Consider the following 124,241-nt stretch of genomic DNA (forward strand, 5'->3'; position numbering starts at 1 on the left):
ATGCAGTCAGCAAACAGACTAAATTTTAAAAATCGCAGATGGTCCTTTAAGGTCTAAGAGATGTCGTGAGGTCAGACAAGGGAAGGTCAATATGGCGACCAAAGGTGGACAATTAGAATGGAAGAAGTTCTGGAGAGGTAGCGGGGACCTGAGGGGCTGCCCCGTCTATGTGAGCATGTGGGGTACTCGTTGCGCGTCCTGGCGCCTAGCGCGGCCGCATTGGGTGCTGTCCACCTGCCGCAGCTATGATCCAAGAACAGGAATCCCCTTCTGTGATTTTCAGGTGCCACTCTTCTCCGTGGGACTCTGAGGAGGGCCCCTCCCGCAGACGTTTGCATGCATATTCTTGGATAAGCATTTCTCCACATGAGAACCACCGCACAAAACATGACAGAACCGAATCTATTGGTAAAATAGTGGGGGTGCCAATGGCCAAACGTTCACCGCCGTCGTTAAAGCCACATTAGGCCTGTGAAGTGATGTTGCCCTCACTTTCCCCTGGCAGTTTTATAAACTGAACTTTGCAAGGGGGTTCCTGAAAAGTAAATATTTAGAAGACATGTTTAGTGATAAAAATACTCTATTAATAAATATTTAGGGAAATGGAAGTTTCTGTAAATGGTACCAAGACGAGAAATTCTTACAGCAAGAGGAAACACGTCTTAGGTTAGTAATAAATGGCAAGTCTGTCTTCCTTCTTTACTTGGGGAATCCAAACTTACTCAACAAAGTTGAAGAAATCCAAAATCTTATGAAACTAACATGTACACAAAGTTAAACCTTCGGAGGCAAAAGAAAGGGATACAGACAAATTGAAAGGCAGTGGGAGGGTTGTGAGGAGTGGAGGTGTTCCAGAATGATCTCTGGAGAAGCTGGCCAAATGGAACACACACACACACACACACATTTGCGTTTTGTCATTTTATACTGCTTTTTAAAATATATTTAAAGGAACCAATTTTTGGAAGCCACCTTGCTTGTTCTGGTGCTGTTACGCAGCACAAGAAGGTTCCTGACCATTATGCCATCATTCACACGTTCTTTCGTTCAACCGGTACTGACTGAGTGGGAGACAGTGTGGGAGAGGTTGGGACTCCCAGCCCCCTGGAACTGTGAGCATTCGGTGTCTGTGGTGTTTGTGGTAGCAGCCGAGCTGGCTGGAAGGAAGAGAGGAAGAACACTGTGGGGGACAGCTCTAAGGATTTTGGACACCCCAAGTGAGGGCTTTGCCCTCCTGGGCTTGGAGACAGAGGGAAACAAAGAATGGGTTCTCCAGGCCTGGAGTTACAGTCTGTGGTGAGCCTCGCAGACAAAAGCAGCAGGGCGTGTCCCTTCTCCGAGACCGAGGGACTCTGACGGACCAACCCCCCTGGTGCGCCCGGGGCTGTCCCAGTCTAGCCCCCGAAGTCCCCAGAGACGGTGCGGTCCTGGGTCAACTGGAATGGTCAGTCAGCTGGCAGGTCCTCGGGTCAGGCAGGAACGGGGTAGGGACATGACAGGATAGACCGAGCCTGGGGGGTGTAAGTTGGGGATGGTCAGCGCACAGATGACAGGTGAGCGGCCCCTCCCCCGGGGGACAGTGCGCGTGCCTCTCGCACCCGCCTGAGCTGACCTCCGTTTTCCCGGGGATGCGATGCCCTTAACACACCCCTCCGCCCTTTTCCGCTCCCTTCTCGCTAGTGCCTGTTTGCCTCTGGCCATCCCTTTCTCGCCATGTTTTAGGCCTGCCCTTTGCGAGGAGCCTATCACTGGATGTTGTTGTTTTTTAATTCGAATTTTTTCCTTTTGCTTCTGCATCTTGGTTGATGCTCTTTTGTTTGTTTTCTGATCGGCTGCCTTCTATTCTATTTTGTTTGGGTGGGGGTTCCCCCCTTTCTTCTGTTGCTTCGTGATTTGTAGGGCAAATAGCCTTTTAATTCCATGAATTGTTACATCACGGATTTTAAAAATGCATTCATAACCTTAGGGGAAACCGGCCCTCAAAGTCAGCAAGAAAGCAGGCATCGTAATATCCTCAGAGGGAGCCAGTGGGTTTGTTTTAAACGTGGCCTAGCTTTATCTCAGTGTGTTGAACTCTGCTCACTGCCTGCTCTTCCAGCCATGATCTCCTCAATTCTGAGGGCTAGATGAGGGCGATATGTATTTGAATCCCCTATTTTTTTTCATTACCGGGTTTGGTCCATGTCCATTCTGGACTCTTGCCTTGAAATGCTATTGTCCAAAATCCTTAGAGCTGTCCCCCACAGTGTTCTTCCTCTCTTCCTTCCAGCCAGCTCGGCTGCTACCACAAACACCACAGACACCGAATGCTCACAGTTCCAGGGGGCTGGGAGTCCCAATCGCCCGCTGGGTCCGCTCTGGTGGGAGTCCTCCCCCAGGGTTGCAGCCCGCCCCAGCCCTCCGTGTCCTGATGTGGTGGGGAGCAATGAGACAGGGAGCTCTCCGGGGTCTCCAGCTCAGGCACTAATCCCAGCAGGAGGGCTCCACCCTCATGACCGAATACCTCCCAAAGGCCCCACCTCCAAACACCATCACACCGCAGTGAGGGGTTAGGATTTCAACATGCAAATTTGGGGAAGACACAACCATATACTTATGTCCTCCTCTACTAGACAATGGGCTGTGGTCCTCCTGTTTGCTTCTATCAGCACTCTTCCCAGCAGAAAACAGATATTTACCGAAGCCAATGTTCTCAGAATACCACTTAATGGGAATCAGGAACACTGCAGGGGATGAGGCAGGAGGGGAATCTCATTCAGACTTGACCTCAGACAGATGGATGGCTAAATACTGGAAAGAGAGAGAGAGAGGCAGAGCCACGATGACAGTTCTCATCACCCCACCTTCACGGCCACACCTTGGTTCTTGCCACCATCGCAAAGGCCTCCAGCTCTGGAATGGTACTCTCCAGACTCCCATTCAGACTGTGCCCCCTCATTTAGCTGAATGTTGTACCCCAAACCAACACACAGCAAGCTCGGTCACCCTCTTGCTGTTGTCTTCTCCGTCTTCACACGTTCAGGGCCAATTTCTTGAGAAAGTCCTCAACGCGGTCATCCACCTACACCTCCCATGCCCATCCCAGTTCACTGCCATCTGCCCTCTGCCCCGCTGTGCCTCCACCATGGCTCCGGCTAAAGGGATCCATTTTCCTACTGCCAATCCAATGGACATTTTTCTGCGTTTATCTTTTGAGCCACCTTGCGGACACCTGACCCCGCTGACCCACTCTTATGCTTGAAATCTTTTCTCTGCCTGCCTTGAAAGGATCCTATCCACCCTGACTTCCTTCCTATTTCTTTACTGTCCCTTCTTAGTCTTCTCCCAACTCCTCTTTGGATGCTCATTTATTCATTCAGCAAACAGTAACGGAACACCAACTATTTATGGGTGCATAAAGCAGTGACAGTAGCCTCTTTTCTTGAGGAACTTACAATCCAGCATGGGGGGGGAGGGGGGAGGAAGAGCCAGGAATGAGTGATAACCAAGTAATGAATAAATATGTAATCTGATGTCTAAGGATTATATGAGCTAGGCAACAAAATAAAGCAAGGCAAAGTTGGTCAGAAGCAACGCTTGAGGAGGTGTCTAAAAGGAGAAAGGTGATCAGAGAAGACCTCTCCAAGAAGGACACAGTTGGTCAGAGATGGAACAATGTGAGGACCTGGGTGGGGGGGGAAGGGTTTGACAGAACAGCAGGTCCGAAGATGCCGAGGCAGGTGCCTACTAGACTGGAGGGACCGTGAAAGTAAAGTGCCAGGGTGTAAGTGACAAAGACCCCAGCACACCAAGGAAAGAACTCCAGTGTTCTCCAGGTTGCTGTCATGTCTTCTCTCTCTGCACATTTCATAGAGGGGCCTCAGCCCTCCTCAGTTAAGTTTCAGGCAAGCCCTTCATCCTGATGACTCCAGATCTACAACCTCAACCCGTACCTCTCAGTGAAATATCAGACCCATAGTTAAGGCATCCAAGACATGACATGTCCAAACCTGACCTCAGCGTTTCCTCCAGAACCTCTGGAGTTCTCCATCCCTTGGAGGGAGGCGCAGCCCACTAAGTCAGCCAGGCTGAAACTGAGGCCCTTCACTTGGCCACCAAACTGTAGCTTCTGTCCCCACAATCTTTACTGCTTTGGGGGGCACACAATTCAGTCCATAACGGCTCGTAAATATTTGTTAAATGAATAGAATAAAAGGATCTGGAGACTTGGGGCTTGTGGGGACTTTGGAGATGATCTGGTCCGCCTGCTGATTTGATCTAAGCTGAGAGAAGAGCAGTGAGCTATCCAAGGTCATGCAGGCAGAGGGCCCACGTAGGACTACATAGGCCTTACTTGTTAGCAAGCAGTAACAGGTGCAAGACTTGCTGTGAAGGACATCTGACGTTAAAGAGACCTGGGTTCAAGTCTCTGGTGCGCCACTTTCTAGCTATATGTGATCTCAAGCAAACCTAATTAATCATTGAGAATGATTTCAGTAAAAATGAAAATAATATGAGGGAAAGTATTTAACATAACTAGTATTTAGGCGCCCTGTCCTCTGACCTTCCTGAACCCTAATGTGGCCTTGTCCCTGGAGAGCAGCGGAGCCCCTCAGGCTGATACACTGAATAATCAGCTTAAAGGGTGGCCCCCGGAGAGGGATGACCCCAAGGCCAAGCCCAGAGCAGGCCACCTCCCAACATCATCCCTTCTTCCTGTGTAATGGTCCAGCGGATGCTCGGCACTCTGTTGACCAGAGCAGAAAGTCTACTGACAGCTTCTGGATTCATCTCTGGGATGGAGCTGTCTGCTTTCAGATAAGCGGTGAGGTCTGTTGGCAGCCAGAGGAGAACGAATCATGAGGTAAAGACCAAAACTGCCTTAGAGTCACACCAAGCATGACCTCCCTTGATGACAAGTGGACCAGAGAAGCGGGTCTCCAGGCACTGAACAGTGGCTGGAAATTCAGATCCTGGAGTGAGGCCGACCTGCAGTCAGCTTCTACCTCTGTTCTAGCTGTAGTCTCATCTGAATCATTCAAATTCTCTGAGCCTTCATTTCTGTATAACCGCATCTTTTATTTTCTGGATTCTGATACTTTGACATTTATATCCTCAAGATAGTGAACCACTTGCCTGCAAGCACATTTTTCAGTCAACCAGAGCTCATACCCATCCACATCCTTGACTGTGTGTTCCACTCTGAGCCGCTATCTGGTGGCCCTAATCACCCTCACGGCCAGGTACCAGACAGCTAGTGACAGCTCTTGGCCCCAGAGCCTGCTGCAATTATTCAAAATAGCAGATCCCAAGCCTGCTTGCCCTGCCTTGCTCCTTCTTTCCCGTTGCTGGCCCTGATCTTCCCACTCCCTCTGCCTCCCAGCTAACCCTGGTGCTTCCCCATGTGGCCCTGTGCGTCATGCCTCCTGTCTCTAGGGAACTGTAGGATAAGCTTCTTCCTTCATGACAGTCACTTGCATGTCTGTGTGTCTTTCCATGCATGATGGAAACAAGTCCTGGGGACTCTTAAAACAGTTCCCCTAACTTTGAAGTGGGGGTGATGAGGATTATGCCCACCTCAAAGAGTGGCTATGGGGATTGAGTATAGTTGCCCAGCTATGGTACTTGGCACAAGGTCCCTGCCAGGGACTATAAATCATGGTGATGATTATCATCATTGTCACCTGGAAATCTCTATATCCCAGGGCTTCCCATGATGCTGCAGGAACATGTCTCTCTCCATCCCAAATTCCTCTTTCCCTTCAAGGGCTGGAGTCCATTCTGGCAAGAGCAAATGGCCACCATGTCTCCACACAGCTTCCCTCCCAACATGCTTCCAGAAAAAGCCCGAAGTTTATGTCCCATTGGTTGACTTGAGTCACGTGTCCATCCCTAAGGTTTGGCGGTTCTGATTGTCAGAGCCTGAAGTTGGGGATGGGGTCATGACTCCCCAGAGGAAAACTGGGTCATGTACATGAATGAGGGGGTTCAGATGGCAGACAAGAATATTCCAAACACACTGGAAGCCAGCAATTCAATGCTTGTTGTTAACTTTTGGGGGGTTAAAAGCCACATGCTGACCAGAACTTTATCTTTGCCCAGTGAGAATTGTGCTATTGAAATAATAATCTCAAGTCCCAGGAAAGGGCAATGAAGACAAAAATGTGACTAAGTTGACAAAGAGACCAAGAAAGCTTCTTATAGCACACAGAAGTAAGAGAGGAAGTAAGCAGGATCCCTGGGTGGCTCAGTCGGTTAAGCAGCTGCCTTCGGCTCAGATCATGGTCCCAGGGTCCTGGAATCGAGTCCCACATCGGGCTCCCTGCTCAGCGGGAAGCCTACTTCTCCCTCTCCCTCTCCCCCTGCTTGTGTTGCTTCTCTCTCTTTGTTTCTCTCTGTCAAATAAATAAATAAAATCTTTAAAAAAAATAGGAGGGAAGGAAGGGAAAGAGGGAGAGAGGGAAAGAACAGGGGAGAAGGATGCTTTTCCTAACACATAGAAAAACCCATTCCACCAATAGACACAACAGCCAAACAGAAGAAAAACTTAATGTCTTGCTAAGGAATCTCTATCCTAGCATTTCTCAGTGCTCTGTCATTAGGAAGAGATTCAAATGCTGCCTGTGGCCACTCATCTTCCCTATAAATTAAAAAGTTTACATTGGTAGTTAGTTTTTTTTAGAAGATTTTATTTATTTGACAGGAAGAGAGAGAGAGAACATGAGCAGGGGGAGTAGGAGAGGGAGAAGCAGGCTTCCTGCTGAACAGGGAGCCTGACACGGGGCTCGATCCCAGGACCCTGAGATCAGGACCTGAGCCGAAAGGCAGATGCTTAACCAACTGAGCCACCCAGGTGCCCCTTGGTAGTTAGATTTTATGTAAGACATGGCCTTTTGGACCAAGGTACTATTTTACAGTATCGTTCTCCTTTTCTTGCAAATAATTATTTCTTATAAACACTAATTTCTTCCTGCAAGACTGTAGACATTAGGATCCTAAAGGTTCCCCAGATTCTGCTTCCCACAGCATGGACATACCTGAAAACCACCTAACGGTCTTTCCTAACTGGCTCTGAACAGGAAGGGTAAGCAGCGTGCTTCGTGGTGAGGGCACCGCAGAAAGGAATTAGCATTCCCGACTACAGCATTTTGATGGCCTTCACAGGTTCTGAAAACTCTAGCCCTAATTTAAACCCATATTTAAGCCCAATTTAAACCTATGTTGGCATGACCAGTAGTAACTGATTTTTTTTTTTTTTTTTAAGAAATAAAGCTACTTACCCCGGGCCATGTGGAAAAGCCATGTGCTTACCATTGAATAGATCCAGGTAAATATCAGACCTCCAGGCAGACTTTTCTGCTGTTCACGCTATTTTCTACTCACAAAATTGGCCATGGTTTGCAAAACTGTCATGTCTCCCGTCTATTCCCAAACTGACTGAGCACTTTTATTAAATTCTCACAGTTTGACATTGAAATACTCCCTGTGGGGAGGCCTGGCCTTGTGCAGTTGGGGTCCCGGGCGCCGCAGGACTCCCCGGTGTTGGAGCTGGCCTGTGTGTGTGTCCACAGATACGTCGCGCCCGCTGCTGCACACGGCAAGCTGCTCCCTCCCTGCCCACAGACCCTCCAGCCTCCAAGCCTGGCACTGGCAGACCCCTCCTGGGTGCCGCCCCTCCTCCCATTTCTACACCTGTAACAATTGCACTCAGCCTCTGCCACCCAGCCGTGAGGATGCCCACCCCCCACCACATCTAGGCTGGGTCAGGTGGCTGTCCTGGCACGTGTTGGACCACTAACCACACTATAACCTAACGGCTTGTTCCCCAGCTGTGTGCTTCTGAGATAGAAGGATCTAGAATATACTCATCTTCTTATCCCCAGCGTCTAGCACACCACCTGATGTACAGTAAGCATTCTAGACATAATCGTTAAATGAGTAACTGAATACATGAGTGAGAAAATGAATATTCACTTAGAAGTATTTCTAGAAGTTTCCTGAAAGTCACAGAACTCCCCTCAGTCGACTGTTTTGTTGGCATTCCTTCTGGATTCTGCATGAGAGAATCGTGTGCTCCAGCGATGCCCTAATTATGCCCCTGTGTGTATGGATTAATTAAGGACAACAGCAAGTTGGAGTGCCCAGTGTTACAGCATCTCAGGGCTGCAAGGACGGAGGCTTCCCAGAATGGCAGGCGGGTCACCCAACGTTTCCTGACAACAGGCACTCTCTCTCGTAAAGCTAGTGCCTGATAGAATTCTTAGCAAAGCAACTTTCTCTGAGCTGCTGTAGGAGTGGCAGAAGATGGAGCAGCATCTGAACCCCCACATCCCTACACAGGCAATGGGCTTTGGGGGTCCAGCCCCTGCCATCTGTCCGTTCTCACCTGTCCCCGTTCTTTACCTCACTTTTTCACCCCAGTCACACAGGGCGGCATTTCAGTTTCCTAAAGGTGAAAAGCTTTTTCTGGCCTCAAAGTCTTCGTATATGCTGTTCCCTCTGCCTGGCATGCCCCTCCCTGGCTCCTTTCACTTTGGGTCTGATGTCACCTCTCTCGAGAGGGCCCTGTCCGGCTGTCGTACCTAAGGCAGGTGTCTCCTTTCTCAGCCCCTGGCGCTTGCCTTTAGAGCACATACCAACAGTAGGTTGGCCCCTCTCTTGTCTCAAATCACCGCTGGACTCTCGGCACCAAGAGAGCCAAACTGATTCTGTCTCTCCCAGCCTCAGATTCTCAGGGCCTGGCACACAGTAGGTGGTCAATTAATACTTCTCACATGCACAAATCTCACTCTTTAGGCTTATGACTCATGCGAGGACCACCTCCTCCCTCAACTTAAATCCACAGAAGGCGTTTATCCAGGCTACAGTTTTCACATTCTGAGCCACAGACAACAAATATGAAATTCCATTCAGCCACATTGATGATTCAGTGCCTGTTTTATGGAGCCCACTAAAAAAAAATCCCATGCTTTATGCTCTTCTTTTCTCCCGTAGCTGTGTTTTGTATCTTTTTATTCTATTTTCCTCTTATCATGGGCGTTTGGGCCATTACTGATTTCACTTCGCCAAAAGAACATTACTCTTTTTATTTCCTCTTTGAGAATGCCCTTGTCCACAGAGAGACACTTTCATGATGGGTCCACATGCGATTTCGGAGTATTTCCACCCTAATGGGAAGTGTATTTGATAGGTGGCCAGAATGCTATAACATGAGCAAGCTTGGTAGAATAAAGTACAGTATGTGTCCCCTGGGAGTTTTATTGTTTGAGCTGCTATGTCTGGTCCCGCTGTGTCTATTTTGAGAAGCCCCTAGCATGAATCTTTGGTGGTGGCAGTTGGGGTGGATTAGCTTTAACCTATTGTTCATTGAAATAATAGAGGTGCATGTTGACAGAAATAATAGAGGTGCATGTTCCAAACTCACCCCACCCCCTTCCTCTAACCTACCTGTGCATTTTACTTTCCTACTCACAAGAGACCTCCTAGAATAGCATTTTCCCTGCACACGGAGTGCACTCCCTTATAAAGGAGCCCACGCTCAGGGAGAAACCTGGCAAGTCTGAAGCCTGAAGTTCACGCTCTCAGACTGTCTCATCAACCCTTTCGCCTCGGAGCAACGTGGTCGCCCCCCTTGATAACTACTTGAGGTATCAAGGAGCCTTGAAAAAAGATATTTCTATGTACAGCTGATGCAAAACTAGGATTGTTCTCTTGGGCTTTTGTGAATCAAAGAACAAGTTGTAAGTATGTGTGTGTATTAGTGATAATGACAATAGTGTATGTTTATAGACCATGTATGCACCACACCGAGCAATCTGCACGTGTTGTCCCACTTAGTCCTTGCTAGCAAGCACTGCCCCCATTCTCAATGTATTTGAGCATGTGTCTACAGATACGGCAGTGTGTATACACGTTCACATCACACTCACATATAAGATAGATACATGTACAAACACACTGACACATCTGTAAATGTTTAGGAAAAGTGTCCGCATGGACACATAATAACACGCTGTTCATTGTGGAATCCTGGGAGAGGGTATGAAATTGGGGATCGATGCCCACTTGTTACACTACCCACTTCTCTAATCATTTGTATCCTTTGAAACAAACGTGCATTCGTTTTGTACCTAAAACACTAAGTTATTGATTTTGCTGTACGTGTTCCCACTAGAAATGTTTACCGAGTAATTGAATGTTATGAATATCTTACGGTTTTTTCTTTTCTTTTCTCTTTGGAAGGGCAAGTAATAAAAACTGGTGGAATGAGAAAGCATACATTCAACTGGAAGCAACATCTTGAGACCTCCTTGCCTTCCAGAGCAGGAAAGACGAAACGGTCCGCACACAACCTCCACCTAAACGTGTAATGTCACCCAGCTCATACCAGGCTCAAGTGCAATTCGAACTATGGTAGTAAAAGTATAGATAGTACGCTCACATTTTTTCCTCCAGTCTTTAGACCTTCTGACCTCTGAGAATACCTCTCCTAAGATGTGGGGTGGTGTAAAGATGCTGATGACACCATGAAAGCAAGTCCCCTTGGTACAACTATGGACACCATCAGGAGTGCTCTCTGCATGCCCCCAGGCAAAATGAGCCGGCATTTTGTTTTTTCACGCTGTATCCTGCATGTCCACAGTACTTTGTTCTTCGTGGTTTTATTGTCTTTTCCTTACTGCTCATTCCTCAATGAGCTCAGCTTCTCCCAGACTGGACTCTGGCTTTCTTATTTGATTATCTTCGTGTGATGCTCTTACGCCCTGTATCTGTGTGGCTGCAGAGCTTTTCACGCTTTGGACCATTTGTGGTGCCTCTCGGCATTGTCTTTTCATACCTTTTGTTTATTTTCTAATTTTCTACTGTTTTGTCTTTCCTATGCATTACAGACATTTTTTACACAGTAAGGATGTCATTTGGAATAGCAAATAACAGTAGCTGAAAATTACTGAATGCTAATCCGTGCTTATCTGCTAAACACTTCACAGGCAGCATTGAATTTTCATACTCGTTTAGGAAACTGAGTCACAAGAGAGGTAAAATAACTCGCCAGAGATTGGAGTCCAGCAGGCTGGCTCCTGGGTCAGTGCTCCTCACATGTCCCTATACTATTGAGACCTCCCTGGGCCCCCGCCATGCCCCCTGGACGTCCTCTTCCTCTCTGAGGCTCCTTTCAAAGCCTGCAGCATACATTTTAGGGCTAACTGTATCCATTTTCAGGAATTCAGTTGCCCACACCCAAATCGGAACCCCGATCTCCACCCTTCTTGAACCACATCTCTGTCTTCCTGTGAATCCTTCTGAAAACGTAACACGGACTGCAAATCAAGAAAACGATTCCCTAGATAAAGGGAGATCTCCAAGACAGAGGGAGCAGCAAAGGCTTGGGATTCAGAAAATCCAGGGTTTGAATTTAGATTCATGTGCCCCATGAGATCACGATACAGCACATAAGGTCTAAAGTCACCTATAAAATGAGAGTAAGAATATCTGCCTTGCTAGGTAATGGTGAGAAACACCTCCAGGGATGTCTAGGTCTAGACCTGGATCAATAAATGAGAGCTTTTGTCCCAGGGAAGACCTGTGCTTCCTCCAGGTTTCTGCATTGTAGGGGGCCCTCAGTCCTGCAGGGGGGACTCCAGTCCCGCAGCAAGGCAGCTGGTAGTCCCCCACGTGGTTAGAGCGCAACCTCCAGAGTGGCCTCGGGTCAAATTCCGGTTCTATTACTTTCTTGCTGTCAAATCAACCCTCGGAGCTTCAGTCCACTCATGTGTGAAACGGACTAAAAAGAGTAGTCAAGTACGGGATTTTTTGAGGATTAAGTGTTTCATTCCATGGAAAGTGCTTGCCACACAGTAAGTGGTGGTGCAATTTACTGAGCATTTATTGAGCATCTACTGAGCTCTTCTTAGGTGCCAGGCATAGGGACACAAGTGGAAATGGTTATGATGCCATGAATTCCTCCTGCACTCTGCTCAGCAGGAAGTTCTCCTTCTTCGTAATGTTCAATGTGACTGCCCTTCTCGCCTTACTTACCACAGCCCTGCACTGCCTTCCTCCCACCGTGTGTTGGAAGCAGGATTCTCAGCATTAGGTACCACCCTCCGCGTCCTGGCCGACGCTCGCGGAGCCGTACCTCACCCAGGGGTCCCCGCGTGGGGTTCCCCAAGAAGGGATGGGAGGATGGGGGGGTGCAAGGAACACAGGAGCGCGACCAAAACGTAAGGATGAAGCTGCTGTATCTAGATCTGCTTGTTCCAGGGACCAAGACCCCGGGGGCGCCCAGCGGCCGGTACCCCATTCCCCGGCTGGCGCCCGGAGGAGGAAGATGAGGAAGCACCAAGGCGGGGTCCCAACTGGGGCTCCGGGAGACGCGGCGCCACCCCCTGCCTGCGCGCTCGCTCCCGGGCGGCCTCCCCGCGGCCCCGGCTCGGCCTCGCCCCTGCGCGCACGCCCAGCCCCAGCAAACCACACCCCGCCCGGGCCTCCGGATGGCCCCCGCTCGGCTCCGCCCCCTTCGCACTCGCCCCCCCACCCCCAGCCTCCGGGCACCAACGGCTCGGCCCCGCCCCCTAATTATCCACATTTTCCCCCCCCTCGGCCTGTCGGCGGCCTCAGCTAAGCCCCGCCCCTACTTAGTCCTGCCCCCTAATTATTCCCCCCCCGCCCCGGTCTCGCAGCCTCCTTGGCTAAACCCCGCCCCCTCCGGCCTCGGCATTTTGCCCCCACACCCCCCAGACCCCCCCAACTCGTCCACACCCCGCCCGGGCTTCTGGGCCTCCCCAGATCGGCCACGCCCCCTCCATGTTTGCCCCGCCCCCGCCCGATCTGACTCGGGAGGTGGGCGCTTGGTTCCCCCTCCGCGTCCCCCTTTCTCTCCCGCCCCGTCTCCCAAGTGGCCTCGGCTCAGGCTCCGCCCTGCCCCCAGGCTCCACCCCCGCGGAGACCACCCCTGCCCTCCCTCCCTGGTCCCCGCCTCGCGCGCCCCGCCCCCGCCCCCGCGGCCCCGCCCCGGCGCGGGGACCACCCTCGGCCCGGGGAGGCGCGGGCCGAGCGCTCGGGGCACTCTCGGCGGTCCTGGCCGCTCGCCGCCGCCGCGCGGAGATTCGCGCGGAGATTCGCGCGGAGATACGCGCGGAGATTCCCGCGGAGCCGCGCGCGCCCCCGGTGGGGCCGAGCTCCCAGACCGCGAGGAGAGCCGCAGGAGCCCGCGGGGACGCAATGCGAGCCAGGTAGGCAGGCGGCAGTCCGGCGGTCCCCTGCGGGCCGCTCCCGCCCAGTGCCCGGCCTCGCTCCCAGGGCGCCTGCCGGGGCTCGGCGGGCTCGCACCCTCGTGGGCGCCGATCGTTCCCCCGCCGCCTGAGTTCGGGGCTCCGGGTGCCCGGGCACAGCTGGCGCCGGGCTTGGGAAGCCTCGCGCCCCTCGCCGCCGCTCGGGCGCCTGGGTCACCTAGGTGCAGGCGGGCGGGCCGGGATTCCCGGCGCCGAGCCTCTGTCGGAGCCCCCGCGTGCGCCCGCGGAGCCCTCTCCCCGGCCCTGGAGCCTCCCGGGCAGGCCCTGCGGGGTGGCCCGGCGCGGCGACCGCACGCGTCCCCGGGGCGCCCCCTCGCGCGGTTCTGGGGAGGGGAGTGGGGCGAGCGGTCCCGGGTTAAACTTGTTGGTGACAATGCATATTTCAGTTTAGGAGATGCCTGGTTTTAGGATGGTAATGCAAATCCCGGGTTCTGGCTGGGCCGTCCGGTGAGCGAGCAGCCGCGAGCTGACAGCGCGGGCTGCCGGCGGGTGGGGACGGCTGGAAGAGAGGCACGTTGTTCTCTAAGTGATGTTTCCCGGGAAGCCCGCTCCGCGCTGCGGATTGGTGGTGCCCGGGAGTGCGGGCGGCTCCTGGCCCGGGGCCGCTCCTGCAGCCGGGGGACCAGGCCGGCGCTGGCCGTTCCCCGGGGTGCTGGGCGGTGCGAGAGCGGCGGGCCCTCTACGGGCGGAGAGGCTTGCGGAGCCTCACCATCAGTGAGATTTCGAAAGGGGACGCCGGGCTGGATTTTATTCGTGCTTTTTCTTGGCAAGTTAGTGCTGCAGATTTGTACTGTGCCCTTTATCAGTAATAAGTTCGTATAACTTTTGTTTGGTCACAAAAGCAGTAATATGCTTTGGGTAGAAAACGTGGAAAAAATAAAGACAAATATAAACAGTAAGACAGAAGCCATCCGTGATCCCACTGTTCCTATCGGCTTTTAATGTTTGCCTTCTTGGGGTCACAGGCTTACCGATTTAATGAGTAAGTTACAGCCAGAGCTTCTCTTGCCTAAATCAAAGTAATCCTTTATGCAACTCTCCCCTCCCCACCCTTCCAAGCATGGTGGTCTCTGAACACCTAAGTTCAGCTTTATTGGCCTGGCTGCCTTCTCAGCTGGCTACCAGTTCCCTTTCTGTGGGCCTGAGGTGGAGAGAGAAGGAAGCAGTCAGCCTAGAACGCTGGCTAAGACTGCATTGGCCTGGTGCCTCTCCACCTTCCCCTGTGGTTTTGGTTACTTGCCTTGTAAAAATGAAGGTAATGATTCTCAATCTGCTTCTCAGGCCACCATAAAAATTAATGGGTGGTTTGTAAAGCGTTTTGACATCCTTGGATGGACAGCGACTGTACTTTAAGGGGCTAGGGAGCATTTTGCTCTTCCACGTTGTTGCCGTCATCCAATTAAACAGTCTACCTCCCACCTGGCCGTCCTGACCAGGAAACAGACTCCAGGAATGTCCGGTGGAGCCTGGAGAACGTTCCTGGTTCCCGGCTCTGTGCATTCTGCCCAACAAAGGGAGGTGGGCGTGGGTGGGGGCTTGGAAGGAGACCACACTCCCCGATGGTCCTCTCCCTTCTGCTTTCTGCATATGGGTGGACGTGGAGAGGGTAAGGGACAGGTCCCCCGTTGCCCAGGCCCGATGCTTGTCCATCTGTGGAATGCCAAGGCCATGCTGATCCGAGAGGGAACAGTTAGTTCTGGGAGGACTCGGAAAGTGAACAAACCTGGCTTCCTAGGGATTTGTCTTACGGCTCACTTGTTTACTAAATGAACAATGAGCAGCTCAGATCTGCGGTGCCCCAGAAGCTTCTGTGAGCTTTAATTTTTTCCTGTTGTTCCAGGACTCAGGCACCACACTCTGTGGCCCTTTCAAACAATGAATAGGGACTCACACCATTTGTTAATGTCAGGTATGCAAAGCCGGAGTGGGGAGAGGAGCACACAGGTTGCCTTTTGTTCTCCTGGCATAGAAACAATGCTGGAAGAGCTTCTCCATAGCAGGTCTGTGGGGCTTCAGTCTGTCATTTGATAGTTTTCATTATTTTATTGTTGGATCCCACCGGCACTTTGATCTGCCCGAGGTCTAGTGGCTGATCCCAGCCCAGACACAGGGGGATTTCCAGAAGCACCCAGAAAGGGGGCTGGACAAGTTGCTGCTAAGTGTCCTTAACTGGGCTCTCTGCCAGTTAGTATTATGCTCTTAATTTTCTTGGTGGAGGGAGGAAGAGGGAGTCTTCCTGGATTTTCTCTCTTGCTGTTGTTTGCTAACTTGATTGCTGGTTACCCAGCAGCCTGGACGTGCTTTCCTGAGGCTGCTGGAATGGACTTTTTCTTATTCTAATGGTTTCTCTTCTGTTTGTGAGGTGACGCTAATGTGAATGGGGTTTACGCCCCTGGGTCCTGGGAGGCCACTCCCTCCCCCATTTAAATCTTCCGATCCCAGCCAGTTACTTGTGGGAGGAGGCCTCCTGGCTTCCCTCAGCTTCTTAGGGGAGTCCTTGGCCTGAACAAGGTGAAGAGCCACGGAGTTCGACCCTTGCTGACCTCCTGCCTGGCTCCCTGTTTCGGATATCAGCCTTGTTTTGACTGAGTAGAAACTGCTGTTTTAGCAAGTGGGGCTTTGGTCCAGCCATGTGGGTTTTCCTTAGCTTTGTTATTTTTCAAGTCCAGCACCTGAATTTGGACCGTGGTGTGATTTCTCTTCTGAGAATTCGAGGCAGGCCCCTGTGATATTTCCGAAGGCCCTGGAGCTGGGCGCTAGGACTTCTTTGTCTTGAGGTCGCTGTCTGATTAGCCGGAACCGGGAAGGGTCACCAAACCCAAACAGCTACAGAGACTTCACCGAGAGTGCTCTGCCCAGCTTTGCTCCTGGCCTGGAGGGGAGCCCGGGGCCACCCAGTGTCGACCCGCAGCTCCCCGCGCAGCGCCAGGCCGCCTGCCTTCCCAGCTATTGGCACAGCAGAAGCCCCACATTCCGCCATCACCCTCTGGAGGAGTGACAGAAAAATAATTCACCGAGTCCCCAAACACCCAGGGAACAATCCTGCTACTTATGCAGGATGTCTCAGGAAGCCTGAGCCTGCTTTTCAGTGGGCCCTGGGGGCATCCTCGTGTTACGGAACAGCACCTGATGCCACCCGGCCAAGCATCCTAAGGGAAAGGTTGTCAGTATTCAGCCTTCCGAAGGCCAGAGCACACAGAAGGTATTTTAGAAATCAAGGGGTGGGTGGTGTGTTTCAAGGAGGGAAGGGTGAATCCCACAGAGGGCATCAGCCCCCACCCCCCCATCCGCCAGGTGGACTGGTGCCTGCCCAGACCGAACTGTCAGTAAGCCAATAGGATGTCAGGAAGGAGAACGGTGTACTGAGCTCACCTAACTGAAGTTGAGATTTGGGGTGCTTTAGGGGTAGAAAGAGGTATCATTTGCCGAGGGCTTACGAAGCACCGGGCCTGGCATGCACACTTTAAGATCCTCACCCAAACCATGTGGGGTTCCATGATACAGGAAAGCTATGAGGATTTAAGTAGTCCCCCAGCACAGTGGTCCCAAAGTGCTAGAGCCGGGAATTGAACCTGAAAGTGCCTGAGCCCAGCGCTCTTAATCCCATCTCCCAGGGTGCTGAGAGCAAAGACGCTCATGCATTCGGGTGGCATAATGACAGGCGCGTGAAGCCTCCCCTACACAGTTATAGAACTTGTACTCTGAAGGCGACGGAATCTTGAAAACCTGTAAAATGTTTGCAGCCTAAGGGGAAGGCAGCCGGGTTGTACCTTTATTCCTGGGGGTCTGCTCTGTCCTCGCCCTGTCTGCAGGGTCCAGGTTGGTTTCTTTGGAAGACTGAGGCGTTGCAGTTGGGGTAACTCACACAGGAGCCCCCGTGAAGTCTGTCCTTTTACCATGAAGTGAGGGTATTCAGGGCAGACCGAGGTCACGAGAATAAGATAAAGATTATGGGAAGTGTCTCAAGTAAGTGTAAGATAAGGATTCCACCTTCCACTTCACAATGAAATAAATGACACACTGAGGAGATTATTCTTATCTGCTCATTAAAAGCTCATCTCTGGAGAAACTCTCTGCTGGTTCCTGTTAGCCCAGCGCTTTTGAACAAATTGAAAAGAATACTTCCTGTGGAAGGATTTTTGTGGTTCCAGACTCCTGTGATTCATCTTCTCCTCTCTCCCTCTTCCCCCTTCCCCCAGGCTGTGGGACTGAGGGAAACCCTGCCCCATTTTTAGGAACATGGAAGCCTGTTCTAGTCCCCAGGCCTGGAGGGAATATAGGTGTCCTTTCCTGGATTCCCAGTGTAGGAGGCCCGTGTGCTGATAAACCTGCTCGGAGGAAAGGAACAAAGAACTCTCACTGTTGCACCTGCTGGTTTCGGTGGTGTGGTCTAAACATCCGCATTGTGGCCACTGGGAAGCTCCCAGGGCTGGCATTGTTGAACCACCCGTGTGAGCCAGCGAGAGCCGGCTGCAGCTCGCCCTTCACCACACTGGGCCCACCTGCTGGCCCCCCTTACAGAGCCGGCCACATGGTTAACTGGCTTCTTCGGGGACCATGTCTGCCCAGCAGGTGGGCGGGGAGAGGGTTCGGACGTCACTGGGTGGCGTGCTTTGGCCAGCTTCAAAACATACCATATGTTGAAATCACCTGGGAGGTTTTTAAAAATCCACCTTTGCCAGCCTGATCCCCAGGGGAATGCAAATCTCTCAGGGCGGGGCCCAGACCCCGGCAGTTTCTAAAACCTCCCCATCAGAATCCCCATTTTCATATGTATCCAGGTTCCTCCACGCTGAGGTAGGGAGTCTGTGGGAAGGAGACTGGAGGAGTGGTATGGGACTAGGGACGGCAGACCCTGTATTTGAGGCTGGAGTTGCAACTTTCCCTTGAGGAGCCAAGGAAGGTTTTCAGGGCCAGGTTCTTGGAAAGGCAGGCAGAGGCCCAGATCTTTCCAGTTGCCAATTGGAGACCTTACTCCATTCATTGACTCTTTCCTTCCATGGGTGGTGATCGACATACTTGTTCTGCCTTGGTTGCTCTTGCTGGTCTAGAACAGAGAAGGGTCTTCGTGGAAGAAGGGGTCAGGATGAAGCCAGGAGCTCTGTCCTTGGAGAGACCGCTCCTTGGGTGGGTTTGATGAGCTGATCTCTGGTGTTAAAGCAGAGAGCCAGAGTCTAGAGGAGCTTCCCGGGACCACCCAAGTGAAGACAGGAGAAACTCACTGGTTAAGGGCTTTGTCAGTCTGAACTGGTTGCACACATAACTCTGATTATTTTTTCTCTATCACAATTAGCAGTAAAATTATTTTAAAATGTGAGAGCTCCTTGGGAGGCAGCAAGCACATGGGAAGGGGGGAGGGTCCTTAAACGTCTGAGCCAGCCTTGTTAGCAGGTCTGACACTAGCAAGAGGGAAGCCAGGCCCCTGGGGTGTAGAATTTAAGGAGGCGTCCCTGGGGTTGTTCACCTGCAGGGTCTGCCTGCTGATCCGAGGAGGACCGAGAACCCTTTGAGAGGGCTGACTTGGGTCTCATTTCCTTAGGGTTGAGCCCATGAGCATGGAAGAGCTCCCTGGAGACTCGAGCATGAGCCGGGGGGCCTGGGAGCACACTTCTGGCTCACCTCATGAAGATGGGGCGGGAAGGCCAAAGAGGGAGTGGAGAAGCAGCTGGAGGAGAGAACAGGCAGGGTGTGTGTCCCTGAAGCCAGGCAGAAGATGGGGGTGTAGAGGAAGGTGGTTGGGAGCCCAGTGCAAACAGGACAGTTGTGGGGTTGATCGAAGAAGCAACAACGGGAAGACAGGAGGCCACTGGGTTTGGCTTGTCAGAACCGTGTGAGTGTGGTAGTTGAAAGATTCTAGAAAAAATAGAGAATATGGGAAAATATTAGTGGTAAAAGAAACGGGACTGTCATTTGATGGTGTTGAGACAGGAGGGACCTAGGGCTGGGTCAGACGGAGGGCCTGGGTTGCGGGGGCCAGCCCACAGTGGTGCAGGACGGTGAGTGCCCCCACGCCCTGTGAGAGAAGGAGATGGGTGTGGGTGGTTGTCTTCAGGAAGAACAGGTTAAAAGACTTCCCCAAATGCCTTTTCAGGCTGTTGTGGCTGGGGGAACTCCTTGGTCCCTAAGATCCAGTTTAGACTCCTTCTCAAGAAATCTTTCCTGAGTCCCCGAGGTCGGGAGCTGACCTGCAGCTTCTTGCATGTCCGCTGTCTTGCTAGGCTGGGCGCTGCTGGGCACCGGTCACATTTCACTGATGGCCGCATCCTCAGTGCCAGACAGCACGTCCCATGGATGAGGAGATTGACAGGTGGAGACAGGGGCTGACCCAGGTGATCACTTTGGGTGGTGACTTACCGTATAACCATTCGGAGGCAGCATTAATATTCTCTTCTTAGACGTCTTAGCAGTTCCAAATACACAATATGTGACAGAAGTAATTTCTGGCTTTTAAGAATTCTGGCCTGTGAATAGTAATCAGCTTACTCATAAATTCTGTCAAGTGGCACCCCGGTCGCTCTGACATTTAACGTTTCATTCAGAGAGGCTCGCCCCACCTCTGTTTACCCATTTTACGCCGCTGCCCACTTTGAAAGGATTTGAATTTTTAATAAGTTTTGGAAACTGAAAAAATGCATGCGCGTTCAAATATTTTTTATTACCCTGAGAATCGTCGCTTTGAGAAGTGGTGTCCGATATTTGTATGTGTCCTTCGTGTGAATGGAAAATAAAAGCACTGGGTTGAAAGTTCACCGGAAATAATTATTGGAGCTGATATAATACTTATAAATACTTCATGTAAAGTGCTGGGCCCAAGGCCTAAGACCAGAGTCACTCAGTGGACGGTGGTGAGGGTGGTGGTGGTAGGTAAACCGGGTCATCGGCTCTCGTCCGGTCTCACTGTTCCTCCCCGTGGCCCCCATCCCAGTTCCCCTCGCAGAAGTTGGGATATTTTTTTTCCCTTTGTGGTTTCAGAAATCAGTGTTCAAGATGTTCACAAGAGGAGAGCCCTATCCCTCGGGGTCCTGGTTTTGTGCTGGGAGGCAGCTGCTGGATATCTTACCCTTATAGTGCCAGACGAGGAAACCCAAATTTCCCATTTCGCTCACCTTTCCAGCCCTTGTCAGAGGGTGCCGACTCTGGGGGACGTCATGGGAGACGGGACACTGGCCGCACATCAAAAATGAGTTCTTTAGAGTTTACGTGGTGCACATAGTTGGCTTGTATTTTGTTAGAACCACCTGTGATTTCAGGGCTGTTCATTTGGGGAAGAGCGTGTGTTCGTCTCAGAGACAGATGCTAGAACCTTCTCTGCTCTGTAATCCGTAATCCGGGCGGTGGCAGACGCTGGCCCAGCCAGTCCCGGGAAAGGAGGGAAATGGCCCCCAGGAATTCCTTTTCTCCAGGCGGGAGCTTCGTCGGTTCCTTCACTTGGTATTTTATTTATAAATATTTTAAGAGCTTGAGAAATTCAGTTTCAGGTAATTTGACATTTAGATGCTCAGAATCTCTCAGATTCATAGTTACTATTTGAGGACATACACGCGCACACACACTTGAAATACTCCTACCCACCTCTTCACATAGGGATTTTTCTGTGGTTTCACCCATTTATTGGGCTTTTCCTCTGTGTCAGGCACTGTGCCGGAGTCTTCTGTAAATGGCTCTTTCTTTTCAATCAATCCATGATGAAACAGTCCGATTTGCACAACCGAAAGTCGTATGTGCTTCAAGGAGAATCCTTATTAAGAATTAAGTGGCTAGGGGCACCTGGGTGGCTCAGTCGGTGAAGCATCTGCCTTCGGCTTGGGTCATGATTTCGGGGTCCTGGGATCGAGCCCCAAGTTGCGTTGGGCTCCACTCAGCAGGGAGTCAGCTTCTCCCTGCCTCTCTGCCTACTTGTGCTCTCTCTCTCAATCCCACACACCGGTCTGTGTTCGAATCTTGGGCTTCTGTATACTTCCGGTTTTGACATTGGACAACTTTTTGGACTCCTTCAAGACCTGGTTTTCTCATCTGTAACATGGTGGCGATAGTACTTACTTCTGGGGCCTGGGAGATGTCAACGTGGAGATGTGGATTTTGCTGCATCATCCCCCTGTGTTGGGCCTTGGGCCCCGTACCTATCCTGGGGAGTTTTTTGTGAGTTCTGTGTGCACTGCGGATTTTTTCTTAAAAATTGAGTAAATAGAGATTTTTTTGGTGATGTTTCACCATCTGCATTAAACAGGAGTGCAGGGCTTTGATATTTTTAGGTGTTCAGTCTGACCTTTGAAATGTGTGCGGGTGCAGAGTAGTTGCATGATGTATTGGTAAATGTCTCAATAAGGATTAGCTCCCCCAATCCTTGCCCCATTCCTCAGATTTCTGGGAGCTGGAGGAAATGCAAGGGATAGAGTCAACAGGTTGTGCCCCAGCCTCACACGTCGGATCGAGTGTGTGGGGACCAGCAGCCAATCGGTCGAGGCCACTGAGCCTGGGTCTTCCAAGGCCTGACCGTGAGCAGGGGATGAGAAGTGTGTTGGGGTCAATACAAGATAGATTTCTAGATAAACGAATTGTTTAGGGGGTATTTTCTTGTGATTTTTCCTTCTTTTTTCTTAAAAAAAAAAAAGGAAAGGAAAACCTTTCCACTTGAGTTTTTTCTAATTACCCAAGTAATTATATGTTCATCTTGGAAATATTAGAAAATGCAAAAGGAGAAAAAAGTTAACATCGCTGGAACTTTGCCACCCACGAGAACCAGTCTGGTCTGAACTGGATGTTTTTCTCTGACTTTCCAGTGTTGTCACATGTAAGTCTAGAAACTTCCAAACAAAGCAGGATCATAAGAGTGGGGACTTGTTCTGTGCATAGCAATTCTTTTTATACGGATCTTTCGAATGAATGCTACGCTTTTTAAAAACTGCTTTTTATCTGGGCGCCTGGGTGGCTCAGTCGTTGAGCGTCTGCCTTCGGCTCAGGGATCCTGGGATCGAGCCCCGCATTGGGCTCCCTGCTCCGCGGGAAGCCTGCTTCTCCCTCTCCCACTCCCCCTGCTTGTGTTCCTGCTCTCGCTGTCTCTCTCTCTGTCAAATAAATAAATAAAAATCTTTAAAAAAAAAAACCAAACTGCTTTTTATCTAAAATTGTTGTTGACATATTTTCACATCAATAAACACAGATTCAGATCCTCAGATGGTACCCGGATGCACCCCATTTTAAAAATCCTTATTCATAGACAGTTTCCAGTCACTTTGAAATTATAAAGAGCTCTGCAGTGAATATCTTGATGCATACATCTTTCAATACATGGAAGTTTTTCCTTCGAATGAATTTTTTTTTTTTTGCCACTATTGTGCTTAAAATCTACAAAGAATTTCTAATTATATTAATAGTTGGATGAATGTGTAATCGCTACTCAGAAAAGCATCTCCAAAGGCAGTGACCTTGGGAAGAGTTTCTAGGACTATTGTATACAACTGGGTGAACTTTAAGACCAGGTTTGGGGTGCCCGGGTGGCCCAGTCGTTAGGCGTCTGCCTTCAGCTCAGGTCATGATCCCAGGGTCCTCAGATCGAGCCCCGCGTCGTCAGGCTCCCTGCTCGGCGGGAAGCCTGCTTCTCCCTCTCCCACTCCCCCTGCTTGTGTTCCCTCTCTCGCTGTGTCTCTCTCTGTCAGGTAAATAAATAAAATCTTTAAAAAAAAAAAAAGACCAGGCTTAGAAATTCCTGTACCACATTTGTGGGGATTCTTTCCTGACTGTCCAACTGCTCACGCTCTGCACTGTCAGCTTTTGGGGTGGGGTTGGGAAAGCACAGCTCAATTTTAGGATGTACACTTAACACCCAGTTTCTTTTCTTTTTTTAAAGATTTCATTTATTGACCCAGAGAGAGAGGGAGGGAGGGAGGGAGAAATAGCACAAGCAGGGGGAGTGGCAGAGGGGAAGGAGAAGCAGGCTCCCTCCCCGCTGAGCAGGGAGCCCGACACGGGGCTCCATCCCAGGACCCTGAGATCATGATCTGAGCCGAAGGCAGATGCTCGACCGACTGAGCCACCCAGGCGCCCTACTTACATACCAGTTTGTTTGTTTTTTTTTTAAAGATTTTATTTATTTATTTTGACAGAGAGAGAGACAGCGAGAGAGGGAACACAAACAGGGGGGAATGGAAGAGGGTGAAGCAGGCTTCCCGCCAAGCAGAGAGCCCGATGCGGGGCTCGATCCCAGGACCCTGGGATCATGACCTGAGCCGAAGGCAGACGCTTAACGACTGAGCCACCCAGGCGCCCCTTACACACCAGTTTCAGAAACATCAACATATGGAGAAGGTGTGTGTCTGAGAACACAGGAGGTGTTTCTGTGTTCCGGAGGTCCTCAGGGCCCCCTCCCTCCCAGAGGTGAATGGCTGATGATTTCCCTGCGGTCAGCTGCATGAACGGTCACTGTGCGCCCCCGGGGTCACGTCCCTCTGGGTGTCAGGAGTGCTGTGTGAGGCGGCGTCTTGGATCCGCTCCGGTGAGGTGGACTGCAGTTGGATCTGGCGCAGGGCCTCACCCCAGACTTGGTTTACAACTTCCAGGTTCATTAAGAGGAGAAAGTGCTTAATCCCTTCCCCGGACAGGGAGGCCATCCTTTTGATTTCTAACTGCAGTCTGGTGTCACAGGACTTCTTCATTCTGGCAAGAGAGGAAAACTAAATTATGGGTTGAATATATTTTGGCCCGCCTCCTGAGCGTGGCTTTGCAGAGGGGCCTGGCTGCCGCCTCTGGTCTTGGCACCACCGTGTCCATGAGTCACTGCTCACCTATTTTGACATGAGGCAGCACTTTGGGGGCTGCTGGGAAGGCCGGAGGACTGCTCATTCACACTGGTGGTTTGTTTAGGGGGGCAGAGAGCCCCTAGATTGGGTCTGAGAGCTGAGCCTTTTGTAACTGTCTGGGACGCTGTCCCTGGCCCTCTTCCCCTCCTGATGAACTGTTGGACTCACAAGCCTTCATTCCCTCACTCGCACTGAGCCCTCTGTGTTCCAGGCGGGTGATGGAGAAACCACTGGGGAAGGTCTCTGCCGGGCAAGTGGCCACCAGTACCCAGGAGGAGAGGTCAGGGTTACGAGGTGTACTGGGGGGTCAGGACACGCTTCGTGCAAGAGCCCCACTAAGTGAGAGATGAAAGAATTGGGCAGGCACCTGCAGGGGTTTTGGGGGGGGGGGCCTGGGTGGTTGAGTCAGTGCCAGGAACCAAACCAGGTGACAGCTTTCTGGAAGCACCTGTCAGGGGATGCGAGGGGCAGGTGGCTGGAGGGAACAGCCCTTCTGGGCTTCATTCAGCTTTGAACTTTCAGGCACTGGAAAAACTTCATTAAACGTGTAGTCATGACTTGAAAGGGACCTGGGAGGTGCCCTGACACCCCACCCCTCATCCTGGATACCTCCTCACACCCTTCATCTCCCCTACCCCTGCCCCCCTGGGGGGCTCCCGTGACCCCACCCTGTGACCCACACGGCTGCCTCTCCCTCCCGACTTACTCGGAGAGTCTCATAAGATCATCTGATTGAATGACCCCTCTGCACAGTGCTGAGGGTTACCTTTGTTAGCAAAATGACACTAGAAACTAAGCCAGCCGTCAGATGATTAAGAGAGCCGCAGCATTTTTATATTCCAGAAAGGAAAAGGTATTGAGAAAGACGGGGAGGTTTTCCAGTGAAAACAGCATGGGAGGGACCCCGAGAGATAGATCGGAGCACCTCTCCGGGGTCGGCTGTTTCGAATTGTGCCCCTGGCCCATGCCCCTCGGAGCGGCACACAGGATGATCCCCGGCCTTCCTTGTCAGGTTCTGAAACCCACCAGGCTGGGCCGTCCTTCCCCTCCTGACAGCCCCCTTCTCGGGCCGCAGGAGCCTGAGCTGCTGGGAGGTGGCGGCTTTGCTGGCCATCCAGCGGATTTCTGTGTTTAACCCACATTGACCCGGCTAATCCTGGTTCTACTTGGGGAGGACCTTCCATGCCGCCTTCTGCCCCGGGAGGACAACCAACTGTCCTCAACGTGCTCGGAGTAAAACCATGCCTTTTTCAAGGTTAAAAGAACTTATCTAAGAGCTGGAACATGATGTCATAAACACCGCTTTTTTGTCATTAGTGGAATTGTCGAGAAATTGGCTGCTTGCTAAATTGGGAGCCTGATGATTTTTCTGGGAAGAAGCGGGTTATTTCAATGAGCAGGAGCCTGGAGAAAATGGCAGGGATCCCCGAGGGGAGTGCGGTGTTGGAGGCCGCGAGTAACAGGTGAACAAGGCGTGCACGACAAAATGCCCATTTATGGCTTTGAGGAGGACTGTAAATTAGGCACTACGGGGAAAACTTGAGCGAGTGTGACTTTGAATATGTCAGGTTGTTTGTGGTTGTCCTCTGCCTTCAGATTTTACTGCCGGGAATTACAAATAGGCAGCTCCGTGAAGCCCGCAGACAGGCCTGGAAGGGAGTGCACAGAAATCATGGTTGTTTGAATATGAAAATCGGCGGGCGGGGATTGGGGTGGTCACCACCTGTCCGCCCCCAGCCCCCTCCATTGTCTTCAATGAAACAAAGTCATGTTTACATTTAAAATATTTGGGGAGAGAAGAGGAGACCCGGAAGCGGTAGCTAATACTGTCTGCGCCGGGGCCTCTCGCCCAGTGGACCCTTGTGGAAACCCAGGGGGTAAGTGGGATCGTTCCCTTCTTACCCATGATGACACCGAAGCCAAGAGGCTCATGAATGTGTCCACGGACCCAGCGAGTATACGCAGTACAAGGGAGTAAAGACTATTATGCGGCGCTGATGCCTGGGTGTTAACTGACAGGGGAGGGATGTTTACCCAAACACTTGACTGTGAACCCGGGGCTTGCGTGTGCAGCAGTGGGCCATGGATACGTAGACTGTCGGCGCGGAAGGACAGAGATCACCGCGAATGACTCCACCCCAGACGTGTCGCCGAAGGGCATTTGCTCGCAAGCACTGCAGCGGGGTTGACTCAGTTTGACGAGCGCCTCATTTCCCATCTCGCTTCCCAGGTTGCGGGGCTTCTGCGTCCTTGACCCCCGTGTCTGGCTTTGAACCGTAAGGATCCTCAGAAACTTCAGAAATAAAGTCGTTTTCGTAGACGGCAGATTAATGCGAACGTCGCCTGTCTGGCAGAGAAAGTATAAACAGCCTCCTTAATTAAGTGAACATTATACTTGATAATAGAAGTATTAAAAAACTATGGAATGCCACTTTGCTAACAAATCGTGTTTCTGTAGTTCCTCTCTTCTTTGGATTTTTCCTGGGCGTCTTGCATAACGCAGATATGTGATGCTTATAATAGTAGCAATAGCTAATAGTGGTAGTTAAGACGTCACTGACATTTTGCTGTGTGCCATCCCATGGCTTTGTCCTTACAACCGGTGGGTGTGGGGAGGGACTCTTGCCATCCTTGTGGAACAGGGGAAAACTAAGGCACCAGGAGGGTAGGAGACTTGTCTGAGCTGTGTGTGCAGAAGCCAGATTTGAGTCCAGGCTATCAACCACCACACTGCTCTGCCCCACACTGGGCGTCCGGTCTCCCCCAGGGCAGAGAAACCCCAGGATGAACGAGCTGCTAACCAGAACCCGACCCGGGAGCAGTGTGGGGGGCAGTGGTGTGAGCAGGCAGGCAAGGTGAGGTCTCAGCTGAGATGAGAAGGGGCAGGTGATGGCCACATGGGTGGTCTGGATGATTCCAGTCCACCAGCAGGAGCCAAGGCTTGAGGGATTGCGGGGTGGGGGTGGAGGAGACCCTAATGCCGGGAGGGTGGGGAGCTGGGCAGGAGAGAGTGTCCGTTCTCTCTCCCCACTGCGCCCTCACACTTGGCAAGCACACGTGAGCCTTCCCGCGTGACGTGGGGCTGTGTGACCACGTCCCCCTTGTTTCCATCCAAGCTGTCATTTGTCAAGATGCGCACCACATCAGGCACCGTACGGCGCTCTTGTTTGAGATCATCTGGAATCACGGATCCTCACGATCCTGTGTGGTAGATGCTCAGAGATAAGTCTTTATACCTAACAAGTTTGCCCTCAGATACCTCCCATTTTGTGATGCCTTTCTGAGTAGCCACTATATACTGAACTAAGAATTAGTACAAGATGAGAAGCCCCACTGGGTCTTCCCTCCCTCAGGCCCAGGGCCACCTGGTCCTTCATAACCGGGCCACGGCTGATGGAATGAATGGCAGGCTGTAGTTGCCCAGAAGGTCTGGAACTCAGGTTAGCTTTGTGGTAAAGGTGATGACTGATGGAAGGCTCCAGAATGTTTGAACCCAGAGGGTATAAACGGAAGGGGCAGCATCAGTAGAACTCCGGTGGGGATGCATGGTTACAGTTGTGTTTCCATGGTGGGGCCCCCCAGAAATCGTCATGTGATGACTGCCTGGAGCCAGCAGGACCCTGAGCTTGCTCTTTCTGAGGAGTCCTCGGCTCCTATTTTAATATCCTCCTTAACCGGGAGTTATTTTTTCAAGTATTTCATGTTTTTCCTTTTCTGTTTTTCCCTCTTTCTTCCCCCTTATTTTCTGGTTAACTTCTGGTATGACTGCACTGGGGCTCCATAAAGGCTTCAAGAATGCTTCCAGTGTTTTAGGGTATTCCTTGGATACTCGCACAGCAATCGCATTTTCTCCAGGATAGGAAGTTTGATGTAGGTCGATTAAATTCAGCTCATCGGTGATGTTGTGTTTTGTGGTGGGTGCCATATGTTCTGTCTGGGGGACTATCGGATTTCGGGAGCTGGGCTCACGTTCCCTCACGTGACCGCGGGGAACGTCCTTCTCTCCGGATTACCGCTAACCGTGTCTTCAGCATGATAATCAGATCTTTTTGTCACTTTACAGTTTTGTCAGTGTAAAAATCCTCTCTAGTGTGTGTTCGACATTTCCAGTCCCGTTTTCTGATACTCCGCTGTCCCCCTTTGTGGGTCGTCTTGCTTTAGCTGGATTTCATGCCGTGTGTAAGCGATTCTTTTCACTGGCTGAAAGCCCCCTTTCTGGACTGTTCTTCTTCGGTGTAATGATGCTCCAATCGCTTTTGTTGCCACCTGATCTGAAGACTTTGCTTCTCGGCCCTCTTGGTGAGCTCCTTCTCCTTGGTTTGGGGTTAGAACGGAGAGCATGCCCCCTGGAGTCACCAGAGTGTCAAGAGTGTGTGCGGGGTTGGTTCTCAGGGACTCTGTTCCCTGGGCCACGTGAGACTCTTGGCCAGGCTCCCGTCCTCCATCCGTCCTCTTCCCACGGCCCAGTTTTCACGGAGAAGTTTGACGTGTGTGTTTTTGCGTCTGTCGTTACCCAGTTTTGGTTGTGTGGGGATATCTAATTAGGTGGGTTTTGCGGTCTTGTGTGCATATGGTTTTTTTTTTTTTAAATGAGTGCTTTTTTTTTTTTTTTTTAAGATTTTATTTATTTGAGAGAGAGAGAATGAGAGACAGAGAGCATGATAGGGAGGAGGGTCAGAGGGAGAAGCAGACTCCCTGCCGAGCAGGGAGCCCGATGCGGGACTCGATCCTGGGACTCCAGGATCATGACCTGAGCCGAAGGCAGTCTCTTAACCAACTGAGCCACCCAGGCGCCCTGTGCATATGGTTTTGATGGTGTATGTTTTAATGCTTTCATCTGGGGATGACTGTGGGCTATGGTGAGAGTCTGGGTCCCAGCCCCCATCCCAGTGCTCAAAGCACCCCCTTCTCTGTATTGGGGATGCTGTGTGGTACGTATACTGCTGGGTTTCTGTGGGACTCTGCAGTCACGTCCCGTCCCGCGTGTGCTGCCATCAGCTGTGAGCAGAGTGGCTCTGTGACCCCGCCCCCCCTTGTTCCTGCCACCCATTCATTGACTGAGTCCTTCACGCACACCAGCGGCTTCAGCGTGCTGGACACGGTTCACCCGTGGCCTTGGCTCTTTCCCAAGTACTGAAAACACGATGTGGCCTGCAGACTTCTGAGGCCTTCCTGGCTTTGTAGAGTAAGCCTAAACTTTTCGGCGTGACATGCCTACAGGGACGGGCAGGCTGGCCTTTGAGCACTTTTATCTCCAGCCTGCTCTTCCCTGCATCCTCCAGGCCAGTCCCTAAGATTCCACCGTGGTTCCGGAAGTGATGCGTGTTTGTACCGCTGGTCCTTGTTTTTGCTGCCTCCTGCCCGGTGGGACTCTCCTCCCAAGGCCTTAAGGCTAAATATCCCCCCTTCCCTGTGGCATCTGTCCGTCTGTCTCTCTCTCAGACACACACAGTGAGCCTCGGCGTCCTGATGTCTCAGTTCTGGCTGCTCTGGGCAGAACTCCACAGTCCTCCCGCCCCCATCTGTCTGCTGTCTGTCTGTCTCTCTCTCACACACACATACACACACACACACACACACACATAGTGAGCCTTGGCGTCCTGGTGTCTCAGTTCCGGCTGCTCTGGGCAGAACCCTGTAGTCTCCAGCATCAGTACTGAGACGGGGCACAGGCAGCATCCTTACTTTTCTTGTGACCATAGGGGAGGTCTTAGTGAATCTCTAAACCTCAGCAGGTTTAGAATATCACCTGTGAAGGTTAAAACTATCGCACAGGTCCCTCCCCTAGAGAGTCAGTTGGCCTGGGGCTGGGGCCTCTGCATCTCTAAATTTAAGAGCATCTTAAGGTGACTCTGCCCAGCCAAGACAGAAAATCACCAGGTTAGAGTGACCACCCCCCCACCCCATTGGAATATGCATCTCGGGTATCATTCCCAAGATGATGTTTTTCTAAGCTTTTGGTGTACCTAAATCCGTTTTATAAGAATAACAAGTGCTTTTGTAGCAATTCCAAGTATTACAGACAATAGAGGGTGAAAAGTGAGTCTCTCTTCTCCCCCCGGAGCGGGCTGTCTCCCAGGGTCTAGACCACTTTCCTTGGTTAAGTGACCTTGACTGACCTTGGCTGATTCCGTCCGCGGTGGATTCTGCTGACCTGTACTGCTCAGGTTTCTGTGTTTGTGTGTTCCCAGGTGGCGTGCAGGTAGACTTATCTTTTTTGTTTATTAGCTTTGGGGGAGCAGGGTCACTTTTTGCCACATCAAACAACTAGGAGTGGAGGGTTTTTTTTTTTTAACTGCTTCAGACCTGTCTTGTGGGTACCAGGCTCGAATTGAAAAGAGTGTGTGTGTAGCTGCAGGGCGCTGCCAGATACACATTTGTTCATAAGCAACCTGAGCAAACGAAGTAGGCTACGGTATATATGACCTCCCTCTCTCTCTCTCTCTTTTTTTATATTTTATTTATTTGAGAGCGAGCACAAGATGGGGGAGGGGCAGAGGGAGAAGGACAAGCAGACCTCCCCGCTGAGCTTGGAGCCCCACCTGGGGTTCGATGCCAGGACCCCGAGATCATGACCTGAGCCGAAGGCAGATGCTTCACTGAGCCACCCGGGCGCCCCTATGACCTCCCTCTCTTTTTAAAAATCTTACTGACTTATTTTTAATTGTAAACAACCACATAATATGAAATTTGCCATCTTGATGGTTTTTAAGTGCACAGTTCCGTAGTGTAAAGACATCTACATCCCCCAACTTTCTTCGTCTTGCAAAACTGAAACTTACCCATCAAACCACATCTCCCCATTCCTCCCTCTCCCCAGCCCCTGGTAACCACCTTTCTGCTTTCTGGCTCTATTATAAACGTGACTGTTTTAAATCCCTCCTCTGGATGGAATCGTGCAGTATTTGTCCTCTTGTGACTGCCTTCTTTCACTCAGCGTAATGTCCTCAAGGTGCGTCCGTGGCAGAGTGGGTGACAGGACCTCCTTCTTTTCAAGACAGGATAATATTCCATTGTGAGGATAGACCCCATGTTCTTTATGCGTTCATCTACACACAGACATTTGGGTTGCACTTCTTGGCTCTTGTGAATAATGCTGCTATGCACGGGAGTGTGCAAATATCTTTTGAGACCCTGCTTTCAATGCTTTTGGATGTATATACCGAGAGGTAGGATCGCTGGGTCATATTGGTGCTTCTGTTGTTAATTTTTCGAGGCACTGCCATGCTGTTTGCACAACGGTTGCACCTTTTTACATTCCCAGCTACAGGGCACGAGGGTCCCAGCTCCGCAGGGTCCCCAGCACCTGCTGTGTTCTGTTGGTTTGATGGTAGCCACCCTAATGCGGGTGAGGTGGTACCTCCTTGTGGTTTTGATTTGCATTCAGGGATTATTGATGGTGAGTGTCTTTTCATGCTTGTGGGCAAGTCTGCTCCTTCTCAGTGGCACTTAGTTACTTAGATTTTCCATAAATTGTTTTCGACAAGCCTTTTTCTTTACTATATAGGTACAAACAGGGCTTGGGGTAAAAATGAAGACTCTAGTGAATTGTTCGAGATGTCCGGGGTTTTCTCCTATCACACAGTTGCTGGGGGAGCTTATTTCTGGAATAGACCATTTAGAAGGAGACGTTTCTTCATGAAAAGAGGGAACAAGCCCTCTCCCGGCATTACTCTCAGAAAGCCACCTCCCCCCTTGCAGATTGTTTCAAGAACCCATATAATGGAAGTCCAGTGTGAGGAATAACATCTAAAACACCCACATCGCCCTGGGGACCTGGAACCTGAGGCTCGAGGCTGCCCAGGGCCCACGAAGGCCGGCCGTTCATTGTCCGGTCTGTTTGTGTGTGAGCGATCCGTGCTTCTCGTAGACTCAGAAAATGCAGCCTGTAGAAGAAATTAAAAGTCACCTGACTGCCTATAGCTCCATCACTGTGAGATAAATATCACTTGGACATCATTTCAGAAATGGGGTCACTCGCGCTCAGTCCTGCAGACCTGCTTTTTCGCTCAGCAGTGGTGGGAAGGCGCTGGCTGGCCCCCCTGGCGTCCCCTGCACGTGTTCGGCGACATCGCCATCCCGGCGTGAGGTGGAACGCTGTCTTCCCGGGGCCGTTGTTGGCGGTAGCTCTTCACGCACTGCATGGTGACCAAAAGCAGGAGCGCACCCTCTCCTACGCACCTGGGCCAGCCTTGCTTGCGATTTCGGCAGGCGTCCCCAGCTCGATAGACACCCTCGCTGGGCAGAAGCCGTGCCCTGCTCCCTCTGTTCTGAAAGCAAGCCAGCGAGGCATTGTCAACCACCCTTCATGGGGCAGGCACCAGCCTAGCAGCCACTCCAGCTTTGGGGGAAGAAATACATGCTTCGGGCCCTCTGGAGCAGACAGTGAATGCTTTCTCTCACTTCCCTCCGCCCTGCTCCTCTTTCTGAAGCCTGGCTTTGGGGGGCCCTGCAGGTAGCACCGCCCACATGGAATGTGAGCCCCTTTCGAAGGGCTTTTCTGGGTCTAGCTTGACAGGTGTGGTTGGGAAACTTCTCCTGAACCCCCGAGAAGGAATGTTTTCCTTTACTGTGGGCCAGCTCCTCACCAGCCGTGGGAAAACGCGTTCAGAGATCCGTGAACTTGACCCCACGTGCTCCGGGTAAGAGACTGCGCTGGGCGGAGGGGGTAGGGGGGCTCTAGGAGGACCCAGGGCTCTAGGCTAACAGCGATCCTGAGGCACGACTTTGAGGCAGGAGCTCCTGGAAGCTTCAGCCTGACCAGCCCTGAGGCTTCTGCCCTAGGGATGGGCTTTGCCCTTTTGGTGCTCAGGGAGACCGGGGGCTCCTGCCCTTGCTGGCATGGACGAGCTTTCCTAGCTCAGAAATAAACAAGGGAGTCATTGCTGGGCACAGCTTCTCCGGCTTCTTGCTACTTCCTCCCTCCCCATGGCGCCCCGTGGGTTGACTGGGTGGTGTTGGGGTGCTTTTTGGCCAATGAGTGGGAGGAGGGAGGGAATTAGGTGGATCCGAGCCAGTTGGTTGCGCCCACACTGGAGGGGGATACAGTTCATCTCGAACCACAGCAGGCCTGCCCGGCTGGGACACGTGGCAATTTGTAATGGGGATAATCGTAAAACTTACCCTGATTACAGGCGCGTGTGACATGCGTCTGGCACACATCTTGGTCTTGCCCCTGGGAGCAGGCCGAGCGTGGCCCAGCCAGTAGCTGCCTGGTGCCTTGCAGAGTTCAGGGCCTGGACAGGTGAAGCCTGGGGTGCGAGGCAGGAATTGAACTATCACAGCCACGAGGAGCCTCGGGAGACCGCCTAAATGTCACATGGTGTCCTGGATGGGACCGAAGAAGGATAGCCGGCGGGGGGGCGGGGGGGGGGCGGCAGGGAAACTGGTTAAAGAATGGACTTTAGTTTATTATAATGTGTCTGCATCTGTTCATCCTTTGGACAAATGTGTCATCCTAATGTGAGAGGTTAGTGATAGGGAAACTGGGTGTCGGGAGGTATATGGCAATTCCCTGCATTATCTTCACATCTTTTCTGTAAATCTGCATCTATTCTAAAAGAAAGCTTATCTTTTTTGTTTTGTTTTGTTTGTTTTTTTTTATTCTTATGTTAATCCCCATACATTACATCATTAGTTTTAGATGTAGTGTTCCATGATTCATTGTTTGTGCATAACACCCAGTGCTCCATGCAGAACGTGCCCTCCTCAATACCCACCACCAGGCTAACCCATCCTCCCACCCCCCCCCTAGAACCCTCAGTTTGTTTTTCAGAGTCCATTGTCTCTCATGGTTCGTCTACCCTCCGATTTCCCCTGCTTCATTCTTCCCCTCCTGCTACCTTCTTCTTCTTCTTTTTTTTTCTTAACATATATTGCATTATTTGTTTCAGAGGTAGAGATCTGAGATTCAACAGTCTTGCACAATTCACAGCGAAGAAAGCTTATCTTTAAGAATAGACAAAAGAGTGTTAGGGAAGGCAGTGGGCAGTGGGGGCCCCTGGCGTGGCTCTCGGCTGGGCTGGCCCTCTGCAGGCATGTCTGCGTTACGAGGCCCCACCCCTGCTGGTGTTGGGGTGCGGGTAGCCTGCTAATGCCGGCCAGTGGTACCAGGCGCCCCCTGCCAGGGGGAGCCCAGGGCCCCCACGCCCTGGCCAGAAACAGCCCTTCTCTACAAAGCCAAGTGCAGTGGGTCCGGTCCACTCCGGCTCAGGCCGTGGCCTGACTCTTTCCATCAGCACGTTCTTTGTTCTCCCCTGGACCAGACATTTAGAGGTGAGCCGCTCTCCTGGCCAATGAGCGAGCTGGCTTCCAAACACAAACACAGATCATCTTTTTGCCAGGTGAACTTGAGAAAGGGAGCAGAGCAGCAGGGACAATGGGCCCATTTATAAGCTGCTCTGACTTTCAGAGTCCAGAACGTCGGGCTTCAGAGTGGGGCTGCAGGTGCTGGGGTGGCGTCCCAGGACCCCACTAATCCTTTTAGCAACTCGAGATTGATGTATGGACAACAGGATGAGATTGTCTCCTCTGAAGATGGCCGATTAACGTATGTACAGAATACACACGGCTGCTTTGAGGCCTCTGTCCTTTAGGTGTTTTCGGTTTATGCAGTGAGTCGGGGCACAGGGATCGAGCACTGTTACATGCCCAGCACCGGGAAAGCCGCCAGGGGCACGCATGCACGCACTCACAGACATGGGGTTCGGAATCTCAGGCAAGAAGTCTTTTTTACAGGACCTGACGTGAGGAGAGCGTGTGGACAAACACTGGTCTCCGGCTGCACCTGCCGTCTTCCAGCCCAGCGCTTCTCAGATCTCTGTGCTCAGAGATCACCTGGGGGATCTTGTTAAAATGCAGATTCTGGCACAGGAGGTGTCAGGGAGGTGCTTTTCTGACCTGAGACTGCACTTTGAGTGGCAGGGCCTCCGCGGTCGGCAGAGTTTCCGTCTGGGCTGGCAGTGGTGGTGCCCTCTGGGAGGAGAGGGCTCATGCTTCACAACTTGTCAGAAATTTTGTCAGAAGGATGAACTGAGAGATAAGCCTGCGCCTGAGTAAAGGGAGGAGATTGCAGAGACGAGGAGGTGGCAGGTGGGAGGAGCGGGAGAGCCAGGAACATCCGAGGTGGCTTGTGTGTGTGTGTGTGTGTGTGTGTGCACACGTGGGGTTCTGTCCTGTGAGCACGGAGGTGGCTCTGACCGTGGACGTGGCACTGTTCTAACACTCCACACCTATGATTCACTCCCCACAACAGCCCCACAAGGTGGACACCGTTTTTGCCCCTTTCCAGAGAGGAAGGTGGCTCACCTGCCTGCTCAAGGCCCTGCAGTTAGGCGAGGGTGGGAACCGGGTCCTGAACCCTGGGCAGTCCCAAGTCTGCACATCAGCGCTCAGGTGGGACAGGTGGCGTTTCCCGGGGGATGTGTTTGCACTCATGTGCATCGAACCAGAGTTTACAGGTCCTGCACTGGGTGAGCACCAGCCACTGTGAGCCTCTGGCGTCCACCCTTCTCAGAGACGAGCCCCGGGGCCCCGAAGGCTCACGTGAGGTGACCCAGAGCTGGATGGCCCCTTTTTTAGGGTCCTGACTGCACCGGGGACCCCCCTCATGGCTGGCGAGGCTCTCGAGCAGGTCCTCCCCCAGCCTCCCTTTGCTTCTCAAACCCGGGTGTCTGTCTCTCCATCCCCAACCGAGACTCACGACACATTTCAGTTAAAAACCACAACATTCCCCATACGGTCATGGAGGAAACTCGTCCAGATTCCTCACGTGCTTAAGGTACCTTAGAGAAAACACAGTTTCTGGTCCCTTCTCTAGTAGGAACAGGCTGTGCGGTTTGTGGAGGATTTTCCCAGGGAAGGCCTGGGTTTTAGGGGGCTGGACTTGGAGAGTTCTTTATTCCTTTGTGTTCCTTCCTCCCTTTCAACATGTTGCCTGGCCGTGGGACAGGAGTCAGGAGAGCGGGGTGGCTCCCGCTGCCTCGCGGGGTGTGGGGGGGTGTGGGGTCTCTGCCGCCAGTGGTTTGGTCCCCCTCCGATGATCCATTCGTAGTGTGCATTTCCTCATGTCATCTGGAGAGGTGCTTCGTTCACTCATTCACTCAACAACTATTTGGGATCCTGCTACGACCAGGGTGTGCAGGGCCGGGCAAAATGCAAGGTCCCAGGCACTGTCCTCCCTCTCAGCCCGTGGGCTCAGGGACCAGATGCTCTGTCCCTGCTCCCCCTTCCCCCGCCACCGAAACCTTGGAGGCCTCGCTGGCCTGCCCTCGGGCCGTTTGTGCCCACTGACCAGTGCAGGAACTCTGGCTGGGCTGGTTCCCTGCCGCTGACGTCACGTCTCTCTTCTGTAAGTCTGCGTAGAAAGTTCTTTTGTTCGGCAATATTGGCATGATTGAATCAATGCTGTAGCCAAACAGGATGTGGTCTGGGTGACTCCCAGCTTGCAGCCATGGATGGTTCTTGTTTTTAGTTGTCTCAAGAGGTAACACCCACCACCACCACCACCACCGTGGGCGCAGGGCACTTTGGGGCCCTGGAGGGGAGCCCCTGGCCTGATGGGGGCGGTGAACTCTGCAGGGCCTCTGACCCCACCTTTAACTGCAGGGAAGGGAGTCAGGGAAGAGGTGGGGCGGATTCTGAGTCATAATCCAGCCCTGGAGGAGAAGGCTTCCAGGTAAAGCTTGGAGGCCTTTGAACTTGGTTTGCTGGGAGGAGAGAGAAGGATTTCCAGGTGGGCCCTGCTTCTGGGTGGAGGCTGGTCTGTTTTGTTTGCGGGGCAGGGTGCGCGGCGGGGGGGCTGCGGCCGTGTGCAAGGCGCCCGTCCTCGCTCTTTCACGAGGTGCCGGAAGGCCAGCCCTGGGGTACCTAAATGTTGAGTAGATACAAAGAACACTTTGGGGGGTGAACAGAAAAATGAGGATTACAATGAATGCCTGTAGAGACTTATGTAGCCATTACCTGGGCCGAGAAGTAGAACTTCACCTTTGAATTCCTGCCCCCTCCATGCCCATGTCCTCTCACTCCGTCCCCAGTGTGTTTTACCCAGTCTAGCGTAAGCTTTTAAGTAGCCCCTAACTTGAACTTGGTGGTTTTCCCCTGCTACTTATAGTTTTTCCACATAGCCAATAAACATTGGGTCCTTAAGCATTGTTCATTGTTTTTCGTGTTTGTAACGTACATGTACATGGAAGCATGCACTTTCTGTTTGTGGCTGGCCAACCCTGATGTGGTCCCCAGGGATCCCCACCTGTTATTCACACCCTTGAGTAATCCCTCCCCTGCTGTGGCTAGCCTGGCATCCCACTTCTGATAGGGTTCGTCCAGTGATGGACATCCCTTCATGGTTAGGTTACATAGGATTATAACTTCCTTCTTGAAGACAGACTCTGTCTCTTGCTTGCTGTGATCATGCACGATGCCATAGAGAGAGTCCCACTTGGCAAGGACCTGAGGCCTGTGGTCCGATAGCCGGCAAGGGACTGAAAGCTGCCAGTAAGTACGCGAACCTTCAGATGAGGCCCAGGCCTGTGTCAGGTCTTGACTGTAGCCTGAAGTAGAGGACCCAGCCAAGCCTCATCTGGATCCCCGACCTACAGAAACTGTGAAGTAGGTGTGTTGTGTGTGGTCATTTGTTACGCAGCGCGGGGTACCCGATGCGTAATCTTCTGAGAGTTCCTTTTTGGCTGCACATCATGTTCCTGAGGTTCACCTGTGGGGATGGGGTCTAGCTGTAGTTTATTGACTCTTACTACAGTTTTCCACTGTACGCTCATACCTCCGTTTACTTACTCCCTTTGCCCTCAGGGGCCAGAGCTTGTTCATAGCTCTTGCTGGCATGCAGATGCCTCTCTCGGGGGGTCCCGCCGTGGGGAGCCCCACAAACAACGTTCGGGTCATTCAGGTTGCTCTGCATCCCCACCACCGCTCCCTGTGGTTGGACTTGTCATTTTGGGAGGAGGTCTGATGGAAGGGAGAGGGTATCCGATTTGTTTTAATTTATGCTTCCTTCTGGACAAATCACCGTAACCTTGTTTATCGGCTTTCCTGGTGTTTCCAAGGTGAAGGTCCTTTTCATGGTTTTTAACTCCTTTTCCTTACTGAATGGCAGGATTTCTTTGAATTTTCTGGAAAAAGAGCCTTTCTTGGCTTGGAGTGGTGCAAGCTTCCCCGTTTGTCATTTGGCCTCGCAGACTTTCACAGTCCCAGTAAGTCAAAAGCCGAATCCTGTCGCAGGGGGCTCATTTACAGAATTACTTTCGAGGGTGCCGGTTCTGGCCCATCGAGGTCCAGTCTTTGGGCAGCCTTGGCTGTCCCTGTGAAATTAGGCTCCTGCTTACTGTAATTATTTGACTCTGCATCCCTGTGGCGAGTCTGCCCGCTGGGTCTCCTGTGGGCCACCCCCCTGGCCTGGGAGTACTTTTTGCTCAAGGAGCTGGTGTCAGCCTCCGTCATTTTGGAGAAATCTGTGAGTCAGCACCGGGCCTGGGGCTCAGGGTGCGCCCTGCCCGCCAGCCACTCTCAGTCTGCATTTTGCTCTGCACTCTGGAGGTGATCCCTCCACTGATGGAATGTGGGTCCGGGGAGACTGTGCCCTGCATGTTTAGAACAAGTACGGTCCTAGAGAAAGTTAAAATTAGAAAAAGCGGTTCCATTTCCTGCCATTCAGTGGCAGTTGGCTTCTGTTTGTTTGCACAGGGATTTTTCTGGTAACAGTCTGTAGTCGGTTTCTGGTGGAATGTGAGGTGAAGTCATGGTTTTCGGGATGGAGGTGATCTGTTTCCATGGCGATCTTTGTTGTTGGAAAGTGGCTGCTTTGTTTGTGAGTTCTTGCAGATGATGCGGGAATGGAAAAATATTATTGAAACAACCTTTTTCTCCAGCCAGCAAGAATTGTTTTATTTATTTATTTTAAAGTTCTTTAGTGGGAAGTTACAATCTTTGTTAGTGAAGTCCGGAAGGAGTGGACCACAGCGGGCTTGGCGGCTGATCGCCCCTCCTCCTTCCTGGGAGGCCACCCCCCCCCACCCCTCCCCGGAGGTGAGGCACAGCCTGGGGTGCCCACTCTTGTACACCCCCCACCCCCGTAGGGGTGTAGGTTTAGCAAATAAAAATGCACGACATCCAGGCGTATTTGACTATCTGGGACATATTTACACTAATACAGTTATTTGTTCTGCGTTTGAAATTCAAATTTAACTGGGTGTCCTGTATTTTCTCTGGAGAGCCAATGCCCCCCTCAGCCCCGGCTGTTCTTTGCCGTCCTCATTCTGGGTCTCACGTGGTGCCTGGGCCTCTCTCAGGTGCGGAGGGGCATCGCCTGCTCTGGGCTGGCTTGCTTGCGCCACTCGGGGACACACCTGTGGCTTCCCCAGTTGTGTTCCGTGCGGAGCGTGGACGCCTCCTGGTGCTGGCATGGGGCTGGCCATCTGGCAGAGTGCTGCAGGGCCCACAGCCTGTCCTGCGGCATGTAGCTCATAAATGCAGAGTGGGGGCTTGACCTGCTGGTCTGCCTGACAAAGGTCCGGGAGCAGGAGGGCACTGGAGAAATGTAGCGTCATCCTCTGGAGAGCAGGAGTGCTCATCAGAGACTCACCCCCAGGCAACCGGCAGGAGCTCACCTGGGCTGGCTGGCCTGGAAGTGCCAGCCTCGAAGTGGGGGCGGGGCGTGCTGCCGAGAGTGAAGTCACAGGCTTTGGGGGAGAGGTGGGTAGGAGCTGGACCTTGGGTCATTTTTGCATGGGCAGGGAGGGGACTGAGGAGGCATTCCCTACAGGAGAAGGTGGGATGTGTGTGCAGGGGTTTTGGGGTTGGGCGGCTGACCTGGTCAGTGAAGGGAATTGGCCGTGGGTACTAAGGAGGCTGGAGATGGAATAGGGCCAAACGGAGGAGAGCCTTGAAATGGCTCGGGGAAGCCAGGCCCCAGGTGGGCAGGTGGCAGGGGAAGCAGGTGAGCGGGGAAAGCAGGTGAGGCAGCAGGAGGGTAGGTTTGGCGGAAGAACAGGGCAGCTGGGACCCCCTGGGTGTGGATGAGTTGCTCCAAAATCAAACTGCAGGTGGTAGGTATGAACGTTCAGGGAACAGGTACTAGTAATGGAGCATCTGACTATGTGCTAGGTGCAGGCTTGGGGCTGGGGACACAGCAGTGAGTGAGACGGGTGGGTTCCTGCCCCCACGGATGGAGCAGGTTAGCTTATTCCAGACACGGATGTGACTCCTCTGGGGGCTTCTGCAGTTCGACTGAGTGAGCACCTGCTGTGCTACAGGGGGTTCCAGCTGAACAGGACGATGTCCCTGCCTTCATGGAGCATTTTTTTTAGTAGAAGAGAAAGGAAATAAAACGATCAACAGAGAATGTCAGGAGTGATAAGTCACCTGAGGGATTGGGAGGGGGGTGGAAGTGTGCTGGTTTGGATGGGATATGGGATGGCTGAATTTTACGCCCCCCCCCCCCCCGAGATATTCCCATCTTAATCCTAGAACCTGTGAATGTTACTTTATACAGAAAAAGGACTTTGCAGATATGATTCATTTAAGGAGAGATTACCCTGGATTATCCTAAATATAATGTAATGGCAAGTGTCATTGTAAGAGAGAGAGGCAAAGGGGATCTGACCCCAGGGAAGACCTTGTGATGAAGGAGACAGGGATCAGGGTGGTGGGCTTTGAGGATGGAGGAGGGGCCACAAGCCAGTAACACAGGTGGCCACTCGAAGCCAAAAAAGGCTGGGAAGCGGATTCTCTCCTTAGAGCCTCCAGAAGGAACCAGACCTGCCAGTACCTTGACTTTAAGACTGGTTTCAGATTTCTCACCTCCAGACTGAAAGAGAATGAGTTGGCATTTCAGGCCACCAAGTTCCTGCGAGGGATTGAGGAAGTGACATTTGGGCAGAGCCCTGAACGCAGGGGACTGAAGGTCATAGCTCCTGGCGCCTTCAGAAGGCTGCGATGGGCTTCCCTGCTGACATGTGGCCTGGGACTGCGGGGCCTGAACTGGGTCCAGGCCCAACCTAAGGTCAGGAACTCCGTGGGAGTTGTGAGCTCTGATGGCCTTGGCCTTCAGCCTGGACTCAAGCCAGGGCAAATGTATTTATTTTTAATGTAAAATGTCCGTTGGAGCGTGAATACCCTTTGCTTTTCTCCAGTTTAGCAGAGTGTAAATGTATCTTATTATTATTATTATTATTTTTTTAGAGAGAGAGCACACGTGAGTGATGAGGGGTCTAGAGAGGGAGAGAGAGAATCTCAAGCAGGCTCCAGGCTCGGCACAGAGCCCAACACGGGGCTCGATCCCACAACCCTGGGATCATGACCTGAGCTGAAATCAAGAGTCAGACGCCACCCAGGCGCCCAGTGTATCTAATTAATGGAACAAAATATTTCCTTGGCTTTCTAAACTGGGAATTTCTGACACTATAGAATAGCCCACTGGCTTGGACCAGAGCTGCCTGAACGTGCTCATTCGTATCACCCAGCTGTGTCTGTGCCTTGGCCAGAAGGCCCAGTGGTCAGCTGCCGGGTCCACATTTGTGAATCCATCTGTTTTGATTTGACCTCTGAATGCAGAGCCTGACGTAAGGAGTTGGGGACTCCCACCTGCAGAGGGACTTCCGCCCCGTGCACCTGGCGTCCTCCCTGGGCACCTGCTGGCCGGCACCTTCCCCGTTTAGAGCCCCCGCGCCCGGTTCTGCGCTCGGGTGAGCATTTTGTCCCTCGGTGTCTTCCGTTTCCAGGCTTGAATTTCTGTGCCTGCTTGCTCTTCCTTCCAGTTCCAGAATGCAGGACCCGAGTTTCTTCCTTCCCTTGCTGTCCCTCTGTGCTTTACGAGGAGCAGAGGCCCATGGGGATTTGTGAGATGACACAGAGTGGCCCGTTGATACTCTAACCTCCTGCTGTCTCCTGAACCAAACGGGCACCAGCCACAGAAGCTCGAGCTGCGTTTATAGTCGTGTTCACCTCTCGTGCTTAGTTTTCGGTTGCTTGCGATGAAGGCAAGCCTAAGTAAATACCCGGAGCCGGCATTCGGAGAGACGGGTCATGCAGGGGCAGATGGCTTTGTCGGGAAGAGAGATGGCAGACAGAACCCACCTTTCAGGCCCCATGATAACCACCTGGCCTGCTGTGTTCTCTCCAGGACCCCATTCCATGAGTTCATGCTGTAGCAGGAAGCTGGGGGGACCCAGAGGGAGGTGACTTTCCACGTAGCCTTGCTGGTGGCCAGGGGGATGGTAGTCCCCCAGCCCGGCACCATCAGTGGAAACGTTTCCCGAGGCGCACACCACTCCAGTGGCTTTTTCGAGTTTGCAGGGTTTTCGTAACTTTTTTTTTTTGAAGATTGCATTTTTTAAAACGTCTTGGTTAAAAAGTAGGATATTCCCTGAGGTTGGGGACTGCTTTGCATTTCTAGATAACATTGTGCTTATCTCAACAAAGAGATTTAGAAACTGCAGATTCATTTTGGATAAATATTTAAAAATACAGAATGGTCCCCTTATTACTTTATTCAGGTCTCGGGCTTCGGAAAGTGTGTGTCCCAGCGCTTCTGTTTCTGACCCAGTTTCTAGATACGCTTTGCGGGTATGGTTTGTTCTCGGAGGCAGGGGGAGGGGAGTGGTCTGTGATACGTAGTTGGATTAATGAATGATGGATCATCTCATGCTCTTAGAGAGTAAGTATTCTGCCCTTTGCTCCACCACTTTGGCTGGGTTTTCTAAACCACAGTCCCATGGGGAGGCCGGTGCCTCTCCCCCTCAACAGCCCTTTTACAAAGCTGAATAGGGAGGGGAGGCTTCCCAGGGTCTTAGTTTGGGATGAGTCAGGCGTGGAGCTGCGTGTCTCCCTCTCTTGCCTCTTAAACTGTTGCCCAGGTGACAGGTTGCCAAGGTGACGATTTGACCCCAGGAAGGAGCATTCGAGAGGTCACCAGGCTGGTGGCCCTGGCCGAGGAGGGGCGAGCAGGTGGCCGTGGGGCTCTGGAAGAAGCAGCCAGCACTCACGCCCGGGCCGGGCGACTCCCCACCCTGCCCGCCACTGAGAAGAACATTTAGCACAGCATTCAGACAGAGCCAGGACTCGAGTCCCGGTCCTAACAGGGTCTGAGTCTTCAACACACCAAGTTATCCGAAATATTCTCAGCCTTCTCAGCATTTGCTGGGGGGGGGTGGGGGGGTTGGTGGTGCTCTGGACTCTGTACCCTCTCCCAAGACTCACACCTGAACTCCTTTCACCTGGTGCAGGCGGGGTACTTAATTTGCTCCTACTTTAAAACCCTTGGGAGGTTTTATAATTTATGTCTCAGAAGAAGGAAAGAAGGAAGGAAGGGTGATATCGGAGCCCAGTGTGGCATCTTTATGCCCTCACTCTGAGCCATCTGGTCTTACCGCAACCTGCTTTGTCTTCCTCTGTTCACTTTGCATTTGACCATCTTCTGTGTATCAGTCACTGGTGCTGGCCCAGCACCATGCCTGGTGACCCCGGCTTCCCACTTCCTGACCTCAGGTCGGTGGTCGAAAGTGTCTGGTCTCAGTTGTCTCATCTCGGAAATGGGCACAGCGATACCTGCTTGCCCACCTCATGGCATCACTGTGGGAAACAGCCAAGAGGCCTAGTGGGAAAGTACGTCATCAACCATCATGCATGGTACCAGTGGTTCTCAAAGTGTGGTTCAGGGACCAGGAACGTCACCATCGCCTGGGAGCAAGGGAGAAGAGCAGGCTGTCAGGCCAGCCCCAAGCCCCAGGGGTGGAGTCCAGCCATCTGTTGTAATGAGGCCTCCAGGAGTATGCCTGGCGCTGGGACAAGAACCACGGCCTGATGCAAATGTTAGCAGTTAGGTTCTCAACCTTTTACTTATTCCCCAACCATTTTGTGGGGTTTCTACTATGTAGTTGGCACTAAGTATTTGGTCCTCCACGTTCCAAAGAAGAACAAGTCTAATTGGATAGACTCTTGCATGATATGGAGAGCCTGGTTTTACACTTGAGGAAACCAAGTCCCAGACTCGAGTTAGGCCATGTAACCAAGGCCGTTGAGCTCGTGAAGGGCTGAGCTGAAATGCGAACCCACAGAAATCCTCCATTTACCTGGCTGCCTCCTGCCAACAGCCCGCTCCCAGACACAGCTCCCTGACTGGAGCCATCGCCCATTTATCCACGGGCACAGTTAGAATGAAAAAGAATCAAAAGTCAGAATCAAAAGCCCAGGATGCCGCCCTTGGGCAGCTCTCCTTCATTGTCCAGACACTGGACTTAAACTTCCGGTCTCACTGGGGAAGCCCAGTCTTACGAGCTGGGTCAGATTGCGAACATCCTTAAGTGACCACTCAGCTAGTTGGAAAAGTTAGTCAAATCCTGGAAGAAGAATAAAGTTCCTTTTCTTTTTTTTTTTTTAAGATTTTATTTATTTGGGGGGATCGGGAGGAGGAGAGGGAGAAGGACAAGCAGGCTCCCGCTGCTGAGCCCGACCCGGCTCCATCCCAAGACCCTGAAATCATTACCTGAGCACACAGTGACTAAGACCACCGGCTGGCTTCTGCGTCAGGTGCCCCGTAGGAACCCACAGGCCGGGAGCGTGAATGGACAGACACGTAAATAAACCACCGCGGGCGTCTGGTTGTTCGTCTCAATAAACCCCTTTCCCTTCGTGCTTAATATTCAGTACAGGTTTCATACAGGAGAGGGAAAAGGATCACACACTCTATAAATCACATACTCAGTAAAATTTGAAATGTTGTATAATTATGGGAAACATCAGTGAACCAGCTCTGCATTCTGGGTGAGAAAATGTCACCACCTAAATCAGGTGAGATTTCAGACACTTTGACTTGGCGGTAATCATCCACCACCTGCCTAAATAGGCTTTCAGTTAACGGTGTCATGTGTGTTGATGTTGATAACATTAAATATAAAGGCCATTGCCAGTCTGCCAGAGTGTTATTTACTTATTTATTTTAGTTCTATTAATTGGCTCTCTTATAGGGGACTGATTTTCTCCCATCACAATGAAGAGCGCGGAGCGAAGTCAGGCCATGAGATCCCACTTTGTTCCGAGGGTCGCTCGCAACAAGACTCCTGATGCTCAGCTGCTCTTGGGGGCGGGGCAGTGCCTCCCCGACTGAGGTCCAGGGGTAGCAGCTCTCGATAGCCATTGTGAGTTGATGGAGTTTGCCTTCGGGGCCATTCCTGTCTGTGTTTCTAGCCACGATGCCCATCGGCTTGGCCAGCGCGGCTGGCGCTTAACCAGGCCCCTGTGGGTACGTGCCCACTTCCCTTTGCCCAGAGCCGAATACGGCCTGGCTCTTTGCCCCATTGCATGGGTAGGGCTGGTATAGCGATGGGGTCGGCAGACTCTCTCTGTAAAGGGTCAGACGGAATGTTTCCGGCTTGGTACACAAATGGGCGTAGCTCTGTTCAAGACAACCTGACTTACGGACACTGCAATTTGAATTTCATGTAATATTCACGTCGCAGAACACTCTTATTTTTATCTCCCACCCCCAGCTATTTAAAAATACAAAAACATTCTTTGTTCATGGGCCATACAAAGACAGACGATGCACTAGATTTGGCCCTTGGGCCAAAGTTTGCCTCCGGTGGAGGACACTAATTTATCTGGTTCTACTTTCTATTCACTTTGGTGTCCTTCAGGATAAGGAGTAGGGATGAGGGAAAGCCAGTTCCTGCCGTGGAGAGACTCCAGAGATCGGCAGACATAGGGTACGCGCAATCCTTTGCTGATGGAGCCATATGTGTCTGTCACGGTGGCGTGGAACCCTTAAAAAAAATCTGTCATGCCCACAGCAGCCCCCGAGATGGGCGGGATCGTGAGAATTCCTTTTCCCACTTTGCAGATAGAGCGTAAAATTTCCTAGGGCTGCCATAGCGAAGTGTACGCTGGGTGGCTTGAGCACCAGAAATGTGTTCTTCTTTTTTTTTTTTTTCCAAGAGTTTATTTATTTGACAGAGAGAGATAGAGCAGGAACACAAGCAGGGGGAGTGGGAGAGGGAGAAGCAGGCTTCCCACTGAGCAGGGAGCCCGACACAGGGCTCGATCCCAGGACCCTGGGATCATGACCTGAGCCGAAGGCAGCTGCTTAACGACTGAGCCACCCAGGTGCCCCCAGAAATGTGTTCTTATACCCGCCTGGAGGCTGGAAGTCTAAGGTCGAGTATCGGCAGGGCTGGTTCTTTCTGAGGCTGTGAGGGAACATCTGCTCCAGTCTCTCCTGCTTCTGGTGATTTGCTGGCTGCCCGTAGCATTCAGCCCAATCCTGCCTTCATCTTCACATGGCGTTCTTCTCCATGTGTGTGTGTACCCCCCCCAAATTTCCCCCTTTGTAAAGACGCCAGTCAGATAGGATCAGGGCCCACCCTAAGGACCTCATTTTAATTTCATTACCCCAGTAAAGACCCTATTTCCAAATAAGGTCACATTCTGAGGTCCTGGGGGTTAGGGCAAGACTCCAACATAAGAATTTGGGGGGACACAGTTCTATTAAGAGGGGATGTGGAAAGCCTGGCTGAGTGTCTTGTTGGTGACTGTCCCGGAGTGAGAATGTAGGACAAAGCTGTCACCTCTGTCTTTGTATGAATATAGTTTCCTCTCTAAATGTCAGGAGCTTCTTACTATTTATGCACCCAGCCTTCCAGACCCCCTCAAGTAGGGTAAACCCTCTATAGTTGTGTCTTCAGCTGAGACTATAAAGTGTTAAAACAGCTCCTGACAGATGCACAGGGGACACTGGACTGTGGGTGAAGACACATGTGTTCGGAGACTCCCCAAAACAACAAAATCTTGTGTTTTCCACGTTGCATTTTGACAGCTCGGTGGTTCTTGGAGATTTCCCTTCATTTTGTCCAATGACAGCAGTGATGTTTCTTGAAACAGTATCCGGGAGTTCGGCATCTTCTAGACTTTGGGACTTGATGCCAACTCTATGAACCTACATGAAGTCCTGTGGTTTCTTCTGGGGGCCTTGGGGACTGGAGAGCCCACACAGGTGTGTGGCCGCTCCCTGGGGACAGCAGTGCTCGGTCAAAAGATCATGCCCACTCTCCTCTCAGGAACGCTGGTCTTTGTGCGAAACATGGGGCTTTCAGAGGTAGACCATGGAGCTAGGGGGTCGGAGAGGGGCCAGTGGGTCCTGTCCACCTAATCCGTGCACCCCAGACCTCACCGGCCGGACCATTCACAGCCAGATCTCCCTCCCTCCCCTCACCCCCAGCACCAGATGGCCGAAGGGTTCCGTGAGTGTGTGCCCCCGCACTCCTGTACTTGCCCAAAGTCCAGCATGGCCATCTCTGAGTCAGCTTGTTGGGCAACGTTGGGTCCTCCCATATTAGGTATGAGGTAGGAGTTGACCCAGCCACCCCCAGTCTGGGGAACCTGCCAGAGATTCACGTGATGAAATAAAACTCTCTACCTAAATGATCCTCTGGAAGGAGTGAATGACAAGCCCCAGAGAGCTTGCAAGGCCCTTCCCCAAAAATGCTAAGTGACTCAGCCCTTAAAACAACAGTGAATACGAGTGTTGTGGTAAGCTCTTCAAAAAGAGAAAAACTGGCAACTCTTTGGAGTTCAGACGAGGTAGCAGTCCGCAGTTTCTCAGCAAACGTGTATTTCGTAGCTGCGAGATGGGCGTTGGGCAGCCTGGGGCGGGGTGAGCAGCAATAAAGGTGCAGGAGGCCGAGGCGAGGGGCCTGCGCACGGACCAGAGCAGGGGAGCGAGGCCCAGCAGAGCTGGCACCCCGTCAGAACGAGACGAGAGATTCCCACAACCCCAGCCAAGATTTGGGGGAGCGGTGGGGAATAGGAAAGGAGGCACCCCAGTTTTATATAGGCTGGTATTGTGACTTGGGAGGAATGACTCTTAACGATCAGGAAAAAAAAAGTGCGTGCTCTACTTAATGCTGTACTCACTGTAGAACAGATCAGCAAGAGTGGAGACCTCCGAAGACGCAGAAGCCCCCACCAACCCTGTTCTGAGAAGCCACGTCTGTTAATATCATCACCGCCTCTTGTCCCTTTTCAGCACGTTTTCCCCTTTTTAACACGATGAGGGCTCTCAAGTGGCATGGATCTTCCGAGTACCGCGGGCACCTGGACGAACATTCGGGAGTCCCGCGAGTCTTCCTTGGGCCCGCGGATAGTGAGGCAGACACGTCCACGATCAGTGCGCCGGCTGGACATTGGTGTCTTGCCCCCTGTGTCTTGAACATCCCGCCCCCAGCCCGCATTTTCCTGTCTCCTTTGGGATCTGAATCTTTTGTCGTGTTTGAATAAATGTTCTCACGTTGGTGCCTTTTTCGTAGTGTTGGTTGACTTTGATGGAGCTCTTCCCTTTGCCTTTGCGACTTCGGACGCTGCTTGCACGAAGTTCTGTCTACCTGGAGATTAACTGTGTCCACGCCGCAGTTTTCTCTTGGCTTCGGGTTGATTTCTTTTCCTATTTCCACGCCTTTCTGTACATCTGGAGTTCGTTTTACTGTTGAAGCCCCAAGGCGGGGGGCTTGGGGGGACAGCGTCCTGTAAACTAGTCAGCCGTCCCAGGAAGCCCCACTGCTCGCAGGGAGACTGGGATCGGCCGATAAAATTATTCTGTTGAACTGCCAGTCTCTGCAGAAGTGACAGCAGATGAGGGATGACACGGCACTGGGGGAAAAAAATCACAAATAAAAAGCCCTTGTTGCAGGCTGGGCTGCCCAGGGAGCCAGCTCTGAGACAGGTCTTTGCATGAGAGGTTTACTGGGGGCTCATGCTTGGGGTCAGCGCCCCTGGAAGGCCAGGGTGGGCCTCTGAGACCCCACAGGAGCTCCAAGCCCCTGGCGGCCCTGCATCATGTTATCAGCAGCAGGGAGTGGGGAGGGGGCAGCTTCTCACCCCTGCGCAGCTACCCGGGGAGGGGAGGAAGGGAGGGAGGGGCTGGGAGGGGCCTCCAGGGGGCGGTTCCAGGCCAGGGCCCTTCTGCAGGCCTCGTCCAGCAGCGGGGATGGAAGGCGCACCTGGGGCCACATCGCAGCGCCCGCCACTGTCCCCACCTTACCGTGTGAACGTGGCTCAGGGCACGGTTCACCCTAGACATGGAAGAGGGAAAGCAACGTGGAGACGTTTCAGTGACAAAGGCTCTGAATCCTGTGTTCCCCTTTTGTCTTGCAGCATCTGCCTTCTGTGGATGGGAGGCCGGGTCCTGGGACTTTCACTCTGACGTCAGGAAGCTGGTGACCTGTCGGAGGTAAGCCGTGCAGCCTGGGTTGTTGGGATGAGCAGCTGGTCTCGGCCTGCTGCGTGGAGACCACTGTCGTGGCCAGTGTGCACGGACCCAGATGGGGAGATGGGCCCCATACGCCTGCAGAGCAGCTCTGGAGGGAAGGCGTCACTTCCAGAAGCTTCCTGGCCTTTTACAGTTCTGCAAACATCTCCCTCACGGTTCTGTCTTCATATCCTCCTCAGCTCTCAGTGTCCCCAACCCGGGAAGGTCAGATGGCACCGGGGACTTCCCTTTCTGGCGCCACCAAAGGAACACTCTACCCAGAAACCAGACGGGCAGCTCGTTCTCTGCCCTGACAGCCGTGGGGCAGAGCCCAGGTTGGCCGTCCCCTTCGTGTTTGCACAAAGGAGTTACTCTTACAACACAAGAGGTTATGAGCTCCCAAACAATGGCCACCAGTGACGAGGTGCGGGCTGAGAGAGCTCCATGAGGCTGCGGTCACGGCTCACCCATGCTGGGGCTCGGGGAGGGGCTCGGGGAGGGCGTCTGTCCTGGGAACACATTGGCAGAACGGGCATTCTGCAGCAGCCAGGACAGAGCGAACGCTCTCCTCGTAGAATGTTCTCGGGTGTTTTCTTGGCTGTTCTTTTTTTCTTCTTCTTCTTTTATTATTGAAGCGCAGTCGACATACAACGTTATGCTAGTTTCAGGTTGTACAGCACAGTGATGGGACGAGTCTGTACAGGGCTTGGTGCTCCCAGGATCAGTGTGATCCCCATCTCATTTCACCCAGGGGTGGGATCTTAGCAGCTCTTGATTCTTACTCCCTTGGCCAGCAATAAAACAGTCACCTCGGTGGGGACATCTACACGGCCTTCCTGGGTTGAAAAGCCACCCTGTGTCCTTACCAGGTGAAAGGATCGGGTAGAATTAAATGGATCCTCTGCATACACCGGGTGGAAGAGGGGAGTTCATTAGAAGCCACTCAGAGGCTGCTTCCCTCCTGATCACGTTTGAATAATAAAAACCCTTCCATATAAAGGGACAGCTGCCTGGATTATTCCAGGTTTCTCCCTGAGTCTTCCGCATCCTCTGGTCACCTTGGGGGATGAATGACTGGATTTTGTTCCAACGTTCTTCTCTCCCCACCTTTTCTATCAGGTCTCATTGTTTTCCAGTATCTGCTTTCGGACAGAAAGAATGTTTGGGATGCCTGCACGTTACGCCCTGGGGGCTTTCAATGATGTGAGGAATTCGGGAGCTCCGTGGTCCCAGGGTCTGTCCTCCCCACACTGAGGTCTCGGGACTTAAAATACTTCTGCCCTTGCCTTATAAGTACAGCCCCTTGTCCTGGAGGCTGTGGTCTGTTTGGGTTGCGGGGAAACCCAGCGAAAGGCATCCAAATTCCTTGCATTCTTTTGGCCTGGCACAGGCCGGAATGCCAGGGTTTCTGAAATCAACCAGCAAATACGTGGCTCGGTTCTTTTCTCTAGATAAACTTGATAGACACCAGTGGGTTGTACAACATGACTCGCCGTCTGACCCCTCACGTGGTCTCCCCTCTGGGTTTGGATTTCGGGTGCAGCTTGGCAAGTGGGGGCCACCCTGCCCTGAATAAGGCCGGAGGAGGTTAACGGGGACCTCTGCCTGGGACCCCTCGCCTGCTCCAGCAGTAACCTGAGCAGTATTTATGTGGCTTGCTTTCTCTGGCACTGAACCAGGGTTCCCGGGGGCAGCACGATGTCTGGGAAGAGGAAGCAGGTTGGTGGGACAGAGCCTTCCACCTGGAGGTGAGCCAGAGTGGTCCCCGTTGCCTCCATCTTGGTGTAAAGGGTTCCTAGGAGCCTGGGGAGGGAGGCTCAGCCTTGCCTGTTTTGGGGGGTGGCAGACGTGCCATCAGGCTGAGATTTTAGGGGACTGGACATGTGTCCTACAGCATTTAGAGAAATCATCCACTGGCTGTGGCAGAAAAAGGGATCGTGACACATCCCCTCCCAGGAACATAAATACAGTTTTCTCTGTGCATCTTTAATATTCAAGATCTGATTTATCTGAAGTTCATCGTGAGGTGGCTCTTCCCAGGGTTTCAATGCGTACGTCCAGAGTTCTGCTGCTGCCTCGTTGTGTGGTTGGCGCGTGTCGTCCCTGCAAGTCCCGGTTAGAGTCTCAACCTTTTAGTGACGCCCTTGTTAGCACCACCAGAAATAGTTTATTAAAGCACCTGCTGCAGGGCTGCTGCTCAAGATGATGGACCAAGTGAGGGAGCAGAAATGAGCCCTGACTCTGCTTCTCTTTACTGGAAGACCCGTGTGAATGACTGTGTAACCGGCAGATACCAGAACTTGGTCCCACAGCTCCTCGGGGAGCGTGCCAGCCAAGGACAGAGCCCCGTCCCTCCTCTGGGGGAGGCCGTGGCTCGTTCCCACGGTTCTGCCAGTGCCTGGGAAGGCTTCAGCTAACCACCCGCCCCTGTTTTGTTTCCTCCAGCCCTGGAGGAGGGCCCTGTCCTGCCCATTTGACAGATAAGAGGTGAGGCTCATGCCCTAAGCCACTCTTTCGTGGCCCACCCCCCCTCTTTACCTGGTTCCTGGGAGGACACATGCCTCACGCAGGCAAGGATCCCCGAGTCCAGTGCTAACCAATAAGAACAAATGACAAGCCACAAATGTGAGCCGCAGAGCTGATTTTTAGAGGTGAAACCAACTTTTTCTCATAGAACTGTCCATTTTCTTGAAAGTCAAGGACACAATTCAGGAATGAGTTGATCTTTTTTTTTAAAGATTATTTATTTATTTTGAGAGAGCGAGAATGAGAGAGAGAGAGAGAGTACATGAGTGGGGGAGGGTCAGAGGGAGAAGCAGGCTCCTCGCCGAGCAGGGAGCCCGATGCGGAACTCGATCCCGGGACTCCAGGATCGTGACCTGAGCCGAAGGCAGTCGCTCAACCAACTGAGCCACCCAGGCGCCCCAGGAATGAGTTGATCTTAAAGGAAGCTACCCTTCGGCTACCTGGACCCCTCTTCTGTCTCGATGTAGGGCCCACTCTGGCCAGGCACCCTCGGCCTGGACCATGTGGAGAAGCACTAATGAATTCTTCTTTTCAGGGGCTACTTTTCAGACCAGGCTTCTCCAGACCTTTCTGATGGGGTGGGGTTTTGGGGCTTTTGTTTTGTTCCGAGGTGAAATTCACATAACATCCAATGAACCATTTTAAAGTGTGCCATTTCCTGGCATCGAGTGCCTTCAGAGCGTTGCGTAGCCACCAGCTCTCCCTGCTGTACTGCTTTCTCATCACCCCAGGAGAATCCCCTGTACCCTGAGGTAATTATTCCCATCGCCCCTGCCCCCATCCCCTGGCACCTACTAAGCGGTGGCTCTTGAGGATGGAACTGGGCTCCAGTCTGTATGTAGGGGGTTCCCGCTTTCACATGTCCTCAAGACAGAGCTCAGTCCGGCATCCTTCACGGCAGGACGCCGAGGCCTGCTGGGACTGTCACTGGCCAGGTGACCCAGGGCCACCGCGATTCTGCACCTGCTGAGTTCTGCACGGACACCCCCGGGGGCAAGGTCTGACCTCACATTGTCCCAGAGGGCAGCTCCCCAGCCATGCGTCGGACCTGAGACATGGCTCAGCCTCTTTCAAAACCTCTGCCTGCAAATGTCTCCCATCAGTGGTGCCTCATTAAGAGTGCGGTTGAATCTGAGTGAGGTCATGAGCCGGCTCTGGGGAACCTGGGGAATGCGGACAGATGAGAGAGCCGAGCATCACTCCCGGTGCTGAGTTACACTCAGAACGGCATCTGCGTTCTTAAAAGCCTGTGTGTTAGCCTCTTCCCCGGCCCGCCCTCTTCAGCCTCTTTCAAGCAGGGAAGTCTTGAGGACAGATGAGAAATTTTTAACATACTTGGTTTGGAGATAAAGGTGTGAGTGAAGGAAGACTCCACCATCGTTTATTTCAAGAGCCTCCCAATCTCTTGCTGAAACCCGCTCAGACTACAAAGAACTCCCCAAGCCAATCAGAAAACCCCACATGACCCTATCTCTCCGGCTTGAGTTTTCCCCTTCGTTAGTTCGTTATTTAAAGCTCACAGGGCGTTGGGAAGGGCAGAGTGAATGTATTTTCTTCTTGGGTCAGAAAAGTGTCTCTGCAAAGAGCTTTAGCACTTTCCTCTTTTCTAAGTGTAGATGAATTTCAGTCATGAATCCATGAGCATTTTGCATAAATTAATTCCTTTGGACCTCGGTTTCCTTGTCTGTAAGAATGGAACCAGTGTCTAGAAAGTTCTTAAAGATGAAAAGGAATTAAATATGCTCTCAGACTTGCTCAAGAGAAATAGGAGGGTGATTGGAAGGATCCAGACCAAGCACAGCGGGTCGAGGAGGACCTGAGAACCAGGATCTGAGAAATGAAGCTGCTTTGCAGGAATTGCACGTCCCGTGTCGCCCCCCGCCCCATCACCTGGTCTGTGCCGCTCACCCAGCATGCACCTGGCCCAGGGATGGCTGCCAGCCAGTGCACAGCAGTCCTTGGCCAGACCTGCCCCCGGGGCCACTTTTGCTTTCCCTGGCTTCCAGTGCTCAGAAGCGGCTTAGGCCAGCTCAGCCTTTTGAGCCAGTCCTCCGCGGCTGGGTCAGCAGGCGGGCTGCGGATTGGCTTCCCTGCACAGTTGTCCATTGCTGATCCATCAGGGGGAGCGTGCAGGGCTGTGGGGGTGTCCCTGGGCCAGGCAGTGACGGCTGGTGGTACTCCTGGGCCGTCGAGGAGGTGACCTGCATTCATCCTCACCTGGGCTTATTTATGTGCAGTTTCCTTTCCCTCCTTCCCTACTTCCTTCCTGCCCTCTCCCTCCCCCACACCTTCTTTTGGAATTTGGCACCACCCCATCATTTTGGGCAAGCCCTTTAGCCTCTCTGGACCTTCCTTTTCTTGTGTCTGTATTGAGGGCCCCCCGGAGCATCCATCATGGGGCTTCTCTGAACACGGGGGTGATGTGAGCAGGGCGGGCCGCCCTCCCCTGACATTGCGGTTCATGCTGTTTGTCAGTCACCTTGCCTTCCCCACCTCATGCGGTCCCGGGGGTCCCAAAGGTCAGAAGAAGGATTAACGTGACCCACTGGCCAGAGTGAATGACGTGGGGCCCCTCTTTCCAAGAAGTGAGCAGCTGGCCTGCAGGAGGGCCGCGCAGAGGGACCAGCTGGATCTTCCTGGCACACCCTGGTCGTGTTTTGTAGGCTCCATCGTCATCAGGCAGACGCAGGTACCGAGTTGCACTTGTGATGCATCCGAAACCTCCTTTCCACTCTGTCGGCAGCAGGAAAGCTTTGCATTTGGCAGAAGAGGAAGCAGAGACTTTAAAAAAGCCGGCATCAGTCTGAGCTCAGCATTTTCCCAAGATCTCGCACAGTGTCTTCCCAAGGTCACAGTGTCTTCCCTTTACAACCTGGCCATCCTCAGTCCCAGCAGGTCGGGGGTTCGCCCGCTCCGCTGTCCACCCCCGGTGAGGGTGTGCCACGCTCAGCACCTGTGTTTCGTGCCTGTGGCCCTGGCTTCTTGTGAACAGGGACCTCCGCCCCCACCCCCATCCACCCCTGTGCCGCCCTGGACTCTGTTCAGTAAACACAGCTTGATCCTTTTTCCTTTCTTCCCTGTCGTCACCATAAATCTGTTTACCCTCGCTGTTGCCTGTGGGAGCCGGAATGTGCAGCCCCCTCTCTGCCTTCAGTTGTCGGTGAAATTAATGATCATCGATGGATGCTTTAGGTTGGCCTGCAGTGTCCTCGGATCGTGTCCACCCTCTGTTTTGGGTCTTGTTCTGTTGAACATCATTTTTATCAAGTGAGCAGGTGTGTTTAACCCGGGGCCCGTGACCTCCTAGCATGGTCCTTCTAGGGGGTCTGCAGCAGAACTTTACAGGTACAGGTGGTTTTCTGCAGAGAAAGCCTGTCGCCCTTACCGCATTTCTCAGAGTATCGGCACCCTCAAAAAAGGCAACAGCTCCTGACTCGGAAGAAGTCCAAAGACAGGCTTGGGATAAGGAGGAGGTAAGAGGAGCGGGGGTAGGGTCCGACAGGGGCACCAAATGTCTCCCCTGGGCTGGAGTGCTCAGCTGAAATCAACGTCGAACTGGACAGAAACCAGTTAAATCTCTTCTTTCCTTTATCTCCTCATTAATTCTTTTGCTTTTTGTTAAATCCAGATATTAAATTTGCTCACTTACAGAATGAGAGAGACTTGGCTTATGGAAATTCTTTGGATTTTAGTTGAACTCGGGCTTACTCAGAACAACATCTGAAAACGAAAGGCGCTCTGCAGGTGGTTAATGGGAACCTAGCGTCCAGGTCAAGGGGCAGCGTCCACATTACTACCAGGCCATCCACGGGTCCTCCCAAGTTGTTCAGGCTACATGGTATTGAGGTCTTGAAGTGGCATTTGAAGTGCAGTTAATGAATTGTCTTCCAAAGGAGGCTGGTTTTTTAATGAATGGTGCACGAGGTTCCGGGGCCCAAGTCAAACCTGGCAAAGAGGAAGCTCCAGGGAGAGAAATGTACTGTGCAGTGTTTGAAGAGGTCCTTTGTAGCTTCGTTTTATATTTAAATTTTGCACAGCACTTTACAGTTTGCAAAGCTCTCTTGAGATTTGTTCTTGATCTTCTCAGGGAGAGGTAGGGCGAGCCAGATATTAATTACTAACCTCATCGTACAGGTGAGGGAGCTTCGTGCCTCGGAGAAGCTGAACAGTGATTAAAGCGAGGTCAGACAGAAGCTTCTGAACTCAGCACCATCACACAGGGGCCCCATAGCAGGAGATCTGCGGTCAGATGGTGGAAGGCTAAGCAGGGTTCTAGAATTGTCCAGGGGCCCCTGGATGGACCTGACAGGAGTGTCACTCACCAGATTCCCACCTGGCTTGGATCGCTTGATTTTAGAGGGATTTAATGTAACTTCAGAATCAGGCCTCCATCTGCTGGGGCCTAAATATTTGTCAGCGGCCAGGTTTGGGTATAAGTCACTAGAAATTAGTTTGCGCATCTTGGGATGCCAAGTTACTGTGGAAATTCTTCCGGGTACCACATGTGAGTGGGCGTCAGAGTGAATCTGAATGAGTCTGTGGGTGGCCTGGCGAGGGGCCCTGTGGACAGGGTGGGGCTGGGCGGCAGGAGCCAACAGCACCCCCACTTTGCAGTCCTCCAGTGAGACTGGGCCAACGTGACCCAGACAGTTTCTCCTGGCCAGGGTCTGGCCCCCAAACACTGGACTCGGGGGTGGGCTTAGATCCTACAGACCCAGGCCTCGGAGGCCAGGCTACCAGTTCATTGATCTCGATATGAGAAAAGCAGACGCTTTGGTGAGCTCATCCTGGCTGTGCAAAACAGAGCCCTCCTGGGGAGAACCTTTTGCTCCCACTTGACCAGTATGGCTCTGGAGGGGTGTGGCCTGGACTCTGGAGCAAACCTGTCTGGGTGACTAACAGCGATGAGGCCCCACTAACCGACCCTCTGTTGTGCCTCAATTTGCTCATCTGTAAAATGGGAACGAGAAGCTGCAGTTGCACGTGTGTGGCCCCTTCACGGCTCTGACTGCGCTCCCACATTGTGCAGAAGTGCATCTGTGGCTAGAGCTGAACCCACAGGGAGGGGGACTCGGCTGGAGGCTGGGAGGCACTGCATCCACACCCCTGGCCTCCGTCAGCTTGCTTGTGGGAGTCGGTTCCTGTTTTTGTTTTAGTGAGTTGGAGTTGGGTCTTTAGAGCCCTCAAAAGCACCCAGGGTGATCCCAGCCCGTCCCTGTACGGGGTCACTGCTGAGGCGGGGATGCGTGCTCCAGGCTCTCGGTCAGCGCCTCTGACCAATACCACCTCCATCCCTCCTGTCCGCGGCTTCTTCCTTCGCTCGCTTTTCCTTTGACGCCTCCTTTCCTTTTTCCTGACCGCCCGTACATTCCTTTTGTCCTTTAGTGGTTTATTGCTGATTATAACTAAGATAGAGCTCACTGTGTACCAGTTTTTTGGTGAAGGTATGTTTTCCGACTCTTCACTCTGCACACACACATTTTAGCCCCAAATGGGTTTCTGATGGGCACATTTTAAAGTGTCGCGATTCCGTGATATTTAGCAGATTCACGAAGTTGTGCAACCACCCCCTCTATCTGGTTCCAAAACATTTTACCCAAAAAGAGACCTGTGAGCAGTCTCTCCACATCCCTCCCTGCCCCCGGCCGCCAGCAACCACTAACCTGCTGTCAGTCTCTCTGGATATGTCTGTTCTGGAACCCTACGCTATGTGACCTTTTGTGACCATCTTCTGCATTTCCCATGTTTTCAGGGGCCATCCATGGTGTGGCATGGGTCAGAATTTCCTCCTTTTTATGGAGAGTAAGGCTCCATTGTGTGTATAGCTAGGCACGTTTTGTTGGCCTGTTCCTCCGTTCATGGACACTGGACTGTTTCTGCCTTCTGGCGATTGCTCGTAGTGCTAAGACTGATTCTATTTTGATGTTCTGACTAAAATTCTAAGAGCTGTCTTCTCTGGTCTCCTGGTTCTTGCAGAGACCCCTGGCTTTGGATTCCGGCTCCCCCACCTGGCCCCCATGCCAGCCCCCGGTATTTATTAAAATTCCAAGAGCCAGGACTTGACCTAATTGCCTCTTGATGAAAGTCCCCTCAAATGCTGAGCTGAGTACACCGTCCCCTTTCTGGCGGGACTCTGGAGTGACAGCTCAGCCTGTCCCCACCCATGAAGCACCAGGGCAGGGCCCAAGAACCTGCACTTCACAGACCTGACTGATGGTGGGTCCCCGCCGTTGCTGACTGCCTTGTGTCCCCACTGGTCCTTCTCCGCCTTTTGGAGGACCCCTCAGAAGCAGCAGGTGTTTACTGAACCCTTCCTGACAACCGGTTTTTGCAGGTTGAACACATCTTCAGGGCCTCACATGGTGGGGGTGGAAAGGGAGAAGGGGGGGCCAGAGCCTGCTGGCTTTCAGAACAATGCCCTACTGCAGGGTCCCTGCGTGCCTGAGCACTTAGCTTCCGCTAAGCAGCTGCGCTGGGCATCCCAAGGTCGCATCCCCGTGCCCTCAGCAGTGGGGGTTTGACCTCTGGGGGGTGGGGAGCAGGCAGAGCCCCTGCAGCTGTCTAGCTCTCTCCCCCTGGCTCCAGGCACTAATCCTGTCCTGGGCTTGCTAGATGGAGGAAACCAGAGAATGCTGCCCTCTCTGTACTGTGAGTGGGCTGGGCACCAGCTCTTCCCACCCAGGGTGCAGGTGCAGATGGAGACGGGACGGCAGGTGGGCCGTGCGGCCTTGGACTTGGCCTCCTTTGTCTCTTCCCACTGTGTGCCAACAGGGCTTTTTCCTTTCCTTTCCTTTCCTTTCCTTTCCTTTCCTTTCCTTTCCTTTCCTTTCCTTTCCTTTCCTTTTCCTTTGGGGAATGCTGTGTCCAAGGAAATCTCAGAAGGGCTCCTTGCTGCTTTGGGCAGTATCCTAACATTCTCAGGTTTTGGTAAAGAATAGATCAATCAGAAATCTACACAGTAGCATTTCTATGGGGAAACAATGCGTATTCCCTTTTATTTTTAGTGGGTTTTTAAGTGTGATACTAAAACATCCCAGAAACGAACCTGTAGGATGAAGGCAGCCGGTCCTGTAGGATTCTCAGGACCAGCGGTCTCTGCACTCAGGGCTCACCTCACTCTACTTTACCCCTGGGGGCTGCCAGCCAGGGTTTCTGCTCTGCCAGTGAGCAGACCTCCTCTGAGGATGGACATGATCTCTGCTTTCCTGGGGCCAGGGTGAACCCATACCCAGTGGGGGCCAGACTGCAGGCCGTCAGGGGTGGGGGTCCAGGTGAGACGTGCGGAGTGGCTGAAGGAGGGCCAGCGGCAGGGAAAGGAGAGGGAGTTGGCCGGAGAACAGGTAGAGTCTAGAGCAGTGACCAGCAACGTGTGGCCCCGGGGCAGGGGGGCCAAACCCTGCGTGCACGCTGTTTTTGTAAAGGAGGTTTTATTGGAGCCCAGCCATGCCCACTTGTTTGGTGTCTACACTGTGTTGGCCTTTCAGAGGTGGAGCTGAGTGGTGGCTGCAGACAGAGACCCACAAAGCCTGAAAAACTCGCCTTCCGGCCCTTTACAGAGATGCTGGCTTGGGGACATGCGACAGTGTCTGGAGACATTACCGGTGGTCTCAGCTGGGGTTGGGGCTGCTACCGACATCTGGCGGGTAGAGGCTGGGAGGCTGCCCCACAGCAAAACATGACCAGACCCCGAACGGCAGTAGTGAGGTTGAGAAACACTGCCTTCCAGAGACAGTTTTCTGGTCCAGCTGGAGAACCGACTGGTTGGGGGTGGGGGAATCTAGGATGGGTGATTTCTGGGCAGTGCCGTTTGCCAGGATGGGGATGCAGGGGTTGGGGGGGCAGGCCTGCCTGGGTGGGGGCAGAGGAGGCCAGCATGATGGCTTAAAGGTGGTCGTGGGCCGTCCTGAGTGGGCATGGGAAGCAGCTGTCCATGCGAGACATGAGTTTGGGTACCCCATGACAAGGGGGCAGCTAGCCCCCCTAAAGACAATGCCCCAAGGGGCAAGAGCAGAGGGACAGGGACGGACAGTGGGACATTGGGCACTCTGGGCACGCGGAGAAGGAGATTCTGGGAAGGAAGGTGGGAGGACCAGCCATGGGGGGTGCTGAGGAGACCCCTGCAAGACACACCCTCAAAGGCCAGCCCAGAAAGAAAGGAGAAAGTGGTCACACGTGTGGGAGGCCACCAGCGGTCAGCGGTCAGAAGGCTGCCCGATGAGACACACACACAAGAAAGCACATTAGGACCTGGGCTCCCTGTGGCCTTCACTGCCAACCCCAGTGAGAACGGTGTCTGAGCTTGTGGGCAGGAGCGACTTCCGGGGGGATAGGGGGTGGAGGGCCACCACGGGGAGCCCAGGGCAGGGTGGGGGCTGCACCAGGGTTTCCAAGCCCAAAGGCGGGAGGCCCGTTTGCAGCCCCATCCCCCAGCGCCAGCCAGCGTGGAGCCCTGTCATGGGCCAGCGATCCACGGGGCTCTGGGATAGTGGACAGCACAGCCTCCCTGCAGAGGACAGTGAGGGCCGGGGAGAACAGGCCACCAAGCATCAGCTCGCCGTCTGGGCACGAACCATGACAAACAAAGCCGAGGACAGAGGCATCGCTGGCGGTGCCCTTTCTACCCGGGAGTGGTTTCTTTCTTCCCCCGACCCTCTTTCTGAGCCTCTGTATGGAATAATCATCCTCAGGTCCCTTTGATTTTTAGTTGGAGGCAGAAGAAAAGCTGCTCCCAGCTACCTTTGGCTCCAGGTCACCTGCTCCCCGTCCAAGCGCCTCTCCTTATGTCCCCATCAGAATGGCTGGGAAAACAAGCCGTGAATTACCAAAGGGATGTGGTCCTGGCTTCCAGAGCCTCTGGTGAGTTCTCTCTCGTAGGAAACTGTCAGGTCAGTTGAGGTCCATCTTACCTGTGCCTGGTACAGACTTGTAGCAGAGGCTATATGGAGAGACAGAGAATGATTCACGAGAGGTTTGCTAATGTATGCTTTGATTAAAAAAAAAAAAAGTTTTAAAAAATAAAATAAAACATGGGAGCAACCATCTGACCATCCTCTTAGCTCTACTGCAACAGCAGGACCTTGGGGATCCTGCTCTGGTCTCTAGGAGCCGGGCTGCTGTTTGCCCAGTGGGGCAGGTGGAGAGACAGCTCATGTTCTTGGAATTGTCTAGAAATGAGCTGATCCCTCCGGTCCTGGTGCTAGGCTCACGCCGGCCTCAGGAGGAGGGCATGCAGCCTCACACTGTGGGCCCTGCCTCTCAGGAGCTGGGAGACCTTGGCCCAGTTGTTTAGCTTCTCCGAACCTCAGTTTCTCGACTACATGTTGGAGGCAGTAATCGTCAGTCTCGGGAAGGCACCTAGAATGTGCCTGACGCATACGCAGCGTCCAGCAGAGGTGTGTGCTAGTCCCAGGGCCGTGGAACAGTGACCACAAAGTGCGTGGCTTAAAACAACAGAAATTCATTCTCGCTGCCTGGAGGCCACAGGGCGATGTTTCCTCCGGAAGAACCCATCCTTGCCTCTTCCCAGCGTCTGGCGGTTTCGCCATGGTCTTGCTGATTGTTGGCCGGTGGCTGTGTCTCTGATCCGTCTCTGTCTTCACGTGGCCGGCTGCCCTCTGTGTGTGTCTGGGTCCCACGTCCAGATTTCCCTTCTCTCGTGGGGACACCCGTGATTGGATCTAGGGCCCACCCTCATCCAGAATAACCTTATTTTAACTTGATCGCGCCTGCAGATTCCCTGGTTCCTGTTGTCAAATTCGCGGACACCGGGAGTCAGGATTGAATGTACCCTTTGGAGGGACAGACCATTTAGCGGGCGGTGGTGGGCGTTACGTGTGTTTCGGCCTCTGTTGCAGCTCCCGTCCTTGTCCTCGGCACTCCTGTGAGCCGGCTCCGAGCGGGAACGGTCTTCTCTGCGCTGTGTTCTTGCAGCAGCTGTCCTGACACGGGGCAGATGCCCCGTACCTACGTGGTTGACTTAAGTTAAGGAAGACACCCCCTCGCATAACCTTTATTGTTTTCAGAACAGCATTCTGTGCTAGGCAGACATCAGGAAGGCTGTGAACGGAAGAAGTCTTGCTTTGGGGAAGCGGCCACATTCCCGAATGGTGAGGCGGAGATGGCCCCCAGGCCCTTCACTGGTCTGGGTATTTGCTGAGTGATCATTACCGTGTGCAGAGAGCTGCAGGGGCCGTTGAAGGACACCGTCCTTGCTGACCCAGAGGGACAGCCTGGCTGGAGAGGCACACAATTAAATATAGCCTCACTCAGTGATTAGGTCCTATTGTAGGGGAGCCCGGGGCGCCAGGGCTGCTGACCGCAGATGTGGCATTGACTCGGAGAGATGCTTATTGGTTTAAGGAGCCTGGACATCCCCAGCAGCTTCCTTGGGCCCTAGGATGGGCTCACAGAGCCCTGGCAGGTGCCAGCCTGGGACAGCTGGCTGGAGGAGACAGCAAGGAGAGCGGGCGGGACAGGAATGTTCCTTGGCCTCTGCAGACGGGGCCCGCGGTGCCCCCTGCATCACAGCACAGCTCAGGGACTGAGGACCGGGGTGGATGACCCAGTTTGCAGGACAGGCGGTCATCAGAACGGGCTCTGTTTGCGATGGTTGAGAAGTGTGCTGGTTAGGAGCAGGCTCCATAAAGTTCTTTTCGTGGGAGCTGAGGGAGAAACCAGAGTTACCTGTCAGGTGTCACCTTTTACTGTATTCTCCAACATGTGTGTCTTACGTGAAGAACGCTCCAAGATGGGTTTACATCTCTCGTTCCTGAGTGGGGCGGGTGAGGCACTTCACTAGGAAAGGGGGCTCTTGCTTTTACTCACAGTGAATGCTGTGCGCACGAGGCCTGGCCTGATCCCAAGCTACACACGGATTTCCTCTGTCACCTGCCCTGCCTGCTGGACCCAGGTGCCCACGCGGCTGCTCGGACAAGAGCCAACCCAAGGCCCCCTCTCTCACCGTGTTCCTCCATGTACAAGGCACACTGGTGTCCCTCAAAAGGCCTGTCCACCAGGAACCTCAAAATGTGAACTTGTTGGAAATAGGGTCTTTGTAGAAGTGATCCGTTCAGTTAAGAGGAGGTCCTGCGGGAGTCGGGTGGGCCCTAATCCCATGAGTGGTGTCCATAGAAGACAGGGAAGAAGGCCACGTGGTTGCAGAAGCAGAGATAGAACATAAGCCGAGGAGACACGCTTGCCCCTGACACCTCATGCCGGGAGGGAGGCCTGGAACAGTCTTCTCTAGAGCTTTTGAGAGCACGTGGCCCCCTGACACCTTGCTTACGGTAAGACCACCAGCATCCACACCTGGGAGAGAGCAGTTCCTTTGTTTTAAGCCCCCGTGGTGGCTTAACGTGGTGATTTGTTCCAGACTCATCTGCCATGTCCCAGCCTCGCTGAGCCCAGGGTGCCACCAGAAGGCACGAGACAGCGTGGCCTGTGGGGCTTGGGGAGTGGGGCGTGTGGGGTGTGAACAGTGCTGGCCAGGTAAGTCTTTGTCTGTGGTTAGGAAGCCTTCACCCCTCAACCTTGACTGGGAGGAAGGCCCGTCATTGGCTTCCCTTGATGAATGTGGGCAAGTCGGGTCCAGGCTCAGGGCATCAGCTGCAGGTGATTCTAGGTGATACCAGAGGAAACTCTCCCGGCTTTGGAGGTGCCATGGGGGGATGTAGCTCCCTCTGAAAGGCCCCAGCCTGGGACCCGGAGCCCCAGGTTCTCCACGCAGCTCTGCATGAGTCATTAGTTCTCTGACTTTGGGCAGAAGCTCCATGTTTCTGCTCTGGTTGCTTCATTCTTGCACGTCATGTGAAAACATCATGTGATGTGTGCTTTCTCGTGTTTGGCATTTTGTTCGCCATCGTGCCTGTGGGCTTCCTCTGTGTTGTTGCTTGGATGAGCGTTCCCTATCAGTGGCGCCATGGGACGTCTCACCATCGGTTTGTGCATTCTCCTATTGGTGGACACAAGGGTTGTTTCCAGTTTGGGGCTATCATGAATAAAATCAATGCAAACATCCTTCTACAAGCCTCTCTATGGACAGACCCTTCCTTTTCTCTTGGGCATGCGTGCCTAGCAGTGGAATTGCTGTGTGGAGCGTGTGAAGTGTTCCAGCGTGGTGGTTCTGCTTCATACTTCTGGTCGGGTGGATCTTCCGTGATTCCTCCATCGGGGATGGAGTGGGTGGCACCAGGCAGGGGCAGCAGGTGGGCAAATGGGTGGGACCCAGCTCCTCCTGCAGACCCATTCCCGTGCCCCCTTTCCACCATCAAGTAGAGTGCTTCATATTTACCTCGCCGCTGCTTGGGTCTCTGCAAGGCCCAAAGAGTGTGTTCTTCTTCTAAAAATGAATCGCTGTGTGCTGCGGGGTCCTCCGGGCCTCCTGATACACCGTTTTCCTACCTGTCGACGGTGTATTTATATAGTCTGCATCAGTTCAGACTCACACCCAGGGAGGTTTGGCTTGCTCTCTTCTGCAGGTAGATGGCAAGGCTTATCTGAACACAGCAATAACCACAGCAGCAGAGGGTCCCCGGATTCCCGGGGCCAAACGGACTGCTCTACTGGGGCCCACTGTGTCACTTAGCTCTGAGGACGCACCTTGATCTTTTCAAGGTCAAAGTGTTCTTTAAGACAAAGTTGCCCGTTGATTTGTGGAGCTCACATCACCTGGGCATTCGGGGTCTGCAGCCTACGGGGCACCAGTCATTTCAAGAGTCCTGTGTGTGTCTTGTGCACGACTGCAAAAGAAGTTAACCTCCGAGAGTTTAGTGTGGTGGGTATGCTGACTCAGGACCGGTGTGTAACACCCAGAAGTGCGGCTGTTTTCCAGTGCCTTCGTGGTGGGGGTTGGGGGGGGGTCAGTGACAGCAGAGCTGTTTACGGAGCATCGGTTGAAGGGTTTGGCCAGCAGAGGCAGGGAGAACCTTCCGGGCGGGGGAAACAGCGCACCTGGCTGAGTGTCAGAGGGTAGACAGAGGCAGGCAGCGTCAGACAGGGGGACTGTCACAGTTGAGAGGCCAGATGGGGGATGGTGGGGATGAAGATGGTATCTTGGGGGTTGAACTAGTGCGGATTTTTTCCCAATGATGTCACGTAGATGGGGGGTTGAGAGGGCGTTGGAGAAGGGCCAGGTTCTTACAGGTAGAGTTTGCTGGGGCCTCGAGGAGGCCAGGCGGGGGACCCGCCATCTGCAGTCGAGGCTAGGGGAATGGGATCTGGGGTCTGCGTGGAGGGCCTGCTGGCGATTCTTTGGTGGGTGGCTGCTTGGGTCCAGGCTGTGCGGTGATTACCTGTCCTGCCTGTGCATCAGGATTACCTGCGAACCTTGACACATCTCTGGACTGGCACGTGCTGCTGCGGGGAGCCCTTTGGGGCTCAGACGCGTGGGTGTGGGCTGACTCTCCCAGCTCCGAGCAGGGACACGCCAGGGATGCTGCTGAATGCCCTGCCGCGCGCGTGACAAGAGCGTGATCCCATCCAAGATGCTAATGTGCCAGGACTGGGGACCCCGAGCTAGGGGAGCTGACACTTGGCACATAGGAGCAGATTTTATCCTCACCCCCAGGGAGGTGGATAGTATTATCCCCCTTTTATAGAAAGGAACTGGAAGCACCAGGAAGCTAAGTAACTTGCGCGAACTGAGCGGTTTCAGGCTCAGGGACACCACTGATGACAGGGGAGGTCATCAGAGGTGGGAAAGTGGTGATTTCGGTTTTGAATAAACGAAGATGTCTCAAGTGGAAATGCAGAGGGTGTGTGGTTTGTGGGAGACCATGAATTCGAGTCCGTGGTTCAGAGCCTCCTGGGGGGTACCATTGCTGTGCCCACTCGCCTTCATTCTCCCGGGAGCACCGTGAGGAACGATAGTCACTGAGTGCCTACTGTGTGCTCATCTGGCAGAGCGGGTTTACTGCCCTGCAGGTGACAGAGGCTCAGAGAAGTTAAGTAACTACAGCTAGAGCCGGTGTTCATACACTCAGATCGACCCTGGGGCCCTGTGTTTCCTCCTTTGTGCCACGCCTTCTCCGCAGTTCAGCCACCACTGTGGTCCGAGGGCAAGGAGGAGGAAGACATGGGTGATCATTTCAGTTTCCCCAGCACCAGGTGAGGAGACCATGGCCTGCGGCAGAAGACCAAGCAGGGACTTGGCAGGGCCTGCGCCTGCCCACCGTGGGGCTGGAGGCCAGGGGCTCAGCGTGCACACTGCAGTCTTGCTCGGAGAGAGAGGGCAGGAAAGGACCTGCTTATCCCCCAGGCTGCAGGCGAGGGGGGGCCTCCGGGGAGAAGGCAAGGGCAGATCAACTCACCAGAACAGCAGATGCTCCAGAACTGCCTTTTCTTCCCTGGTCTTTTCCCAGAATTACTTTCTCTGGATGCATCCATAGTGGTGAGATCCAGTTTGGGCCAGGAGACATTCAAACCCTCAATGCCGATTCGCCGCACGGTGCAGCCTCCGGGCCTCTGCTCTCCCCACCTGCGCGTGCGTGCGGCTGCCCCCCCTTCTCCTTCCCGGGCGGCGGGCCCCGGAGCATCTTCGCCACCGTCCAGGGCGAGCTGGGCTCTCCTGCCCGGTCCAGCTCTGTGTCTCTGGGGGGAACACCAGTGGCCCCCCGCTGCCTTATCTCCCGCCCTCAGCTGCTGTTCCACTCGGCTCCTAGCAGCTGCTGGAAACTTCTGAATGGGGTTTTGCCTCTGTGTTTGGTTTCAGTGCTGAGTCCCTGGGTGTTGATTTGTACTCCTGAGACTGGCCAGGCCCACCAGAAGGCACCTGACACCAGCTGCCAGCTCCAGGGGTGGTGCCCTGGGTGGGGGGGAGCCTTCCCCAGCCTTGCCTGCGGCCAAGGGGCCACCATTCCGCTCCGCCCTGCTATTTCTTCCCTCACCTCCTGTTTTCCAATGGTCCGAGCCTGTTCTCGGTTAACCGTGATGCCCAGGCCCCTCCAGTGTCTTAATGTGAGCAGCTTGTTCCAAAGCCCCAGTTACTTGGTTGCCACTTAGAAATGCCTTTGCAAGCCCCCTGGGGTGACTTGGCAAGAATTTTACAGTAACATTTAGGATGTCAAAGTCTAGTTATCCGTTGTCTGCTGACATCAGACTCCTTCAAGACTGCGCTGAGCGGTCATCAGCGATGGCCTGGAAGTTGGGATCCTAGGATGGAATGTTCTGGAAGTGTGGAGACAAGGTCACATTTTTCAGTAGGGTCCATGACTCTCTGTTTTGAGAGCTTGACTTTTGTTTGTGTCTCGGCATTCCAGTGATATTAGATGTGACAGAGGGAGACACGAAGAGAGGTACGCCGGGGATGTGTATTTTCCTGGGGCGCCACAGCCAAGTACCACAAACCGAGCGGCTAAAAACAACAAAAATTCACTCTCGCAGTTCTGGAGGCCAGAAGTCCGAGATCTTGGTGTCCGCAGGGCTGGTTCCCTCTGAGGCTGTGGGGGAGAAGCTGTTCCAGGCCTCTTTCCTCGTCCTGTGGACGGCTGCCTTCTCCCTGTGTCTCCCTGTGTCCACATGGCCTCCCCTCGGTGCCCAAATTTCCCCTTTTTATAAGGACCCCAGTCGTAGTGGACGAGGGCCCACCCTAATCACTTCATCCGAACTTGATCGTCCACAAAGATCCTATTTCCAAATCAGGCCCTATTTGCAGGCATGAGAGGGGAGCAGCATCTTGCAGGGGCAGCTACACAGTTCAGGCTCCTTACAGAGGGTATTAGAAAAATGGGAATGTAGATGGCTCCACAATATCATCCCCTCCCTGGCCTGGTGGCATTTAGGTTTTCACCAAAAGACATTTGTTTCTGTGCATGACTTGCTGTGTTATCCTAAAACCCAGACTCACAGTTGGGCCTGCAGTAGCTGTGTAAGGTGCAGTGAGTACTGTCAAACCTTCGCTCCACGGAACCTGGGGTTCTAGCAATGGAGGTAGAGCTCACGAAGGGATGAGTGGCTTACAGAGAAATTATGCTGGCTCATTTAATAAAGCACCTATGAAGCCAAGTAGGTGCAGTTCTTTGCTGCGGCAAAATCGCAGCGTTCCGGACCACGGTGGTGCCGTTAGGAAGCAGCGAGGCCAGGTAAAAAATAAAAATAAAAAAAAGGATGTGTCTTGCACAGACTCAGAGCACTTGCTGATGGAAAGTACAAGGCTTGTGTGGATGCTGGGTCATGATGACAGCATCACTTCTTACCTCTGTGGACCGTTTACCGTGCCCCAGGCCCTGTGCAATGTGTATGGGCATCGTCTGTTGTGCGAGCTCTCAATACCGTTGTCCCTTTCTCTTGTGGATGGGGACAGTAGGGCACAGAGAGGTCAGGGTGAGTGTATCTGCGGTGGTGAGTGGTTAGATTGGGGCCTTTTTGAAGCAGTAAGCAAGACCTGAGTGGCAAAAGCGGTCAGCAAAGTGAAGTTTGCAGGGACAGAGCTTGCCTGCCAGAGGGAACTGTCAGTGCAAGGGTCCTGGGGCAGAAATGAGCTACATTTGGAAAATGAATGTACCGAGAAGGAAACGGAGGTCATGGAGGGCTGGGCGGGGCCAGATCGTCCAGTCCCCCTAAGGAGGCTAGATTTCATGGAGTCCCAGTAGGTCGGATAGATTTATTCTAAGTGCAGGGAGTTGCTGCTGGAGAGACTTAATTTGTAAAGAGGCCCCCAGCTCTTCTAAGGAGAGTGGCTTAGCTGTGTGTGTTTGGGGCTGCGGGGGGGGGGGTTGGCGGTGAAGGGAATGGGATGTGGGAGACCAGGTGGGAGGCTGCTGCAGGGAGTCCAGGTGAGAGATCAAGTGCTCAGCTAGAAGCAGGTAATAGAAGGGGTCAGATCAACTCACTTTGAAGGCAGAATTGCTGGATTTGAGGGCAGAGTTGAGTCTTTGTGACAGAGAATGTGGTCCCCAAAGTTTAATTTATTCTCTGTTCCTTTACAGAAAGAGTTTGCCAGTCTTTGATCTACACTGGCCTGAGACTCATTTTTAAATAAATGAGCCCTACCATTTTTCTGGAAGAAAAGAATAAAATATATAAAGGTGTCACTTCTTACCAATGCCATGCCAACAGAATCCCAGTGGGGTTCCCTTTGTGAGGGAAGGTGAGGTGGGAAGACGTCTTATTAAATTATTTTAAAGTTCCTTTGGAAGAAAAAAATAGGTAAAAATAGCTGATAAGAGACTTTGAGATAGAAAAGTGCTAGTCCTTACAGGTAACCAGATGTGATCAGACTACCATAGTACATAAGGCCGATGTGGTTCTAAAAATATGCAGACTAGTGACACAGAATAGACCAGATTCAAACCCTAGCACCTGCACACATTCAGAATGCATTGAAATGACATCACATCAGTCAGGAGGGGATGAATTGTTCGGGACCTGACAGAGGGGTGATTGCTTAGCCTTTCGGTAATGAATCTCATAAAGTTCCTCACTGGGCAGCAAAATAAATTTTGTACATTAATGTCAGCACACAGATCATTTTTTTAAATAAAGGAAAATAGATGTGAATGTTTATCAGATTTTTCATGAAGGTAGGCCTCTCTGTGTTTCAAGGCAAAATCACAAAGGAAAGATTGATAGGGCTGGCATAATTGAGACTTGGTCACAAGTTAGCAAATGGATCTGAGCGTGTGCGAGCGACAGAGTGGGGAAGATATTTGCAGCGGAGATGATGAAATGTTAGACTCCCATTGAGCAAAGGATACAAAATAATAGTCATAAAACAGGAAGTAAGAAGTAGTTTTGAGAAATTTCTGACTGTCACGGTCCCAGGAATATGAATTTGAACTTTGGTATTCTGTTCCCCGCTTGTCCTATTTAGCAAGGCTTTTTTTGAACTGCCGGCAGTGGCGGGGTGGGGGGGGGGGGGGGGGGGGGGGGGGGGCTTACTGGGCACCCACCACTGTCCAGACTCTGAATTGCTACAACCTTCCAGGAAAGTGTTTGGCAATGCTTCATACTGTACTAGAAAGTCGTCCTAAGAGGGTAATCCAAAATGCTGAGGAAGATGAGTTATAAAGATGGTCACTACCACGAGGGCTGTTCATAGCAGCAAGAATCTGGCTCCCACGGGGAGAAGCAGGGTCAGGCTGTTCCCCGGCTGCTGGCCGGCTCAGAGCTGGCCCATTCATGAAACTGTGTTGACTTTCCCTTCTCACGCTCCTTTCCATCAGGCAGCCCTTGTTTGCTGGTTAGCTACAGCACAGGGATGAGCAGGATTGCGCTGGACCAGCATGTCTGGCATCCACGTGCATTTGGGGCTGTTTTCCAGCTGGGCTCTTCAGGGGGCTTGGCCCCGTTCTTCCATCCGTGGAGTTGTGCAAACACCGTCACTCATCCCCACGACCCTTCTGGTGTCCGCGGCTGCTGCCATGTCTTCAGGGCATGAAATTCCTGTCTTGAACTCGAGCCTCAGACATGGCATCTGTATGTCATTAGCGAGCGCGCTCAGTCGGATCGGCCCAGCCCGAAACCCTGGAAGCTGCGCCCCGTCTCTTCCTTGTCTGAATCTGGCATTTTAATCTGAGTCTCAGGGAAAAAAAAAACCTCCGGAGAACAGCCCTCTCACTAACATCAAATAAGCCTCAGTTTACTCATCTGTAAAATGAGTGGCACCAGCCAGATGTTCACGTCCCAGAGTGGTATCTAAGATGAACTTTTTTTTTTTTAAAGATTTTATTTATTTGAGAGAAAGAGAGAGAACGAGCAGAGAGGGGGAGAGGGAGAAGCAGGCTCCCCGCTGAGCAGGGAGCCCGATGCGAGACTTGATCCCAGGACCCTGGGATCATGACCTGAGCTGAAGGCAGACGCTTCACCGACTGAGCGCCCCTAACATGAACTTTTACAAAGCTTTTTTAAGTTAATGTATATTAGAAAAGACCCCAGTGCATCTAAGGAAGATCTTTTTAAAGGATAGACTGGCTTCCTTTTTAAAGCAATCAAAAGCTGCCTTCTCTAAAATAACTTCCTTAAATAAACTTCAGTTATAAAAAGGGTGTTGCTCTAAAGAGAAGTAGCCATTTGATTTTTATTTTTTTAAGAAGACAGTGAATCAATGACTAACATTTACAAACCACATCCCCTTTGAGTGCTGGTGTTTTGCCGCTTTGATGAGTGTGTTGGACGGGAGCCTTGCCCCCTGACCAGCAGCCCCAGGCCAGTGAGTGGGCCTCTCTTCTCATTGCTGTTGGAACAGTTCAGAGAGCACTACACTCGTTCCTCCTGGTCCCTGGCTGGGGACCGGGGTTGGTAAGTATTTCTCATCTCACAGCCCGTCTGCCGCCAGCCATGTCACACGGTGGGCTGGCCTCCCCATGTGACTCCGGGGGGCAGACCGCAAACCACCAGACCTCCTGAACCCCATGCTGGAGGAGCACTCAACGGGCCACACGTGGGTTTCTCTTTGAACTATCAGCAGCAGCAGGGTCACGGGACAGATAAAGGCCAGCCATCAGAGCCTACATGGTGTGACGGGCAAACCGAGCGGTCCGTGGGCTTTGGGTCTCGTGCTGTCCAGGAAGACGTGGCCGAACCCACCTCCTTCTCCTCGTGCTGTCGGTGACATGTATGTGCCCAACAGCTGCATGATCAGCAGCGGAGGGCAGGGACCGGGTCCTCCATCCGCTGTGCACGGTGGTGCTCAGAAATGGGTCCGCTGAGACATCTGTCCATTCAGCAGGTGGCACCAGACACAACGCGGGCCAAGCACCCTGTGTAGTGCCAGGGAATTAGAGAGACCACGTATCCAGCTTTCGAGGAAATGAGTGTCGTCGTTAGGGAACAAAGAAATCCCGCACATCCTAACGGCTGTGGTGCTCAGGATCAAAGCGGTGAGCGCCCAGAGAAGCCGGGGGGGGGGGGGGGGGCCCCCGGGGGGCCGGGGAAGGGGGGGGGGGGGCGGCGGGGGGGGGGGGGGGGGGGGGGGGAGTCCCCGCAGAGCTCGGAACAGAGATGGAATTCTATTGGCAAAGGCGCTGTTGGACGGGGTTCCCTCTCAGATGGGCAGGTTTTAATAGAGGAGAAAGTAGGAACCCTGTTGGGTCTTCAGGAACGGGGTTGGGGGAAAAGCCAGCAGAGTCCAGGAGCTGGCTGGGAGGGGTCTCAGAGCCAGATGAAGGCACAGCAGCTGGGTTTGGCGAGAGTACTGGAAAGACAAAGGGAGGTGTGATGCAGATGTGGTTGGCAGGTGAGTGTGTGGAGGGTCTGGAAGGATGAGCCCGGGGGTGGGGTGGGGGCGGGGGGTTGTCTTCTACGGACTGTGGAGAGAAGAGGCTGAGACTGTGGTTTTTACCCGGTGGGATGGATCCTGCATGCCAGGAGGAGTCGTCCCCCGGCTGGGCAGCAGGTCACTGGCAGGAGGAGGCCCGGCCCTGTGACGCTCCAGACCCAGAGTGTCCTCTTTGTCACTGGCCGGTGAAACACCACATGGGGTTGCCGGCTCCCCCGGCCCTCACTCCTCGGATGATAGAAGCAGCGAGTCAGACGTGCAGACGTGCATGGGCACCCTGCAACCTCAGGGCCCCCCACCGCCCGTGGGGCCCCGGGTGGTGGTTCTTGAGCTTTGGAGCATCCGATAAGGGCTTGAGTGTGGCATGTCCCCAACCCAGTGCCTGGCGCACAGAACCTTCGCTCTCCAAGCTTCAGGCTCTCCACGTTGTCTCAGTACAGCTTCCCTGAACACATCTGCTCTTAGCTTTCCTTCTGCTGAGCGCCCAGGCTTGTTCCTAGAAGCTGAGCACAGCAGATCTTCACAGAGGTGACGGGGCCCCCTGCCTGGAAGGTGCCCACGATTCTTGGACAGACTCAGGGCTGGGGTGCGTGACCCTCACAGCTGGCCTGCCGGGGGCTCTGAGTGGCAGCAGGCCACCACTCTAAACTAAACCTGGTTGTTGAACTTGAAGTGAAGCACACTCGGACGCTGGTGAATGATGCTAGTCCCCGGGGAGGCCAGCCCACCGTGTGACACGGCTGGAGGCAGACGGGCTGTGAGGGGGGCCCTTGTGACCAGCCCAGATGAGAAATACTTGCCAACCCCGGTCCCCAGCCAGGGACCAGGAGGAACGAGTGTAGTGCTCTCTGAACTGTTCCAACAGCAATGAGAAGAGAGGCCCACTCACTGGCCTGGGGCTGCTGGTCAGGGGGCAAGGCTCCCGTCCAGGACAGCGTTTTCATCTCGTGCTACAGGTGCCCACAGCAGGGAGGGTTCTAGAGATGAGACTCCTGACGTACGAAGCCTCCTGCCACCGTGGTGTGGAAGGTTGGGTTTCGCTGGGCCCGGCTGGTCCTCTCTTGTAACTGGATCCTGGGCTGTCGCTGCCCACAGAGGGAGAGCCTGGAAAGGGGACACCAGTCACGTGTTGGCTTTCCACTTGGGTTATTGCCCAGACCGGTCGGGTCAAGGGTCAAGATGCAGAGAGCTGGGGAGCTGGTTTGCAGGCTGAGGAATCGGCCTCCAGGGCCACTGGCCTCAGAGGCAAGAAGTGTTGGAGACGTTTGCAGGCAGACAAACAGAGGCTCCTTCTGGCCTCGCTGGGTCACCACCAGCCCCACCTTACGGTGTCCTCAGTGTGACTGTGTGAGAGCTAGGAGTCCCCGCTGGCCCCCACAGGCCCCGCAGGCTCACTGGCATGCCTGTGGGCTTCTCTGCAGCTGGGCCAGGGGGTCAGGGGCCCAGGGTGTTGGGGCTCCAGGCAGCTGCTTACAGGGAGACAGGTCAGCCGGGCAGGGTGTCTTCGAATTATTTTGATTCTCTGGAGCTCGCTGTTTTGTTTGGGGAGTGAGCAAGGTGAGCAGAAGGGATGGAGTTTTCTGTCGACAGTCTGGTGACTGGTGAGCGGGTTGAAGCTCATGCTTTCTTTTTAACTCGGAGGAAATCTGATGCAATCAACACAACACTCTTACTCCAGAAATTAAAATCAAATGTGGGGGTGAGTCATCTCAAATGAGGCTCGAACCAAACTCGCGAGGGAGGAACCCAGAGCAGGCTGTATGCCCTGTTCCTCCTGCATCTTCGGGTCAGGCCCCCGGAGGAACCTGGGGGTCACTGTGCACACCCTGGGGCCCTGAGTAAGGGACCCCACAGATGCTCAGGTTCCTCGGTTATTCTTGGTGGCTTTGTATTTGAAACGTTCTTGGGCAGGACATTGGCAGATCCCCCACACGAACGTTCTGTGATTCTGGAGTCCGAGGCAAGTGGTGGGTCGCACGGGTGGCTGAGGGCTTGTGTGTAGGTTCCCGAGTCTGCCACCGGAGTCTGTAAATAATTCTGTGCGTGCACAACACCGTTGTCTGTTTGGAGGCCGGCCTCCCCGTTCCTGGGGAGGAGCCAGGAGCAGGCTCTTTTCTCCCCTCATGAATCAGCCTTTATACTCAAGCAAAGAAAAACTCATTAGTTGTGACTCAGACACAAGTAAGCTTTAATGCCCCTTCCTGTCTTCCCAGACCTGACTTCTACCAAGGAGGGTGGAGGGTGACTTCCCGGGTATAGGCATGGCGTGGGGAGGATGGGGGGTTGGGGGGTGGAGTGGTTGCCCCCTACCCTTCAGAGAGCTCTGGAGGTCCTGGGCCAGCCACCCTGCGCATGGGTGCACACAGCTGCAGGCTGTCCTGGAGAAGTGACCCGGCCTAGTGGAGGGTGGCCGGACTTGGAGGCCAGGCCATCCGGGCACGTCTGAGGTGCCCCCCAGGGAACCCGTCAGTGATTAGGAATGCGTAGCTTAGATTTCCAGAATAGGCTAGGATTCCTAAATTCACCCTGCCTTGTACAATCAAGTCACAAGGCCATCCGGGGGACACTAGACATTCACTGGGGATTTTGACTCTTTAAAAAGAGAGGTTATCATGTATCATATGATCTCACTGATATGAGGAATTCTTAATCGCAGGAAACAAACTGAGGGTTGCTGGAGTGGGGGGGGTGGGAGGGATGGGGTGGCTGGGTGATAGACACTGGGGAGGGTATGTGCTCTGGTAAGCGCTGTGAATTGTGCAAGACTGTTGAATCTCAGATCTGTACCTCTGAAACAAATAATGCAATATATGTTAAGGAAAAAAAAAGAAGAAGGTAGCGGGAGGGGAAGAATGAAGCGGGGAAAATCGGAGGGGTAGACGAACCATGAGAGACGAGGGACTCTGAAAAACAAACTGAGGGTTCTAGAGGGGGGGGGTGGGAGAATGGGTTAGCCTGGTGATGGGTATTGAGGAGGGCACATTCTGCATGGAGCACTGGGTGTTGTGCACAAACAATGAATCATGGAACACTACATCTAAAACTAATGATGTAATGTATGGGGATTAACATAAGAATAAAAAAAATTTAAAAAAAAAAAGAGAGAGAGGTTATCCCAGGGATACCTGTCAAAATATCTCTGAAGCCTTTGTCTTTATTTTTTTTAATATTTTATTTACTTATTTAGAGAGAGCAAGAGCAGGGGGAGAGGCAGAGGGAGAGAACCTCAAGCAGACTCCACGCTGAGTGCAGATTCCGATGCGGGGCTCGATCCCACAACCCTGAGATCGAGACCCGAGCTGAAATCAAGAGTTGGACGCTTAACTGACTGCGCCACCCAGGTGCTCCGTCTATTAAAATAGAATTCATTCATTCGTGGTCAGTGCAGGTCTCTTACAGCAGAGTGAGGACAGAAGCAGATTGAGTCCTGTGGCCTCCTGGAGCTTGCATTCATCGGGCCGGACACAGGAAAGCACTTGATACGTCGTGTTGATAAGAAAAGTAGGGGAAAAGGGTGGAGTTAGGGATGTTGCTGCAGCAGACGCCTGTCCCTGCTGATTAGGTGACATTTGAGCAGGACCTGAATGAATTGAGGGATCAAGTCTGGTGAATATCTAGGCATGGGCCTCCCAGGTGAGGGGATAGCAAGTGCAAAGGCCCTGAGGAAGCACTTCAGGAGAAGGGTCCACAGAGCTGGCGAGGACCTTGAGGGCCCTGTAAGCACGCTAAGAAGCTTTCAAAATGTTGTGAACAGAGTCCTGACTTTTAAAAACATTCTGACTGCTAACTGAGGGGCAGGCTCCCGGAGAGCAGAGTTGGACACAGTGGACTTGGTGGAAAGGAGCTGATTACTGTAATTGTGGAGGTGCTGAGGTCCGGCAGAGGTCATGTTCTGACCGGGGTGTGTGTGTGGCAGAGGGGTGTATGCATATCGGCATGCACACCACCCTCCTCGGAGGGAGGGGGGGGCTTCTGGTGGGGGAGACCTGGCTTTTGGCTGCATGAATGTGCCATTTAGCCATGACTGAGTTGGTGAAGCCTGGAGGGGGCTTGAGGCAGCCCCCGAGCTGAGTTTGGACCTGGGAGGTTCAGGATGGACACCCCTCAGTCCTAAGGGGACTCTCAGTGAGCTGGGTCTGGGGTCCAGGGGTCACACGTCAACTGAGCAAGAAGCCGGCCGTGTCTCCTTGTGCTGTGAGGGGGCCCAGCTGCTCGGGCACTTGACCCTGGAGCTTTTCCTAGTCAGAGGGAGATGCATGCACATCATTCCTGACCCGTGTCTGGGAAGGCAGGTGATAAATGTTCCCTAGTACTACTTTCCTAGGGCTTTTTGGTTTGATTGCAGGCATTTTAAAACATGTACGTAAATAGGAAAATAGCAAAAATAAAGTAAATAAAACTAATAAAATAGGGGAATAGTAGGAAATACATTCGGTAGACAGTATAATGTATGGTAAATATAGTAATAGGTAGCAGTCGTATTATGTACCATAAAATAGAGTCTCGCACCTTCACGCACTCATTATAAAGCAAATCCAAGCATTGTGTCATTTCCCCCCAACATGACTTTTCTGATACAGCAGGGACTAATTCAAGGGGCCTGCTCCTTGAGCCCCAGCGACTTGAACTTGGAGCTCGGGGACGTTGACTGCAGATCTGAGGCCAACGCATGAGTCACCAGAGAAGCGTGCAGGCCCGTGGGCAGGAGGGTGGAGCGGAAAGGGTGGAGAGAGAGGACCGTTTTCCTGGAGGCGCAGGTGAGGGGCGTGTGTTTGGGGAGCAGGCGCTGAAGAGCGCCAGGCACGTCTGAGAGGCAGCGGGCCCGCGTGTGGTCACCAACTCACCTGGGTGTGGAGGTGAGTGACAAGCCTGGAAGGGCAGGTGGAGACCAAGTCGTGGAGGGCTCTGAATGCCGGGGCAGGGAAGTCGAACTTTTGCTGATTTAAAAGCAGCGAGCAGGGGCGCCTGGGTGGCTCAGTCGTTAAGCGTCTGCCTTCGGCTCAGGTCATGATCCCGGGGTCCTGGGATCGAGCCCCACATCGGGCTCCCTGCTCCGCGGGAGGCCTGCTTCTCCCTCTCCCACTCCCCCTGCTTGTGTCCCCTCTCTTGCTGTGTCTCTCTCTATCAAATAAATAAATAAAATCTTAAAAAAAAAATAACAATCCTGTGCCTAATTGAACAAATTAAAAAAATAAAAAAATAAATAATAAAAGCAGCGAGCAACACTGCAGAGTTTTGAGCTGGGCAGTGACCTGACCTCGAAGGACAGCTTTGCGAGCCAAGGGCCCACTCTGGCACGGACAGCAGGCGGAATCAGTGATCCCACGGCCGCCGGCAGCCAAGGCCCGGTGCACTCTGGGTTTGGAAAGAAGTGGTTAGCAAGGGGGTAGAGCACGGAGCATTTTGCCGGCCGCTGCCTCCTGGGCAGGTTCCTGGCGGTGCAGAGCTGCTCTGTGAACCCTCACCCCGATGGTTATCTGGTCAGAGAAGGTTCCAGATTCTAGGGGGAGAGAGTCTTCCAGGCTTGCCCGGCGGGGGCTTGCTGCCCACTCTGCTGTACAATAACATCCCCGAGGGGCAGGGGTGAGGGTCAGGCCTTGTCCGAGGACCATTTCCCACTGCCCCTGAAGGAAAGTGGCCATTCTGGGCTTCACACAGGGCACTGAGCTCCATGGGACATATGCCCCCCCGGCCCGTGGAAGGGGCAGCGTGAATAGCGCATTGAGGCTCGGTGGCTGTCTCGTAATCACTTCGGTGCCTTGGCATCATTCTGGCTCATGAAGTGAGGTTGTCAGAACGGTACACTTAGTAGCTTATCTGCTCCTTGAATGGCACCCTCTGTGAGGGTCTCCGTGTTTTTACAGGGACTGCAGATCTCTTTATGTAACTGCTAACATGCTTTTTGGCTCTCCACTGGCTCAGGGTAAAAACTATGTCCCCATCCACAGTAAACAAAAACAGTGATCAGTCTCCAAAAATTCCAGTGGCATCCGGTGATGCTTTTGCCTCTGCCCGCCGCTAAGACCCTGATTCACCCCCAAGCTACCTTCTCGGTCGTGATAGGGAATGCAAGAATCTGATCGCTCAGCGATCATTTTATCTGCCAACCTCCAGATTCTTCCAGGTGCTTGTTGGGAAGCTGTGTCCTGTTCTGTAGGTGCCTCAGGTGAGCTGCTGGCTCCCGCTGTCCCCACCCGGGATAAAATCAGCCCCATCCGACCCCACCAACTTGCCCTACAGGACTTCAAGGGAGGTGGGGCTCATGCAGGGGCCCCCTGCCCATCGCCGTGTGCACCTGCACCCCCCTCACCGGGCCTCCACCAGGTAGCTAGTCAGGCTCCCCCAGCCAGCCTCGGGGTCCTCGGGGCCGCACCAGCGTGGGAGCGAGGGCACCGCTTCGCAGTAATGTCTCATGACGGTGCCCATTTCGGCTTTTCCTTTAAACCGTCTGTGAAATAATTTCTTCTGGCTGTTAGCGGAAAATCCGCTAATACGCATTGAAAAGGAGGTGGGATGGCAGGTGCGCAGCCCCTTTCTAGTTCTGGGTCTGTCTTGAAGCTCAGGCAGAATGGACTCCCCTGGGAAACGCCTGGACCCCCTTTCCTAAAAGCACACCAGGGGTGCTGGGGTCCGTGTGTCCTGAACAGGAATGCCAGAACGAGGAGCGCATGTGGGTGCAGGGACGTGGGGTGGGTGCCGCAGGAAGAGCATCCTTTGGTGCGAGTATGGTCCAGAGCACTTGCCCTCGTGCTCACCCAGTCCTCGGAGCGGCTCTGCACTTGGTGGGGGGCCCCTCACAGATTTCACAGCTAACTGGCTTTACCCTCCATCCGACCCCCAGTTTCTTTGGCTGTGTCTGAATGTCTGCTCCTTCCCCAGGAGGCACAGTCAGACTGAGAATCTTGGGTAGGAATCATCATTAAATTTGAAAGTCCACTCTGCCAACAGGTTATGGGCTCAAAACCGTCCTAAAGCTCTGCTCCCTGCTGCCTGTCCTCCCCAAGCCCCACTCCCCACATACGAGTCCCATTTCCAGCCAACGAGACTCGTCTTTCAGATCCGAAGGATTTTCACATTCTCTCGTCTCAGTGATGTAGCTTAATGTCACGATTCCTTTTTGGAGCTGGGCTGCCCAGAGGTGGGCTTCGCTTGCATTCCGGTGCCCGCCGTCTCTGGCCCGGGAACCGGTCTCTGCGTCCAGCTCCGTGCCACCTTCCCTCCGGGATCATTCCAGTGAGGAATGTGGTGTTCTGTGGGAGAGAAGGAAAGAAATCCTCCCCGTGGCCACTGCCAGCGATCATCCTGAGCCAGGACGGGGACTGCTGAGGCCCTGGCTGTCATGGTTAAGCCGCGGGGCTCGACATTGAGCCTCTGCTCCTTGTTGCGCGCACCTTACCCGGATTATCATATTTATTCTTCACACCAATCAGTCAGGACGGTGCTGTCGTCACCGCATGTGACAAGTACAGAAACTGAGGCGTCGTGGAGTTAAACGTTGAACACCAGACATCCCCACGAATGGTGGCATTTGGAGGCAAGGCTGGGTGTGCCCTCTGCACAGTGGCGCTCAGCCTCGGCTGCTGCATGCGGAGCATGGGGGAAGGGCGGCCGTGGACCGCCTAAGTCACCCCCCAGTGCAGAAGGCGGTGTTGGGCCCTGCAGGTCCCTCTGATGAGCGAAGGTGACACACCTGGGCCAGAGGCCACCTTTCCATCCGTCTCAAGGAACAACCCGAGACCGGGTTACGTGAGCCACGTTACAATGGCGTGAAGTTTGCCTGCCCTCAGGTTGCTCTCTGCCCGTTTCCCTTGAAGGGCATGGGGAATTCGCTCCTGCCCGCGGGCCGGTGAGGGTCTGCCCGCAGCCCGTCATGTCACCATCTCCAAAGCCCCCCTCTCTGCCCCTTCCAGAAAGAAACAGGCCTTGGAGCAATGATTCGTGTACTCCGTCCACAGAACCTTCCTCCGCGGCTGCACCTGCACATGGTACCCAGGGATGACCTAGAGGCAGAAAGGGCAGCGTGTTTATTTTCCTTAGGCTGGTTGTTTGTTAGGGCTCCAGGGAGGATTTCAGGGGAGTGTGGGCAGGGAGCAGTCCCCTCTGACCCCGCCGAGGCTGGGCCGCAAGAGGCTCAGTGCTGAGCGCCCCTCTTCCGGATGTGGGGGCCGCAGCCGGGGCTGTACCTGTAATGGGACCAGCAGACAGATTTAGTTCTTCTTTCCTGAACCCTGAAACTGTACGGACCCTGTTCGTCCTCCTGTTTCACTGTGATGAGCAGGCTGGCCAGGTGCTGGCACAAGTTTCCCAAACCCCATGGTGCCCCAGGGAGAAGGGGTGCAGACAGCAGGCCAGGAAAAGCAGCCTGGCTCTGTGCACCAACAGAACCGATGGGATGAGCATGAGGTGCACAGAGACTCCAGGGAGCGAGCCCTACTCTGCTCCCCTGGGCCAGGATAAGTGTCTTTATTGGAACAGCCTCTGGAAGAAAGAGCAGTCCCACTTCCTATAAAATTACTGTTCAACCCATGTTTCACTTGCTCATGGGAAATTCTCGTGTTTTCTTCCCCCGCTTCCAGGAAGAAGCACATTGCCAAGTTGACCCCATCGTGCAGCATGGTTGCCTGAGAAGAGCTTCAGCAAGCACTGGGATACCTGGAGGAAGAGAGATGAAACCTTAGCCATCCTCCCAGGAAGAGAGTTCAAGATGGCAGCTCAACGGATCCGAGCTGCCAACTCCAGTGGCCTCCCTCGGTGCAAGTCCGAGGGGACCCTGATTGACCTGAGCGAAGGGTTTTCAGAAGCGAGCTTTAATGATGTCAAAGGTGAGCTCGCGGGGCTCCTGGGTGGCTCAGTCTTTAAGCGTCTGCCTTCGGCTCAGGTCATGATCCCAGGGTCCTGGGATCGAGCCCTGTACTGGGCTTCCTGCTCAGTGGGGAGCCTGCTTCTCCCTCTCCTTCTGCTGCTCCCCCTGCTTGTGTGCACGCACTCTCTCGCGCTCTCTCTCTCTCTCTGTCAAATAAATAAATAAAATCTTAAAAAAAAAAGTGAGCTCACGGGGACAGAACTGTGGCTGGAGGGGGTGGATGGTGCGGCAGATCGGGATTTGCAAGTGCTCTGAGACCGAAGGGCTTCTCCACCTTCAAGGCTGCCAAGTTCCCAGACAGTTAAACTTCAGCTCTCTAAACTTCATTGACAATAAATCCAGCCCTAGAACAATAACCACTTGTCTTGTTTTGGTTTTTTGGTGTGTTGGGAGGTTTTGAATATTCCCCTTGGTAATGCAACTTCATACAGAATGTGTTTGTGTTTTCTCTTTTTGAGAGTTTTGGTGACATTAAGGTAGGGAGCTGGGTGCTCAGGATACTAGGGGGAAGGAGAGAGTATGGTCAGCCAATGAAATATTGAGAACCGCTAGAGAGGAAAAGGTGGTCTGAGAGTGGGGTCAGCAAGCTTCTCCTGTAAAGGGTCACCCAGGAAATATTGTAATTCTTGCAGGCCCTAAGGGTTCTGTCACAGCTCTTCCTCTGTGCTGGTGCAGCTCGAGAGCAGTCAGAGAAGACAGTAAGCAGTGGACACGGCTGTGTTCCAATAAAACTTTATTTACAAAAACAGCAAAGGGGCCGTTGTTTGCCGACCCCTGCTTTAGAGGTGGCCCTGGGGTGAATCACCCTGAGCCTCTGGTTTTCTGTAACAGCCACATACAGATAGGTCAGTGAGATGGGTGATGGGTACTGGTGGGTCATTTTCTTCCTAGAAGTCCCCTCTGACCTTAGTAGGTGCTTGCTGGTACGTCGTGATTGAAGCAGCAGCATCCGGCAGCTTCCCCTGTGGCGTTTACTGCAATGTGTTGAAGTTAACCGCTGGGCCATCCAGAGTACAAGCTGAGCGGTGGGAGCTGCTCTTGACCTTTGTATCTTGAGCCCCTGACACAACGTCAGTGCTAAATAAATAGTCCTTGAACCAAACTGCTGTCTTCCAGGTAACATCGTGGCCCTCTTCCCTGATGTCCTAAAAACCATATGCACCCCGTTTGTCTCTTCGAATCTCTTCTCCTGTCACTGTATCCTAACTTCTTCCTTTTCCTGTTGGTGTTTTATGCTTGGAGCCCTGAGCATTGCGTTAAATGTTCTTCACACGAACGGACTTGGCAAAGGAGGTCATGAGATTTTATTAATAAGAGCAGCAGAGTTACCAGGTATTGCCATATTAAATAATGGGACCCTTCGTTTTTCACAGTCCAGTAATGGGCATCGTTTTCTTACTTTATAGCCCAGCTAATTATGGTTAAAGCTGGAAAATGGGAGCATCATTTGTGGGATTCGGGCTGGGGTCTTTTTAAGTAATGATGATGATCTGAGAGGTGTTAGGGTACTAACAACACCACAGTTTCCCACAGTTGTGGGAAAAAGACAAATGAGATCACCCGGGACACGAGCTGCGGCTGATTAGCCAAGGGCGCGATGCCCACGGAGCCCCTGGACCCACTCGCCAAGGCAGCTCTCCAGCCAGGCAGCTGCATGCGCGACCCGATGTTCAAAAGCCTTCAAGGTGGGGATTTATTCCAGCCAAAACATCCACTGCGAAGTCCTCCACCTCCTCATTAGCGTTCCACCTGCAGCAGAACTGAGGCAAAGGGGTAAAAATTGTATTACTCAGTGCACTCAACTTCCTGACACGCGGGGATTTTCTTTGTATTAAAATCCAGGATAGCTGTAAATCTGGGCAGCACTCCTCAGAATTCATTAAGATGGGATTTGATAAGGATCCTCCTGCATTTGAGTGGATGGATGCCCCACCTGGTGTCCCCAGGTGCCCAGTGACAGGTGACTGATGGAGGGACCCGTCTGGAAGGAGCTCACACCGGAGTCCTCTTCCACGGGGTGGCCCTGCAGGGAGGAGCACCATTTCCCATTGGATGAGCCTGATCCTTGAGTGAAATGAGTTAACTGCTTCTCTGCTAAGGAGAGTGCTTGGAATTTTAAGTGAAACCATTTTTATTCTTCAGTCTGGTGAAACTAAAGTGGTAATTTGCATGGATACATTTTCGTGGGCTATATACAAAGCCTGCTTAATAGCTTTGGGTTTTTAATTTTAAAAATATCACTCTAAGGGAATTGTTCTGGGGAACATAATAGGGATATAACTTCTGAGGGATTCTAACAAGATTTTAATAGCTGGCAAGCTCTCTGATTTTCATTTGGTTTTAATTTTTATGTGACATTATCATTAGATGTGTCAAAGAAACAAAAAGTGGTTTATATTACTGGAGACAGTGCCTGGAAAACAAAGCGAGAAAGATCTTGTTGTCCCCTGACCCCAGCCTGACCCATCTCCCTCCCCACACCCCACCTCTCCCTCAAAAGCATTCTCTTTTTCTTGGCTGTTTTATTCACTCCCCTCCCTTCACTGTAAATGATTCCTCTTTGGGGCACAGCCAGGGAGAACACCTTGACCCCATAACATGGATATGGCCTCTCTGTAGTGAACGAACATTCATTCTAAGAATATTTGTCGAACACCTGCTATGTGACAGGCTGTCTTCCAGGATTACCACTGTGAGCAAAACGGACATATGAATATCGGTTAATGATAAGTGCCATGGAGAAAATAAAATTAGGAGGGGGGTGGAGATGTCCACTTTAACATAACCCTCTGTGAGTCCTTACCCGGGGCTCAGCATCATTATGCTAAGGACACGATCAGAACCTTATCTTCAGCAGAGCCCACTGAGGAAAGACTCTCAGACTCCTGAGGCCACACGGCTTCTAAAGGCCTGGATCACAGCCCAGGCCCAGTGAACCCAGGGCCAGATTCCACCCCCCAACACCCCACACGGAAGGTAGGAGGTGACAGCCTTCACGGCCCAGGTTAGCTTTCCGCCAAGCATATCCTTCTAACCTGGTTCATGGAAATAAAGAGAAACTTCCTGCTTTATTTCCCGAGACTATGCTAAGGAACTATAATTCAATTTGCATTATTTCGTTTCAAAGGAAAAAGAAACTGGCAGATGGAAAAAGAAACTGGCAGGGCCAGTTTGATAGAACAGAATGCGTACTGACTTAATCACGTATTAGAGACAAAGTGGGGGTAGTCCCACTAAAAACACGGTCCTTTCTTACAGTTGTTAGTTACCGGACCTCAGAATATTTACAAATTCTGTGAAACAAGGCACAGTTGGGGTGGGGGCTTATTACTCTCCAAAGGAACTTTCTTCATCCTCTGGATATACTTTGTCGTGTATGAGAGGGAGAAAAAACACTTAGGTATTTAATTATCCGTTACTTTTCAAAACACACACCCCTGGTTGAGATGACTGACTTTGACCTCTCCGACTGCTGTCTACATGGGTAACGTAGCTGAACGCCACGAACCATAAATTAGCTCGAGTCACTGTTTAAAGCGTTGGGGTTTTTCAGACTTGAACGTTGGCTCAGAAATAACGTGAATGACACCAAACATAAAACCGTTGCTTTTCAAGGTACGCGGGGGAGGCGGTTTCCAAGTCGTCATCCTGAGTGATCATTTAAAGGAGGCTGGAAGAGGCTAGCCTCAAAAGGCTTATTTTGGTGAAGACTGGGTTCAGCTTGTCAAGGGAACCTTCCCCCACCCCGTTCGCGTGTTCTGTGTTGAGGGCAGAGCGGGGCACCAGCTCAGAAACACTGAGAGCTGCTTTGGAAGCTCTTCATTGCCCGTGCCTGGCTACAGGTGGTGGGTCACTCTGCTCAGAACGTCACTGTGGCTGAGTCAGTCACACTCAGCTTGTCCCTCTACCCGGCGGCAGCTCTGGGAAGTTAGGTACAGTAAAGAGAGGGCCAGTCAAAATGAGACGGTATTTGGGGCGCCTGGCTGGCTCAGTCGGTGGACCTTGAGACTCTCAATCTCGAGTTTGGGGGTTAGAGCCCCACGTTAGGTGTAGAGGTGACTTAAAAATAAATTCTTTAAAAATGAAAAACATTTTAAAATGAGACGGCATCTTAGTGATCCCGCTGTGCTGAGTTAGAGGACTGCCGTGCTGGCCCTGCTGAGCGAAGCCAGAGTTTGCTTCGGCTGGTTTCTGCTAATTGCCTGGCGCCCTGTGCACCTCGCGAAGAGCGCCCTCCTCCCTCGCTCTGCTCAGTGCTCTGCACGCCCGTGGGCCTCTCCCTCACCTCCTGTCTCTTTGTGTTTTGTGCAGTGCCTTCTCCCAGTGCCTTGCTAGTAGACAATCCCACACCTTTTGGAAATGCAAAGGAAGTGATCGCAATCAAGGACTACTGCCCTACCAACTTCACCACCCTGAAGTTCTCCAAGGGGGACCACCTCTACGTCCTGGACACGTCCGGCGGGGAGTGGTGGTACGCACACAACACCACGGAGATGGGCTACATCCCCTCCTCCTACGTGCAGCCCTTAAACTACCGGAACTCCACTCTGAGCGACAGCGGGGTGATCGACAATCTCCCAGACAGCCCAGAGGAGGTGGCCAAGGAGTTAGACCTGCTCGGGCGGTGGACGGATGACAAGGGATGCAGCAAAACCTACAGCAATAACCCTTTCTGGAACGGGGCCCAGACAAACCCATTTCTGAACGGGAACGTGCCGGTGACGCCCAGCGTGGACGAGCTGACTCCCAAAAGTACCGTGGATCTGCTCCTTTTTGATACAGGCGCGTCTTTGTTCACGGAGTCCAGCTCCGCCACCATGAACAGCACCGGCAACATCTTCGACGAGCTGCCGGCCGCGAGCCGCCTCCAGGCGGAGGTGCTGGGCAAGCGGGACAACCCGTTCTTCAGGAGCAAGCGCTCCTACAGCCTGTCGGAGCTGTCGGTCCTCCAGGCCAAGTCGGACGCTCCCGACTCATCGGGGTTCTTCACGGGCTTGAAATCCCCGGCCCCGGAGCAGTTCCAGAGCCGGGAGGACTTCCGCGCCGCCTGGCTGAGCCACCGGAAGCTGGCCCGCTCTTGCCACGATCTGGACTTGCTGGGCCAGAGCCCCGGCTGGGGCCAGACGCAGGCGGTGGAGACGAGCATCGCGTGCAAGCTGGACAGTTCCGGGGGCGCCGTGCAGCTGCCCGACACCAACATCAGCATCCACGTGCCCGAAGGCCACGTGGCCCCTGGCGAGACGCAGCAGATCTCCATGAAAGCGCTGCTGGACCCCCCGTTGGAGCTCAACAGTGACCGGGTCAGCAGCGTCAGCCCAGTGCTGGAGGTGAAGCTGAGCACCCTGGAGGTGAAAACCTACATCATCTTGGAGATGAAAGTGTCAGCCGAGGTGAAAAATGACATTTTTAGCAAAAGCACAGTGGGCCTCCAGTGCCTGAGGAGCGACTTGAAGGAAGGGCCCTATGTCCCCATCCCCCTCACCTACAGCTATGGGGACACGGTCCAGGTACAGCTGGACAACCTGGAGCCCTGTATGTACCTGGCCATCGTTGCCCACGGCCCGAACATTCTCTACCCTTCCACGGTGTGGGACTTCATCAATAAAAAGATCACTGTGGGGCTCTACGGCCCCAAACACATTCACCCGTCCTTCAAGACCGTGGTGACCATTTTTGGGCACGATTGTGCCCCAAAGACACTACTGGTCAGCGAGGTCACCCGCCAGGCCCCCAGCCCCGCCCCAGTGGCCCTGCAGCTCTGGGGTAAGCACCAGTTCGTCCTGTCCAGGCCCCAGGACCTCCACGTCTGCATGTTTTCCAACATGACCAACTACGAGGTCAGAGGCAGTGAGCAGGCCAAAGTGGTGAGGGGGTTCCAGATGAAGCTGGGCAAGGTGAGCCGCCTCATCTTCCCCATCACCTGCCAGAACCCCAGCGAGCTGTCCGACTTCACCCTGCGGGTTCAGGTGAGAGGCGACCAGGAGGCCATCCTGACCCAGTTCTGTGTCCAGACTCCCCAGCCGCCCCCTAAAAGTACCATCAAGCCGTCCGGGCAAAGACGGTTCCTCAAGAAGAACGAGGTCGGGAAGATCATTTTGTCCCCGTTTGCTGCCACCACCAAGTACCCGACTTTTCAGGACCGCCCGGTGGCCAGCCTCAAGTTCGGCAAATTGCTCAAGACCGTGGTGCGGCAGAGCAAAAACCACTACCTGCTGGAGTACAAGAAGGGCGACACCATCGCTCTGCTCAGCGAGGAGAAGATCCGGCTCAAGGGGCAGCTGTGGACCAAGGAGTGGTACATCGGCTACCACCAGGGCAAGGTCGGCCTCGTGCACGCCAAGAACGTGCTGGTGGTGGGCAAGGCCAGGCCGAGCCTCCTCTCGGGGCCCGAGCTGAGCACATCGGTGCTGCTCGAGCAGATCCTGCGGCCGTGTAAGTTCCTCACCTACATCTACGCCTCCGTCAGGACCCTGCTCATGGAGAACATCGGCAGCTGGCGCTCCTTCGCCGATGCCCTGGGCTACGGGAATCTGCCGCTCACCTTTTTCTGCCGGGCAGAGCTGGACAGCGAGCCCGAGCGGGTGGCCTCTGTTCTGGAGAAGCTGAAGGAGGATTGTAACAACACGGAGAACAAAGACCGAAAATCCTTCCAGAAAGAGCTCATGATGGTAAGTGCTCAGCAGGGGCCTGGGGCCGAGTCCGGTCTCACCGCCTCTCCCTGCGCGTGCGTCTGGTGAATCACCGGACCGGCGTCCGGGCACATCTCCGCTCCCCGAGATGCACAGGGTGGTGTGTTTGTGCGGGGCCTTTCGGGAGCCCCAAACAGCTCAAGATCCACCACGGAGAGCACCGTCCGGGTGGCTTCCTGCTGGATTCGCGAGCTCCTCGGAGGTCTCCGATGGATCCCCGAGTGCCCGGTGGGGGTGGGGGGCACAGCGAGACTTGCATTCCAGTTGCCCCTGTTTTCATCTCTTGGGAGAAGATCCATGTTTCATCAGGTTCCCACCAGGATCTAGGACTCTGACGTTTTTCAGAACTGCCGCCCCAAAGTCTAGCTTTACCTTGATACGAGTTTTCCTCTCCTCGAGGCCTCCATGTTTCTTCCTCTGCCTCCCTTTTGTGTGTGTGAGTAGGGGTTGAGGACAGCCTCTGTTTCTCCAGCATGACTGGGAATTGGCGATCCTGAGAGGCGGAAAGGGGGAGGTCGGTGTCACACTATAGGATACACCCGGGCCGCTAGCCAACGGGGAAAGCATTTGCTGGACCCCGAATGGCCTCCCACGGCCTGGGCTCTGCCACCCTCTCCCAACTGTTCGTGTGCTTCCGGTGGCCTGTCTTGGAGTAGCTGACTTGGAGAAGCTTGATAATGTTCTTCTCTTGGCGTCCCGCCTTGCCTCTGGTGGATGTTCTGTCTATGGCAGAAGCCACCTCTGTTCCCTTCCCCATCTTCCCGATAGGGACACATCCCTGGGCTTTTTCCTATGGACACCCTTGTGATTTGGTCATAGGCGTTCCTTCCTTGCTCCACCAGGCTCCACACAGCCTTTTTGCCTCCTGACTTTTGTAAGAGGTGAGCCTCGGCACCCCCAGAATTTCTGCCACTTGTACTCTTCCCTCTTCTACCCGGCACCCGCCATGCGGGGAGAGCGCCTCTAGGACCGGATGAGCCGGGTATGCGCGACCTGCGCGTGCACATGTTGACGTGGGCGTGCAGCTGAGGTCCGTCCGTGGCACACGCAGCTCTCGGCTGCCCTGGGAGCCGGGAGCCAGAAGGGATGCAGTCCACTGCGGGAAGAAGGCATTGCAGCCTGCCAGTGGCTCCTGGAAATACAGAATGCCAGGTGCATGCAGCAGAATGAGGCCCGACGTTGCCCAGGAGAAGGAGGTGGGAACCGGAAGTGGCGAGTAGAGGGGCAATCTTGGCAACCAGGAGGTGGGGGGGGGGGCCCTGGTGATGGCAGCATCAGTGGGGAGGACGCTGGATTATCATGGCTGGGGAGGGGCAGAGGCAGCAGGGGAGCATCCCCACCCCCTCCCTGCAGGATGCTCCTCCTCTCGCCGGCCCTGCGGCTGTGGATGCACCCCCTGAGCTGTGGCAAGCCCGCAAGACCTAGTGTCCCCTCGGATGGACCCGGTGCAGTGGGCAGGGGCGCAGGGCCCTCTCCAGGGCCTCAAGCTGGGATTCGCTGTGGATTATAAAATCGGGTGCTTTCATGGAACATAAACAATATTGATGATTCCCTCATTACAGCCTAAGAAACCCTCACCTCCAGTGGGTAGAGGAGAGAAATGGGACAGTGGGAGTGGCCCTTCCTCACTGTGGAAGAGTGATGACTAAGGAGGCCGTTTGCTTACCCACGTTGCCTCACTTCCTTTCAGGTCTTTCCAGACTTAAATGGTGGCTCTTTCTCTTCCACGTAGGGGGCTTCTCTGACAGCACATGTTTTGGGGGCCGTCCCTGGGTTCCTATCGTGAGGGATGGGAGTCTCTCCCAGCCCCAGGCAGGTTTGCTCGGAGGTTTGCAGGGTTTCCCTTGCTCGGTTCCTGGACTAAATCCATCACCATCCTGAGAGCGGGCAGATTAGAATGTTGGCCAAATCTCTAGAAACCACAGGCTGATTTGTCCCCGCGTGTTTCAGGGGTCGCTGGAAGCTGGGTTTCATTTCTCCCCATGCTCAAATCTCTGAGCGGTGGCTTCCCGCAGCCTCGGTGGGTCCGCCCGCCCTGCAGCTGTCTCGGCCCCTCGCGTGGTGATGACAGTTTTCTGATCAGATGGGACTCCCTGGTCTGGAAACAGTGAACGCACTTGAAGGGGTAAAGTTTTAGGATGGTGGGTTTGCAGGGAGATGGGAAGGGAGAACAGAGTTGTTCAGTCCTCCCATCGGAGTGGGGTCAGACCTGGCCCGCGCTGCTCCCTCAGCCCGGAACTCTGCCCCGTGGACTCGGGAGGGAGGCTCTTCCTGTCCCTCGGTGCCAGTCCGCAGGTCGTGCCCTCAGACCTTTCCCACGGCCTGGTGCTCGGGGTCACTGCCCTTCATCGGCCCAGATCACTGTCTGCATGATGCTTTCCCCAATCCCAGATGGCCTTGGTGCCTGGCGTTTGTGTTTCCTGCTCTTGTCCTCATCGGATTTAAACGTCGTGAGAGAAAGGAGCGGAAACACTCTGACGTCCGAGGAATGAAAGCAAGCATGCCGTGTCCTGCGGTCAGACTGTGCTTCTGCTCTGGATCTCCGTTTCCGTCCCCTCCTTCCATCGTTGCTTCGAGGGGCGTCTTGAACAAGCACGTGGGCTTCCCGGCGTGCCCCTGCCTGCCCTTTCCCACCCAGACTGTGTGCGACCACCGTCAGAGAATGCCCCTCCTGCCCCCGGCTCGCCTAGCCCTGCGGTGGAAGCCGCGACCGTCCCTGGCAGAGGACGGCCACCCCACCGACCGCGCCCCCCAGGCCAGATCGAACGCGGCGGGGAGGGGAGGGGCGATGCGGGGCTGCTACAGGGAGTGGGCATGATCGGCACTGACCGAGGCGAGTAGCCAGGGTGGACGGAGCCCCCGGGGACCTCCTTTGCCGGTAGGACTTGCGGGCAGGCCGGGGAGGTGTCGGAATGGGCACTCAAGGATTACTGAGTGGAAGGTATGGGACCGGAGCTTCTGACGCAGAGCAGGGAAGAGCGGCTGCGGGCAGCCGGAGCGAGTGTTCGTACTCGAAGTTCACTCGCTGTTTCTGGGCTGCCTACCATGTGCTCGGGGGCGATGCCAGCTGCTGGGCTCCCCAAGAACGCGGGCCCCTGACTTGAGCAAGGCACGGAGTGAACATGAGTGCAGGGCATACTTGCCGTGAACCCCGAAGAGAAGGGCCCCCGGGTAGACCGGGGAAAGGCGAGCAGGCCTGGGGGTGGGGGCTGGTACTGATGCGGGAAGGAAGTGCAGGCGCCCATTTGATGGGGGTGGGGGGCTGTCAGGGGGGAGCCTCAGCATGGGCAAGGGCCAGGGTTCGGAAGAGCCGAGATGGGGGCAGACCAGAGGCCGCGGTGATCCAAGAAGTTGGTACGTGTGGGGCCACCTGGCCCAGATAACACCTGTGCTTTGATCTGTAGGCACAGAGAGGTACAGAGTTTTAGGGGAAGCGAAGGGGAGCCAAGCTGGATCCAGGTGTGTCCCTGACCCTTGCCATGCCCCACAGTCCCTGAGCCCCTCAGAAGCTGCCGTCAGTGGGGTACCCTACTCTGAATGTCATTCCTGTGGAACATCAGGAGGACGGCTGGGGGTGGAGGACCTAACTTTCTAGATACTCATTGCTAGACAGACTGGTGTGAAGGAAATGAACAGGCAACTGCATTTTATCAGAGGTCAGCGGTGCGGCCAAATCCGAGGACTGCCGGCGGGGAGCACCCTTCCAGGTTTGCAGAGATCCCCTTGGCCACTTAGCCTCCATCTGATTCTCACACTTGGCAGCCACGCGAAAGGGCACCTTCTGCAGCCAGACCTTCCGTTTGTGGCTGCCGCGTGCTCTCTCCCCGCTCCCCTGGCAGGTCGGCGTCAGGTGGCTGGCTGGCCCCGGGGCCTGCGGCCACTCTCACCGCGTCATGGGTGACAGGCTCTGTTCTCTTGCCGCGTGCACGGTGGTGTGGACCTTCACAGCTTCGGGGGCTTGCGTTTGCACAGCTGTCCTGGCTCATCCCAGGTTTTGTTGGGTCCTGAATGGAAAATGGTTTTGTCACTGGGGGGGTGCACAGCTGGAAGGGACAGGAAGCGAGTGCAGGTGCTGTTACTGTGGCGACGGACTCCCGGGAGACCCCTCCTCCCTTTTGCCGACCGTGGGTCCCCCGTCGGGCCTCTTGTTTTCTTCACGAAGGGGAGAAACCAGAGCCTGCGCTTCGCTCTTGGCGCGGCATAGTTCTTTCCTGCGTCTTCCGGTGCACTTGGTGGCAAACACGAGCTCGTGTGATTTGTACCGGGAACTATGACAACACTGAAGGAGAGGGCTTGGCTCAAGCTGGAGATGGGAGTGGATCTGGGTGGCCGCCCCCCAGGAGTATGTGCTTGGAAGGTGGCGGACGGAACCCCGAGGGACCCGTTTGTCTAACAGCAGGAGGTATCTTGGTTCAGCGACGTGCTTTCCCGATGAGAGGTTATTCCTGATAGCCGGGATTCCCTCAGGCACGAGACGCAGGGTCCCTCCTCATGGTGGGGAGGGACGGGGGGTCAGCTGGGGCGGGGAGGGAACCATCAGGGGCGTGGGCGGGCCTCCCCGAAGGGGCCGAGGCCGGCGCTCAGAGCGTGGCAACCAGGGGTCATTTGAGTCCGGGGCAGGCTCTTTGGAGAAGGTTCTCTGAGAAAGAGAAAGTTACTGTAGAATACAAATCAAGGGAAGGGCAGCTGTTTGCAGGAGTGGAATAAACCCCAAGCTGATGGAAATGAGGGGCGAACTGGGAGGTTCCAGGGGAGGGGCGGGGGTTGGAGAGGGCCATGTGGAGTGATTCTCTGAGAGTCGGGAGAAAAGCCTCCTTATCCCCCCCAGAGAGGGGGCAGTTAGCTAACCACTGCACGTTTGGGCAGCTCCTGGGGTTCCTGCCGGGCAGCCCCAAAGCAGGAGGCTCTGCTACCCGCAGCTCATACGGGGGAGGATGGCCCTTCTGATGTTTGCACGTCTTGAGAGTAGAAGCATGGGTGGGATTAATGTACAGCAAACCCCAAATGATACCGCATTGTTTTTTCTCTTATAAGAATATCTCCTGGGCGCCTGGGTGGCTCAGACGGTTAAGCGTCTGCCTTCGGCTCAGGTCATGATCCCAGGGTCCTGGGATCGAGTCCCGCATCGGGCTCCCTGCTCCTTGGGAGCCTGCTTCTCCCTCTGCTTCTCTCTCTCTCTCTCTCTGTCTCTCATGAATAAATAAATAAAATCTTAAAAAAAAAAAAAAAGAATATCTCCAAAACCAGGGCTTGGTGGACTGGCTTCGGGGCCGCCCGATTTTGTCAGTGAAGTCACACCAGACTGAGCCCGTGCCCGTCGCTTCATAGGCCATCGGTGCTGCTTTCACCCCACACCGGCCGATTCAGGGCTTGCGACAGAGCCGAAACCTCTTCCCTGTCTAGCCCTGTGTCGAACGGGTTTGGTCACCTGGCTCAAATTCCCATTCCCTCCATGGGACTGCTGCCAGAGTCAGCCTCGTTTCGAATGGGATTTTCTGGGATTACCTGTGGGTGTTAATGTGTGTGCGAAAATTAAAGAGGAAGCTACAGGGAAGGGAGCCGGAACCTCCTACAGGAAGCTGTCTACTGCCAGGACCCGGTGGCACCCAAAATGTGCCCTTAAAAAAATGCCTAAATGCCCCTTGGGTGGTGTGGCTGCTCTGTGACCGTTAAAACCCGTACTGGCTGATCCAAGTGTGAGCAGAGCTGAAGTTAGTAAATGAAGGAGCCCCCGTCCCGGTGTTCACCGTGCTCCTCGCGATGGAGCCCCGGTCCTCGCCCAGTGCCCCTGGGGACAGAGCCGCTGTCATCGCTCCTGCCGGGGGTGACCCCAATCAGAAGCATGATTCTGGCGCATTCTGTTGCCTAGAAAAGGAGGCCGCCTCTGGAATGTTCTCTCTGTGTGCGCTGGGAAGCTGTGGGCAAAAGCTGAGCAGGGACACAGAGGGACTGACCGTCCACCCTGAGGAGCAGGGGACTCCACCAGCCGCAGCGCATTCGGGGCTTCAGCCCCACCACACCACGAAAATTTAAATCCAGAATTCAACCAATGGATCACATGTCCCCCTGCCATACATGGGGACATAGGTGTATTTATATCTTCTGAAAGACGGATCTACTAAACATTGATTTTTTTTAAACAATTTCACTTGAGTGCATCAAAATTCAAGTGAAAACAGACCCTTTTCTGAAATACATAGAGTTGAAATGTTGCGTAATCCAGATCGGTTGTTTGGTTTGGTTCCATCCCTGATGTTGAGGAGTGAGTACCTGCAGAACTTTTGCAAAGGCTTGCCTGCACCTCTGTCATCTCGAGGGATCCTGGACAGGCCGCCTGCAGGTGTGGGGGCTTCTCCATCACTCTCTCGGCTTAATCTGCAAACTGGGGTGAGCTCGGCACCTTCCTCGCGGGGGTTCTGAGGAGTGGATGAGCCCATGCCCGGCTCACAGTAAGTGCTCAATCGTAGTAGCTTATTCCAAAACACAACAAAACAAACCAGAACAGGACCACGGGATCCTCAAGCTCCCTTCCGGCTAACCGTAGTTCCAGCTAGCTGCCAATCCTCGGACCCGGGACAGAACCAGATTGACCCATCACCCCTGTTGCAAATTGCAGAAATTGACCTGCTGGGGCGTCCAGCTAATGCATTCAGCAAATTGCCAAAAAAGCCACAATTCCTCCATCTTGTTAAGCTTCCCCAGTATAAACATGGACTATAGGTGAGGATACTCAGTCTCAGTAAGGGACCCAGCAGACCATAACTGCACGCAGCCAAGGCCACCCACCATCTTCACGGAATAGTGGACAGAGTTCTCACAAGGAGCTGCGTGTTTGGCTCAGTCAGGAAGGGGCTGGTGGGGTGGGGTTTTTTAGCACGTGCTCTTGGAGTCTTGGAGTGACAACAACAGGTGCTCGGATAGAGCTTAGAAGGACAGAAAGAACACCAGGTGACTTTTTCTGCTTCTAGCCTCTCTGGTCTTAGGCTCACCTGTCCGAGGGCCTGGGAAACCGACTCCAGGGTGCCTCTGAGGCCCACTTGTCCCACTGTTGGGGTGCAGTCTGAGACTGCTGGGTGACAGAGCCTTCATGGACGGTGCCAGGCCCACGTGCACCCAGCAGCTATCATGAAAGTTGGGTGGCAAGCCTTTTGCATCTCACGGTGGGCAGACCTGGGGGCCTGCTGGTTTGTGCTAGCTGGTTTGATTTTGTTCCTTTAGGACCCCAGCCCGGGGTCTCACAGAATACACTGGACTGTTGAGCTTTATGTTGGAAGCCTGCGTGATCCGGCCCCTTTCCTAGGAGGGAAGCAAGTCCCAAAGTGGCCACCTGCTGGCTCGGGGCCAGGTGGGCATTTGGGCCGGGCTCGGTCCCCTTGCCTCCTTCCTTCCCAGGGTGGTGGGCATTCCTTTTCCTCCTGAGTCTCTCCACAGTTGGTGACTCCTGTCCTGAAGACACACTAGAAAGTTTTTTCAGCTTTGGCAAGCGAGCAATCATTGATTCCAGAAAGTGTTCTGATGGGCTCTTGGGGTTCAGCCTTGGGCCTCTCCATTCTCCTTATCCTCTGCACGGGGTCCTCACCTTGTCCCCAAAACCTGAGAGCCCAGATGTCAGTGTGCGCCTCAGCCCCCGTCTGAGTCCTTCTGCCTGTGGAGCTCTGCGCCCGGCCGATGCCCACAGCACCTTACCTCAGCCCAGCTCCTGGTCCGGGCCCCTGAGCCCCGGGCGCCCGGTCCATCTCAGCGAAGCATCACTATGTCCAGCAGCTCCAAGGGAGCGCGAACAGGGCCAACAGGCAGCATCCGCCCTCACCCCGTGGGTCAGCATCCAGGGCTGCCGAGACGACGCTCCATGGACGGGGTGGCCCAGAACAACAGAGGCGTGTTCTCTGCCATTGCTGGAGGTGTTGGCAGGCAGCTTGCTCCTGTAGCTCCGAGGGACGGTCTGGTCCTTGCCTCTGGCTCCCGGTTGCGCCGACAGTCCTTGGCACTCCTTGCCTTGTGGCTGCCTCACCCCGTCTCTGCCTCCATCCTGACATGGGTTTCTTCCCTCTGTCTCTGTCTCTGTCCTTATAAAGACAGCCAGTCATTGGACAAGGGGCTGCCCTAGTCCACGATGACCTGGTTTTAACTAGTAACATCCGCAAAGACCCTATTTCCGAATATAGTCATTCAGAGTTTCCAGGTGGACGTGACTTTGGGGAGAGAACACTGGCAAACCCAGTCCGCCCTGCAAAACTCATTGCTTTCCCTCCATCCTGTGGTGTCGGCTGTGCTGGAGTTCAGGGGGCACTCCCTAGGCCTTAGAACTTTCTGGGTAAAGAGCGCGTTGCCTCCGCATGAAACTCCAACGTGAAACCAGACCTGTCCTCTGACTGCCTCGTGCTCTGCTCCTTCCTCCTCAGGCCTTACTGAAAATGGACTGCCAGGGCCTGGTGGTCAGGCTCATCCAGGACTTCGTGCTCCTGACCACGGCGGTCGAGGTGGCGCAGCGCTGGAGGGAGCTGGCCGAGAAGCTCGCCAAGGTGTCCAAGCAGCAGATGGACGCGTACGAGTCTCCGCACCGGGACAGGAATGGGGTCGTGGACAGCGAGGTGAGCCTGGGCTCTGAGATTCCATCACAGCGCTGTCTACTTGACAGCGTGTGGATGGGGATGAGTGAGTTGACATGAGAAAGCGTGCGCCCAGCACACAGTAGGCTCTCCCTGAGTGGGGCGAGTCTCCCCCTTCCCGGAACTGTTGGCTGCGCGTCCCAAACTTCAGTGACTTTCCATCAGACGGAGCAGCGCATGAACGGAGCCCTTTGTGGCCACTTCTGCTCGGCCTCTGGCCAGGTCTGTGTTGGCTAAATACCTGGTATGTCGTGGAACTTCGGCCAGAGCCGGCTGGGTTCCTGCTCAGAGGTTCTTTGTAATCTCACTGGTTGGCGGAGGTTGCTTTAAGCTTCCGGAAAGCTGGTTCAGGCCTGGGAGACATAGGAAGGAGGAAATCCCAGAATAAGGGTGTCCTTTATTAATGCAACGAATTTCTAAAGAAATGGCCCACCTAGAAAGTGCTGCAGGGGTGTAGGGATTGTAAGGAGAGCAGTCCTTCCTGTTTGCTCAGGCAACCTCTGCTACCTGCTCTTGCACAAAACACCTTCTTCCCTCAGAAATGTGCTGGCTCTGGACAGAGTCCATTCCACCGGTTTCTCCGGGTTTGTCTCGCTCTCCACTGAGAAGCATAAATAATGAGCAAAGGGACTGCAGTTAATAGGCTCGAATAATAGGATCAAATCTCTTACTGTCCCTAATCTTCTCTACCCCCCCCCCTTTTATTTTGGGCGACTCCACCATGCAGGCCATGTGGAAACCCGCCTATGACTTTTTATTAACCTGGAGCCACCAGATCGGGGACAGCTACCGGGATGTCATCCAGGAACTACACATAGGCCTGGACAAGATGAAAAACCCCATCACCAAGCGCTGGAAACACCTCACGGGGACCCTGATCCTGGTGAACTCCCTGGACATTCTGAGAGCTGCCGCCTTCAGTCCCATGGACCACGACGACTTTGTGATTTGAGCGGGTACCCTGGCAGCTGCCACTGCTCTGGGCCACACGCCCTCCATCGGTCCCGGGTGCCCGCGCCGCCACGTGGAACCGGGGAGGGAGGAAGGGCCGCTGCTCACACACGTCCGGGGTCCTTCGAGGGCCGGACCCACACCCGAGGACCAAGCACACACAATGCTCCACCACCCTCCTCCATCACGGGGGGGTTGGGGGAGGCCTGAAGGGGATTTCTACCGCAGGTCGTTGCCAATCAAATAGCTTTCTATTTGTTAGGTATAAATGTAAATTTAAAATCACTTTTTTTAAAGTATGGGGGGGGCAGGCGTATGAAAAAGGTGGTATCTCATTTTTTTTAATGGACCGTAAAGGTTAAAAACACACACACACAAAAAAACCACACCTTAATAGGGGAGGATGCTTTGAGGTTTTTATGTTCTAAGAGACCTTTTTAAATTATGTTACAGATGTATATATGTATTTAAAGGTCACTGGGGGCATTTGCGATTCCCAGCCACACTTGGCATTTCAACACTTAGTGCGTGGAGAGACGCTTGTTCAAGTGTTGGACCTCTTTTGCTCTCTGATTGTGAAAAGGATAAATCAAATAGGAATGTGGTTTTTCGGTAGGTGAGTCCAGCTCTTGCCCATCCTTTCTGAGAGCGTCCTAGCCCCTGCTGTCCCCTCTCGACTTCATTCTCTTCTGTACCTTTGCCTCGTGTTACAGTGAGTGATCAGCGACAGCACATGTGGACCGTCTTCGAGCTTTAGTGGGCAAAGTCAACTCCTACGTGAGCAAGCAGGTGCCCTTGAGATGAAAAGGCAGCTGGGAGCTGGCGTTCTTCATGGCCCCCACCTGTGTGCAGTCGGTCATTCCAGAGAACAGTGCCATTTGCCATGCGGTGGTTCCCGCAGCCTCCAGCCACCACTGTCCTGTTTCTCCCCGGGCGCGGGGAGGGGTGCCCTGTGCTACCGTGTGCACAGAGGTGCCCGCTGTGGCTGGTAACTCCCGCTTCATTCCGTATGAAATCAACCCCTCTCCCTTCCTGCTAGGCGCCCAGGGCCTAGGAAATCGCATAGGGGACACCATCTTTTTGGTGTACGATAGAAAGATTATGCAAGCAGGATGAACGTTTTCCAAAAATGAAAATGTTTCCCACCTCAAGTCAGGGACTTGGCAGAGCGTTGCGTTGAGGACCTTACCATTGTAGATCGGCGTGGCTGTGTGTGGGCCCGCGTGCTGGGCTCCAGGATCGCACTGCGGAGGTGGCAGCTCGGGAGGGAGGAAGGGGCAGGGCGGGAGAATTGTCTGGCAAATCAAGAGAGTTGATCCCCGGGAATGTGCCGGGACACGCAGCTTGCTTGTATGAAGTGATGTGGGGATTCCTGGACCGTGGGATACCTGGAACGCGTTCTCTAAATCTGCTGTCTTGAAACATGTTATGTTAATTACCTAGTGTAATCAGTGGTTGATCCCTATTGGGCTGAAACATTCTTATGTATCTATTGATTCAGATCCTGAAGACCAACTGGCTAGAAAAAAAAAAAACACACACACACAGAAAAACACTATGTTTTTTATGCTGCAAGAAGCAGGACACACAATTCCCCACTCATCCCATGAAATAACCTTAAATTCCGCTTCTCATTTCCACCTTCATTCTTTCCAGAGATCATCTCTCGCCTTCTCCCCAAAGAAGAAGCAAAACCACTTGCACCTTAAACCGTGGATATTTTTCCTCAGGGGCTTTAAATAGTTTCCTATGCAACATGTCTTGTAGCACAAATTAAATTCTACAAAAGTTGCAGTAAATTTTATTTGGATATTTTAACCTATTAAGTGTGTGTGTCTGTTTTTCTGTACCCAATCAAACTTTAAATAAAACAATAAAACCTAGTGAAAGCATCTGTGAATAATGGCTCCCTCCCCCAAGAGCCACCGCTAGATGACAGTGTGACCATTGGTTTAGCAGATAACTTTTATTTTTTTACTGAATGTTCTGTAGTCCGGTCCAAGAAGCTCGGTTAAAATCTCCAGTTCTCAAGGCGCCTGGGTGACTCAGTTGGTTAGGCATCTAACTCTTGATTTTAGCTCAGGTCTTAATCTCACAGTTGTGAGTTCAGGCTCAACGTTGGGCTCCACCCTGGGCATGGAGTCTACTTAAAATAAAAAAAATTTTAAAAAAAGGAAAAAAAATCTCCAGTTCTTTATCGATGTAATTTGACTAATATTCAAAATAATAGTCATTTGCATATAAAATTAGGTGTTTGCAGGTGTTTTTTGAGGACCAAATATTCAGGAAAAGGATTTGGCTGCAAAAAAAACCACAATTTACCAAGAAGACGACAGTTTTGTCCATAATAAATTCCCGCTTTGGTCCTCACTTGACCGTCATGAGGTCATGTCACATGGGGCAGGTGCCACATCAAGCCCCCACCCCCTGTGTCACCTGGTACAGCAGCCAAGCCCAGGCTTGGTCCTGGGACCTTCCCTACAGTGGTCACCAGGTCCCAGCACCTTGTAGTCTCCCAACCATTTCTACTGCCATGACAGAACTACAACCTTTGCCTTCTCTCCCTCTGCTCTCCTTACTCCTCTCAACACCCTAGCCCCCACCTCGGCCACCTGGCCCCTTTCCCCTCCCCGCCTCCCCAGACCACCTAGCCACCCTCCCCACTGTACGGTCTGCTCCGGGCTCACGCTCACCCTTGGTTGCGCATCCCACACACCATCAGCGGCAGAGCTCCTGGGGCATCCGCCACACTCATACCTCCCTGCCTTTGATCTGCTTCCCCACGCTGGAACACCTCTCCTTTCTCCATCAGCCACACTGAGCTCCTTGAGGTCATCGAGGGTCTGAACTCAGCGCTGAGTCCCCAGAGCCTGGTGCCACAAATGTATTGCGGGAGGGAATTGACCACGACTGATAGAAACGCATCCCTGAATGCGGATAGCTTGGCTATTGGAGTGGCTAGGACGGGCTTTGTACTGGGTTTACAACCAATATAAAACCTATTCGGCCAGTGATGAGGGCATCAGACCCAGCTTAGTTTTCGAAGCGTTCGAAGGGGAGAACATGGTAGTTGGAACTCAAGTATATAACAAAAGCAATTAATTTCCCTAAAATAGTTCTTTTCTGGGCATGAGGGAAACACTGCCAGTTTGGTCCATGATTTATGTTGTAATAAAATTCAGTTTTATGTAAAATAGATTGAAATGGCATCATCTGAAACAGTAACCTGAATTGGGGGGAAAAAAGAGACTGCTGCCAAGTGCCCAGGCTTTGCTTCACACCTGTAGTCTATGAAAGGTTTGCCCCAATTAATCTTTGTGAGGACCTTGCTTTAAGAGAAGGAAAGCAGCTGGGGGGAGGGGGGGCGGGGGTGGCAAATGCCCAGCTGGTGCAGTTGCCAATGCGAGCTCTGTCCACCCCCAGCTGTGCCCTCCCTCCGCATCAGAAGCAGAGAGAAACCCGACAGCACACAGGCCATTGTCTGAGAAGCAGGTGCCCGGGAGCGGGGCGTGCCTCTGAAGGCTGGGCCCCAGGGACAGGGCTGGGGGACCAGCCAGCCGGGCTGTCCCTCCACCCCTCACAGGCCTCTGCTGGAACGTGCATGCGCAGTAGTTAAACCTTACGATTTGGGGTCCATTTCCCTAAAACCTCAAGTATTTAAAATATTTGCACTTAGCCCAAATTTTTCTTTTTAAAAAAAATTCGGCTTGATTGAGGTGTACTTGACCTAGAAACAAATGTCTTCCACTTTTAACACCCAGGCTTTTTTTTTTTTTAAGATTTTATTTATTTATTTGACAGAGAGACAGCGAGAGAGGGAATACAGGCAGGGGGAGTGGGAGAGGGAGAAGCAGGCTTCCCGTGGAGCAGAGAACCCCATGCAGGACTAGATCCCAGGACCCTGGGATCAAGACCTGAGCTGTTATGTGTTTTTTGCCACATTTTTTTAAGTGAAGAAAGAACCCCTGTTGCTGGCAAGCCCAGCGTCCTGTTATGGAAACCAGGGAGAGGATCGGGGCAGGTACGGTGCAGCTTTAACCCCTTCTGTGTCATGGACCCCCTTGGCAGTTAAATAAAGCTGTAGAGTCCTTACAATTAAATAAATGCATAAAATAAGGAAACCAGGAGCTCACAAATGAAAGCAATTATATTTACATACAGTTACCAAATGTTTTTTAATTGTCATGAGGTTATATATGCTATTTTATGCACTAGATAACAACCTAGTAGCAGGTCTCATCCACCATAAACTCACGGAATAGTGATGAGCATTGCGAGTATCTGAGATTGAGAAATCGTTGACAAAATCACAGGGATTTCTAATACAGGTCCCTTGCCTCCACACATGCCCGGAGGAGATGCTAATGTTCGTTAGAGGTTAATGAAAATGAAGATGTAATCTTTTTTTTCCTTATTTAAAAAACAGGGAGCTCATCCTAAGGAAACTGAAATCAGATTTGCTTTGCCAGTTGCTTCGAAGGGTTTGCATGATGTTTTCTGCTCCAGCTTACCAAAATAGTGTTTTTAAAGCTTTGCTTCTCTGAGCCCATATACTACCTAACGAGGGAGACGGGGATCGGAGAAATGCACTGGTCATGTCTGAGACTTTTTAAATATCTGAAGTCATTTTTCTTAATTTCCCAATTCAGTATGGTTTGCTTTTTGGAAGAATATCTGTATACTCATGTCCTACGTATGCAACACAACTCTCTTTGTAATCTTCACTCCAGGGGGGTCAGCAAGAGACGGCCAGAACAGAGTGTGCATGCAGCGTAAGCCTCGTGAGATGTGGGCAGCTTGGCGGGAGGGCCGACCAGAGGGCTGGTCGTCCGGTGTGTGCCTGGAAGCCAGGCTTGCGCATACAGAGCATCAAAGGAGAGAAGAGCCAGCTCCTGGCCCTCCAGGATCCGTATTCCAATAAGGAAGATGCAGACCTTTGAAATTGAAGGAAGATGGAAGCGTTTTCATCAGAGCAGACCAAGAGACGATTTGAGAAGCCACAGTGCTTCTCCCCTCCCCTCTCCCCACACACCCACTCCCATTATATTGATCATTAATGAAGACTTCTGATTCAAACCCTTCCATTTCTCTCAGGGGGTTTCTCTTTTAATCCTGGCCACCACCATGTCTCCCCCGGACCCACAACCCCATGCTGGTCCCCTCAAATCATCCTCCACATGGCCACCAAGACGGTCCTTCTAAAATAGAAACCCATGCCCCTTTCTGCTTAACGCCCACCTTCAGTGGCCCCCGGGTTTAAAGCAGATGAACGGGGGGGTGCCCCCACGCCTGCCCATGGGTCATTGTTGGCCCTGACGATGCTTCCACCTGTCCACTCAAAATGAGAGAAATAAGCACAGTGGACTGAGGATTTCCATTCAGCCAAACTTATGCAAATCAAATCATCGCTCCTGGTCCTGAGATTAAGCCCTCCATTCCTTTTTGGTGTTAAAATGTCCTTTATTTTGGTAACTGATAACGATAGTAAATTGTAGGAGTTGTGGTTCTAATGCCTGTCTTGGGAAAGTGAAATGTTGGCTGATGACCAAAAGCCATGCATTTTTTAAGGCTTGAAGTTTTGGACAAATAAGGGAGAAACAACATGAGACTGTCTATTTCCTCGGCCCTTTGCCCTTGTGGCTGTTTTTCCTCGACCACCCTCCTCACTGTGGTAATAATGGCTTTATCACATTTTCTAGGTGCTCAGCATCTTGAGAACTCTTTCGCTATATTTGGAACCCAGACAACACAAATTCACAGCTTCTCTTGCAGCTAAATGCAGGCATGTGACTATTGGATCTCTGACTCAGAGACCAGCAACTTGCAGAAGGAAGCGAGGGGTGTGGTGGAACATTCGGGAGAGCAGTGGTCCTGGGTCCTTGACCCACCATGACATAAGTGGTACCATCCTCATCAGGCCTGTTCTGGACATCAGCGTGGAGCATGGCTCCTCTCCCAGCCCTCTGGCGAATGACTCAATTATCTTTTAATAATCCCCCTCCCAGAAGAATCAGCCAGGGCCAGTTCCTGTTGCTTGCAAACAAGCACCTGGGCTTCTGATGAATTTTATTCCTTCAGAGTTCTGCTCTGATCATCAGACTTCCCTGGGAGGTCTTCTTGGATGCACCAAGAAAAAACCCCACCTCTGTCTTCCAGCAGCCCTCCGCCCTTACAGCAAATATAATCCGAGTCTTCCCGTGCATTTGCGAGTTGTGCCCCACAGACCATAAGCTGAGTGAGGAAGATGCCACGGTGCCCAACTCACAGTACGTTCAAGCTCACACTCAGTAAATTCTCAGGTGCATGGCTGGCTGAATGAAGAACTCCCAGGGTTCACTGCAGACCATCCAGGGGAAGGGAGACTAGCACTAGAGCCCGAATAGCTTTGTGTAATTGTAGGGATTTCTTTTTATCAAACAAATGCAAGTTTCATGGGGAGTCTATTCTGGATATTTTTCTACAAATTTTTATCTCTACTCGTTTTAGTTCACCAGTCTTCCCGCTGTAACATCACATGTGTTCAGCTCAGCCGAAGCTCACACTTGGAATAACAAGTGTTAGCTTTATTGTTCGCACATCCGCGTCTTTCTGTACATTCCAAATGCAAAGTCATTTCACACCCAAGTTGTGGATGATCGCACCTAGGTGAGAATAGCAGACGTGGAGACACTTGGTGAACATCTATAGCTCCCGGGGAGCGGTCTTGTCAGGCCTCCCTGGACACCTGAGCAAGCAGGGGGCAGGTGGCCGGGCAAGCAGGGTGGTTGCCTGGCAACTCCAGCACTCCCAGGGCCATCCTCCTATAGAAGAGAAGGGATCTGGAGAAGTGACTCACTTTCATTTTGGACTCTGAGCCTGGTTAGAATCAACATCTACAGAATGAAGACTTTAGAGTAGGATCCAGGCTGATGAGTCAGCTTCATGCCTTGACACACTGAAATACACAAATGCAATGCTGTGTGTGGACAGATGTGCCGGATGCAGGTCTGTTCTTTGCGCAACTAGTAAATTCATAAGGATATCTTGATGTGTTAAAAAAAAAAAATCTCTTTGGAAAATCAGATTCCAGTTCTCCAAGTCATTTTGCAAAACACCTTTACGTATACCTAATTATCACATTTTCCATGTGAGAGATGAGTCGAGAAATTAAAGACAGAAAAGGTAATGGATATGGGTGAGGGACACAGGCACTTGACCTAGTTAGAAATAATTTATACAGACCTTGGAGATTTATGTCTTTTTCCCAGACCCTAGGAGATAGCTCTCATTTTTCATATATGAGGTTTGTGCAAAATACATAGAGAGGTACCAAGGGCTGGGGTCATGATGCCATGCACAGGATATCCGGGGCTATCAAAACAAAAATAAATCTGCTTTGCATTCAGAAATTCATACCCGAGTAAAAGCAACTCAGTTTTCTCTTTGCGACATGTACTATATTCCAAAATTATGCTTAAAATGTTATTGGGTATCTTTGATGCATTCAGGCAGCATTTCTTTCTGAACGGAAGAGCTTTGCACAGCGCTCACACTGCCCTTCCAACAAGGCAGGCGATTAGCATCATTATTTTCGAAATGTCTTCAAAACATAAAACTTTACTTTGTGTTATTCCAATGTTTTTAATATTCACTCCTATTTGGTTATTTTGCAAGCCAATCAGATTATAACAGAGGTCTGGTTAAAATATCATTCGTATTTTGGATTCCTCTATGTCTTCCTCCACCCAGAGCTCTGGGAGGGAGTGAGGCGGGTACCAGCCTAGGGATCCTGAGAAAAAAGTCAGCTATATAAGATCATTTTTTTAAACCAATTGCCGTGACCACTCTCCTGATTTTTTTTTTTTAAGTGAAGTCCACGGACCACCTGAAGGAGACTCACCAGGAGGAAGCACATTTTAAAATGCAGGTTCCAAGGCCTTCTCGGACCTTCAGAATCAGCTGCTTGTGGGGGCCCGGGAATCTGCATTTTCCCAGGCTTCCCATCTGAGTCCGAGGTGTGCTGAAGTGTGAGGGCAGGCTCAATTTTTAATTGGATGGCAAAACACTAGGCAGAGATGAAATGGAAGGGATTTCCCGTTTCTGGATAGGAGCCGATGGGCACAGCTTCTGTGTTCTGACGTCCACGTATCTCTGTAACCACGGCTCCAGACTCCTGAGCCACCTGGACTCCCCACACTGTCCCACTTTCATCCGCCTCCTGCTGAACTTTAATTAAAATCCAGGCAATTGTTTTCAGGGAGGCTTCTCTATACGGACCATGTCTCAGGCACCTGTTGGGCTGTCCCCACCCCGAGAGGCGTAAAGGGGCCGCCGGCTGGTGCTTAGCGGGCACGCGCTGCCAGCCCTGGGCCTCCTCGGGCTTCCTGTTTGGCAGACAGGGCCTCCTACCCCCTGCCGGAGACCGAGCTCTGCAGCCCGGCCTGAGGTTTGGGCCCCGCCCAGTGTTCCGAATTCAGGGGCTAACGTTCACGGCCAGGCGTGGGGATTTCCAGCTGCCTCCTCCCTCCGTAGGAGGCCCTGTGTGAGGGCAGAAGCAAGTCCTCTCATTTGGTTAATGCTGGTCCTTAGGCAAGGACTCTGGAGAAGTCCCTCCTGCTGGCCAGTGTGGGCTCAATGGGCTCAGAGGTACCCGGGAGGTGTGGGGCGTTCTTTGTGTGCACTTGTGCATGAGCGTGTGAGCGTGTGGGTTGTATCTGCACAGATGTCCAAGAAGGGTCTCTGAGGCCTGGAGATCTGCATTTGGGGGAAGAACTTTCTGTTGCATATCTTTTTCGTGCCTTTTGATTTCTTACCTTGGAATGCTGATATTTTCATAATTCCATATATTTTTTGCTACAGATAATAATGTATGAAATGAGAGTCATTTAGAATTGGCTCTGGGGAGAGAACGAATACCTAAATTTGCAAAATTAAAAAATCAAACAAGTACCTAATTTGCATATTGTTAATCAGTAAAGTGGGTATAGATAGGCAGATAATCGAAATTGATTTATATGCTTAGAACTGGATGTTTTCAGGCAGGGTACCTCGATGGGTTTCCGGGGGCGTCTAGGAGACCCTCAAATAGTGTGCTGATTTTTTGTTCATTTTGCTCTGTGCATTCCCTGAGGAGGATATCTGGAGTTTTTAATAGATTGTCATACAGGCTGGTAATCCACAAAAGTGCAACAACCACTGGCCTAGAAGCCATGGGAAAAGATGATGTCCCTGTAAAAGACTATACTATTCAGAGTTTTAATGAGTATCCCAGAGGGATCCAGCAGCGTAAAGCTAAGGAGGGGTAAGGGAGAAGAGGCCAGCCCGCTGGCCATGGCCCCGTGCAGCTTGCCAGCCTGCACCCAGGGCACACCCCACCCAGAGGCTCTCAGCAACCACACACCATGCATACCTTACATACGACATGCATCATTCTGCCCATCTGCTGGGACTGCACTTGGCTGCATGCCACAGAAACTAAGAGTGGCTATATCGAGGAAAGGGTTTGTTTTTCTCACTGATAAATTGACCAGGGCGGGTGAGTGTTTGGGGGCTGATGCACTTGCTCAGGGAGCCAGGCTCCTTCTCTCCCCTCACAGCCATCCTTAACGTGGCTTTGCGCCCTGGTCAAGACTGCTCTCAGATCTCTAGGTGCCAGGTCCATTTTCCAGGCAGTCCTAAGGGGAGAGGGCAAAGGGCATGGGGTCATCCAACGAAGCTTGTCTCCTTTTACAAAGGAAGCGAGAACTCTCCTGGCAGTCGCTCTCAGTAGAATTCCCTCCATTTCATTAGCCAGTACACTGGAGGAGGGAGGCTGGGGGTGGTCCGATAGTTGGTTGCAATAACCATAAACCACCCAGAAATCCCGTTAGGAAGAGGCACAGATGCCAGTGGAGATCCCAAGCGGATGGACCAATTTTTCTGCCGTGAGCTGGCAAGAAAAAAAAAAAAAACTGGCCTAATAAGCCTCATTGTGAACGTGCAGCCAGATATCACTGACACACAGCACTGTACACATGTAAGCCTTATGAGTTTAATGAGTTAAGTTTAATGCCGAATGCATTTTAGTAAAACAGGCATACAACGAAACAGCCAGCAGGGTTTGGTTCACTCGGAGTCATAATCAGCGCTCCAATTTGGACTAAACTGAGTGCACCTGTTATCAACCGAACATTCTAGGAGCCTGGCCCATTTGCAGATTTTGCTTGCATTCTTCGCTGTGAAAAAGAGCAAGGATGCCTTTTATCTGCGCTCTTTTCCTATTCACCACCAGATACCAGAGCTCCTCCTAACTAAGGGCAGGAGGCCTGGGGTTGGGGCTGCAGCAGGGAATGAGCCTGTGAACAGTGAGGTGGTTTGACTGGAGAAAGTGGGAGCCGGAAGTGACGTGATGTAGTCTTGAACCAGATGACCAAACAGGTCTTTAGAGGTATGGACAGTGATGGTCCACAGAAGCAATAGATCCCCATTCACACAGGATTAGAGTCTAATGAAGTGGTCCTGACTTATCGTTACCGTGATGTGGTCTTGAGTTCTAACCAGAAGCATCCTCCTTGTGGACTAGCAGCCAGCCTCCTGGGATCACACCTCCCACCCCCATCCCTCTCCCGACCCCAGCCGCCTACACACAGTGCAAGCTGCACCATCAAACAGCCAGAGAACTTCTCGGCTGAGCTGCCTTTTGGGGATATTTTGCTAAGCAATGTCTGCAACGTGGTATTTCTCCAGAGGCCAAGAACCCACTGACAAACACTGACATCTCACCAGAAATTAAGTATGAATATAAGCTGAAGACCCTCCTCCACCTTGGAAATCTTCCATTTTCTTTACAGTCACTCTGAAGATTAATTTGAAAACGTTGTATTTTAAAGAGATGTGACAGGAAAGCCAAGTCTTCAGATTTTTCCCTCCTGTCTTGTTACAATGCAATATTTGTCCTAAACGTGAAGGGTTTGTCTGGAACCAGATTTAATACGGGAGGAAAAATTATTTGGGTCTATCTTTGCCGAAATACCTACAGTTTAGGAAAAAGAGTGAGATTTTCGTTTCCAAAAGAGAAAATACACTCTCAATTACATGGTACTTGCTCCGCCTTCTGGCGAAATGATTGGAGAATGAGTTCAGATTGAGCTCCTCTTTCATGGTCACACATGATGCTATTTTTTAAATCATACAAAGCACCTTTGATTTATGTTTTCTACACACCCAAAGGAATAACGGTAGGGTGATCCAAAAGCTGTCATTTGGAGAGATACCCGTTCTTTCATTTAGTTTCATTTACTTTCATTTCGTTTAGTTTCTGAAGATAAATTTAAATCTGTGTTTCTCTAACATAAATATTCTTTGTTTATCACAGCTCTAAAATATGTTAAAGAGGTAGATTTCATGTAGTCTGATTCTTTCGAGTATTTTGAAACATTCTCTGACAGCTTGTGAATCTTTAAAATGTCCCTGTGGGAGCTGCATGAAAAATTAAAGAGACAACCAATAAAAAAATGTAGGGAGCTGTAAGTGCTCTTGCACAAACGTTTACTGGGGGTTCTGCATGGCCCCTCCTCACGGGCTCCACTCGCTCTGAGAAGAGATAACCAGAACTCTCTTCTCTGGATAGATGAGAGAAAACCAAAATGGCATCTGGTCAACCCGGAGAAGACTAAACCTTAGCAGAGACCTCCTGAGGACAAGAGGAACAGGAGGGTTACGTGTGAGATCTGCTTTCAGTTCTCTGAACTGGCACAAGCAGGCTCCTAGGCATAAGCGGGCTCCCCTCTTTGGAGATGGCTCTCTCCCTTGTGCGCCTCCTGGCTCTCCCCTGGGAGACTCCTTCTCCAGCACCTCCCCGGGGTTCCCCTCCAATCCCTGGCCTTGGCCAGGTTCCTTCATGTAGATCCATGACCCTTCCCCCCCCAACCCCCTGAGAACTTGCCCACTTTGTGATTTACACGTCTTTAATGTAACTACTTCCCTGACGTCCTCCTCTCCTACAGGACTCTGGGTAGGTGCCTTGTCTGGCTCTGCTCCCCGTTGTGCCCCGGTGGCCAGCATTGGGCAGCACAATAAACACTTGTAGGAAGGGAAGGGGAGGGGATGAGAGGAACCCACTGCTGAGTCGCTCAAATTCTCACAGGGATGGTCTGACAACTCTACAGAGCCCAAAACTAAAGCTGAGCACAGTATTTAATTTGTTGGTTCCTTTGATTCTATCCACACACAAACAGTGAGAATCTCCCTCATTTGAAGAACTCAGCCCACCTCCTTGCTGCTCATTCACTTTTAAGCGGCATCCTCTATTGTACTTAGAATTGCTTAAAGGAACAAAACTGCCATCATATTTTATAAAACCATTTCATACCCAGAGATCTGAATGTATGATAGGCTCCTGAAAACTACCTGCAGGCGTCTGGTTCTAATATCATTACCTGTGGCTTTATAGCTCAACTTTGTCAAAATGAAGGGCTGCCATCCATAAACAGGAACTCAGTAGAAGTTCCTTTTAGTCTCCTGGGAAAACTTATGGCCTTTAGCTGCACTTAACCACCTTTTGCTTTGCAACACACATTTTCCACTGCCACTTTTGCTTCCTGAGTTATCCATACATTATCCAGAGTTAAATGAAGAAAGACAAAATAAGGTCTAACCTCTGCAAAGTCAACCTAAACCGCACATCAAGGGAAATATGATCCTCTGTGTTGCAAGTGGAAATCAGTGAGGAGGCCCATCTCAGAATGTTGGAGATACAGCTACATCCGTTAATGTGAGTGGTTGCTGATGGCTGGCATCCTGCCTGCCCTGCATCGTGGGATACTCCCTTCTACTCAGAAGGGTCAGATGTGACCTTGACCAGGCCAACCACTCCACCAGCACACAAAGAAGCCTGCTTTGCTCTGGACCTGAGGGCCTGAGAGAGCAGGGTGGACAGTTGTGAAGAGAAAATGTATGGGAATTCTACTGCCCCTCCTCTCTGTCCTTGTTCTTGAATAGGCTCATTTGTTTCGAACTCACACTCATAATAAAAGTGGTTTATACCAACATCTGTCCACTCAAAGACTGTTATTGGAAATTCAAAGCTTTCTGCATGCCACTGAGACCAGTGCATGTTCATAAGTGTTGGATCCAGACACTCTTATATGTGGGTAATGCATGTGTCCTATGGGGGAGGAGGGAGACTTCCAGGTTTTTGCAGGTTAGTTTGTTCGTTATTTACTCTAACGATCGGATTTCCTTTAAAAGACTTAGAGGCCCATAGGAACTGGTTCCCTTTTCTATTCTGGTTTATGGTTGTTTTGTTTTTCTATTTGTCCTTTTTTTCTCCTTCTTCCTGCAAAGATAACAGATGTAATTTAAGAATAAGACAATATAATGAGTCATGGTCACTTTTTCCCTTAGGTGTATACTGGCCATAAAACACTAATTATACTTTGTCTAGACCTCATCTCTGCCTTGGTTCGTTTAATAGAAGAGGTTTCTAGACTGGTTAAATTTTTTTTTATAAGAAATGGCAAAGTTGGACTCTTGCTTCCAGCCATGAGGTGTAACCAATACGGAACTTGCCTTCCTACCATAAACTAAACAACTGTAAAACTGGACAAAAGGTAGGTGACAACAGTGTTCAGACATTGGACCAAAGTCAGTGCAGGATTTTCAAAGAAAAACAAATAAGGTGAATGCCACCATTGCCTCAGATTTTTGCCTGGAGGTACTCTCCAGAGCACAGCACAAGGAAAAGATATCCAAGTGAATCACAAAGATCCCACTGAGTTAAGGGTCAGGGACTGGAGTTCAGGGAGTTCAGGATTTGTGGAGCAGAGCACTGGAATGGAATAAGCTACCCAGAAAAATTGCCCTTTGGAAGCTCTCCTTCAGTGTCCTTGTGTCTTTGGGTAAACACTATATTGTGCACATGAGGACCTCCTCTCCGAGTTGAAAGTTGAGCTTTCAGGGAAAGAACAACTACAGAGTCTCACCCAGGCCCCATCCTTAATTTGTGGCCTCAGACTCCCATTTGCTCCTCCTTAGAAATATTACCAACAAAGTGATAACTAGCAGCTACGTCTCCAGTAAAGCCACATAAAAAAACCTTTTTTAAAGAGCAACTCTAGAGACTTGTAAGCCAACTAATTTCCAGGGCTCATCCAGTTCCTGCCAGTCAAGTGGAGAGGCCTCACCACAGGGCTTTCAGAAAAGAATTCAGAAAGGTCATGCTTTAGTCACAGACAAAACTAGCCACAGAATAAAGATGACTCTAAACATGTTACCAAAAAAATTAAAAACAAGACTCAAAAAGATCAATTTGATGCAAAAATAATTTAAATGCCTGCCAAAAAAAAACAAACAAAAAAACCCTGGAATACTATTCAAAGGAAGACAACAAAATCAGGACAACAATGTAATGCTCACAATGTCCAATACCCAATCAAAACTTACTAGACATACAAAGGTGTGAGAAAATGTGAGACATAGTAAGGATAAAATCAGTCATAGAGACAGACCCAGAAATGCTACAGATGATGAAGAGATGATGGACTTAGCAGGGAAGGGCTTTAAAACAGTTATTATAAATGTGCCCCATCATTTTAAGGAAAGCAAGAATATAATAAGGAGAGAAATAGAACATAGAACCATAGGAAACTGACACGCTGGATAATAAAATATCTGAAATAAAAAATTCTCTACACCTTTGCTAATCCAGGGGAACAATTTTTTTTAACTTTTAATATGAAAACATTTCAAACACACAAAAATATAGAACTTCAGCACCCATCACCTATTTTGACAATCACCCACACTCTGTTCTTTGTGTTTATCTGTCTTCCTAAAACCTTTTTTTTTTTCTGGAACAATTAAGATAAATCCCAGATATCATATCATTTCACTCATAAATACCCCAATATTTATGTCTAACAAATAAGTGATCAAAGCTTAAATGTACACACAATACCATCATCCTACTGAAAAGATTACCAGTAATTTGTTCCTGTAACCTAATAACTAACCTCTTTTCGACTTTCCTGATTGTCTTAGGAAATTGGAATTGGCCTTTATGGTTCATTTGCTCTATTTATTACTTTCAGCTGATGTGTCTCTTAATTCTCTTGTAATCTTAACAGTTTTGCCTCCTCCTCTGGTTTCTCCATGCCAGTTATTTGTTGGAAACAAGCCGATCATTTTCCAGGTCATTTGTCCGGCAGAATGTCTCACTTCCTGATTTGGCTGGCTGAATCATTGGGGCATCATTTAAATTTATTCTAAACCTCATATTTTCTGTGAATGGGTAGATCTAGAGGCTTGATTGGGTTCAAGTTCAATTTATGGATAACAATACTTCACAGGTGGTGCTGCAAACTTCTCATTGCAGAGCTTTGGGAGGCACAGGATGTCTGGCTGTCCCTCCTTTGGTGACATTAAGTTAGATGAGAGGGATTAGTTGTTGCCAGCCTGATCCATCCATTATAAAGTTCCCCATTGACTCTGGTTTTAGATCTCCCTTGGAATTATAATTTTAAAATATCTTTGACATCTAATAGCTGAGAAATTAGACCTGTTTTAGTTGGTCAATGTTGATTCATTGCCTGTTTTTTTGACTCGGAGAACTCCTCCTTGATTCAGCTCCCCACCCCCTTGCTAGGCCTCCTCACTGGGTCTTCGTCATCTCCGGGCCACTCTTTGTCTTGCCCATCTCATCAGGCCCTTTGGACTACTTGATGTGGAAATCATTCTGTGTGCTCAGCTCCTAGGAATTGTCTCCACGTCCCAGGCCACAGGTAGGAATGAGATGCCAGGCCCTGATTCCAGCTGTGCAAGTGGGGGTCAGTAATGTCTTTGAAGCCAATGGTGCTGCAAGAGAACCACTGAGGTCACCATGAAACGTCCGTGGGCAGGCTGCCAAGCCACCAACTGCACACCCTTTCCCCACCACAGTCAATACTGCAGAGTGGGGGAAGTTTAGTGAAGCAGCAAGTCTGTTCATTCCTAGCCACTTATTAATTTCCAGATCCTCTTCCTAAGATGCAGGTGTGAGTCTGCACAGGCTGGGCCATGGACCAGTTTATGGGACAGATGCTGTCCTGAATCAGAATGGGCCTCCCCTCCCCAGCTGGGTCATTGGGTTTGGGCCACTCTGTATTCTTCTACTCTCCTTCATCTTAAGATGAGTTTTTTCCAAATGTATCTTTGGTGGGTTCACTCCAGAGGCCATATACATGGGCCACAGAGACATGTCAAGATTTAACAGAATCCTAAGATGAGCACAGGTTAGGCTGGCCTGCGGGAGTCCTGCCTCTGCCTACACAGTAACAGGAAGCAATGAGGTCATTACCCACAGAAAGATGCAATGTGCTGCCAAAAGAATGCTTTTCCAAAAGGTTTTCTTTTTCTTTTTTTTTTTTTTTAAAGGAAAACAATGTAAAAAATCTTTTTCGTAATCCAGGCAACTCTGTGAAAAATGTTGAACCCCCTCCCCCAGGAATTCCTATGAATCTCCCTAGGAAGCCTGCAAGGCTCAAGGAGCACTCTCCTCTGGGACCCTGCAGGACACCCACAAGGCAATTGCTTCTGTTTTCCCCCATGGGAAACTCCCTCAAGCCTCAGGTCCTGATCAAAGACATGCTTCGCGTTTGGTGCATTTTTTACCTGTTTGTGTCATCCGCTACTTTGGGGAAATTCCAATGCAGAGTCACGGTTGGAATGGTGGGGGCGCCAGGATGGACCCAAGGTTGCTTGCTGCCACGACCACAGTCGCAGTGACATTTAAGCATTCATAGAGCACTCATAGAGAGTGGCGAGATCAGCCCACCCTTAAGTCAGAATTTTGTCCCCAGCCCAGCCTTGGGTCACAGACACCTCTCTCAAAAAAGTATAGGATGCCAGGCTCTGATTCCAGCCACCCCACGCCAAGGAGTAAATGTTCACACCTGGAAACCCGTCAAGTGAAGAATACGGGACTCTCTTACTAGTCATTCACATAAGACTTTATTTTATCTTTGGAATAGTAGAGACATTCATTTCCATCTTAGCAACAGAGACCATCAGTTCCCACTGTGCTCCTGGATCCACAGCTTCATCAAGACCACCGGACACCTCTTTCCTCAGTCTGATTTACCCACGGCCAGTGCCCAGGGCTGCTTCCTTTCTGCAGCTAAAAAGCCGGTGGATCCCAAATACTATTTTACTATAGCTGGCATAGAGTCTCCTCTTCTTCATTAGAATGAATTTATTCCAGTTGAATCTCGGCTCATTTTATCTCACTCAGGGAAGAACTGCCAAGCCCAAATGACAGTTGGTGAGGACATCTGAAGAGTATGAGCCATGGGCCGCTGAGCAATTTTGTGTCTGGATGGTCGGCCCTTCACCATATGTAGCTGGATTGGGGCACTATGCAGCTCCCCAGCTCTTGTCTTCTGGGAGAACGTGACCATGGGCGCCAAGTCTTCAAGTTCCCCAGGTTGGGCTACCACATCCCATCTCCATCCCACTACTGCTGCTCTCTCCTGGGACTTCCAGAATGGCCAAGCTACCCTTTCTCCCAGATTCGGTTTCCTCCCCTTCCTAGCTCTCCGCAGTTTGTCAAGTGGCCCTTTGCCATTGCTCCCATGCAGACATGCATTCTCGGCACCTGCCCCCTTGGCGCTGGAAGGACAGTGACTGCTTCAATCAGTAGAATATGGCAAAGGGAGGCTGTGTGACAGCTGAGACCAGGACAAGAGGCCACGTGGTTTCTGGAACATTTGTTCTTGAAGTCCTGACTGCCGTGTAAAAAGTCCTATTATTTTGAGCACCACCACCCCCCCCCGCCCCGACGTGCTCTGAGCAGGCCCACGTGACAAGGAGGCCATGAGGAAGCGCTCTGGTCAAAGGTCCCCACTCAGCCCAGCCTTCTGGTCACCCCGGCCCAGGCACCAGACAGGTGAGTGAATAATACTCCAGAAGGTTCCAGTCACTCAAGCTTTTCACATTGTGGAGCAGGGGCAAGCCATCCTGACTGTGCCCCGCATGCATTCCTGACCCACAAAACCCAAGAACATAATAAAGTGGCTGTTGTCTTCCACCTCCACGTCTTGGGAGTTTTGTTCTACGGCACCCAATGACGAGAACACCACTCGCTGGATGGCTCTGCTCCTTAGTCTCCACATATGTGGGGACAGTCTTTCCCTTTTATCTTCTCCTCCAGTGTCTTCCCTCTCTTTCACCCAACATCTGTTATGTCTGCAGAAATCCTGAACTCTTCCAGTCCCTTCTAGAAAAGCCAAAGGAGCATCTCTCAATTGTTTAACAATAGATAGTCAATCTTTTACAAATCTGTAGAAATACCCCAAAGAGCGAGCCCACAGGGGCACAGGTGGTTGGTGGGGGAAGGGAGGTCCGTGTGTGGCCATTTGCTTCCCTGACCCTCGTTTTCGATGATCTGAGATGATATGGAAGAAAAGAAGAAATGAATCTGAATACGAGGGAAGTTATGCCATCAGGACGCTCGTGGTGGATTTATCTGCGTCCTCCATGAGTCATGCATAGAGGCGGCTGTCAGGGAAATGGCTTTGTCCATGCGACGGAGTTTGCAACCACTTAAAATGATGGCGTGGGGACAGCAGAGTCTGCGGCAGGACGTTGCACTGTGCACTTCCCGAGCAAACCAGCCACGTGTGCGTTGAAAATAGTTCTGAGAACAATTTTAGAAGAAGAGAGACAAACCCGGGACACAGTGCTCACGTACCACAGGAAACCTGGACTAGAATATTCCCCCCAGCTCTGGGGGCCTTAGCAAAGCCATGGAAGCAACCCCAGGCCAGCGACAGAAGAGCAGACAGGTGAACTCAATTAGTCCATAGCACTGTGGTAAAGCTATGCAGAAAGCAAAAGCAAGATTCGGGTGATGATCAGCCTCTGGTGGACAAAGGCAGCAGGATGTGAAGGGCAGCAAAACTACAGGCTTCGTGTAGGTCATTGCTAACGCACCAGCTCCTGAGTTCTCAGGTACTTACAAATACCTAAATAAGCAAATAACCGAGGGTGGGTCGCCCACGGGCCAAGGCTGAGTGTGTGTCCAGGAGCAAGGATGGGGCTTTATCCACTTCTGGCTGCGTGAGGCCCAACAGAGCAAAGAGAGAGCATGACTGTGGCAGGAGGGAAGCCTGGAGAGCAGGTCGGGACAACTCTTTCTGGACGCTGAGCCCTGGAGGCGGGGATAAAACAAGGACGGTCGCCAGGGGAGTGGACAAGTTCACAAGGTGCTTCTGCGGGTGTCCGTTTTTAGTCTGTGGGCTAACGGGAATAATCAAACAGCTAGAAAAACTGATGTTGCTGGAGCGAGGGAGGTTGGGGACCGGCATCCTTGAGGAGGCAAGAGGGAATGTGACCTGGTGCCAGGTGAGTACCCCTCTTTGGAGCAAATGCTTCTCCTTCTCCCCATCTGGCAGGGTACTGGCTCCAGCAGGAGGAGTGTTAACTGAGACTTTTCCCTTGTGCCCAGGCAGCTCAGCTTACAGGCCGACCGTTCTCACAGGAGGCGTTTTCTTACTTGCACGGATCTGAAAAGCCACAGACCCAAACTATGCCCCTCCACCTGCGTGCCGTTCCTCCAAATCCTGCCTTTGCCCGCATCCTCCTGGGAGAAGGAAGATATGCCCTGTGTCCAAGGGGAGCATGCTCAGCAGCCATTGAGCCACCACCCCGCTGTGGGCTTCCCAATCTGTGAACAAAGGGGGCCCCAGTCTCCCTGTACCTGCACAGACCCACCTGCAACCTCCCCCTTCACACACCCGAGCTCCAGACAGCTGAGCATTCAACAGTCTCCAGCAGGCTGCTCCTGGAAGGTCTTGCTTCCTTCTCATTTGTAAGAAACAGTACACACCATTTTAGTCTTCGTTCAAAAGCTGCCTCCCACATGAAGCATCCCCCGCCTCCCTGCCCCAGCCCGCCCGGCCTCTCCCCTCCCCAGCCGCCCGTGGCTCATATGTCCTGGCCGGCAGCCAGACTCCCAAGGCCCTCTTCTGCCCTCCCAAGAAGCGGGGGTCCTGATGCTCCCCCTCAGAGAGAGGCTGGGGGAGCCGGGAATCAGGCCTAACTAATCCTGAGTCAAAGTCATCAGTCAGAACTGAGCCTGAGTGACCTATGGTTTTACTTTCCTGAAAATCTTGGTTCTTTAAAAAGTGGACTTCTCTGTTTGTGAGGTGGTTCTGAACCCGAAGTTGGAAAGAGATACCTCTGACTCCTTCTGGAACATTCCTCCAGGGCTCATCCTGGGAACGCCCTCCTCAGCTCCCTCTCCCGCCTCCTCCCGCATGGAGCCTCCTGCCAGTGGGGGCTGGGCTCCCCTGCTTCAGCCCTCACCTTGCCCTGGCCCAACGCCCAATTATGCCCATGCCTGGATCCAGGTGGGCATCCCCACTGTTCCCTGAGCTCCCGGTGATAGGTGCCCCCCACCCAGCCCTAGCAGCCCCCCTGCACCATATGCCCAGACCAGGGGTGGAGGCTGACCCTGGCACGGCGCTCCCTTCTGCTCCCTGGGGAACTGGGCACAAGAATGAACCCTGGCTGGAGGGGATAGGAGAGGCCTCTAATTGATTTTTCCTCTCTCCAGGACAGCTTCCATTTCCTCCCTGCCTCCCACCCCAGACCTTCCCCCATACCCAGGAAGGTGGGCTGGAGCAGCAGGAGAAGATGGGACCTGGTTCTACATCTTGGTTTCTATGAAGGATCTGGAGAGCGACAAGAAACCCCCAGAGGGACCCAGCAGTGTACTGCATGCTATACCGCCCATACATTTCCCCAAAGTTTGTATCTCTAGCTGTGCAGGGGGAGTTGAGGAAGCAGGGCTGGGGTCTTCAGAGCAGAGGTCTCTCACAGCGTTCCCAGCCTGGGGCATGCATGGGGACCCCCGTGGGAGGGCGGGGGACCACATCCAGTGGGCGGAAGGATGGAAACTTCTGAGGGCCCTCGTACTCAGGGCTGGTGCTCCTCTCAGGAATTTTCAGATCCCTCTCTGCCCCCAGCATAAGAATCTCCCTTCCCTCCACTCCCAAGCCAAAATAAGAGATGGGTTTCCTCAGCAACAGAGGAAACATCTCAAGAGAGCGGTTATGTTGTTTTGAAGTGTTTTGAAATCTTATCAATGGTTTCCAGGGAAACCCAGGATGAGGAATCAAGGCTCTGCTAGGTAAGTTTAAGATGAAGCGTGGGCAACGTATCTGAAGTCACAGTACGCAAGGACTCAGCTGTTCACTAAGGCAGAAAACTATAGATCTCACTCACATCTGACATTTTAATTTTATTGCCAGCTCGGGCTAATGTGAATTAACTCCTTGGGGAGGTCAGCAGCATTTGGACCACAGTGTAAGAAATTATGCAAAGTTTAAAAATCATGAGATTTGTGAATCACATGGGACTTGAAATTTAATTAACAGTATATATTACACTTTGGGAAAATAAAGATCAAAAGTTAGCAACTCAGCTGCCAAATTTGGGGCAGAACACTCTGTAAATCAAATGGTGTAATGACCAGTTGGCTCAGGGCAAAATGACCACAACCCTTGATGTTTCCTCCCAGACCGTCCAGGCTGTGACTCTGTCTTGTCCATCCCTCCTACCCTACTCACCAGTCAAAACCGTGTCTGGCAAGTCTGGCTCCCTCATGGATACTAGGCTTTAATGCACTTTTGGTTTTGGTTTTGCAACCACTGAGATTGCTGGGTGCTTTTGCATTCCCGCGGCAAGCAACGTGTTTCCAACTTGGTTCTTGATCATCTCTCTTATCATCCCACTTCCACCTCTCAAATTCACCTTTGCCCTTATTTATTGTGTGAATATTTAGGAAGTCTCCCTAGCTCTCTGAAGGCTGCTCAAAGGAATCAGGATGGAAGAGCAAAGTGCCAACATGCTCTAGGTCTGGGCAACCTCATATCACCACCTCTCTTGAGAATTTTCTTCTGTGTAATTAAAATTAAAATTTATATTTTAATTTCCTAAGTAATATTTTTCATTGTCATGGTGCTATGTACATTCTTTACATAAAGTGACCGTCTTCTATTTTCCCTGGCTTTTCTTATTGGAATCAAATTCAATGACTATGGAGAAGAAACAGATGAATCTAACTATATATCAAATTAATATCATAAGCACGCAGACAAATAATAATTCAAGGAACTTTTGAAAAATTTACTTTGGCTGTACACCCATGGGTGGGATATTTTTTGAGGACAAAAGAGCTGCAAAGAAATCTTAAAATTTATATAATAGGTTTGTTTTCAGTAGTGAGACTGGTGTAGTAATTACAAAATACTATTTCATGTGTATTCTAGGATTGGGCAAATGAGTCAATATGCAAATGTTGGAAACAAGGAATCTTGCTATGGGAGGGGATAAACGAATATGAGTTGTGGGGATGTGAGCAAGAACCCTCTGATGTTGGGCTGGAGGTAAAGACATCATCAGCTCAAACTCATAATTTAAAAATATATATATTTTGAATCTCTTTCCACCGACAGGATACAGAAACAAGGACACTCGGCTGGCCATGAGCACACTCAGCTGCCCAGAACTTGGTTTCTAAATTCCTTTCTCCACCAAAGGGAAGGGTGACTGACTCTAGGCCTGCAGCCTAGAAAGTACAAAGTGAGCCTGGAATATCTTACAGGGTCAGAAAGAAGGAGGTGCCCAAAGACTGATGTGGGCATGCAAAAACAGCTTTCTTGAGGGGCCTCTCCCTGTACAAATTTGGGCTGATTTGAGTTTTTTAAAAAAAATTTGATTGTAAACACAGTGAATTTTTTAGAAAGGTATTCATGAATCCAAAACAATACTTTGAAAAGCGGCGAGGGGACAGGTCCTCTTTATGAAATAATATACTCATAAATAGAGAAGAAATAATAGAATAGAATAGAAAAATCACAGATTTAATTACTCAGGTGGAGATCACACTTGATGTTTAAAATCATTAGGTGGAAGGCTTTTGTGGAACATGGTCACATGGGCTCAAAATGTCACTCCACAGATTAAAGGATAATGTATATTTAAAAATGGTAACTTCTCATCCCTCGTAATGGGATAAGTCATGTTTGTCATGCGTGTCTCTTTTACGATTTATTTACTTATTCGGTGAGGGAGGAGGGGCAGAGGGAGAGAATCTCAAGCAGACTCCCCGCTGAGCGCAGAGCCTGACATGGGGCTGGACCCCGTGACCCTGAGATCATGACCTGAGCCGAGAAACAAAGAGCCGGATGTTTGACTGACTGAGCCAGCCAGGTGCCCAGTCGTGTGTGTGTGTTTCTTGATGGGGGGCGCTGATCCACACGTCACACATGTGACATTCCTGCCAAAATGTCTATCCTCAAGTCTACCTTGAGCAGACAGTGAGACAAATTGGAGCCAAATTAGGGGACACTGGGAAAAAGAAAACAAAAAGCCAGCCTGGACTCTGAAAATATCAGTCATGAAAGACAGGAAACAGATAGGCTGCTTAAGAATAAAGATGAAGAAAAAACCAGGACAACTGAACGCAATTCGTGGCTCTTGATCACAGTCTCTCTTTAAAACAATCAGGAAGGAGGTAATTGGGAAGATTTGAATATGGGTTGACTCTTAGGTCATATGATATATTAAAGTTAAATTTCTTGGGTACAATAGTGGTAGAGATGCTTATAAAAGACAATGACCTCATTCTTAGTACTTAAGAGTGAAGCATCAGAACACTTGCAACTTCCAGATAGTCAAGTAGCTCCGGGGGGAGGTCACGGACACGGACATGTACATACATAGATATATAATACGGGCCATATTACAGTTCACACGCACAGAGAAAGAACAAATGGGGCAAACCGTTAATTGATGGATCAACATGTGGATTATTCTTTCAGCTTCGCTGCAAGTGTGAACATTTTCAATACAAAATTTTGGGGTAAAGTTAAAAACTAGGTTATCTTTCTTATCTTTCCCTGAACTAGGTGGCTTGAAACAGCAGGTTTTCATCTCTCACAGTTCTGCAGGGCAACGACAGTTGGAAATCAAGGGATCGGCAGGGCCAGGCTCCTTCTGAAAACTCTGGGCGAGAAGCCTCGTCTCTTCCAGCCTCAGGCGGCTACGGCTTCCTTGGCTGGTGGCTGCATCACTCCTGTCTCTGCCTGTCCCCACGTGGCTGTCTTCTCTGTGCCTTTCTCCTGGCCGTGATATGGTACTCCATCAGGCAAGATGCTCCCGTCCGGGACACTGGGTGGAAGGTATAGGAGATCTTTCTGTAGTATTTCTTACAGCTGTATTGGAACGTACAGTTACCCCAAAGTAAAAAGGTTGTTTTCTTTGTGAAGTCGGCAGAGGCAGAGAGCCCGAGGGAGGAGGAGTCCGTGGATCTTGGTGTCTGATTAGCTGCAGGCAGAATGACAGGCTGGAGGTGGCGTCACGGTTTCATGCAGGGATGATGCGAGATACTAGAACCAGAACAAAACCAAGGACAGGAAAAGGAGGAGCAAAACCCAGGGCCAAGCTAGGGGAAGCGAGGTCAGTAGGATGGGCTTCGGGGACTGGAAGCGCTTGTTTCTTCAGCATGCAAGGAACATCAGCCCGCTGGAACCTGCCAAAGCAGAAATGGGCCAGTGCATCTAAGGCTGGAAGGCAGACCCATTGAAGCCAAAGCAGAAATGCAGCTGGGCCCGAGGCAGAGCCAGGGCCAGGACAAGGGTGAACGCACTCTGTATCTTGTACCTTTGTTTTAGTCTTTTCCCTTAACAGACTGGCTTTCTCTGTGCCTTGGTCTACACACTGTGTTCAGAATGGTTGTCCCCAGCTCCCAGTTCGTGTGATAATTCCAGCCTGTGGGAGAAACTGACCTCTTGCTATTGGCCTTGCTCCCAAATCCTCGGGCGGGGGTGGGGGGGGAAGTTCTGACTGGGTCTCCTGGGGCCGGGTGCCCTCGCCCACCGTGGCCAGCATGCAGGGTCACTTTTCACAGGCCTGGCCAGAGCCCCACAGAATGCCGCGGTCTGAGGGGCTCCCTGTGAGCTGGGCGGGCATCTCACAGTGTATCACTCACAGAAGTCCTTAAAGCGCCTTATGCTCAGTCCGATGAACTTATGAGAGCCATAGAGTTAACCATGTTTTCTTTTTCTCTGTTTTCCAACACTACGTTTTAGAAAAGCTGAAAGCAAACATTTAGATTGGCTTTGATGCAACCAGAAAATTAAATGAACCAGAGCATCCAATCCCCACGTCCTCTGAGAATCAGTTTTATTTTAGTATGAAATCCTGATCTAGACAAATAAATGTCATTCTTTTGCGGATTTATAGTGATTGCTCCCTCACAATCCCTTAAACTTTCTAAAACCATTGCCGATTATTCTGGTAAAACTTATCTGGCAGCAGTTTGCGGGAGAATAGCTTTTCAGTGCAAGGCCATTTTTCTTTAATGGAGAAATATGGCTTCCTCGCGGGGACAGACGCAGACAGACGTAAGCAGCCGGTGGTCATTCTCCGGAAGTCTGCTGGGACCAGTTGGGCTGTCAGCTGCAGGTCACGTGGCACCATGTGGGGCTGGGGACCGGTGGTAAGCATCAAAGGAACGCCTACGAAGCCGGGGCAGGGAAGTAGACTTTTCTTTCCTTCTGTTGTTTGAAAGTACAAGCAAACCTTCTGGGAGAAGGATTTCCCCTCCTGTGTTGGTGTTTATGGAGCCAAGTCCCAAACACCACACGTCTGAATAAATAAATAGGTCTGCTTCCTAGATTTGGGATTTGTTGGTTTAATCCTACAGTTCTGCCTCCTGGTGATTCTTCATTAATTACACACTCTAGAAACAAAAGAACTTTGTATTCTTTAATCATGGAATTTCCAAAACATCAAAGTGAACAAAGAAGTTTAGCACTGCTCTTTGATTCCATCCATCTTCCTCCCCCTCGGGGGTTCTACCAGTGAAGGGGGCTAAAGGTCAACCCCAGAGGAGGGGGCTCCCCGTGAGCAGGGAGGACAGTCTAGTGCTTTTGGGGACGGTGGCTCCGGCAAATGTGGTTGAAAGGGTTTTTTTGTTTTGTTTTGTTTTTTGTTTTTTTTAAATAAGAGCTTTGAGCAGCCCCGAGAGCTATCTCTGCCAGGGCTGGCAGCTGGGGGTATGGATGATACAAAACGAAATCACATTCCAAACATGCCGTTTCTGGTGGGGAGTAAATACATTCAGTAAAACCAGCTTCAAAGAAGGGTCTGCTTGGTATCTGCATGAAATATTGTTAAAGAGCAGGGGACACTCTAAAAGTTGACTGGGAGGTCTTCACAAATATGTGAGCAGAAGTTTCTCTCAGAAATCATGTGAGAATTGAACTAAAAACAATCCCAATGCAATGCAATGGAAAAGAGTGTGTAGGACAGGTGTGTGGGAGCAGAATTCTAAGGTGGTCCCCAAGATTCCAGCCCCCTCCATGTGGGTGCTGTGTGTTGTCCCCTCCTGGGAAACGCAGGGGACTATGAACCGCAGGGGCTATTCGCTCTTAGGATGAGGTTACATCACATGACCAGGTGATGGCATAGTCCCTCCTGTGAGTATGTGACCTTGTCCAGGACTCCATCACACTGAGGGGCCTTGAAGAAGCAGACAGTTGTGGGGTGAGCTGCCATGTCTGTCTTATGACGGCCACACCTCTAGCACCCCTAGGAGGCTAAGAGTGACCCCGGCAGGCAGCCAGCAAGAAGACGGGGGCCTCCAGGCTGCAGGCACCTGCTTCTGCACACTGCCATCAACCCGGTGAAGTTGGAAGCGGACCCAGAACCTTTGATGAGAAGCACAGGTTTTTCAGCTGCACCTTGAGTTCAGCCCATGGAGACCGCAGGTGGAGAACCCCGTTAACCCATCCAGGGACTCTCGATGCACAGAAACTATGAGATAAAAGATGCGTGTTGCTCTAAGCTGCAGAGTTTGGGCCAATTTGTGACACCACATGGAAAACTAGTATAGATCGTATCAGAAAGTCAGTCTCATTTATCTTAGGAAGAACTTTAAGCAAGAATTTTACCCATCTATCATAGAAGAGAGGATTACTGGCGCTTGATTAAAAACTTGAGAAACCTCAGTGCATCCCTTAAAGCAAAGAGCACCATGTTGAGAGTCAAAAAATGTGATTCTGGCCCTGTCTTTAC

At 52.2% G+C, this 124,241-nt stretch overlaps 1 protein-coding gene across 1 annotated transcript; it reads left to right on the top strand.

The window, feature by feature from the left end:
* Positions 1-13,171: 13,171 nt before the first annotated feature.
* On the top strand, positions 13,172-99,073 carry SH3BP4 (SH3 domain binding protein 4). The gene is made up of 6 exons (XM_021678951.1): positions 13,172-13,211; positions 49,220-49,295; positions 80,628-80,873; positions 85,226-87,582; positions 96,006-96,194; positions 96,940-99,073. The coding sequence occupies exons 3-6, from the start codon at positions 80,756-80,758 to the stop codon at positions 97,162-97,164; spliced, it is 2,889 nt and encodes a 962-aa protein (XP_021534626.1). The 5' UTR covers positions 13,172-13,211; positions 49,220-49,295; positions 80,628-80,755; the 3' UTR covers positions 97,165-99,073.
* Positions 99,074-124,241: the final 25,168 nt, after the last annotated feature.

The sequence above is a fragment of the Neomonachus schauinslandi genome, chromosome 3 (assembly GCF_002201575.2).
Source record: "Neomonachus schauinslandi chromosome 3, ASM220157v2, whole genome shotgun sequence".
Taxonomy (NCBI): Eukaryota; Metazoa; Chordata; class Mammalia; order Carnivora; family Phocidae; genus Neomonachus; species Neomonachus schauinslandi.

Bases quoted from the DNA above. Each gene is read 5' to 3' on its own strand.
- SH3BP4 (XM_021678951.1), top strand. From the start codon at position 80,756: ATGGCAGCTCAACGGATCCGAGCTGCCAACTCCAGTGGCCTCCCTCGG. The intron at 87,583-96,005 runs GTAAGTGCTCAG...CTTCCTCCTCAG, and splicing joins TCCAGAAAGAGCTCATGATG to GCCTTACTGAAAATGGACTG. The intron at 96,195-96,939 runs GTGAGCCTGGGC...TCCACCATGCAG, and splicing joins ATGGGGTCGTGGACAGCGAG to GCCATGTGGAAACCCGCCTA.